The sequence below is a fragment of the Stylophora pistillata genome, chromosome 5 (assembly GCF_964205215.1).
Source record: "Stylophora pistillata chromosome 5, jaStyPist1.2, whole genome shotgun sequence".
In the NCBI taxonomy this organism is placed as follows: Eukaryota; Metazoa; Cnidaria; class Anthozoa; order Scleractinia; family Pocilloporidae; genus Stylophora; species Stylophora pistillata.
In genome coordinates, this window is record NC_142523.1 from 25288806 (window position 1) to 25393393 (window position 104588).

The 104588-nt window shown below is 36.4% G+C and overlaps 2 protein-coding genes, 3 long non-coding RNA genes and 1 pseudogene across 6 annotated transcripts; 2 read left to right on the forward strand and 4 right to left on the reverse strand.

Moving 5' to 3' along the window:
• Nucleotides 1–18732: 18732 nt before the first annotated feature.
• On the reverse strand, nt 18733–31234 carry LOC148731018 (uncharacterized). Its single transcript, XR_016001076.1, has 2 exons — nt 31003–31234; nt 18733–20615 (listed from the first exon to the last, which is right to left on the reverse strand). It is a non-coding gene; the product is annotated as an uncharacterized LOC148731018 (long non-coding RNA).
• Nucleotides 31235–34385: 3151 nt separating this feature from the next.
• LOC148731019 (uncharacterized) lies at nt 34386–77805 on the forward strand. The gene is made up of 2 exons (XM_088759766.1): nt 34386–35100; nt 74505–77805. Exons 1-2 carry the CDS (start codon nt 34908–34910, stop codon nt 74636–74638), a joined length of 327 nt encoding a protein of 108 aa, XP_088615892.1. The 5' UTR covers nt 34386–34907; the 3' UTR covers nt 74639–77805.
• LOC148731020 (uncharacterized) lies at nt 44725–47570 on the forward strand. Its single transcript, XR_016001070.1, has 2 exons — nt 44725–45269; nt 46881–47570. It is a non-coding gene; the product is annotated as an uncharacterized LOC148731020 (long non-coding RNA).
• LOC148731021 (uncharacterized) lies at nt 57169–69875 on the reverse strand. The gene is made up of 2 exons (XR_016001080.1): nt 69642–69875; nt 57169–57655 (listed from the first exon to the last, which is right to left on the reverse strand). It is a non-coding gene; the product is annotated as an uncharacterized LOC148731021 (long non-coding RNA).
• Nucleotides 77806–82178: 4373 nt separating the features above from the next.
• LOC148731022 (uncharacterized) lies at nt 82179–87614 on the reverse strand (annotated as a pseudogene).
• A 2622-nt stretch (nt 87615–90236) lies between these two features.
• LOC148731023 (uncharacterized) lies at nt 90237–92764 on the reverse strand. 2 transcript variants are annotated; one of them, XM_088759754.1, is made up of 2 exons: nt 92656–92764; nt 90237–92519 (listed from the first exon to the last, which is right to left on the reverse strand). In XM_088759754.1, the coding sequence occupies exon 2, from the start codon at nt 92377–92379 to the stop codon at nt 91594–91596; it is 786 nt and encodes a 261-aa protein (XP_088615880.1). In that variant the 5' UTR covers nt 92380–92519; nt 92656–92764; the 3' UTR covers nt 90237–91593. The 2 variants fall into 2 exon arrangements, with proteins under 2 accessions (XP_088615880.1, XP_088615879.1); XM_088759753.1 differs by lacking the exon at nt 92656–92764 and adding an exon at nt 92587–92640.
• Between the last annotated feature and the right edge of the window lie 11824 nt (nt 92765–104588).

Genomic DNA, 104588 nt, shown 5'->3' on the forward strand with positions numbered 1-104588 from the left:
AGCTGTAGGCGCGGAAGAAAATTTAGTGGTGAACAATAAAAACAACAGAGTGTTTATGTCTCGGAACTATCGGTCTGATAGTTGCTTCTTGGAAATTTGATGTTCTTAAAACTAGCATATTTGTTTAAAGAACATCAAATTTCCGCGGGGCAACTATCAGCCGATAGTTCCTCCACAGAAACACTCTATTGTTTAAATAGCATAGAGATGAGTTATCTGAAAAATATAGATTTGAAAAAAAATTCAAAAATCTGACTTAATTGACTGATTTTAAAACAGGACAAAAGATTGGTTGAATTAAAAGTAAAACCAATTCTAATGCCAAGACCACAAAAATCTGTTAAACAAATGGTTCAAGAATATGACCAAAAGATTATGGTACCTCCTATTCCAAAACCTTAGAACTATTAAAAATGTTTCACCAGTTCCAACACCTAGAACTAATATTACAATAAAGGATATAGCACTAAGGGAATTTACTAAATCATTTAAAATCAGTATTCGTAGTAATAACAATGCTCTGAAACAGTTAAAAGAAACAAGGAAAGCGATTTTTCATATGTTAAAGAGTCAATTATTGGAAATGAAAGGTCTTAAAGTTGTTGAGACTTTAAAAATGACTTTTTTTGGAAAATGAAGGGTGGTGAAGATGAATTTCAAAGTGCATTTTTAAATTCATATTCAAAAACTGTGATTAATGATAGAGGCTAATCTTGAGAGGGATCTTAAAAGTTCAAGCTCTGAACTTCTTAATAGAATTGGTAATTGGATTTCTAAAGGATCTGGATGGACAATAGAGTTGATCAACATTTTATAAATATTGTTAAATAAAGGCTAGTGAACGGGTCTTCCTATATGAAACTTCCTCGTGAATTAGTACTGACAAAGAGTTTGATAAAATAATGTGAAGAATGAAAATAATGAATGTTTTAGATGGTGCCATGTGAGGCATTTCAATCGGCAGCAGAGACTAATCCACAAAGAATCAGAAAGACAGACAAATAGTTTGTTGATAAATTGGATTACTCAGGTGTTGATTTTCAAGTTTCACTGAAACATTACAATAATAAGATTGAAAAACAGAGTGACATCAGAACTGATGTTTTCGGTTATGAAAATAAGGCATTTCACCCTCTATATAATTATTTTAAACGAAACATTTGAGAATGAAATGAGCCTACTTATAATTGATAAGTTAAGATAACAAGAGCCATTATGTATTGATAAAAGATTTCAACAAGATGATGAGGCATAAAACCAAGCATAATGAGGAAATACTTTTGCATGTATTAGCCACAGTGTTTTAGTAGTGAAGATAATTTATATTAAGTAAACATATGGAGATTGTATTGCCATAAATGGAAAGCAAAATATAAAAATGACAGAAAAGGGTGAAAAAGTTTTCTTTAAGTCTATACAGACAGATTCCACTTCCATTTTGCATTTATGCTGATTTTGAGGCCACACACAGAACCTTATCAGAAGCATACAAATTGTGGTTGTGCTTATAAACTAGTTTGTTGAACATTATGGTGACAAACTTAGTAAACCAGTTCAGTTTTTCAGAAGTGAGAATGCTGTGGAGAAACTTTTGAAACAAATTCTTGAAAACACATGTCTAAAACATTGTGCCCTTATGAAAAACAATATGCACTAAAAACATTTACCAGATGAGGGTAATTTTTACAAGCAAGCGATACCTGAAGTTGCTGAATGTGAAGCTTACGGATAAATTCTTCTTTACACATAAATTGTTGCCGCCCGTGGCCAATTAAATTTGGATTTTACCGCAAAAGTTAATGGAGTTTAGTGGTAGTCATAAGACTATATGATCATTTTATTAACTTTTCCTTTTTTTTCCTTTTTTTTACCTGCACCAATCAGCTAATGGTAGGTATCTTCAGCTTATGTTATTTGTGTATCGTTTCCATACATTTTCTAATAAAAGCAGCATTAAACAAATGTTGTATTATGAATGTGCCTTTCATATTTGTCTTCTGGTTTGCAATAGGTTTGCATGTAGCCACAAAGAGGATATCTGAAGTTGGAATTTTATTTTAGAGAAGGAATAAACAAAAAATAAGGTGGAACAAGAACAAAGTCAGCCAGTCAGCCAGTCACCCAATGCTTGATAGGGAGGCTGCACGGGAGGATAAATTTTAATTTTAAAACTCCCGTGTTTTTATGTCAAGAGAGCCACAACCTATGAAAAGCATCATTATATGTCTTCCTTACCCTTTCTCAATCCTCCGCAATTCTTTTTCTTTTTAATTTTGCTTTTCTTCCAAAAAATGTCCATAGCTGAGGCATTCATACCGACGGAAATGAGAAAGCAAACTGACCTTAAAAAAAAAAAAAGAAGAAAAAAAAAATGGGAAGGTCAAGGGTCAGCAGCAACTGCCTCCTCACAATATTTAGAATGTTGATCCTTTTCCCTCTGCTCGTTTGCCGAGAGCTTCAATGAATTTCAGGGCTTTCTCACTCGACGAATGCACAATCTGACAATCTAACGGTTATATTCTGCCAGTCTAAAGTATCAAATACAAATAAGCATAAAAGCTCGCTCAAACTCGCATATCGGGAAGTTGACAGAACACAAAGATAACAGCTTTCGGGGAAGATAGCCTTATTAAAAAATATATATATCCTTAAAGAACAGGCGAAATGTCAGTGACTAGAGGTAATGAATTTGTACAAGTAAGAAAAGCAGAAATGCTATGCTATCATGAGATTGTCTACAGCAAAGTCTAAGAAGAGGTCAAACGCGTCGCCATTAAGGGTACTCCAACCACCGCAAGTGCCTTGCGGAAAAAAGAAATCGGGTACGATCGGTTTTTAGGAAAACCATCAGAAACGTTAAATCAACGATAACAAAATTAAATGCTGAATTCAATAAAACCATTACGGTAAACAGAAAAAAAAAAAGAATGAATGGACACCGTTCCGTCGAGTTTAATTTGTCATCAACGTGATCTCCAAGGAAATGTAACTGCACAATGTCAGTCACAAAAGATCAATCTCTGAAAGTAAGCTGCCAACCGCCCATTCATGGGTTTTCAATTCTGACAGCGCGTGCATGAGTCATGATGTAGCCCTTAACACTCTTTGTCTATTCTTTTCATAACAATGTACATTAAGTGTCAACGATTTGTCACGACTCGTGCGTTCCTTTTCATCATCTTCACAGTAACTTGCGGAGGCGATCAGTTTCCTTGTGCAGATCAACAACAGTGTATCGCTGCGTCTTATCGCTGCAATGGGCGCAGGGACTGTAGAGATGGATCAGATGAACAATGCAGTAAGTATTGTAGTTCACTAGTTATTTCAATTCTTGTATATATTTTGATATTTATTGTGGACTGTGCGTTTTCCACACTGAAAATATTAAATAATCATAATGATAATGCTGCCTTGCAAACTTTTTTTCCGAAAGAAACAAAGAAAGGACGGAAAAAATTGTCCTACAAGAACCCAATTTACAACAACATCTCCGAATAGCGAAATAAAGCCTTGGCGGCATATCATATGGGAAGACAGTTTTACAATAATGAACAAAGTTGAAATGGTAAATTGGCCACCGTTACGAACTTGTTATTGGTTGAATGCTGTCATATCCGTTTGTCTTTAATTTGAATTAAGAGCCTCAATGATATGAACGCGATTTTAGTGATGGCGAAAGTTACCATAAAAACATATGATATAAACAGTAACTGTAATTAGTGGAATAAGATATCAGCGATTTTTTCTTCGAGATGAACTCATCATGTGTATCATAGCGTTCGGCAAAATCAATTGAGTTATCTGAAAAATATAGATTTGAAAAAAAATTCAAAAATCTGACTTAATTGACTGATTTTAAAACAGGACAAAAGATTGGTTGAATTAAAAGTAAAACCAATTCCAATGCCAAGACCACAAAAATCTGTTAAACGAATGGTTCAAGAATATGACCAAAAGATTATGGTACCTCCTATTCCAAAACCTTAGAACTATTAAAAATGTTTCACCAGTTCCAACACCTAGAACTAATATTACAATAAAGGATATAGTACTAAGGGAATTTACTAAATCATTTAAAATCAGTATTCGTAGTAATAACAATGCTCTGAAACAGTTAAAAGAAACAAGGAAAGCGATTTTTCATATGTTAAAGAGTCAATTATTGGAAATGAAAGGTCTTAAGTTTGTTGAGACTTTAAAAATGACTTGTTTTGGAAAATGAAGGGTGGTGAAGATGAATTTCAAAGTGCATTTTTAAATTCATATTCAAAAACTGTGATTAATGATAGAGGCTAATCTTGAGAGGGATCTTAAAAGTTCAAGCTCTGAACTTCTTAATAGAATTGGTAATTGGATTTCTAAAGGATCTGGATGGACAGTAGAGTTGATCAACATTTTATAAATATTGTTAAATAAAGGCTAGTGAACGGGTCTTCCTATATGAAACTTCCTCGTGAATTAGTACTTACAAAGAGTTTGATAAAATAATGTGAAGAATGAAAATAATGAATGTTTTAGATGGTGCCATGTGAGGCATTTCAATCGGCAGCAGAGACTAATCCACAAAGAATCAGAAAGACAGACAAATAGTTTGTTGATAAATTGGATTACCCAGGTGTTGATTTTCAAGTTTCACTGAAACATTACAATAATAAGATTGAAAAACAGAATGACATCAGAACTGATGTTTTCGGTTATGAAAATAAGGCATTTCGCCCTCTATATAATTATTTTAAACGAAACATTTGAGAATGAAATGAGCCTACTTATAATTGATAAGTTAAGATAACAAGAGCCATTATGTATTGATAAAAGATTTCAACAAGATGATGAGGCATAAAACCAAGCATAATGAGGAAATACTTTTGCATGTATTATCCACAGTGTTTTAGTAGTGAAGATAATTTATATTAAGTAAACATGTGGAGATTGTATTGCTATAAATGGAAAGCAAAATATAAAAATGCCAGAAAAGGGTGAAAAAGTTTTCTTTAAGTCTATACAGACAGATTCCACTTCCATTTTGCATTTATGCTGATTTTGAAGCCACACACAACCTTATCAGAAGCATACAAATTGTGGTTATGCTTATAAACTAGTTTGTTGAACATTATGGTGACAAACTTAGTAAACCAGTTCAGTTTTTCAGAAGTGAGAATGCTGTGGAGAAACTTTTGAAACAAATTCTTGAAAACACATGTCTAACACATTGTGCCCTTATGAAAAACAATATGCACTAAAAACATTTACCAGATGAGGGTAATTTTTACCTGAATTGACCAATCAGAGTGCTTTGTTTGTTTCAGTTTACCGCCGGGTAAAGTTTACCCTAGTGGGCTAAACTTACCATTAGCAATTCGCTCGTTAGAGCCCTTCTATGGGCTGTATCGACGCTAAATAATTACATTCTTTCGATTGTGCCTTCTTAGAATCGAATTTCGCGATTTGGAGTTGAAAAAGGTGCAAAACCGATCAGCTCATATCTAGGATGGCGCGCTTTTGGATTTGTCGGGATTCGAAAATTGACAGGGCTATGTTTGCAAAGTCATGTTTTTTTTACCTTTATGATAAAATATTGTTGACATGAAGGTGTTTTATTGACAGATTTTAGGTGATAAGTTTATACAATAGCAAATCAGGCGTGTAATATAATCCTGCAGTAATCCTAGCGCGCGTCTTCTTGACGTTAGCGACCTAGTTAGCATCGAACTTACACCCTCGCGATCGATCATCGGGACGCCACGACAATGTCCTCCTTTTCTTTCCGTTCTTAAATAAAATCGATAAAACAGTCAACATTTTGAATTGTAATGTACGATGCACAGCGTTTCACTCGCAAAAAACGTGACAAATACTAACTATGGACACAATATGTAATCTGTGAACATCTTGGTGCCACGTCACGCGCCAAAGAAACCATGTGCGTTTAGCCATTTCTTCCTTTCTGAGAAACTATTCGAATATTGCAGAGAGTGGTGTCACATTTTACTTCTAATGTAGTCGCAAAACTCTTCGATGTATGCGTGATGGAAACTACTTTTTGAAAATCTTTATTTCCAGATTTTCCGAAGAGTGTTTCTTGCGAATTCGAGAGCGTACTTATTGAACTAAGTAATCTACCCTCACGTATCAAAGTATCAGGCGTGTAATCTAATTAAAGTGTTCTATCCGGCGACTTTAGCAGCGTAACTTGGAAGATCACGATGGATCCTCGAGCCTCCACAAAAATTTCGTTTCCAAAATTCCTTTTCTTAACGAAATCGATAGAACAATCAACAATTTGAACTGTAATGTAGAAAACGTGACACATGTAATCTGTAAACATCTTGCCGTCTCGTCACGCAGCAAAGAAAACATCCGCGTTAAAGTTGACTCTTAGAGGACAAGAGATTTTTATGTGTTTGGCTGCTCTATTATGCGAACAGTTTTTGCCGATTCGCGAGTGGAGTTGCCAAGATATCCTCATGGAAATATTTTTTTCTCAGTGCATTCAGCAGTAGTGAAGTGTTAGTAAAAAATGGTGCCATTCGGAGTAAACGTTCTTTTCTTAACTCAAAAAAAAAAATTTGGGGGGGTTCTGTTGTTGTTTGACAAAAGCCCTTTGAAACTGAACAAGTTGGAAAAATCGTAATTCTCTTTTAAAAAGCCACACCAACCCGTATTATACCGTTAATTTCAAGTCGTTTTATCAGTTTTTCCTTCAAGCTCTGACGCCGGCACCCACTAACAAAGCGCGATTTTTTAATTCAATATCCACTATTGACGGAAAATGTTGTAATAAATTTACAGCTACACAGACCAACCACCATTCCTCAGAAATTCCACTACAAAATTTTGTGTAATGGGGAAGCCAACAGGAAGAATTAAGAAAATTTAATATTTTCCGAATAATTTCACAGAAGGGAGCGTAACTTCAGAACGTAGCTGTCCCAGTTTTGCACCGACCGTTTTCCTATTAAGAATGCCGCACACAAGCTTCATCTCACACTGAGAGGAATTTGCTAATTTCCTTTTCAAATTGTGGTCACCTTCGTTCCATTATACTGTTACCACATCACTCAAGTTGACATGTACTAATAGAAACTGGTTTTTCATTGGTATGTGAAACCACGTATAACCACTTATAACATCAAAAAGTTGAGCAAGTCGAGGTTAAGCTTTTCCACGAGCAAGTGGAGAAGCTGTGAGAATTTGCAATTTCAAATTACGCGGTAAAACAGAAATGCGCGCCTCAGGGTTGAAGTATCTCCTTTATAAAGCATACACGCTGGTTAACTCCAAGTGGCTAATTTAGAATTATTCACCAAACGAGCCAGCTCCTTTTTCACTCGTTTGCTCCTTTGTTACCGTTGCCGAGCCAAACGGGCCACTAAAGTAATACGCACTTTTAGAGCGGGGTAGGTTCGTGATTGAGGTCTGAATCGACAAGCTGTAAGCGAGAGAATTAAAAGAAATTTGACGAAGAATGGCGAGAAAAAAATTATTATCGAGAAGGATTAGAGTTAGTGTGTTACGAAGTCATCATGTGCCGGCACCCGACCAGCAACCATATTGAGTTCTGCCGCGTTGTGCTTAAGCTTCTTTAAAGGAAAAGAAAATTGTCGGCCAGAAAATAGAATAAAGGATTGTCACTAGCAAGATGTGTTTCTGCCGAGAGTCTCCCGAGACTCAGCTGGACGCCTTTGCGTTCCCATCGGCGTGTTCGCGCCAAAACTCGTGCAGGTGACATTGCTGTGTGGCATGCGGTTTCGTCTTTGTTTTTGTTTGCTTAACTCTCGCCATTCTGTCTAGAGTTTGTCGTGTAGTTCTTTGCGTAAATAAATCATGCTAACATTGAACGTACTCGTCGTCCTGAATCCTCGTTAAATCGCCGGAACAGGCGGTCTGTTTTTCAAGTTTTTAATTGGAACAACTCCACAACAACTTGTCCGCACCGAATAGGCACGCATCAGTCGGATACGATTAGATCAACCTTAACAAAACAATTTTTCGGATAGCGCATTTCGTAACCTTTCCATCAATAAATATAGTTTACGGTGGTTACGCTTCAAACAGTGCGTTGACAATTTCTTTTGGGAAAGACACCCGCGAAGGTATACTGTTTTCATCAAGATGTTAGATCGGAGACATGCGCAGTCGATTGCGTGTTGTATATCCGGGATGTTTGTGATGACATCACGTAAAATGCACGTGGAAATATCGGTAGTCAGCCGTCCCACTCTGCTCGAAATCAAGGGCACGATAGACGAGATGAGTTTTTAAAATAGATGTCTTTAATTGCTTGTGGAAGTATTCATCAAGGTCTTGAACGGTTTAGTGATGACTCTTAGAGGACACGAGATTTTTATGTGTTTGGCTGCTCTATCATGCGAACAATTTTTGCCGATTCGCGAGTGGAGTTGCCAAGATATCGATCAAGTACTACTTCATGGGAATATTTTTTTCTCAGTGCATTCAGCAGCAGTGAAGTGTTAGTCAAACATGGTGCCATTCGGAGTGAACGTTCTTTTCTTAACTCAAGAAAAAAATTTGGGGGGGGGGTCTGTTGTTGTTTCACAAAAGCCCTTTAAAACTGAGCAAGGTGGAAAAATCGTAATTCTCTTTTAAAAAGCCACATCAACCCGTATTATACCGTTAATTTCAAAGCGTTTTATCAGTATTTCCTTCAAGCTCTGACGCCGGCACCCACTTTGACATTGAAACTACCAGTTATTCTATTATTTCGACTATTGTCCGAGCAGTCAACAAAAGGAAGTAAAAAACGATGGCAATCAGAAAGTGCCGTACACGCTCGTCACCTCGCTCTCCTATATGACATTTTATAACTAGAATAATTCCAGAACTTAAAAATGGTTTAGGCTACAGTGACAAGCTTGAGATGTTCGTTGATTTCTCTTTCGTGGAATCAACAAACATCTCAGCAGGTTTCAGAGCGTGACGTGGCACCAAGATGGTTAAAGATTACGTGTCACCAAGATGGTTAAAGATTACATGTGTCACGGTGGGCGCTATCCATTTGACCAAATTTTTCGAGATTTCCGGTCAGAAATCGAATAGAACGGGAAAAGTTCCAAAATAAGTTTTCGAAAATTTAGGAATACGTTTTGAGTGTACCCTCTTAGATACGGTCGGACGCGTTCCATTCGGCCAGCGAAAATACCGACATTTTGAACCCGTGATTTTTGTTGAATGGAAAGCGACCCTTGTCACCTAAAACCTGTCAAAAAAACACCTTCATGTCAACAATATTTTATCATAAAGGTAAAACAAACATGACTTTGCAAACATAGCCGTGTCAATTTTCGAATCCCGACAAATCCAAAAGCGCGCCATCCCAGATATAAGCTGATCGGTTTTGCACCTTTTTCAACTCCAAATCGCGAAATTCGATTCTAAGGAGGCACAATCGAAAGAATGTAATTATTTTGCGTCGATACAGCCCATAGAAGGATCGTGCACATATACGTTTCATAACCGCAGTTCATATATATGTATTTCATGTATATTTGTTGTTTGATTTATCATCTACGGGTTTATGTCGAATTAATTTGATGGCCTGCTTCCAGTTGGCTTGTTAGCTCAATTGGTAGAGCGCTGCACTAGTATCGCAGAGGTCAGTGGTTCGAATCCCGTACAGGCCTGAATTTTTTTCAGGTCTGATTTTCACTATTGCTTAAACATTGCTTTACTGCGAAGGATCGTGCACATATGCGTAAATTTAATTACCCGAAGACAGTTTCAAACACGCAAGACAAAAGTTCAAGAAAGATGAAAAATACAAACTTATGAAACAAAAAGGTGTTTATTCTTATGACTACAGGGACAGCTTTGAAAATTTTGAAAAAACACAGCTGCCACCAAAAGAAGAATTTTACTGTCAGTTAATTCTGACTGGTGAGCAGATAACATGAAGAATATGAACATGCTCAAAATGTTTGAAAGACATTGAAATTGAAAAATTTGGGTGAATATCACAATTATTTGTATCTGCAATTAGTGATGCATTGTTGTTGGCTGATGTGTTTGAAAATTTCAGAAAGACATGTTTGCAATTATATAAACTTCAGATTTGAACAAAATTAATATACAAATTATGAAAACAGCTCAGCAAAAACCACAGACATGAGAAAAGCAATCAAACAAACTGTCAGAAATTATAATGATCAAATAATTGAATCACAGTTTGCAAGCAGACAGTTTCTCAAACCTGTTATAGAAAGTAAGACAGAATTGAAAAAGTCAGTTGATGAAAAACAAGACAGATTGATTCATTTGGTGAATTAAAGGAAAATCAGTTTGCAGTAAGAAAAGGTCTCAATGATATTACAGAAATGAACCGAGACATTATTACTTTAAACAGAGAACTACCTAGTAAAATAATGCCAGAGATCGAACCACCACGTACCTATTAACATTTATAATGTTGATGAAGGGTTGTCTACACAAGACACTGAAGTGCTCGGTGACCCTTTGATTTTCCAAATCAAGAGAAATTCAAGAAGCTTTTCCACTAGCTTCCATCAGAATTATTAAGTGCAACTCCAGAAGATGTTAAAAGAACAAAAAAGATTCTCCTCTTTTGGAGTTTTATGACTCAATTATTAAATCATATTAAAATTACAGAGATTCATTAGATATTCTAATTCATAAAAGGTGATAAGATGAAAGTCGATCAAGAAAGGAAAAGGAATGGAGAGTTACAAACAGAGGAAAAGAAATGCTTATAAAATAGATAATGGACAATTATTATGGTAAATTGATGATGAATGTTCCAAGATTGATGAATGAGATGGTTATTGAAGTACAAAAAGGTGGGCAGATTATTTATAAAGGTTAAAAGCCAATAAGAGTTTGATTGATTTAATTATGAAAAGAATAAATTTAGGTAGTGCTAAAGCTATTAAAATATTCAAAAATCTCAATACTATTGCAAATAATTATGCCAAAACACAGAGGCAGTGGAAAACAATCTCTTGCTGATTCAAAAGTATTCAATACAACACCAAAAGATTTGATTCAAAAGATTGAAACTTCTTACAGGTACTAGACTTGCAGGACACAATAATATTCAACTCAGAAATGAAGCATACTACAGTAGCAAATGTTTGACCATCTCATCAAACTCAAAGTAATTGATAAAAATGAATACAATGAATAATATTCATTGAACAGATATAATATTCATTATTAAAAACTGGAGCATTGAATAATGTAATTCAAGCCTCTTTATTGGCTTAGCCATTACGGTATATAAGCCAGTCTATGGGCATATGCATGAAGGACGCGTATAGAACAAAGTCATCAGTATGTATGAGCTGGCTCATTGTTTTTTCTATTGCTTATATTTTATTGTTTTTTTAATGGCCTGGCATTCTAAATTTAGTTGAAAGATCAAATTAACGTGGCGCATCGGCATGTGGTGGACGCGAACTGCTAATCTTCAAAACAGTCTTGTCGCGAGAAATAGTCTTGGGTGGAATGTTGGGTAACATGATGACTTTTTTCGGCGTCATAATGTCTCCCGATGTGACAAGATCAGATTTCAAGTTCGAACGTATACTAATTTGTGGAACACGTGAACTGGTTCTGTCCTGGTGTACCGGTTCACAAGGGAATTACCATTGTTCTTTCTTTGTTTAGGAGTTATCGGTTAGCTATTGTGTATTGTTTGGTCTTTTGTATTGGCTCTTGCGAACCGGTACACGAGGACAGAACCCGTGAACTTGAAAAAATGTTTTTATCAGGTCTCTTTCAGCGCAGAAGCGATACTGTTTTTACAGCCGGCCGAATACTAAACGGACAACTTTGGCCATTCTAACGGACGACTGTAAGCTTAAGATTTTTCTCAACGGATTTATGCAAAAGCCGTTCAAAGAGATGACGATTTTTTTTCTGAACGGATGGACAATTTTTCTGAACGGATTACCGAAGCCGATGGAACGCATGCAATTTCTTCTGAACGGTAGCACAAGCCGTTCGAACGCGGGTTAATTTTTTTCTGAATGTAGTTTCCAAGCCGCTCGAACGGATGCATTATTTTTTTCAGAACGGATGATAAACGGCTAGTGAATTGAATTCCGTTTGGGAAATTCAAAAGAGGTCAAAAGAGGTGTGATTTTATCAATCCATTGTTTACCTTTACTGAACATCCGCTTGCTAAGAAAAGTAATTTTTTTGCGCGGCGTTAAAACTTCGACTAAAAACATGTTAGTTTGCTATTTAAGTCACCTCTTTACGCCTCATGAAGTTAGAGATCTCAATGAAATGAAATATACAAGTCTTATCTCAAAGGCTGTAGAAATGGTTAAGGCTTTGTTGGATATGTATTGGATATGTATCTCTGTCACAAACTGCAAACCGTTCAAAAGTCATTTCAAAGTAAAAACAGTCTGCAGGTCAGTTTTAATTTTCTCGATCTTTTGCGCGCGCCGCGATAAATATGAAGAGGGAAAGAACTCTTTGATACAAACTGCAAACCATTGTAAAGTCATTTCAAAGTAAAAAAAGTAGGTCCAATTTTTTTTTCCGTGTTTTGCGCGCCGCAAAAATTAGAAAGAGGGAAAGAACTCTTTGTTACAAACTGCAAACCATTGTTAAGTCATTTCAAAGTAACAACAGTCGGTCGGTCGGTCGGTTTTTTTTTCCTCGATCTTTAGCACACGCCGCGAAAAGTATAAAGAGGGAAAGAACTCTTTGTTATAAACTGCAAACCATTGTAAAGTAATTTCAAAGTAAAAACAATCGGTCCAATATTTTTTCTCGATCTTTCGCGCGCGCCGCGAAAATTATAAAGAAGGAAATATCTCTGTCACAAACTGCAAACCATTCAAAAGTCATTTCAAAGTGAAAACAGTCGGTCCGTTGTTTTTATACTCGATCTTTTGCGCGCGCCGCGAAACTTCTAAAGAGGGAAAGAACTCTTTATTACAAACTGCAACCATTCTTTAGTCATTTCAATGTAAAAAAACTCGGTCCAATATTTTTTCTCCATCTCTTGCGCGCGCCGCGAAAATTATAAAGGTAGAAATATCTCTTTCAAACTGCATACCATTGTCATTTAAAAAAGTCATTTAAAAAAGTCAATTAAAAGTAAAAACACTCATACCGATTTTTTTCTAGATCTCTTATGCGCCACGCGAAAATTATAAAGAGGGAAAGAACTCTGTTACAAACTGCAAACCATTCTAAAGTCATGAGCGTTCTAGCAAAATCCCGCCCAATTTTGACGAAGAACAAAAACGTGACCACTGCTGATGATTGTTTGTCTAATGTAAACATGACGGCATGCTTCATTTTACGAAGTTTTGAAGTCTTGTCTTGCCTTGGAACAGCCACCGAAATAACTGATTGTTTCTTTTCTGAACGGATAGGTCGAGCCGTTCCAACGGAGAACCTTTCGAAGGAAACGAAGAACAGAAACGTGACGACTGTTTGTCTAATGTAGATATGACGACATGCTACATTTAACGAAGCGTGGCGAATTAATATGAAGGCTTGTCTTGTTGGAACAGCAGTCAAAATAACTGGTGTAAGGGCCTTATTACATGAGCCGAGCTGGCCCGGTTAGCCGGGCTGATTTCTTTTGTTTTCACGCTTTGGCGAACACCAAAACAAAAGAAATCAGCCCGGCTCATGTAATCAGGCCCTTGTGTTTCTTTCTTGAGCAGATAGCTCAAGTCGTTCGAACGGCTGATTAATTTTCTCGAACGGATGATGAATATTTTAGAACGGATAGGCTTGAGGCGTGCCAATCCACTTAACGGCTATCCGTTTAAAAACGGCTAACCGTTCGGAAGGTTTTCACGTGAGAGGTCACACATTGTTTACATCGGAGGTAACTGAGAAACGAGCGCCTTAAGCGAAAGAGCGAGCGAGATTCATAAAATTCAAAGTAATATTAAAGAATACTTGGACGTTTGAAACGCAGTTTGGTTCAGTATTAAGTCTGGGTTTCTTTATTCAGAACAAACAATTCCTTTTTCCTTATAAACAAGCTACGAGTCATTTGTGAAGCGAACAAGATTGGAAATATGACAGCTTTCACTGACGTTTTCATACTATGCAAATTTTTTTCTTGTTGGCGGCCGCATTTTCAGATCAAGATATTTCTTTATTTTGCAAAACACTGCCCCACAAAGCAAACTTAGGGCCATGAATAACAAAAGAATACACGCACGCAGCACTGACGCGTATCTGACGCGTTAGAGTATACGCGTAGACGCGTCAGACGTGCGTCAAGTTTGCGTCTGCGATGTTCGTTTTATTCTGACCTGCACTGTATACCATAATCTAATATCTGTACATTGTAACATCCGGTTTCTTCTTACAAAATAAAGTCGAGAAGACTTGTCTTATATCTTGAGGTCGGTTTTTTTTAATAAAACAATTATTCCACTCGTACTTGTTGGATATGAGATGATTATAGCCAACTCGGCGCTACACGCCTCGTTGGCTATCTATCATCTCATATCCAACGCGCGCTCATGGAATAATTGTTAATTATATCATAAAGTTTTTTAATTATTATGGGCATATTATACATGGAAAGAATATTTGAGTTTTTCTTCAAATGGGACTGGAGTTGAAGGCTTTGTCACTCATGATTTTACATTCAAGCTTATTCCTGATTTTCTTTTGGATGAAAGAGCAAACTATAGCATTGCATGCTGTTAATTCACTCAGCACGAGCTACAGCTGGTACAGCAACAAAGTATAACTGTTACAATAATAAATTAAAATACAGCACTGATGATGGATCGACTTGGAATACAATCACTTTTCCAGAAGGAACTTTTGATTATCAAGATCTTGATCTGTGTATTAATGCTATTTTGAAATCAAGTGGACACAGTGAACCAGGGATTCAAATAAAACTATGTGCAGAAAGATTAGAGTTTTGATTGGTCCTGAAGAGAAATTTTGAGTAGATCTCAGAGAAGGTGATTTCAATATTTTGCTTAGTTTTGACTAGAAAATACCCCCAGTGACTTCTTATGGAAATAAAGTGCTAAATATTACAAATGGAATTGATGCTATTCTATTGAAAGCAAATGTATTTTCTGAAAAGCGTTATCAATAGAATAAGTTCACTTTTAACAATTGACATCAGCAACCTAATCCTCTCAGTTTTCCATTTCCAGTTGAACCAAGAATGAAAAAAATTGGAACCAATTAGTTTGTATTTCACAGATGAACAACAGACCGATCGATTTGAATGGAACTACGTACTGTATCTCTAACTTTGGTCTTTCAAAGAGAAGATTGATAGTATACATATAATATGCAGAGACATACCAAAAACAGAGACACTGGAACATACAACATTCATCAAACTGGTGAAGGTTTAAGTGATTTATTTTCCAAAATAGCAAGTGCAGTAGCTAGAAAAACAGCACAGAATATTCGATAAAAGGCTTCAACATACGTTGCAGAAAAGTGTGCTGAAAAAGTTGGTGAAAAAACTGGACAGTCAAGTTGTTGGTGAAAAAATTTATGATAAATTCAGTAAAAAAAGGCACAGGGATAAAAAAAAAACCTGTCATTCAAGGAAAAGGTTGGGAAATAGCAAAAATAATGAAGTCAATGTCGACAACATCAATATTCGCAATGGTTCTGACAGGTATAACGTGCATTTTGAAACTGATTTTTATGTCAGCAAAAGAGCAGATAATTAATGCGCAATTTGCAGCTGCAGACAATATTGCAATAATCAAAGAAGCACAATAGTTTAATCAATCACCAGATATCAACAGGAGCCTGCATTTGAAGAATCTTGTTGAATTTACACAATTTCTCATGCAAAAGATGTTGGACCAACAATTCTTCATTTCTAGACACAAACACTGGTACTGTACAGAAAGACAAATTTGATTTCAAACAGGCACAACATAATTATGAGAAATGATGCTGATGAATCATGCCTACTGTAGTAATATGTAGTATGAAATGTTATGTTCCAGCCAAATGCAGTATACCATTATGAAGGATTTGTAAAAAGTAAAAAATTACTCAATCATCAACAGCTGCAGCTCAAGTTAATGTAATCGGCTTTCACAGGTTTGGTTTCTTTAAATCATTTGCGGATGAAATTTGTTCAAATGGAAAAATTAGAATCACAGCAACACTTGAGTATGATGATCATGTTATTTTCAGAGCTAATGGAGTAACTGATCCAGAAAGATTAATTAATTATTACAAGATTCATTCCAAAATGGTATTTAATTCAACTAATGGACAAATGTTTTAGAAAAGTTACCATACGCCAAATTCTTGGAATTATTTGAAAGAAAGACTTGTGAAAAGTATTCCCAGACCAAATCCAGATGGAAGTTTTGTGATAAGCACAGAAATAAGAAAACCAAGACAAGCCATGTGTTCATTTGGGCTCTCAATACAACCAAAAATATTGGAAACCATAAGAATTTAATCCATTTTTTTTATACTAGTCTTATATAGTTGGATCAAACGTGGCTGGTGCAAAGTGAAAGGTGGTATTTTTTTATCCACAACAGAGAATGAGACAAGACAGAGAAGTGGCAAAAACATACAGAACATTGATGAGATCCAGCAAACAATTTCATGATTTTCTCAGCTGTGGCCAAACAATTAATGTTAACTCATTTGAAAAGCTTTAACACATTCTATACTTATATCTGACCAACCAAGAAGTTGAATTGAAAAGTGGAAGCACAAAACTTGAACTACAGTTCATTATATGCTGACTGCTGTAGCAGCAAATAGCTACTTTTTGTATGCTCTTGTGCTTCAAAAAGAACTATCTATGGATAATGTGTCTGGAAAAGCTGTTCTGAGAGTATAAATGAAAGTATAAAAATGTTCATTGAGTATCATCCGTTTAAACATGTCATTTATTTTTCAGTAACCGAGTACATGTATCGCTTACATGTATATGATAATCAGTTTTTAAAGGTTCTTTAAGTAGTCAATTAATCATAATTATATACGATATGATTCAGTGTCATCTGTTTGGCATTAAATTAAGCAACAATCAAAAACAAAAACTTGCTTGAAATGCAATAGGAAACAAATCTGCAATAACAATTGGACTGAATGCAAGGAAACTTTCTGGTCCTGATGAACTAATGCTCCCAAAGCACAAGTAAACAAAATAAAAAAAAAAACAAAACAGGGAAGTTGTTCAATATGGAGGTTCGCTTTGGGTTTCTCTTGCTCAATTTGCCCAACCTCTTCTAAGCAAAGTCACACCTGCTGTTGTGAATAATTATTGGAAAAGAGTGGTCATTATTTATCTCTTTCTGGCAGAACTATGAGCGGTGATATTTATATGGATTCAATAGAAGTAACAAACATGAAAGAATACATGTAGGTTTAGAATCATATTCCAATGTTATTAAAATTTAAAAAACAACATTGTCTTTCAAATCTAGCTATAATTCATTAGCAAGATTTAGTTTATATGAAATTTCACAAAAAAACATTGAATGAAGATCCTCAAATAGAAATCTACGGTGGCCTACAACTGTCACATCAAATTAAAGTCACTCACATCAAATTAAAATCAGTCACATCAAATTAAGATCACTTACATCAAAATAAAGTTACTCACATTAAATTGAAATCACTCACATCAAATAAAAATCGCTCACATCAAATACAAATCGCTCACATCAAATTCAAATCACTCACATCAAATTCAAATCGCTCACATCAAATTCAAATCACTCACATCAAATTCAAATCGCTCACATCAAATTCAAATCGCTCACATCAAATACAAATCGTTACACGAGTTGGTCAGCGGCTAAGTCAATGAATGCTTTCCCCAATGTGTACTCGGTCTTCCACTTTACCGCCATTTTGTACGATTCGTTTTGTACGATCGTTCTTTGACTCGACACTAATTCATTGATCAGAATTCTAGCAAATATGTATTGCACTAATTGTGGAGCAATCGACGTTGAAAACTGCAAATCCTGCAGAACCTGTGGCAAAGGTAAGAGAAATGTTGCACATATTTTATGTTCTACATGTATATTATGGACGATCGGTGAGATCCAGTGTTGCTCATTTCGGCTCAACATCGACTTGCACGTGTGAAAGTGGGATTTTGGGAAAAGAACGATCGTACAAAATGGCGGTAAACCGGAAGACCGAGTACACATTGGGGATAGCATTCATTGACTCAGCTGCTGACCAATTAATGTAATGATTTGTATTTGATGTGAGCGATTTGAATTTGATGTGAGCAATTTGAATTAGATGTGAGAGATTTGAATTTGATGTGAGCGATTTGTATTTGATGTGAGCGATTTGTATTTGATGTGAGCGATTTGTATTTGATGTGAGCGATTTGTATTTAATGTGAGCGATTTGAATTTGATGTCACCGATTTGTATTTGATGTGAGTGATTTCAATTGAATGTGAGTAACTTTATTTTGATGTGAGTGATCTTAATTTGATGTGAGTGATTTTAATTTGATGTTACAGTTGAAGTTGATGCACATAGAAATCAATGGAAAAAAGCCTTCAACAATGCTTTCAATGCAAGGAATAAAAAGATAATTAATCAGCATTTCTGATCCAACAAATTCTAAAGATGCTGAAAATAAAGCTTAATATGTAGATTCACATGTTTCAACTCAAGCAAGCACAAACTACTTACTTACTGGTAGGTACGTGGTGTTCAAATGAGTGGTGATATTCACTCAGATATGAAGAGAAACCAAATAATTTTATCATGTATGTACCAATTGATGTTCATGATGGTTTATTCAAATACAATGCCTCGTTAGATACAGCCGAATTCAGCGGTAACATCAAGATGGCAAAAAAATTAAAGATCTAAGAAGCAACAGATGATGACAACCCAATCACTAAAAAAGCATTCGATGAAGAAATTAAAAATTATTTCTATTATTGTATGCAACATGATAACTCCAAGGAAACCAAATTTAATCCAATTAGTTACTCAAAAACAAAAACATCAAACTTAAGTCATTTCACAGTTGATAATGATGGATGGCTGCAAATAACCAAAAAAGGATTATATGTGACCGTCCACAGGATTTCCAGCATAATGGTGATGACACGGGCACACTATTTTAGCACGGTACACAAAAGAAATTTTCGTTAACACAGTAGCAGCGTGTCACAATGCACTCCTAATTAAAATTTTCTTTTGTTCCATATAAACAATGAGCCGTGTTCAGGTTAAACAAAGAGGCGTGTTAAAGGGTTTGAAAACAAAAGCCGTGTTATGCCGTGTCATGTTGCACTCTGGTGTGCGAAATATCACACGTGTTAATAATACCCATGTCAGATCAAAACATCTGTAAGAGATTGCACGTGCGAAAAATTATACTATCTCCATTAAAGCAAAACCTGCATTACGTATGATGCACGATCCTCGCAGTAGAGAGCGCTATTTATGCAATAGCGAAAATCAGACCTGAAAAAAATCAGGCCTGTACAGGATTCGAACCACTGAACTCTGCGATACTGCATTCGTAACTTATTTTCATCATCGAATCACTGACTCGTGTTGTAAACTTCACCTGTTATCTTCCAATGAATCACAATTTGCCACACGAAACCCATTTTTCTTTTCTCAAAACGCGGAAATTTATAGCAAGATCGAGTTTAACCCCTTGACACTTGCCTGTAACACGATCTAACACGTGCCTACGAAAAGTCAAAATTTTGGAGAAACCAAGAAAGCAAACACAATGCGCAGTAAATTTTTAAAAATCATCTTTTCCAAAAAACAAGCTCCAGTGAAAGAAGACTAATTAACGAACTTATTTTCGTCAAAAAGAGCGATAGGTGCATATTTCGTTTTCTCTCAAAAATCAAGATAAAAGATAAAAATCTCTAAATATTTTCGCATGTGTGCAAATGAGCCTGTGGATCATAGTTCAAACGGGAATGTGCATATTTGTCCGTCAGTGAAGAGATCTCAAGTTCCATGGAATCAATTAATAAGGAAGCAAGACTAAAATGGCCTAGAAATATTTCAGGACGACAGATTTATTCATAACAGTTTTTTTATTTGCTGTTATAAGCGAAAAACGTACGAATTTCTTACATGTACAAAGCCCACGTGGTAAAATTCATCATGCTTAGATCGTTGTTTACTTGCCTTCATGGCCAGAAATTGCGCAGCGTTACGTTGAAAATTCTCAAAAACTTGGATTTGACCCAAATTCCTCTATTAAACAATACTTTTCAAACACATTGGTGCTCGCACACAATATTTAGCGGTCCATCGAATCGTCAAACTGTCGCTAGGCCCTGCTTGAAGTCCATACGGTGAAAGCATTATTTGTCTTAGGAAGAACTTTTTACATAAGCCGTCTTTTTGCTTGAAGTCAGCGGACAGTGAAAGCATTTGGCTAGGAAGAACTTTTTACATAGGCTGTCTTTTTGCTTGAAGTCAGCGTACGGTGAAAGCATTTGTGCCAGGAAGAACTTTTTACATAAGCCGTCTTTTTCACTACCATTCTTTCAATGTGCGGAGCAACTTCTAAAACTAAAGGCTTTCTTGCTTAACTTTTCGGTTGCCTAACAACTCTTTCCATGCTGCTGTGCCATATCGCACGACTTCAAGACGCTACAAAGCGTGTCATTTAACACGCTGTTGAAAATAAAAGATTGAGCGTGTTAAGACGTGAAAAACAAAAGCTACCGTGACACTCTTTGTTTCCTTGTTAATAAATGTGCATATGCATGTCACATATCACGCTTAGCATGGCGTGTCATCGCACGCGTGTCCGTGTTATCACCATTATGCTGGAAATCCTGTAGAGGGTCACACATTTTAATTATACATTTTAGTGACAACATTAATTTCTCATCTAAAATAATTATATCTGCAACTTAAAAAAACAACTTTCTACAATAGATAAAATTTCACAGCATCAGGATGGTCAAGATTCACAGTTTCTCATGTAGAAGAACTTGGTGAAAATGACGAAATAAGATTCAAAATAGTCATTTTGGAAGATGAAAATAAGGGTGGTACGGCCATTTAAAACATGATTTCTGTTTCATCACAAAATTCTGTAAAAGCATACTGCAATACTAATAGAGGCAGTTTAGTTGCAATTTCATACCAAGATTTTCATGCTATTATTGAAGAAAAAATATATGAAATATTACAGTCTACATTAAATAAATACAGTCAAAATACATTAAATGCAAAAAGACCATCTTATGCAACTTCTACTTTAACCCCATCTTTTGATGCCAGACCAAAACACATTTTAAATTTACCAAATTCATTTTCTGATGATGATGAAGCTAAAACTAAAAAATAATAATTATGCCAAAAACTTTCATAATTTACCAAACAAATAATAAATTAATAAAAAAAAAAACTAGGAAGTAATTCATATATAATCAATTATGAAAATGACCATGATGGAATTTACACAATGATCAATTATATATATAACTTATTTAAAAAAACAGGTCTTTATAAATTTTTCATTCATGGTTATTTAAGTGAAGATGATTGATGTCAACAACGATGTAATGATTTTCACTTTCGTATTTGGAAAAGATGGCAGTTCATTGAACACTACCGCTTACAAAAAAAAATCAATTCAGTCCATGCAAAGCATACTCAGGAATCATTAATTGAACACAAACAAATTACATACCAACAACAAAATGTTTGACAACAAGAAATGATTTAAAACCAATGATCACGTTATCTATCATAAACTTCAACCATATCAATTCTGAATTAGATAAAGACACAAGAACAGAACTTGAAAACCTTTACAAATTCTATCGTAAAAAATACTGTTTATTGAAAAGAACTTTCAAACATCTCAAACAAGTGAACTTGATTTGTGAAATAACCAGTTTTATTCTCATTGTAAGTGGGATAATTGCTGGAGCTGGCATACACTCAACCCAATAGTTCTCAGTTCAATCACTGGATCAGGCGTAGTATTGACAGCATACACAAAAATGAAAAATAATTATTATCCAAGAAAAATCAAATATTAATGTGCAAATTCACATTCACATCATATGAAAAAATGTTGAATGAAATGAGATCATATGCGCTTGATTCCAACTTCAACAACAAACAATTTCTGAACCAAACGAAACTACCAGTACTTGAAAACATAGTCAGATACATGACAAATATGAAAACAGATACAGAAAAAAATTCAGCACAAAAAAGAATTTATATTATCTCCTCTTTCTTCTAAAGCCTGATTCCAAAATTGCTCATATTTTTTCATCATTTTCTTCCATTTGGTTGCTTCAATATGAGCCTTAATACCAATCAAAGAGAAAATATTGTTTATCACAAATTTCATGTTGATCGTTCTTATCTTTTTTCCCCTTCCATTCATCAAGAACAAAAAACACTTTTTCTATTCTCTTGATGACGTCTCTGTTGATCTGAATATTATATTCTCTTTCAATGTCAAATAATTTATTATTCTCTCAATACGATACTTTCTGTGAATTAAATACTCTTTTTCCTGAACTTGAATTTGGTAGTCGATGAATTCATTCACAAGTCCGTATCCTTCAACAAAACCACATTCAACACAAACGAATTGATAACCAACACATTGTATATAAGAATTTAAGCAGCAAACCTCTTTATCATCTTCATATTCAACAAGTATATCTATACAAAAAAGACAAACATATTCTCCAAAATCAATTAAACCTTCATAAATATTATCACCACATATTAATTTTTTTCAATTTCTTTTCTCATCTCAGTCTTTTCAATCTTCTTTTTCAAAATCTGTCTACAAACACCACAATTACTTGCTATTTTTCAATCCAAGGTGAACAATTATCATAATAACACATACTATAAATTATTTTAACAATATAAATTAGTTTTACATACATTTCACACCCTATAACATACAACATCATCTTCAGAAACAATCTCATTATCAATCAAACACTGCTTAATCACAGCAACTTTGTTACCTTGTAATTGAATAAAACTCTTGTCATTATTATTCAAAACAGTTCCACCACATTTACATACATTCTTTTCAAAATAGATACCATTTTTTAACATCATTTAGACTCATAAAATTATTGAAACCTTCAACTGTAGGACTTCACACATATTTTCCTATTTCTCATTATCATTCGTATGAGTATTTTTATCAAATTGCAGAAAATCCATCTTGCCATACAATCAGTACATACAATTTTTAACCACTTATCATATTCAATTTGTGTTGTAAGATTTTCTAAGCATCCTTTTCCAGAAGAAATATTTGAATTATCTAGTCTCAAGTTACTCTGATCTTTATCTCTAAAATCAATTTTCTTTCCTATTGGAATCAAACCATTAAAACATTCATAAACAAATCTATAAGTAGCAGCAGCATTATTATTAGATGGATCATATTCAACAATAGAAAGTTCTTCAGGACAATCTTTTGGGTAACACCACTGACCAACGAATATCTTTTCCTTTACCATGAATACATAATTCATGAATACAATTATTAAGTTCACAAACACTTTTATCTGGACAAGGCAAAGCATTCTTTAAAATCTAGATGCTAACGATAACTTCTTCCATTCAATTTCATAGAATCTGATTCTAGATTTTCTAAAATAACTCGGTTAACGTCAACAGGTAAATTTGGGTCTCTTAGTTTTAGAAATGGTTTTAAACCTTTATCAGTAACCAAAAATTTACGACCAGTAAAAATAACTTTTTTACTTTCCATATTTTGTAATATAGAACGCGATTTACCCTTTAAGTCTTTCTTTCCGTATTAGCCACCAACAAGAGTAAACCACTGTATAATTCAACAGAAACAAGCATAATTATGAAATAGCCACTGTTGAGGCCAAAGAAAAAACTTAAATTTTCGTGCCCGCAGCGTCGATCGTTGAGTTGACGGTCAACGGAGGTATATTTGTTTGGTAGTTGGGAGTAAGGAGGGCAAAAACATGGCAACTGTGCTAGGACACCTATTTTTCCTGTACTTTTGCCGCAGCGAGATGCCATTATAACGACTGCTGTCTGTGTACTACTGTAAATAACACTATTTAAGGTAAAAAAAAAAAAAACTTCATTTTTCCTTTGCTTTGTATCAAGGTAAGCGACCCGTCTAAGCCTTTATAGCTGGCAAAGATACACTGAAAAGCAAAAAATTAGAAACAGATCGATACCTGTATTCCTGTGATTGGTACTTCCTCGCCGGAGTGGAGGCCCATAGCGAATTGTTTGCTCCGTCGTTTCCCTTTGCAAAGAAAGCAAAACAAATCCTGGGCCTTGCGAGAAAGAAAAAAAGCTTCTACCGCAATATCAACTTTCTTCCAGAGATTCAGCACTCGTTCGAAGCACAATTTCTCCAGAGAAACTACTAGTTTCGCAGACAGGGATGAAAAACGTCTGCGCATGCGCCTGAGACCCGAGGTAAGAAGCGCGGATAATGTGACTGGAAAAGCCGTTCTGAGAGTATAAATGAAAGTATAAAAATGTTCATTAATTGAGTATCATCCGTTTAAACATGTCATTTATTTTTCGCTAACCGAGTACATGTATCGTTTACACGTATATGATAATCAGTTTTTAAAGGTTCTTTAAGTAGTCATTTAATCATAATTATCTAAGATACAACTCAGTATCATCTGTATGGCATTAAATTAAGCAACAATTAAAAACAAAAACTTGCTTGAAATGCAATAGGAAACAAATCTGCAATAACAATCGGACTGAATGCAAGGAAACTTTCTGGTCCTGATGAACTAATGCTCCCAAAAGCACAAGTAAACAAATTAAAAAAAATAAAAAACAGGGAAATTGTTCAATATGGAGGTTCGCTTTGGGTTTCTCTTGCTCAATTTGCCCAACCTCTTCTAAGCAAAGCCACACCTACTGTTGTGAATAATTATTGGAAAAGAGTGGTCATTATTTATCTCTTTCTGGCAGAACTATGAGCAGGGATATCTACATGGATTCAAAAGAAGTAAAAAACATGAAAGAATACATGTAGGTTTAGAATCATATTCCAATGTTATTAAAAATCAAAAAACAGCATTGTCTGAAATCTAGCTATAATTCATTAGCAAGATTTAGTTTATATGAAATTTCACAAAAAAGATTGAATGAAGATCCTCAAATAGAAATCTACGGTGACCTACAACTGTCACATCAAATTAAAGTCACTCACATCAAATTAAGATCACTCGCATCAAAATAAAGTTACTCACATTAAATTGAAATCACTCACATCAAATAAAAATCGCTCACATCAAATACAAATTGCTCACATCAAATTCAAATCACTCACATCAAATACAAATCGTTACATCAATTGGTCAGCAGCTAAGTCAATGAATGCTATCCCCAATGTGTACTCGGTCTTCCACTTTACCGCCATTTTGTACAATCCGTTTTGTACGATCGCTCTTTGACTCGACACTAGTTCATTGATCAGAATTCTAGCAAATATGTATTGCACTAATTGTGGAGCCATCGATGTTGAAAACTGCAAATTCTGCAGAACCTGTGGCAAAGGTAAGAGAAATGTTGCACATATTTTATGTTCTACATGTATATTATGGACGATCGGTGAGATCCAGTGTTGCTCATTTCAGCTCAACATCGACTTGCACGTGTGAAAGTGGGATTTTGGGAAAAGAACGATCGTACAAAATGGCGGTAAACCGGAAGACCGAGTACACATTGGGGATAGCATTCATTGACTTAACCGCTGACCAATTGATGTAACAATTTTTATTTGATGTGAGTGATTTGAATTTCATGTGAGCGTTTTGAATTTGATGTGAGCGATTTGTATTTGATGTGAGCGATTTGTATTTGATGTGAGCAATTTGAATTTGATGTCACCGATTTGTATTTGATGTGAGTGATTTCAATTTAATGTAACTTTATTTTGATGTGAGTGATCTTAATTTGATGTGAGTGATTTTAATTTGATGTGACAGTTGAATTTGATGCAGACAGAAATCAATGGAAAAAAAGCCTTCAACAATGCTTTCAATGCAAGGAATAAAAAGATAATTAATCAACATTTCTGATCCAACAAATTCTAAAGATGCTGAAAATAAAGCTTAATATGTAGATTCGCATGTTTCAACTCACACAAGCACAAATTATTTACTTACTGGTAGGTACGTGGTGTTAAAATGAGTGGTGATATTCACTCAGATATGAATTCGAAGAGAATCCAAATAATTTTATCATGATGTACCAATTGATGTTCATGATGGTTTATTCAAATACAATGCCTCATTAGATACAGCCAAATTCAGCAGTAACATCAAGATGGCAAAAAAATTAAAGATCTAAGAAGCAATAGATGATGACAACCCAATCACTAAAAAGGCATTTGATGAAGAAATTAAAAATTATTTCCATTTTTGTATGCAACATGATAACTCCAAGGAAACCAAATTTAATCCAATTAGTGACTCAAAAACAAAAACGTCAAACTTAAGTCATTTCACAGTTGATAATGATGGATGGCTGCAAATAACCAAAAAAGGGTTATATTTTAATTATACAATTTAGTGACAACATTAATTTCTCATCTAAAATGTATCTGCAAATTAAAAAAACAACTTTCAACAATAGATAAAAAATTCACAGTAATTTATACATCAGGATGGTGAAGATTCACAGTTTTTCATGTAGAAGAACTTGATGAAAATGACGAAATAAGATTCAAAATAGTCATTTTGGAAGATGAAAATAAGGGTGGTAAGGCCATTTAAAACATGATTTCTGTTTCAGCACAAAATTCTGTAAAAGCATACTGCAATACTAATATAGGCAGTTTAGTTGCAATTTCATAAAAAGATTTTCATGCTATTATTGAAGAAAAAATATATGAAATAGTACAGGCTACATTAACACATTGACTCCTGAACCACCCGTAACCGCCCGAACCTCGCGATCGCCTCGTGCAAGAACGCTTTCCCCCCTACCTCCCACACTAAGTGGAGCTTTGTCCCCAAACTTCCTCTATAGTTTGGAGATCAATAAGCCAATCAGAATCCGTTGTTTGTGCAGTTATTTTTTGACTTTAGGGGGTACTAGAGGGGCATTACTCTATGCGTCTTCACTAAATGAACAAATTTGAAAATATGGCGTCCACGCGGCCGACCCTCAAAATTTTCAGGTCGGATTTTTCGTTCATTTCCAATTGAGTTAGACCTTGTGGAATTCAGAACGTAAAGTAACAATGTTCTAGAATACTCTGCTTGGAAAAGAATGGACATCCAGGTCTTAAAAGTGACAGAATAAGCTCTCAAGTCAACGACACTACGATTCTCTAAGGCGATGCGAATTATGGATGTAAAGTGAAAACCGAACTTTCGGACTTCAAGCAGGGCCTGGCGACAATTTGACGATTCGATGGCCCGGTAAATATTATGTTCGAGTAACAATGTGTTCAAAAAGTATAGTTCAATAGAAGATTTTGCCTCAAATCGAAGTTTTTTCAGAATTTTCAACATAACGTTGCGCAATTTCTAGCCATGAAGGCAAGTAAACAACGATCCAAGCATGACGAATTTTACCGCGTGGGCTTTGTACACGTAAGAAATTTGTATGTTTTTCGCTTATAACAGCAAATCAAAAACTGTTTTGAATAAATCTGACGTCCCGAAATATTTCTTGGCCATTTTAGTCTTGCTTCCTATTGATAGATTCCATGGAACTTGAGATCTCTTCACTCACGGACAAATTTGCATATTCCCTTTTGAAATATGATCCACATGCCCATTTTCACACGTGCGAAAATATTTAGCGATTTTTATCTTTCATCTTGATTTTTGAGTTAAAACATAATATGCACCTATCGCTTTTTTCGCCGGAAATAAGTTCTATAATTAGTCCTCTTTCACTGGAGCTTGTTTTTTGGAAAAGCTGATTTTTAAAAATTTACTGCGCATTGTGTTTGCCTTCTTGGTTTCTCCAAAATTTTGACTTTTCGTCGGCACTTGTTACACATAAGTGTCAATGGGTTAAATAAATGCAGTCAAAATACATTAAATGCAAAAAGACCATCTTATGCAACTTCTACTTTAACCCCATCTTTTGATGCCAGACCAAAACACATTTTGAACTTACCAAATTCATTTTCTGATGATGATGAAGCTAAAAGTAAAAAATAATAATTATGCCAAAAACTTTCATAATTTACCAAACAAATAATAAATTAATAAAAAAAAAACTAGGAAGTAATTCATATATAATCAATTACGAAAATGACCATGATGGAATTTACACAAAATGATCGATTATATATATAAATTATTTCAAAACACAGGTCTTTATAAATTTTTCACTTATGGTTATTTAACTGAAGATGATTGATGTTAACAACGTAATGATTTTCACTTTCTTATTTGGAAAAGATGGCAGTTCATTGAACACTATCGATTACAAAAAATCAATTCAGTCCATGCAAAGCATACTCAGGAATCATTAATTGAACACAAACAAATTACATACCAACAACAAGATGTTTGACAACAAGAAATGATTTAAAACCAATGATACCGTTATCTATCATAAACTTCAACCATATCGATTCTGAATTAGATAAAGACACAAGAGCAGAACTTGAAAACCTTTACAAATTCTATCGTGGAAAATACTGTTTATTGAAAAGAACTTTCAAACATCTCAAACAGGTGAACTTGATTTGTGAAATAACCAGTTCTATTCTCATTGTAAGTGGGACAATTGCTGGAGCTGGCATACACTCAACCCAATAGTTCTCAGTTCAGTCACTGGATCAGGCGTAGTATTGACAGCATACACAAAAATGAAAAATAATTATTATCCAAGAAAAATCAAATATTAATGTGCAAATTCACATTCACATCATATGAAAAAATGTTGAATGAAATGAGATCAGATGCGCTTGATTCCAACTTCAACAACAAACAATTTCTGAACCAAACGAAACTACCAGTACTTGGAAACATAGTCAGATACATGACAAATATGAAAACACATACAGAAAAAAATTCAGCACAAAAAAGAATTTATATTATCTCCTCTTTCTTCTAAAGCCTTATTCCAAAATTGCTCATATCTTTTCATCATTTTCTTCCATTTGGTTGCTTCAATATGTGAGCCTTAATACCAATCAAAGAGAAAATATTGTTTATTGCAAATTTCATGTTGATTGTTCTTTTCCTTTTTCCCCTTCCATTCATGAAGAACAAAAAACACTTTTTCTATTGTCTTGATGATGTCTCTGTTGATCTGAATATTATATTCTCTTTCAATGTTAAATAATTTATTATTCTCTCAATACGATACTTTCTGTGAATTAAATACTCTTTTTCCTGAACTTGAATTTGGTAGTCAATGAATTCATTCACAAGTCCGTATCCTTCAACAAAACCACATTCAACACAAATGAATTGATAACCAACACATTGTATATAAGAGTTTACACAACAACCTCTTTATCTTCTTCATATTCAACAAGTATTTCCATACAAAAAAGACAAACATCTTCTCCAAAATGAACCAAACCTTCATAGATATTATCACCACATATTAATTTTTTTCAATTTCTTTTCTCATCTCAGTCTTTTCAATCTTCTTTTTCAAAATCTGTCTACAAACACCACAAATTATTGTTATTTTCCAATCCAAGGTGAACAATTATCATAATAACACATATTTTAATTAATTTAACAATATAAATTAGTTTTACATACATTTCACACACCATAACATACAACATCATCTTCAGAAGCAATCTCATTATCAATCAAACACTGCTTAATCACAGCAACTTTGTTACCTTGTAACTGAATAAAACTCTTGTCATTATTATTCAAAACATTTCCACCACATTTACATACATTCTTTTCAAAATAGATACCATTTTTTAACATCATTTGGACTCATAAAATCATTGAGACCTTCAACTGTAGTCACACATATTTTTCTATTTCTCATTATCATCATTCATATATGAGTATTTTTATCAAATTGCAGAAAATCCATCTTGCCATACAATCAGTACATACAATTTTTAACCACTTATCATATTCAATTTGTGTTGTAAGATTTTCTAAGCATCCCTTTCCAGAAGAAATCTTTTAATTATCTAGTCTCAAGTTACTCTGATCTTTATCTCTAAAATCAATTTTCTTTCCTATTGGAATCAAACCATTAAAACATTCATAAACAGATCTATAAGCAGCAGCAGCATTATTATTAGATGGATCATATTCAACAATAAAAAATTCTTCAGGACAATCTTTTGGGTAGCACCACTGACCAACGAATATGTTTTCCTTTACCATGAATGCATAATTCATGAATACAATTATTAAGTTCACAAAAAACTTTTATCTGGACAAGCAAAAGCATTCTTTAAAATCTGGATGCTGACGATGATTTCTTCCATTCAATTTCATAGAATCCGATTCTAAATCTTCTAGAATAATTCGGTTAACGTCAACAGGTAAATATTTTGGATCCCTTAGCTTTAGAATTGGTTTTAAACCTATAATCAGTGACCAAAAATTTACGACCAGTAAAAATAACTTTTTTACTTTCCATATTTTATAATATAGAACACGATTTACCCTTTAAGTCTTTCTTTCCGTATTAGCCACCAACAAGAGTAAACCACTGTATAATTCAACAGAAACAAGCATAATTATGAAATAGCCACTGTTGAGGCCAAACAAAAAAATTAAATTTTCGTGCCCGCAGCGTCGATCGTTGAGTTGGCGGTCAACGGAGGTATATTTGTTTGGTAGTTGGGAGTAAGGAGGGTAAAAACATGGCAACTGTGCCAGGCGACCTATTTTTCATGTACTTTTACCGTAGCGAGATGCCATTATAACGACTGTTGTCTTTGTACTACTGTAAACAATAATATTTAAGGTAGAAAAAACCACTTAATTATTCCTTTGCTTTGTATCAAGGTAAGCGACCCGTCTAAGCCTTTATAGCTGGCAAAGATACACTGAAAAGCAAAAAATTAGAAACAGATCGATACCTGTATTCCTGTGCTTGGTACTTCACTCGCCGGAGTGGAGGCCCATAGCGAATTGTTTGCTCCGTCGTTTTCCTTTGCAAAGAACGCAAAACAAATCCTGAGCCTTGCGAGAAAGAAAAAAAAACCTTCTATCTGCAATATCAACTTCCTTCCAGAGATTCAGCACTCGTTCGAAGCACAATTTCTCCAGAGAAACTACTAGTTTCGGAGACAGGAATGAAAAACGTCTGCGCATGCGCAAGAGACCCGAGGTAAGAAGCGCGGGCTCAAACGCGTGCTTATTTAAACTCAATAAATTTTGCGTGAAATGAACAGCCGTTACAAATGTTTAAAAACAAGGAAGCCGTTAAAAAGATAAGGTTTTAATTCTCATTTTTGAAAAGAAGAAAATAATTTTAAAAAATTGAGAGGGAGTACAAATTCTACAAAAATTGTTCTCGCGCCGAAAAATGGTCTTTTGTGCAAAGCTTCAATACGGTTGCGAACTGGCTCAATTTGCGGCAACGTTTACAGTGTCGTGTTGGCTTTTTCTGATCACCTTTTCGTCCGTTCATGCAAAATGTTGTTTCGTCGGTAAAACAAGGAAGAGTAAAGAAGCTTTTTACGGCACTTCTAAGCCCCTGCCACTTGGTTTGGCAAGAGCCGTGAACATTCCAGAAAAAAACTCCAGTTTGTTGACCTCATCGTTGATATCCTGCTGGCAGAGGCGTTTATTTGTTAACTTCCCCTACGGTTTACGTGTACCGTAGGGGATGTTAACAAATAAACGCCTCTGCCAGCAGGGTACATCGTCGAACGATCCATATTTATAATATATAACGCGATTTACCCTTCAAGTCTTTCTTTCCGTATTAACCACCAACGAGAGTAAACCACTGTATAATTCAACAGAAACAAGCATGTGAAATATCCACTGTTGAGGACAAACAAAAAAATTAAAATTTTCGTGCCTGCAGCGTCCATCGCCGAGTTGGGGGTCAACGGAGGTATATTTGTATGGTAGTTGCGGGTAAGGAGGGCAAACACATGGCAACTGTGCCAGGACACCCACTTTTCATACTACTTTTGCCGCAGCGGGATGCCATTATAACGACTGCTGTCTGCATATGTACTACTCTAAATAATAAGATTTAGGGTAAAAAAAAAAACATTTCATTTTTTCTTTGCTTTGCATCGAGGTAAGTGGCCCGTTTAAGCTTTTATAGCTGGCAAAGATACACTGAAAAGCCAAAAATTACAAACAGATCGATACCTGTATTCCTGTGCATGGCACTTCACACGTCGGAGTGGAGACCCATAGCGAATTGTTTGCTCCCTCCTTTTCCTTTGCAAAGAACGCAAACAAAATCCTGAGCCTTGCGAGAAAGAAAACCAAGCTTCTACCTGCAATATCAACCTCCTTCCAGAGATTCAGCACTCGTTCAAAGCACAATTTCTCCAGAGAAACGGTAATTCGTTTATGTTAGGTCCATATCATGTCCAAATAACAAATACACATGAATACAAAGTATTATAACATTCATGTATGTTGCACGATCTGTCCTATGCAACCTTCTTCTATTAGTTACCTTTATTTTACCGCACTAACCCCCATCTACCCTAATTTACCCATGTTCTACTACGTTTACCCCCATATACCATTGACTAACCATATTCTACCGCGTTTACCCTCGTCTACCCTACGTAGACCATATTGTACCACGTTTACCCCCATCTACCCTAGGTAACAAATCTTCTACCACGTTTATCCCAATCTACCACAGGTAACCCATGTTCTACTGCGTTTACCTTCATCTACCCTAGGTGGGGGTAAACATGGTAGAACATGGGTTACCTAGGGTAGATGAGGCTGAACGTGGTAAAACATGGTTAAACAAGGGTAGATGGGGTTAAACGTGGTAGAACATGGGTTACCTAGGGTAGATGGGGTAAACGGGGAAGAACATGGCTAACGAAGAGTAGATGGGGGTAAACGGGCTAGAACATTGGTTACCTAGGGTAGATGAGGGTAAATGTGGTAGAACATGGCTTACCTAGGGTAGATGTGGGTAAACGTGGTAGAACATGGGTTACCTAGGGTAAATGAGGGTAAATGTGGTAGAACATGGCTTACCTAGGGTAGATTCGGGTAAACGTGGTAGAACATGGGTCACCTAGGGTAGATATGGATAAACGTGCTAGAACATGGCTTACCTAGGGTAGATGAGGGTAAACGTGGTAGAACATGGGTTACCTAGCTAGGAGAGATCAGGGTAAACGTGGTAGAACATGGCTAACCTAGGGTAGATGGGGGTATACCTGGTACAACATGTGTTACCAAGGGCAGATGGGGATAAACGTGATAGAATATGGGTCACCTAGGATAAATGATGGTAAAGGTGGTAGAACATGGGTTACCTAGGGTAGGTGAGGGTGAACGTGGGTTACGTAGGGTAGATGAGGGTGAACGTGATAGAACATGGGTTACCTAGGGTAGATGGAGGTAAACGCAGTAGAACATGGGTTACCTGTGGTAGATTGGGATAAACGTGGTAGAAGATTTGTTACCTAGGGTAGATGGGGGTAAACGTGGTACAATATGGTCTACGTAGGGTAGACGAGGGTAAACGCGGTAGAATATGGTTAGTCAATGGTATATGGGGGTAAACGTAGTAGAACATCTCAGCATCCTTAAATACTTATTTGGGTTTTATTTTGTTGTTACTTAGAGATGAAAATCATCCGCAAGTTTTAGAAGAGATTATAAGCTTTTAAAATTTAACCCTTCCGACCTTTGTTGAATGAAATGATCATAAACTATAAAACTTCACGAGTAAAGAGCAAGATTTACGTATAAGCCCATTCATTAATTAAGCTTTCAGTCTTTCCTCAATGAAAACAATAGCGATAACAATAGAACGACCTAACCAAACTTACTTTGGACGCTTTTCGAGGGACATATCAATACCTGTGGGAAAACGAGTACGCCGCACAAATGTTACAGCAATTCTTAAGCAAACTTGCCTAAACATATGATTTAAGGTTGGAAGTAGTTAGTTTTCTCGATGCAAAAGCAAAAAGCGATTGAAATGCTTAAAAAACACTCGCCAAAAACTCCCGTAATCTGTACTACGTCAAAGTACTCTGTTTCCCGTACTGGAGAAGCCCGCTACGGCGGGTGGACAACGAAGGCGATACTCGCGCGTGCGCAGAAGTGTTTAACTTCATTTCCGGTTCCCGTAGCCGTCCACAAAACCGTCGGTGCTAAAAGTCCCTATTTGCCTTTAGGACGGCGTAAACAAAGGGAGGAACTACAAAATCTGACAATCTGACAGTTACATTCTGCCAGTCGAAAGCATCAAATGCAAATAAGCATAAAAAAGTTCGCTCAAACTCGTATTAATGGGAATTCGACAGAACACAAAAAATACAGCTTTCCAGGGAAGATACCTTTATTAAAAAAAAAATCCTGAAACAACACACTAAAGGTCAGTACATAAAGGTAAAAACCTTTCATAAGAAATAAAACCAGATATTCCATGCTATCAAGAAATTGTCTGCAGCTAAGTCTGGGAAGAGGTTCAGACGCGTCACCGTTAAGGGTAATCCAACCATCGCAAGTCCCTTCCGGAAAAAAAAACTCGCCTACACTCGGTTTTAGGAAAACTATTAGGAACGTTAAATCAACGATAACAAAATTAAAGGCAGAATTCAATAAAACCATTACGGTAAACAGAAAAAAAAAAGAATGAATGGACACCGTTCCGTCGAGTTTAATTGGTCATCAACGTGATCTCCAAGGAAATGTAACTGCACAATGTCAGTCACAAAAGATCAATCTCTGAAAGCAAGCTGCTAACTCCCATTCAAGGGGTTTTCAATTATGACAGCGCGTGCATGAGTCGTGATGTAGTCCTTAACATTCGATGTCTACTCTTTTCATAATAATGTACATTAAGTGTCAACAATTTGTCACGACTCGTGTGTTTCTTTTCATCATCTTCACAGTAACTTGCGGAGGCGATCAGTTTCCTTGTGCAGATCAACAACAGTGTATCGCTGCGTCTTATCGCTGCAATGGGCGCAGGGACTGTAGAGATGGATCAGATGAACAATGCAGTAAGTATTGTAGTTCATTAGTTATTTCAATTCTTGTATATGTTTTGATATTTATTGTGGACTGTGCGTTTTCCACACTGAAAATATTAAATAATCATAATGATAATGCTGCCTTGCAAATTTTTTTTCCAAAAGAAAGAAAGAAAGGACGGAAAAAATTGTCCTACAAGAACCCAATTTACAACAACATCTCCGAATAGCGAAATAAAGCCTTGGCGGCATATCATATGGGAAGACAGTTTTACAATAATGAACAAAGTTGAAATGGTAAATTGGCCACCGTTACGAACTTGTTATTGGTTGAATGCTGTCATATCCGTTTGTCTTTAATTTGAATTAAGAGCCTCAATGATATGAACGCGATTTTAGTGATGGCGAAAGTTACCATAAAAACATATGATATAAACAGTAACTGTAATTAGTGGAATAAGATATCAGCGATTTTTTCTTCGAGATGAACTCATCATGTGTATCATAGCGTTCGGCAAAATCAATTGCAAATGCGTCATTTGGGAGACACGAAACGATGAATTGTACCTTGCAACATAAAATGCTGTAATATACTCTGAACGCTGACAATTGTTATGCTGTACATGAATACTACGAATTTTCTGGAGTATATTGAGTTCCTCAAGCGTTGATATATTAATTTGAAAAAAAGCCATTATAAAATATAAAGTTATAGACCCATCAACATTGCCTTGATTGACTATGTTAATTGACCTCGAAAAGGCAAACATACAAGGTAGGGCTTACGAATAAATTTTTCTTGAACACGTTTATTTTTGTTACCCATGCATGATATAGAAAATTTCAATTTCACCGCATAAGCTCGTAGGGTTCAGTGGTATTATATAAATATAAAAAAAAAATTGATTAACTCTTCTTTTTCTTTCATGTTTCATCTGCACCAATCAGCTAACCGTAAGTACTTAAATCTAGATCTATTTTGTGTCATCTCCTTGTAATATTACTAGCAGAGCGACATTAAAGTAAAGCCCTATGTAATGCACTGATAGCGAGGTTGTATGGGAAAATAGAATCAAAATAACTGATCAAACATGTTTACTGATTTAATTTTTTTTTCATTTACATTTACTAAGTCCTTCCGTGAAGAAAGCTGAAGTTCACGTGTATTCTTGCAATCAATAATAGTATAATAACGAGTCTTCATGATTCTTTATTTGGTATCATCCCTCTGTAATATCTAAACACACGCATTTTTTTAGTTAAATACCTCGCTTTTCCCAAACGAAAAGTATATGTTAAACGCCCTCAAACAGAGGAAAAATAGGAAATCAATTAAACAGTCTAAAAAGGGAAAAAAAATTTACATAGCGTGGCCAAAGGTCAACTGCAACTTTTTAGAAACGGCATGGGCTAAATGTTAAAATGCGACACTTAGTAGCAAGAGTTATGATAACTCATCTGGCAATCAACATAAAAGGTCTCATTGTTTCATAACAATGCTTGTCTATCTGTATATTGGTTGAAATTTCTTGAAAATTATATCGCAAGCCCCATAAGCCCGAAGATGGAAAAAATAAAACAACAACTACTGTGCTACAATTTTCACCTATATTGGGTCAGATTCACCCTGATTGCGCAACAGTCTTGTTTTTTATCGCCAAATAGAGTGCCCAAGTGCCCGCGGAGGACGTAAGCGGTTTCCCAGAAATGTAACTCTAAAAATGGCGTCAAATTTTATTACAAAATTTTTGGTTCTTCAAAAATTCGGTTAAAAATTACAGATAGACCGTTTCCCAGTATTATGAAAATGGGTGTCCTGGCACAGTTGCCATGTTTTCCCCTTCTTACCTACCAACTACCAAACAAATACCCGAATTCAGAATACCCTGCCACTTAATATGCGTCTCTACATAGCTGCTCCCGCAGTCCCTTACGGTAGTCACCAAATTAAATACAACCCACACATTTCAATATATGTTGTTCGTTCTTCAGTGAACCGTAACTCAAATTTCAATTAAAAGTCATATCTTAATTCCTCGTTCTTCAAGCGTAACTCAGGTCGGATATCCCGGCGGATTTCAACTTCGCTAGCGAGTGAACACACAGATTCAAACAATTACATAATCTTCGTCCTTAAATCGGGAGTGCGGGATTGCGGGAGCATTGGTTTAACTGCCCTATCTTTTCATTATTCTTTCTAGTCAAAAGCACCGGACTGTGGTAGCACTACTTTAACTGCCCTCTCTTTTAATTATTTTTCGACTTCGGCTTTTTCCTCGATTTGTTAACGTTCAAAGTGGTCGGGTATTCTGAAGTTTTTCCCAAATATAACTCCGATGATCCCCAACTCGACGATCGATGCTGCGAGCACGAAAATTTTAATTTTTTTGTTTGCCTCAACCGAGTAGCTATTTTATATAAGTGGTTCTGTTGAACAATGCAATGGTTTACTCTTGCCGATGTTTAATACGGTGGTATCGTGATCTTGGGAATTTTTTGGTTGACCTTGGGATTTGGGTATTTAAGGAAAAGTTTAAAAGGTACTGGTAAATGACGTACAGAAAGCAGAGATGAGTTTGACGGAGACTGGGTGAAAAAATTTTATCTAACATTATAGTTTACCACTAAATTTTCTCCGGTTCTTATTGTTTTAAATCGATCACGTGGAGAGATTATCCGCGGAAAATACCCGGATGGATAGTGCCCGTCCGCGGAAAATACCTGGATTAATAGTACTCATCTGTGAAAAGTTTTGAATAGTTTGACGGCCGCGAAGTTAGGCAGATCGGAAAAACAGTGACGTTTCAATTCTGACAGGTATAACGTATTATTTAGCCAATGTACGGTTGCGAATTATTGACATTTGTGACAAGCTGTAGGCGCGGAAGAAAATTTAGTGGTGAACAATAAAAACAACAGAGTGTTTATGTCTCGGAACTATCGGTCTGATAGTTGCTTCTTGGAAATTTGATGTTCTTAAAACTAGCATATTTGTTTAAAGAACATCAAATTTCCGCGGGGCAACTATCAGCCGATAGTTCCTCCACAGAAACACTCTATTGTTTAAATAGCATAGAGATGAGTTATCTGAAAAATATAGATTTGAAAAAAAATTCAAAAATCTGACTTAATTGACTGATTTTAAAACAGGACAAAAGATTGGTTGAATTAAAAGTAAAACCAATTCCAATGCCAAGACCACAAAAATCTGTTAAACAAATGGTTCAAGAATATGACCAAAAGATTATGGTACCTCCTATTCCAAAACCTTAGAACTATTAAAAATGTTTCACCAGTTCCAACACCTAGAACTAATATTACAATAAAGGATATAGCACTAAGGGAATTTACTAAATCATTTAAAATCAGTATTCGTAGTAATAACAATGCTCTGAAACAGTTAAAAGAAACAAGGAAAGCGATTTTTCATATGTTAAAGAGTCAATTATTGGAAATGAAAGGTCTTAAGTTTGTTGAGACTTTAAAAATGACTTTTTTTCGGAAAATGAAGGGTGGTGAAGATGAATTTCAAAGTGTATTTTTAAATTCATATTCAAAAACTGTGATTAATGATAGAGGCTAATCTTGAGAGGGATCTTAAAAGTTCAAGCTCTGAACTTCTTAATAGAATTGGTAATTGGATTTCTAAAGGATCTGGATGGACAATAGAGTTGATCAACATTTTATAAATATTGTTAAATAAAGGCTAGTGAACGGGTCTTCCTATATGAAACTTCCACGTGAATTAGTACTTACAAAGAGTTTGATAAAATAATGTGAAGAATGAAAATAATGAATGTTTTAGATGGTGCCATGCGAGGCATTTCAATCGGCAGCAGAGACTAATCCACAAAGAATCAGAAAGACAGACAAATAGTTTGTTGATAAATTGGATCACTCAGGTGTTAATTTTCAAGTTTCACTGAAACATTACAATAATAAGATTGAAAAACAGAATGACATCAGAACTGATGTTTTCGGTTATGAAAATAAGGCATTTCGCCCTCTATATAATTATTTTAAACGAAACATTTGAGAATGAAATGAGCCTACTTATAATTGATAAGTTAAGATAACAAGAGCCATTATGTATTGATAAAAGATTTCAACAAGATGATGAGGCATAAAACCAAGCATAATGAGGAAATACTTTTGCATGTATTATCCACAGTGTTTTAGTAGTGAAGATAATTTATATTAAGTAAACATATGGAGATTGTATTGCTATAAATGGAAAGCAAAATATAAAAATGCCAGAAAAGGGTGAAAAAGTTTTCTTTAAGTCTATACAGACAGATTCCACTTCCATTTTGCATTTATGCTGATTTTGAGGCCACACACAGAACCTTATCAGAAGCATACAAATTGTGGTTATGCTTATAAACTAGTTTGTTGAACATTATGGTGACAAACTTAGTAAACCAGTTCAGTTTTTCAGAAGTGAGAATGCTGTGGAGAAACTTTTGAAACAAATTCTTGAAAACACATGTCTAAAACATTGTGCCCTTATGAAAAACAATATGCACTAAAAACATTTACCAGATGAGGGTAATTTTTACCTGAATTGACCAATCAGAGTGCTTTGTTTGTTTCAGTTTACCGCCGGGTAAAGTTTACCCTAGTGGGCTAAACTTACCATTAGCAGTTCGCTCGTTAGAGCCCTTCTATGGGCTGTATCGACGCTAAATAATTACATTCTTTCGATTGTGCCTTCTTAGAATCGAATTTCGCGATTTGGAGTTGAAAAAGGTGCAAAACCGATCAGCTCATATCTAGGATGGCGCGCTTTTGGATTTGTCGGGATTCGAAAATTGACAGGGCTATGTTTGCAAAGTCATGTTTTTTTTACCTTTATGATAAAATATTGTTGACATGAAGGTGTTTTATTGACAGGTTTTAGGTGACAAGTTTATACAATAGCAAATCAGGCGTGTAATATAATCCTGCAGTAATCCTAGCGCGCGTCTTCTTGACGTTAGCGACCTAGTTAGCATCGAACTTACACCCTCGCGATCGATCATCGGGACGCCACGACAATGTCCACCTTTTCTTTCCGTTCTTAAATAAAATCGATAAAACAGTCAACATTTTGAATTGTAATGTACGATGCACAGCGTTTCACTCGCAAAAAAGGTGACAAATACTAACTATGGACACAATATGTAATCTGTGAACATCTTGGTGCCACGTCACGCGCCAAAGAAACCATGTGCGTTTAGCCATTTCTTCCTTTCTGAGAAACTATTCGAATATTGCAGAGAGTGGTGTCACATTTTACTTCTAATGTAGTCGCAAAACTCTTCGATGTATGCGTGATGGAAACTACTTTTTGAAAATCTTTATTTCCAGATTTTCCGAAGAGTGTTTCTTGCGAATTCGAGAGCGTACTTATTGAACTAAGTAATCTACCCTCACGTATCAAAGTATCAGGCGTGTAATCTAATTAAAGCGTTCTATCCGGCGACTTTAGCAGCGTAACTTGGAAGATCACGATGGATCCTCGAGCCTCCACAAAAATTTCGTTTCCAAAATTCCTTTTCTTTACGAAATCGATAGAACAATCAACAATTTGAACTGTAATGTAGAAAACGTGACACACGTAATCTGTAAACATCTTGCTGTCTCGTCACGCAGCAAAGAAAACATCCGCGTTAAAGTTGACTCTTAGAGGACAAGAGATTTTTATGTGTTTGGCTGCTCTATTATGCGAACAGTTTTTGCCGATTCGCGAGTGGAGTTGCCAAGATATCCTCATGGAAATATTTTTTTCTCAGTGCATTCAGCAGTAGTGAAGTGTTAGTAAAAAATGGTGCCATTCGGAGTAAACGTTCTTTTCTTAACTCAAAAAAAAAAATTTGGGGGGGTTCTGTTGTTGTTTCACAAAAGCCCTTTGAAACTGAACAAGTTGGAAAAATCGTAATTCTCTTTTAAAAAGCCACACCAACCCGTATTATACCGTTAATTTCAAGTCGTTTTATCAGTTTTTCCTTCAAGCTCTGACGCCGGCACCCACTAAAAAAGCGCGATTTTTTAATTCAATATCCACTATTGACGGAAAATGTTGTAATAAATTTACAGCTACACAGACCAGCCACCATTCCTCAGAAATTCCACTACAAAATTTTGTGTAATGGGGAAGGCAACAGGAAGAATTAAGAAAATTTAATATTTTCCGAATAATTTCACAGAAGGGAGCGTAACTTCAGAACGTAGCTGTCCCAGTTTTGCACCGACCGTTTTCCTATTAAGAATGCCGCACACAAGCTTCATCTCACACTTAGAGGAATTTGCTAATTTCCTTTTCAAATTGTGGTCACCTTCGTTCCATTATACTGTTACCACATCACTCAAGTTGACATGTACTAATAGAAACTGGTTTTTCATTGGTACGTGAAACCACGTATAACCACTTATAACATCAAAAAGTTGAGCAAGTCGAGGTTAAGCTTTTCCACGAGCAAGTGGAGAAGCTGTGAGAATTTGCAATTTCAAATTACGCGGTAAAACAGAAATGCGCGCCTCAGGGTTGAAGTATCTCCTTTATAAAGCATACACGCTGGTTAACTCCAAGTGGCTAATTTAGAATTATTCACCAAACGAGCCAGCTCCTTTTTCACTCGTTTGCTCCTTTGTTACCGTTGCCGAGCCAAACGGGCCACTAAAGTAATACGCACTTTTAGAGCGGGGTAGGTTCGTGATTGAGGTCTGAATCGACAAGCTGTAAGCGAGAGAATTAAAAGAAATTTGACGAAGAATGGCGAGAAAAAAATTATTATCGAGAAGGATTAGAGTTAGTGTGTTACGAAGTCATCATGTGCCGGCACCCGACCAGCAACCATATTGAGTTCTGCCGCGTTGTGCTTAAGCTTCTTTAAAGGAAAAGAAAATTGTCGGCCAGAAAATAGAATAAAGGATTGTCACTAGCAAGATGTGTTTCTGCCGAGAGTCTCCTGAGACTCAGCTGGACGCCTTTGCGTTCCCATGGGCGTGTTCGCGCCAAAACTCGTGCAGGTGACATTGCTGTGTGGCATGCGGTTTCGTCTTTGTTTTTGTTTGCTTAACTCTCGCCATTCTGTCTAGAGTTTGTCGTGTAGTTCTTTGCGTAAATAAATCATGCTAACATTGAACGTACTCGTCGTCCTGAATCCTCGTTAAATCGCCGGAACAGGCGGTCTGTTTTTCAAGTTTTTAATTGGAACAACTCCACAACAACTTGTCCGCACCGAATAGGCACGCATCAGTCGGATACGATTAGATCAACCTTAACAAAACAATTTTTCGGATAGCGCATTTCGTAACCTTTCCATCAATAAATATAGTTTACGGTGGTTACGCTTCAAACAGTGCGTTGACAATTTCTTTTGGGAAAGACACCCGCGAAGGTATATTGTTTTCATCAAGATGTTAGATCGGAGACATGCGCAGTCGATTGCGTGTTGTATATCCGGGATGTTTGTGATGACATCACGTAAAATGCACGTGGAAATATCGGTAGTCAGCCGTCCCACTCTGCTCGAACTCAAGGGCACGATAGACGAGATGAGTTTTTAAAATAGATGTCTTTAATTGCTTGTGGAAGTATTCATCAAGGTCTTGAACGGTTTAGTGATGACTCTTAGAGGACACGGGAATATATATAATGACATAATATGTTACTATCACGGTCTGTTTATTGTGAGATTTTAAGCCACTATCCCGGTCGGTATGATAATTTCGTAAATAAAAAAATAAATTATATTTTTTTTTAATATATATAATAAAAAATATTAAATAACTATATTCTTATTGTACGATTTTAAGCCGTTAGTTAACGGCCTAAAATCGTACAATAAACATAACAGACTGAACGAAATTAAGCCGTTAGTTAACGGCCTAAAATCGTACAATAAAGATAACAGACTGAACGAAATTAAGCCGTTAGTTAACGGCCTAAAATCGTACAATAAACATTACAGACTGAACGAAGTTAAGCCGTTAGTTAACGGCCTAAAATCGTACAATAAAGATAACAGACTGAACGAAGTTAAGCCGTTAGTTAACGGCCTAAAATCGTACAATAAAGATAACAGACTGAACGAAATTAAGCCGTTAGTTAACGGCCTAAAATCGTACAATAAAGATAACAGACTGAACGAAATTAAGCCGTTAGTTAACGGCCTAAAATCGTACAATAAACATAACAGACTGAACGAAATTAAGCCGTTAGTTAACGGCCTAAAATCGTACAATAAACATAACAGACTGAACGAAGTTAAGCCGTTATTTAACGGCCTAAAATCGTACAATAAACATAACAGACTGAACGAAATTAAGCCGTTAGTTAACGGCCTCAAATCGTACAATAAACATAACAGACTGAACGAAATTAAGCCGTTAGTTAACGGCCTCAAATCGTACAATAAAGATAACAGACTGAACGAAATTAAGCCGTTACCCTTACCAAATCTACATATATGTGACATATATGTGACATAGGTTCAATTGTTGCACATATATGTCACATATATGTGCATATATGTGACATATAGTTAAAATGCTACAGTCATTTCTACATATATGTTACATATGTCTGCATATATGCGACATATATGAAAATTGGCGAGGATGAAAACGTATATGTAACATGTATGCAAGTTTGCACATATATGTAGCATTTATGTTTGCTCATATTTATCGATATAGCCTTGCATGGACTGATACAGTAAATTGAGGAGTCCCTAATTCCATTGTAGGGTTCAAATATTACATGATGCAGTGCTGTTTTCATTTTTATTACACTGTATGAATAATAAACTTAAAATGGAAAAGTGCTTATATCAATCTCTATAAGCACATTATATATACTCATGCATGCAGATCTGATTGTGAACTATTAAATATTTAACATTTTGCCAATCCTACTTAAATGATAACGTCAGCTTTTACAATCGTAACAGTGGCCAATTTACCATTTCAACTTTGTTGATATAATCAAATTATTTCATTGCCCCTACTGACGCAGCCCCAAACAGTTTCTTTTAGAAACTATCAGCCTCTACTTAAACGATAGCTTGCATGTATCCTGCTTGAACCTTTCTCTCAAATGAATTAATGCAATCCAAGTTTTTGGTGAAGCTAGGCTGGGTTATTTATGCTGTCATCATAACAAAATTGCTTAAATTATTTGATAAAAAGTGAGATTCTTCTGAACTACAAATACCAAAGAGAAATACCTGAATTTCGGTGCCACTAATTCTTTAAATACATGTAGCTACAACAGGCAAACCATATAGCAAGGATAAGCTCGGATGGTGTGGGTCTCATGGCTTGTGTACAGCTTTACCTTATGGCCCATGCATGTATCAAGTCTGCAAAGTACTTTTTAAGAGCATTCAATGAGCTGACACACTTAATTGTTAAGTAATCCAGGAATACAGTGCAAATTAATCTAAGCAATTACACCTAAAAGACAATTTCCATTTAGATTGCGAGCAACCACCAAAGTAAGGATCAAAAGAACGCTCTCAGACAGTTTAAGTAGTGAACCTGGGTACACAAAGGGATCCTTAAAAATTTCTGTTTGATCGGAGATGTTGCCACCAACTGATTTCTCTTCATCATCTGAAAAGCTTTCACGATAGCTTCTTCCATCACCTTCAGAGACACCGCTCCAAAATATCATCGCTGTTGTCTTCAGGCGAAGACATTCCTTGATGTTCCGGAGATGAAGGCAATGACATATCTGACATAGTCTCCGACATACTCAAGTCCGCATTAATTGTCATCACGGTCATCTGAATACTCTGATTTGCGATTTCCTAGCGAAACATTCCCACTTTCCTCGGGAGTTTGCTCATCTTCATCTGAGGTAAGTTGTACCGTTTTATCCTGCTGTCGATAAAAAGTGCTTTTGGGTTTTTGAAGGGATACTTCTCTTCGATGAATGTTGTGGCCATCTCGCCTTCTTAACGTTCCACCATTTTACATGGCATATAAAGCGCATGCCCTCTCATCACGAAAGACCACAATGCCTGAGGGCACGCATCACGTGGTAATATTCATGTGACTAGACAAGAGCGTCGACAAGAGCGGGAGTTTTTGAGTTGCAAGTGCCGAAGCATTGTTTCATCGGATAAATTTCGCTAGTGTTCTCCCATTTTGGACAACTTTTCTCATAATGAGAGAAACAAAGGCGCCTTCTCGCTTCGCTAACGGCTTTGGTAAGTCATGCAAAGTTAACTGCGTTATATGGATAGTTGTCTTAGCTGCGAATAAATGCTTTCCGCTGTACCTTGGTTCCAGAGGAATTTTGTTTGAAAGCTAGGCCGATTGCGGATTCAACTTTGCCATAAAGATTCGCTACCTTCGGCATGTTTTGAGAGCGTGAAATTTCGGGTCATCCTCGGTGTAAAAACCTGATGTGGTTTTCTTTGTGTCATGAGGAATTGTTTTGCTGTACGCTTTTGTTTTTAATGTTTTGTTGTCTTTGTTTTACGTCACTCGTGAGCTTTACAGGTTTTTACACCGAGGATGAGCCGAAATTTCCGTTTGTTTTCATTGATGTCAATACAGAGGCCACTAAATAACAAAGGACAGTACAGTGTTTGCTTTTCCATGCTGCAATAGATCTTTTCGCGGTAAAAGGAGGGCAGCATGGTCGAGTGGTCAGCGTGTCAGGCTTGCAATCTGTCGCTCCTGGGTTCAAGTCCCGCCTTGGCGACTTCTTGGATTAGCCCCGAATTTCAAATCCTCGGCCATGCTTGAAATATAGCTAACTGGTTTGCCTTCGGCCAGTTGGGATTCTTAACAACGTTATTTTCAATTTGAATTATTTGTTTAAGTTGTTTCGTGGAAAACCTGTAAACTAGCTTCTAGCTAAGTGTTTCTCCACGTTACACTGTTTATTATTATAAAACTGTTTATTAAAATCCGCCATTTTGGAAACGGGGCAAACAGAGCGAGAAGTGTTTGTACGCAATGTCAAAAAACGTCTGTAATATAAAAATCTGGACAAGACTTCCGTATTATATCCCCATACTTGATTATGCATTCAATTCTTGGATAAAGGAAAGCAGAGGAAAAACAACGTATTTCCTTTGGGACTACAGCTTTGTTTTTGATTGGTAGGGGGTTATACAAAAATCTTTCCAAAATCTGCACAAACGTTGAATGGTGAGGGTAATATGGAGGCCCAAGCATTTCTCTATTTAAAATTGAGGGGGATATATAAAGGTAAGCTGAAAAGTGGGTGATCGTGTTTTTAATTTTCCTTACATCTGTCTGTAAACCCCGCAAATTTTTCAAGGTCAGGGAAGAGTTACTGGGGAATTTTGCAAAAAGTCAAGGAAAATCTTAGTTCTCGTCAAAGTCAGTGAAAAGTAGGGGAATGTTGATTTGAGGGTTCCACAGAGGTTTGTGAAGTAGTCGATCAAGTGTAGCAAATCGAATAGAAAGCTTAAAAGCGATGGAGAAGTGTATCATAGAACAATAGAACTATGCTATTCCGAGAAATTTCGTAAATCGTTCCCTGCATGTCTTTAGCCTTAGCCATTTTATATTTGAGTTGTGCACCCCAAGGAAATAAAACAAACCATCAAACCCTGCTTAACTCTGTGCTAATAATATTTTGTGCACTGCGCTTTCGATAACTTGGTAATTAATTTAATTCAAGGTCAGTGAAAAATGTTTTGAGGTCAGTGAAAAGTCAGAGAAAAGTCAGGGAATTTTTTGGGTTCCAATGAGTGGCAACCTTTTGTTAGTATTACTATATTTAAGATATATCACAAACTAATCTATGATTCTAAGTATATATCTTGCTTCTCAATTGACAGCATTTGTATAGTCCCAATTCAAGAACTCAAAAGTGGCCCTTGTGCAAAAAGCCATCCAGGACACGTGCACAGGATGCCACAGAGGAATTTCAAAAAGGAAAGAATGTTGACACTATATCGTTAGCATGCACTTGCGTTTTATGACCCTTAATCTTGTCCAATACATTCCATTGAAGTTCATGCACTCATCAGTAACCTATATGGGCAATAGACTTATCATTTTCTCAGTTGAATGCCTGGTTTATTGTTTGATGGGTTCTGAGTTAATGTTTTTGAATGTTGCATATTTGCGGGACCATCCATTGAGGGAGATTGTTATCTGCTTTTTTTTATCTATAATGCCCTTGAAAATAGAAAAAAACTTGATTGTGGCAATTGATGTGCTTTAACTCAAGAGAAGTTTCTCCAACTGACCTGTAATTTACCAAGTACATGTCACTGGTGTACATGTTGTGGTTCAGTTTTATCCTAGGTTCAATTTTTATTTTCGTTTGTATTAATTAAACTCTATCATTATTGCATATAGCCATATATCCAACAACAAATGGAAATAAAATTTGCCTGTAGGATAAAACTGAAATACATCACTTTGATGCGGTACGTTGTAATTCAGGCCATTTTATTGATGTAAACGCTCATTCACTTTGTTTAAGGAGGAATACAAAATATATGCTTTGTTTGCCACAACCATATATGTCTATGAGCATTTTCTTGCTTTACATTTGGGTACAGCTTTTCATTTGCATATACAGGCTGTTGATGTTTTATATAACTGTTTAATATGAAAAAAGATTGGCTCATACAATTTAGAAGAACTGCAGAAATGTAATGGTCAAGAGGCCAACTCCAATGTAGCTTTGTTGGTTTATTAGCTTGACGTTTGGACCATCTCAGTCTTCCTCAGGAGCATACTAATTACAATAAGATTAGTATGTGATTAGTATGTAATTAGTATGCTCCTGAGGAAGACCGAGACGGTCGAAACGTTGGGCTAATAAACCAATAAAGCTACATTGGAGTTGGCCTCTTGACCATTACATTTCTGCTTTTATTTACGTTATTTCAAGAGCCCACGATCGCTTCAGTGATCCTCCAGGCAGCGCGTTTGAGACTGATCAGCATTGTTTGTGGGACCCCTTACAAGCTTCTACTTATATATATATATATATATGTATATATATATATATACAATTATTTAGGAAAATAAAAATTAAAACTTTGCACGAAGTTTTAGTGCGAAGTTTTAATTTTTATTTTCTTAAATAATTGTTTACAAAGCTCCATGATTCAAGGATAAGGTTTTTTACGTTTATATATATATATATGAGTTCTATTTTCTTTACATATTAACAGGTTTCGCAAAGCCATGCCTTACAGAAATATATGATTTTGTGATCTCAATTAAGGACTGTGGTTATTCTTTATTGACTGCAATTGTTTTTGGCTAGCTATTATCAACTATAATACATCTATGCATTTAGGTTGACCTGCATATGCATGCCCTCACCAAATCTACATATATGTGACATACATGTTACACATGTGTGCCACATATATGTGGCATATATGTGCAACGATTGAACTTATGTAACATATATGTCACATATATGTAGATTTGGTAAGGGTGCATTTGTGGTTCCCAGGTTCCACATATATGTTACATATATGTTACATATATATGTCACATATATGTGATATATATGCAACATGAGTGCCAAATTCCTACATATGCCACATTTATGTTACACATATGTGGCATATATTTGACATATATGCCACATATATGTGACATATATGCCACATATATGTGGCATACATATGTAACATATATATGTCACATATATGTAGATTTGGTAAGGGTAGTTAACGGCCTAAAATCGTACAATAAACATAACAGACTGAACGAAATTAAGCCGTTAGTTAACGGCCTAAAATCGTACAATAAACATAACAGACTGAACGAAATTAAGCCGTTAGTTAACGGCCTAAAATCGTACAATAAACATAACAGACTGAACGAAATTAAGCCGTTAGTTAACGGCCTAAAATTGTACAATAAACATAACAGACTGAACGAAATTAAGCCGTTAGTTAACGGCCTAAAATCGTACAATAAACATTACAGACTGAACGAAGTTAAGCCGTTAGTTAACGGCCTAAAATCGTACAATAAAGATAACAGACTGAACGAAATTAAGCCGTTAGTTAACGGCCTAAAATCGTACAATAAACATAACAGACTGAACGAAGTTAAGCCGTTAGTTAACGGCCTAAAATCGTACAATAAACATAACAGACTAAACGAAATTAAGCCGTTAGTTAACGGCCTAAAATCGTACAATAAACATAACAGACTGAACGAAATTAAGCCGTTAGTTAACGGCCTAATATCGTACAATAAACATAACAGACTGAACGAAATTAAGCCGTTAGGTAACGGCCCAAAATCGTACAATAAACATAACAGACGGAACGAAATTAATTAAGCAGCGCAATTTGAAGCAGTCATGATGTAAAATGGTGGCTCTGATTTCGATTTGTTAGCACAGGGTAAGATATTAGCTTAAGGAGGGGGGCTTTGGGATTTTCGGTTTTGCGGTTTTCACTGTTTGTTGGATCGTTTTTTAGGCTTTTGGGCCAAAAAGGTTCGGTTGTTCGGTTTTGATGTTCAGAGCGGTTAACGGATTTTACGTGTTTTTGCATTCGGTTTTCACGAAAACTCTGAGGCGGTTGTCGGTTTTTCCTTTTTGACCCCTCTTAACGGTGAAAATGTAGCGCTTTCGTCAGGTTTACATGGGTTTTCGGTTTTGCTGCTTTTTCCGTCGGTTTTCCGGTTTTGGAGGTTTTTTCCTCCGGTTTTGAGGTTTCCCAGAGGCCCCAGTGCCCCCCTCCTTACCCAACCTCATCAAATTTTCAACTAATGAGGGTCTTCCTTGGTGTCTTTTTGACCTGAGAGCCAAAAAAACGCAGACACTGACGAATACTGACTTAAGTTTATGAGATTAATGGAAGGAAAAAAAGCCGTTAGACGACTATGAAATGTCATCACTCAATTAAAGAAAATAGCGAAGGGACAACGCGCCAATTCCGCTCCGCTTTGCATGATATATTGCAAAAACGATTGCGTGTGTTTCATCGGGGTTTCCGAACACGGGAAAACCCCGATGAAACACGAAGCACACTACGATTTTTTGAAATTGCTTTTCAATCGTGCATCATTAGCCAAGATTTTGGCAGCGTAAGCGGAATTGTTGTTTTTCAGTAATTATTGGCCTTTGTTGTCAAATATTTTAGCAGTGTCACAAGTCCCTGGGGAACGTCACAGGGTATGACATTTTAGCAAGCCCTAGGGTTTGATATTTCATCAAAGTACAGTGGAAAACCTTCTGTCCATTGTTTCATCGGGGATTCTAAACGCACAGATGTGGCCAAATTGGCGTATCGTGATTGGTTTGTAACTTGATGATATATTAATGATTTGAGAAACTGCTGTCACGCATTTCCGTAAATAAATATCCACGAAAGTCGCCCTAATAAAGCTTCAGCGTGCGCTATTTTACGCTTGAAATTGATTTCTGAAGTGGGTTTTCGGTGGTCCTAGATGGGTGTTGTCGATGGTTTTAGGTCATTTCTACTTTTATTACTTACGTAACGTCGTTCAGTCTGTTATGTTTATTGTACGATTTTAGGCCGTTAACTAACGGCTTAATCTCGTTGAGTCTGTAATGTTTATTGTACGATTTTAGGCCGTTAATTAACGGCTTAATTTCGTTCAGTCTGTTATGTTTATTGTACGATTTTAGGCCGTTAACTAACGGCTTAATTTCGTTCACTCTGTAATGTTTATTGTACGATTTTAGGCCGTTAACTAACGGCTTAATTTCCTACAGTCTGCTATATTTGTTCTACGATTTTAGGTCGTTAACTAACGGCTTAATTTCGTTCAGTCTGTTATATTTATTGTGCGATTTTAGGCCGTTAACTAACGGCTTAATTTCATTCAGTCTGTTATCTTTATTGTACGATTTTAGGCCGTTAACTAACGGCTTAATTTCGTTCAGTCTGTAATGTTTATTGTACGATTTTAGGCCGTTAACTAACGGCTTAATTTCCTGCAGTCTGTAATGTTTATTGTACGATTTTAGGCCGTTAACTAACGGCTTAATTTCGTTCAGTCTGTTATTTTTATTGTACGATTTTAGGCCGTTAACTAACGGCTTAATTTCGTTCAGTCTGTTATGTTTATTGTACGATTTTAGGCCGTTAACTAACGGCTTAATTTCATTCAGTCTGTTATCTTTATTGTACGATTTTAGGCCGTTAACTAACGGCTTAATTTCCTTCAGTCTGTTATGTTTATTGTACGATTTTAGGCCGTTAACTAACGGCTTAATTTCGTTCAGTCTGTTATTTTATTGTACGATTTTAGGCCGTTAACTAACGGCTTAATTTCGTTCAGTCTGTAATGTTTATTGTACGATTTTAGGCCGTTAACTAACGGCTTAATTCCCTACAGTCTGTAATGTTTATTGTACGATTTTAGGCCGTTAACTAACGGCTTAATTTCCTACAGTCTGTTATATTTATTGTACGATTTTAGGCCGTTAACTAACGGCTTAATTTCGTTCAGTCTGTTATGTTTATTGTACGATTTTAGGCCGTTAACTAACGGCTTAATTTCGTTCAGTCTGTTATGTTTATTGTACGATTTTAGGCCGTTAACTAACGGCTTAATTTCATTCAGTCTGTTATCTTTATTGTACGATTTTAGGCCGTTAACTAACGGCTTAATTTCCTTCAGTCTGTTATGTTTATTGTACGATTTTAGGCCGTTAACTAACGGCTTAATTTCGTTCAGTCTGTTATTTTATTGTACGATTTTAGGCCGTTAACTAACGGCTTAATTTCGTTCAGTCTGTTATGTTTATTGTACGATTTTAGGCCGTTAACTAACGGCTTAATTTCGTTCAGTCTGTTATGTTTATTGTACGATTTTAGGTCGTTAACTAACGGCGTAATTTCGTTCAGTCTGTATGTTTCTTGTACGATTTTAGGCCGTTAACTAACGGCTTAATTTCGTTCAGTCTGTTATTTTATTGTACGATTTTAGGCCGTTAACTAACGGCTTCATTTCGTTCAGTCTGTTATGTTTATTGTACGATTTTAGGCCGTTAACTAACGGCTTAATTTCGTTCAGTCTGTTATGTTTATTGTACGATTTTAGGCCGTTAACTAACGGCTTAATTGCGTTCAGTCTGTATGTTTATTGTACGATTTTAGGCCGGTAACTAACGGCTTAATTTCCTACAGTCTATTATCTTTATTGTACGATTTTAGGCCGTTAACTAACGGCTTAATTTCGTTCAGTCTGTTATGTTTATTGTACGATTTTAGGCCGTTGACTAACGGCTTAATTTCGTTCAGTCTGTTATGTTTATTGTACGATTTTAGGCCGTTAACTAACGGCTTACTTTCCTTCAGTCTGTATGTTTATTGTACGATTTTAGGCCGTTAACTAACGGCTTAATTTCCTTCAGTCTGTTTATTGGGAGATTTTAAGCCGTTAGTTAACGGCTTAAAATCGTACAATATACAGACTGAGTTAGTGGCCTAAAATCTCTCAATAAACAGACCGAGATAGTCGCTTAATAAGCCGTTATCTGATCGCCCTATTATTTCGACTATTGTCCGAGCAGTCAACAAAAGGAAGTAAAAAACGATGGCAATCAGAAAATGCCGTACACGCTCGTCACCTCGCTCTCCTATATGACATTTTATAACTAGAATAATTCCAGAACTTAAAAATGGTTTAGGCTACAGTGACAAGCTTGAGATGTTTGTTGATTTCTCTTTCGTGGAATCAACAAACATCTCAGCAGGTTTCAGAGCGTGACGTGGCACCAAGATGGTTAAAGATTACGTGTCACCAAGATGGTTAAAGATTACATGTGTCACGGAGGGCGCTTTCCATTTGACCAAATTTTTCGAGATTTCCGGTCAGAAATCGAATAGAACGGGAAAAGTTCCAAGATAAGTTTTCGAAAATTTAGGAATACGTTTTGAGTGTACCCTCTTAGATACGGTCGGACGCGTTCCATTCGGCCAGCGAAAATACCGACATTTTGAACCCGTGATTTTTGTTGAATGGAAAGCGACCCTTGTCACCTAAAACCTGTCAAAAAAACACCTTCATGTCAACAATATTTTATCATAAAGGTAAAACAAACATGACTTTGCAAACATAGCCGTGTCAATTTTCGAATCCCGACAAATCCAAAAGCGCGCCATCCCAGATATAAGCTGATCGGTTTTGCACCTTTTTCAACTCCAAATCGCGAAATTCGATTCTAAGAAGGTACAATCGAAAGAATGTAATTATTTTGCGTCGATACAGCCCATAGAAGGATCGTGCACATATACGTTTCATAGCCGCAGTTCATATATATGTATTTCATATATATTTGTTGTTTGATTTATCATCTACGGGTTTATGTCGAATTAATTTGATGGCCTGCTTCCAGTTGGCTTGTTAGCTCAATTGGTAGAGCGCTGCACTAGTATCGCAGAGGTCAGTGGTTCGAATCCCGTACAGGCCTGAATTTTTTTCAGGTCTGATTTTCACTATTGCTTAAACAGTGCTTTACTGCGAAGGATCGTGCACATATGCGTAAATTTAATTACCCGAAGACAGTTTCAAATACGCAAGACAAAAGTTCAAGAAAGATGAAAAATACAAACTTATGAAACAAAAAGGTGTTTATTCTTATGACTACAGGGACAGCTTTGAAAATTTTGAAGAAACACAGCTGCCACCAAAAGAAGAATTTTACTGTCAGTTAATTCTGACTGGTGAGCAGATAACATGAAGAATATGAACATGCTCAAAATGTTTGAAAGACATTGAAATTGAAAAATTTGGGTGAATATCACAATTATTTGTATCTGCAATTAGTGATGCATTGTTGTTGGCTGATGTGTTTGAAAATTTCAGAAAGACATGTTTGCAATTATATAAACTTCAGATTTGAACAAAATTAATATACAAATTATGAAAACAGCTCAGCAAAAACCACAGACATGAGAAAAGCAATCAAACAAACTGTCAGAAATTATAATGATTAAATAATTGAATCACAGTTTGCAAGCAGACAGTTTCTCAAACCTGTTATAGAAAGTAAGACAGAATTGAAAAAGTCAGTTGATGAAAAACAAGACAGATTGATTCATTTGGTGAATTAAAGGAAAATCAGTTTGCAGTAAGAAAAGGTCTCAATGATATTACAGAAATGAACCGAGACATTATTACTTTAAACAGAGAACTACCTAGTAAAATAATGCCAGAGATCGAACCACCACGTACCTATTAACATTTATAATGTTGATGAAGGGTTGTCTACACAAGACACTGAAGTGCTCGGTGACCCTTTGATTTTCCAAATCAAGAGAAATTCAAGAAGCTTTTCCACTAGCTTCCATCAGAATTATTAAGTGCAACTCCAGAAGATGTTAAAAGAACAAAAAAGATTCTCCTCTTTTGGAGTTTTATGACTCAATTATTAAATCATATTAAAATTACAGAGATTCATTAGATATTCTAATTCATAAAAGGTGATAAGATGAAAGTCGATCAAGAAAGGAAAAGGAATGGAGAGTTACAAACAGAAGAAAAGAAATGCTTATAAAATAGATAATGGACAATTATTATGGTAAATTGATGATAAATGTTCCAAGATTGATGAATGAGATGGTTATTGAAGTACAAAAAGGTGGGCAGATTATTTATAAAGGTTAAAAGCCAATAAGAGTTTGATTGATTTAATTATGAAAAGAGGAAATTTATGTAGTGCTAAAGCTATTAAAATATTCAAAAATCTCAATACTATTGCAAATAATTATGCCAAAACACAGAGGCAGTGGAAAACAATCTCTTGCTGATTCAAAAGTATTCAATACAACACCAAAAGATTTGATTCAAAAGATTGAAACTTCTTACAGGTACTAGACTTGCAGGACACAATAATATTCAACTCAGAAATGAAGCATACTACAGTAGCAAATGTTTGACCATCTCATCAAACTCAAAGTAATTGATAAAAATGAATACAATGAATAATATTCATTGAACAGATATAATATTCATTATTAAAAACTGGAGCATTGAATAATGCAATTCAAGCCTCTTTATTGGCTTAGCCATTACGGTATATAAGCCAGTCTATAGGCATATGCATGAAGGACGCGTATAGAACAAAGTCATCAGTATGTATGAGCTGGCTCATTGTTTTTTCTATTGCTTATATTTTATTGTTTTTTTAATGGCCTGGCATTCTAAATTTAGTTGAAAGATCAAATTAACGTGGCGCATCGGCATGTGGCGGACGCGAACTGCTAATCTTCAAAACAGTCTTGTCGCGAGAAATAGTCTTGGGTGGAATGTTGGGTAACATGATGACTTTTTTCGGCGTCATAATGTCTCCCGATGTGACAAGATCAGATTTCAAGTTCGAACGTATACTAATTTGTGGAACACGTGAACTGGTTCTGTCCTGGTGTACCGGTTCACAAGGGAATTACCATTGTTCTTTCTTTGTTTAGGAGTTATCGGTTAGCTATTTAACAAATGGTAAACACCACAGCGTACACTATTGAGTTATGGATGCACGCGGGAGTGCTTAGCAAACCTCCCAAGTGCATCCATAACTCAATAGTGTACGGTGTGGTGTTTACCATTTGTTTTATAACATAACATTGATACATTGTAGCTAAAGAGTTCCCTTTTATTTAACAAATCTTACGTGACCAGAAAAAACAAGCGCGCGCGGGAAAATAGTCTTTGCATTTGCTCACGTCAGCAGCGTACACCCATGGGCAAATGGGGGACGCTAAATTGACCAATCAGAGCGCGCGCTTTACTTTGGTTATGTTATAATGTGTATTGTTTGGTCTTTTGTATTGGCTCTTGTGAACCGGTACACGAGGACAGAACCCGTGCACTTGAAAAAATGTTTTTATCAGGTCTCTTTCAGCGCAGAAGCGATACTGTTTTTACAGCCGGCCGAATACTAAACGGACAACTTTGGCCATTCTAACGGACGACTGTAAGCTTAAGATTTTTCTCAACGGATTTATGCAAAAGCCGTTCAAAGAGATGACGATTTTTTTTCTGAACGGATGGACAATTTTTCTGAATGGATTACCGAAGCCGATGGAACGCATGCAATTTCTTCTGAACGGTAGCACAAGCCGTTCGAACGCGGGTTAATTTTTTTCTGAATGTAGTTTCCAAGCCGCTCGAACGGATGCATTATTTTTTTCAGAACGGATGATAAACGGCTAGTGAAATGAATTCCGTTTGGGAAATTCAAAAGAGGTCAAAAGAGGTGTGATTTTATCAATCTACTGTTTACCTTTACTGAACATCCGCTTGCTAAGAAAAGTAATTTTTTTGCGCGGCGTTAAAACTTCGATTAAAAACATGTTAGTTTGCTATTTAAGTCACCTCTTTACGCCTCATGAAGTTAGAGATCTCAATGAAATGAAATATACAAGTCTTATCTCAAAGGCTGTAGAAATGGTTAAGGCTTTGTTGGATATGTATTGGATATGTATCTCTGTCAGAAACTGCAAACCGTTCAAAAGTCATTTCAAAGTAAAAACAGTCTGCAGGTCAGTTTTAATTTTCTCGATCTTTTGCGCGCGCCGCGATAAATATGAAGAGGGAAAGAACTCTTTGTTACAAACTGCAAACCATTGTGAAGTCATTTCAAAGTAAAAAAAGTAGGTCCAATTTTTTTTTCCGTGTTTTGCGCGCCGCTAAAATTAGAAAGAGGGAAAGAACTCTTTGTTACAAACTGCAAACCATTGTTAAGTAATTTCAAAGTAACAACAGTAGGTCCAATTAATCTTTATAGATCTTTTGCGCGCGCAGCGAAAATTATAAAGAAGGAGATATCTCTGTCATACTGCAAACCGTTCAAAAGTCATTTCAAAGTAAAAACAGTCGGTCGGTCGGTCGGTTTTTTTTTCCTCGATCTTTAGCACACGCTGCGAAAAGTATAAAGAGGGAAAGAACTCTTTGTTATAAACTGCAAACCATTGTAAAGTAATTTCAAAGTAAAAACAATCGGTCCAATATTTTTTCTCGATCTTTCGCGCGCGCCGCGAAAATTATAAAGAAGGAAATATCTCTGTCACAAACTGCAAACCATTCAAAAGTCATTTCAAAGTGAAAACAGTCGGTCCGTTGTTTTTATACTCGATCTTTTGCGCGCGCCGCGAAACTTCTAAAGAGGGAAAGAACTCTTTATTACAAACTGCAACCATTCTTTAGTCATTTCAATGTAAAAAAACTCGGTCCAATATTTTTTCTCCATCTCTTGCGCGCGCCGCGAAAATTATAAAGGTAGAAATATCTCTTTCAAACTGCATACCATTGTCATTTAAAAAAGTCATTTAAAAAAGTCAATTAAAAGTAAAAACACTCATACCGATTTTTTTCTAGATCTCTTATGCGCCACGCGAAAATTATAAAGAGGGAAAGAACTCTGTTACAAACTGCAAACCATTCTAAAGTCATGAGCGTTCTAGCAAAATCCCGCCCACTTTTGACGAAGAACAAAAACGTGACCACTGCTGATGATTGTTTGTCTAATGTAAACATGACGGCATGCTTCATTTTACGAAGTTTTGAAGTCTTGTATTGCCTTGGAACAGCCACCGAAATAACTGATTGTTTCTTTTCTGAACGGATAGGTCGAGCCGTTCCAACGGAGAACCTTTCGAAGGAAACGAAGAACAAAAACGTGACGACTGTTTGTCTAATGTAAATATGACGACATGCTACATTTAACGAAGCGTGGCGAATTAATATGAAGGCTTGTCTTGTTGGAACAGCAGTCAAAATAACTGGTGTAAGGGCCTTATTACATGAGCCGAGCTGGCCCGGTTAGCCGGGCTGATTTCTTTTGTTTTCACGCTTTGGCGAACACCAAAACAAAAGAAATCAGCCCGGCTCATGTAATCAGGCCCTTGTGTTTCTTTCTTGAGCAGATGGCTCAAGTCGTTCGAACGGCTGATTAATTTTCTCGAACGGATGATGAATATTTTAGAACGGATAGGCTTGAGGCGTGCCAATCCACTTAACGGCTATCCGTTTAAAAACGGCTAACCGTTCGGAAGGTTTTCACGTGAGAGGTCACACATTGTTTACATCGGAGGTAACTGAGAAACGAGCGCCTTAAGCGAAAGAGCGAGCGATATTCATAAAATTCAAAGTAATATTAAAGAATACTTGGACGTTTGAAACGCAGTTTGGTTCAGTATTAAGTCTGGGTTTCTTTATTCAGAACAAACAATTCCTTTTTCCTTATAAACAAGCTACGAGTCATTTGTGAAGCGAACAAGATTTGAAATATGACAGCTTTCACTGACGTTTTCATAGGCTTATACTATTTTGCGAAACGAAACGAAACGAAACGAAACGAAACGAAATTGTACTATTTTGCGAAACGAAACGAAACGAAACGAAATTTTGCGAAATGGCGTTTTTTCGCCTTTATTTAGTAAATATGTCTTCTTCGTCCGAAACAATATGTGTCCACTAATAAAATAATCAATATTTCTAAGAGCCTAATCACCTCTCATTTTATCAACCATAATAGTACTCGTTTCGCAAAATAGTAATTTTGACAGAATTACTATTTTGCGAAATGGCGTTTTTTCACCTTTATTTAGCAAATATGTCCTCTTCGTCCGAAACAAAATGTGTCCACTAATAAAATGATCAATATTTCTAAGAGCCTGGTCACCTCTCATTTTATTGACCATAATAGAACTCGTTTCGCAAAGTAGTAATTTTGACAGAATTACTATTTTGCGAAATGGCGTTTTTTCACCTTTATTTAGCAAATATGTCCTCTTCGTCCGAAACAAAATGTGTCCACTAATAAAATGATCAATATTTCTTAGAGCCCGGTCACCTCTCATTTTATTGACCATAATAGAACTCGTTTCGCAAAGTAGTAATTTTGACAGAATTACTATTTTGCGAAATGGCGTTTTTCGCCTTTATTTAGCAAATATGCCCTCCTCGTCCGAAACAAAATGTTTCCACTAATAAAATAATCAATATTTCTAAGAGCCTGGTCACCTCTCATTTTATTGACCATAACAGAACTCGTTTCGCAAAGTAGTAAATTTGACAGAATTACTATTTTGCGAAATGGCGTTTTTTCACCTTTATTTAGCAAATATGTCCTCTTCCTCCGAAACAAAATGTGTCCACTAATGAAATGATCATTATTTCTAAGAGCCTGGTCACCTCTCATTTTATTGACCATAACAGAACTCGTTTCGCAAAGTAGTAATTTTGACAGAATTACTATTTTGCGAAATGGGGTTTTTTCACCTTTATTTAGCAAATATGTCCTCTTCGTCCCAAACAAAATGTGTACACTGATAAAATGATTAATATTTCTAAGAGCCTGGTCACCTCTCATTTTATTGACCAAAATAGAACTCGTTTCGCAAAGTAGTAATTTTGACAGAATTACTATTTTGCGAAATGGCGTTTTTCGCCTTTATTTAGCAAATAAATCCTCTTCTTCCGAAACAAAATGTGTGTCTACTAATAAAATGATCAATGTTTCTAAGAGCCTGGTGACCTCTCATTTTATTGACCATAACAGAACTCGTTTCGCAAAGTAGTAAATTTGACAGAATTACTATTTTGCGAAATGGCATTTTTTGACCTTTATTTAGCAAATATGTCCTCTTCGTCCGAAACAAAATGTTTCTACTAATAAAATGATCAATATTTCTAAGAGCCTGGTCACCTCTTTTTTATTGACCAAAATAGAACTCGTTTCGCAAAGTAGTTATTTTGACAGAATTACTATTTGCGAAATGGCGTTTTTTCACCTTTATTTAGCAAATATGTCCTCTTCGTCCGAAACAAAATGTTTCCACTAATAAAATGATCAATATTTCTAAGAGCCTGGTCACCTCTGGTCACCTTATAACGTATTTTCCTAGCAGTTTGACCAAACATCAAGTGTTCATTGAGTTCGGCTGGAATTAAGATCGGCGTTTGAATCAATTGAGTCCTTCTAAATAATTTGGGTTGGCCTTAATTAAAATTTGGTTTGGCTCACGAAACGATCGACGTTTGAACTGGGCCTAACTTTCGAATGCACGCGAAGTTTAAAATTATAATTTTAGATATTTCACGAGTTATTTTTGGCATCAGCAATGTTATTTTTCCTCTTAATGTTTTACTTAACTGCAATGGACGGTCATTCCAAACGTGAAGCGTTAGAAATAATTAGAACACTGGCCACCAACTCTGCAATAATTTACGACTTCTAGTTAAATTAATGACATACGTCGTGACTTATTAACTAAATATTTACAATCTAAAATCTTAAGTACGATGAGTTCTTTATGGTGCCAAATTTTGATTCAGCGGCAGCATGTGTGACAAATTTATAGCCAATAATTAATTTCCCACAGGAATAACACTTTGTTCCAGGCCTTAAACTAACCACTTAAGAAGGCGTGAAATGTGCGAGTCAGCGATATCAATAGCACGACTAGTAAATTAACTTCAGGGATTGTGTTGCGCATTTTATTAGTGAACATATTTTGTTTCGGACGAAGAGGACATATTTGCTAAATAAAGGTGAAAAAACGCCATTTCGCAAAATAGTAATTCTGTCAAAATTACTACTTTGCGAAACGAGTTCTATTTTGGTCAATAAAATGAGAGGCGACCAGGCTCTTGGAAATATTGATCATTTTATTAGTAGAAACATTTTGTTTCGGACGAGGAGGGCATATTTGCTAAATAAAGGCGAAAAAACGCCATTTCGCAAAATAGTAATTCTGTCAAAATTACTACTTTGCGAAACGAGTTCTGTTATGGTCAATAAAATGAGAGGTGACCAGGCTCTTAGAAATATTGATCATTTTATTGGTGGAAACATTTTGTTTCGGACGAAGAGGACATATTTGCTGAATAAAGGTGAAAAAACGCCATTTCGCAAAATAGTAATTCTGTCAAAATTACTACTTTGCGAAACGAGTTCTATTATGGTCAATAAATTGAGAGGTGACCAGGCTCTTAGAAATATTGATCATTTTATTAGTGGACACATTTTGTTTCGGACGAGGAGGGCATATTTGCTGAATAAAGGTGAAAAAACGCCATTTCGCAAAATAGTAATTCTGTCAAAATTACTACTTTGCGAAACGAGTTCTATTTTGGTCAATAAAATGAAAGGTGACCAGGCTCTTAGAAATATTGATCATTTTATTAGTGGACACATTTTGTTTCGGACGAGGAGGGCATATTTGCTAAATAAAGGCGAAAAAAACGCCATTTCGCAAAATAGTAATTCTGTCAAAATTACTACTTTGCGAAACGAGTTCTGCTATGGTCAATAAAATGAGAGGTGACCAGGCTCTTAGAAACATTGATCATTTTATTGGTGGAAACATTTTGTTTCGGAGGAAGAGGACATATTTGCTGAATAAAGGTGAAAAAACGCCATTTCGCAAAATAGTAATTCTGTCAAAATTACTACTTTGCGAAACGAGTTCTATTATGGTCAATAAATTGAGAGGTGACCAGGCTCTTAGAAATATTGATCATTTTATTAGTGGACACATTTTGTTTCGGACGAGGAGGGCATATTTGCTAAATAAAGGCGAAAAAACGCCATTTCGCAAAATAGTAATTCTGTCAAAATTACTATTTTGCGAAACGAGTTCTATTTTGGTCAATAAAATGAAAGGTGACCAGGCTCTTAGAAATATTGATCATTTTATTAGTGGACACATTTTGTTTCGGACGAGGAGGACATATATGCTAAATAAAAGCGAAAAAACGCCATTTCGCAAAATAGTAATTCTGTCAAAATTACTACTTTGCGAAACGAGTTCTGTTATGGTCAATAAAATGAGAGGTGACCAGGCTCTTAGAAATATTGATCATTTTATTAGTGGACACATTTTGTTTCGGACGAGGAGGGCATATTTGCTAAATAAAGGCGAAAAAACGCCATTTCGCAAAATAGTAATTCTGTCAAAATTACTATTTTGCGAAACGAGTTCTATTTTGGTCAATAAAATGAAAGGTGACCAGGCTCTTAGAAATATTGACCATTTTATTAGTGGACACATTTTGTTTCGGACGAGGAGGACATATATGCTAAATAAAAGCGAAAAAACGCCATTTCGCAAAATAGTAATTCTGTCAAAATTACTACTTTGCGAAACGAGTTCTGTTATGGTCAATAAAATGAGAGTTGACCAGGCTCTTAGAAATATTGATCATTTTATTAGTGGACACATTTTGTTTCGGACGAGGAGGGCATATTTGCTAAATAAAGGCGAAAAAACGCCATTTCGCAAAATAGTAATTCTGTCAAAATTACTACTTTGCGAAACGAGTTCTATTTTGGTCAATAAAATGAAAGGTGACCAGGCTCTTAGAAATATTGATCATTTTATTAGTGGACACATTTTGTTTCGGACGAGGAGGACATATATGCTAAATAAAAGCGAAAAAACGCCATTTCGCAAAATAGTAATTCTGTCAAAATTACTACTTTGCGAAACGAGTTCTGTTATGGTCAATAAAATGAGAGGTGACCAGGCTCTTAGAAACATTGATCATTTTATTGGTGGAAACATTTTGTTTCGGACGAAGAGGACATATTTGCTGAATAAAGGTGAAAAAACGCCATTTCGCAAAATAGTAATTCTGTCAAAATTACTACTTTGCGAAGCGAATTCTACTATGGTCAATGAAATGAGAGGTGACCAGGCTCTTAGAAATATTGATTATAATATTAGTGGAAACATTTTGTTTCGGACGAAGAGGACATATTTGCTAACTAAAGGCGAAAAAACGCCATTTCGCAAAATTTCGTTTCGTTTCGTTTCGTTTCGCAAAATAGTACAATTTCGTTTCGTTTCGTTTCGTTTCGTTTCGCAAAATAGTATAAGCCGTTTTCATACTATGCAAATTTTTTTCTTGTTGGCGGCCGCATTTTCAGATCAAGATATTTCCTTATTTTGCAAAACACTGCCCCACAAAGCAAACTTAGGGCCATGAATAACAAAAGAATACACGCACGCAGCACTGACGCGTATCTGACGCGTTAGAGCATACGCGGAGACGCGTCAGACGTGCGTCAAGTTTGCGTCTGCGATGTTCGTTTTATTCTGACCTGCACTGTATACCATAATCTAATATCTGTACATTGTAACATCCGGTTTCTTCTTACAAAATAAAGTCGAGAAGACTTGTCTTATATCTTGAGGTCGGTTTTTTTTAATAAAACAATTATTCCACTCGTACTTGTTGGATATGAGATGATTATAGCCAACTCGGCACTACACGCCTCGTTGGCTATCTATCATCTCATATCCAACGCGCGCTCATGGAATAATTGTTAATTATATCATAAAGTTTTTTAATTATTATGGGCATATTATACATGGAAAGAATATTTATGAGTTTTTCTTCAAATGGGACTGGAGTTGAAGGCTTTGTCACTCATGATTTTACATTCAAGCTTATTCCTGATTTTCTTTTGGATGAAAGAGCAAACTATAGCATTGCATGCTGTTAATTCACTCAGCACGAGCTACAGCTGGTACAGCAACAAAGTATAACTGTTACAATAATAAATTAAAATACAGCACTGATGATGGATCGACTTGGAATACAATCACTTTTCCAGAAGGAACTTTTGATTATCAAGATCTTGATCTATGTATTAATGCTATTTTGAAATCAAGTGGACACAGTGAACCAGGGATTCAAATACAACTATGTGCAGAAAGATTAGAGTTTTGATTGGTCCTGAAGAGAAATTTTGAGTAGATCTCAGAGAAGGTGATTTCAATATTTTGCTTAGTTTTGACTAGAAAATACCCCCAGTGACTTCTTATGGAAATAAAGTGCTAAATATTACAAATGGAATTGATGCTATTCTATTGAAAGCAAATGTATTTTCTGAAAAGCGTTATCAATAGAATAAGTTCACTTTTAACAATTGACATCAGCAACCTAATCCTCTCAGTTTTCCATTTCCAGTTGAACCAAGAATGAAAAAAATTGGAACCAATTAGTTTGTATTTCACAGATGAACAACAGACCGATCGATTTGAATGGAACTACGTACTGTATCTCTAACTTTGGTCTTTCAAAGAGAAGATTGATAGTATACATATAATATGCAGAGACATACCAAAAACAGAGACACTGGAACATACAACATTCATCAAACTGGTGAAGGTTTAAGTGATTTATTTTCCAAAATAGCAAGTGCAGTAGCCAGAAAAACAGCACAGAATATTCGATAAAAGGCTTCAACATAAGTTGCAGAAAAGTGTGCTGAAAAAGTTGGTGAAAAAACTGGACAGTCAAGTTGTCGGTGAAAAAATTTAGGATAAATTCAGTAAAAAAGGCACAGGGATAAAAAAAAAACCTGTCATTCAAGGAAAAGGTTGGGAAATAGCAAAAATAATGAAGTCAATGTCGACAACATCAATATTCGCAATGGTTCTGACAGGTATAACGTGCATTTTGAAACTGATTTTTATGTCAGCAAAAGAGCAGATAATTAATGCGCAATTTGCAGCTGCAGACAATATTGCAATAATCAAAGAAGCACAATAGTTTAATCAATCACCAGATATCAACAGGAGCCTGCATTTGAAGAATCTTGTTGAATTTACACAATTTCTCATGCAAAAGATGTTGGACCAACAATTCTTCATTTCTAGACACAAACACTGGTACTGTACAGAAAGACAAATTTGATTTCAAGCAGGCACAACATAATTATGAGAAATGATGCTGATGAATCATGCCTACTGTAGTAATATGTAGTATGAAATGTTATGTTCCAGCCAAATGCAGTATACCATTATGAAGGATTTGTAAAAAGTCAAAAATTACTCAATCATCAACAGCTGCAGCTCAAGTTAATGTAATCGGCTTTCACAGGTTTGGTTTCTTTAAATCATTTGCGGATGAAATTTGTTCAAATGGAAAAATTAGAATCACAGCAACACTTGAGTATGATGATCATGTTATTTTCAGAGCTAATGGAGTACAATAGATAAAATTTCACAGCATCAGGATGGTCAAGATTCACAGTTTCTCATGTAGAAGAACTTGGTGAAAATGACGAAATAAGATTCAAAATAGTCATTTTGGAAGATGAAAATAAGGGTGGTACGGCCATTTAAAACATGATTTCTGTTTCATCACAAAATTCTGTAAAAGCATACTGCAAGACTAATAGAGGCAGTTTAGTTGCAATTTCATACCAAGATTTTCATGCTATTATTGAAGAAAAAATATATGAAATATTGCAGTCTACATTAAATAAATACAGTCAAATTACATTAAATGCAAAAAGACCATCTTATGCAACTTCTACTTTAACCCCATCTTTTGATGCCAGACCAAAACACATTTTAAATTTACCAAATTCATTTTCTGATGATGATGAAGCTAAAACTAAAAAATAATAATTATGCCAAAAACTTTCATAATTTACCAAACAAATAATAAATTAAACAACAACAAACATATGAAACATATGTGTGAACTGCGGTTATGAGACGTATATGAGAATGATCCTTCGCAGTAAAGCACTATTTGAGCAATAGTGAAAATCAGACCTGAAAAAAATTTTTTTCAGGTCTGATTTTCACTATTGCTCAAATAGTGCTTTACTGCGAAGGATCATTCTCATATACGTCTCATAACCGCAGTTCACACATATGTTTCATATGTTTGTTGTTGTTTGATTTATCATCTACGGGTTTATATCGAATTAATTTGATGGCCTGCTCCCAGTTGGCTTGTTAGCTCAATTGGTAGAGCGCTGCACTAGTATCGCAGAGGTCAGTGGTTCGAGTCCCGTACAGGCCTGAAATTTTTTTCAGGTCTGATTTTCACTATTGCTCAAATAGTGCTTTACTGCGAAGGATCATTCTCATATAAATAATAAATTAATAAAAAAAAAAACTAGGAAGTAATTCATATATAATCAATTACGAAAATGACCATGATGGAATTTACACAATGATCGATTATATATATAACTTATTTAAAAAAACAGGTCTTTATAAATTTTTCATTCATGGTTATTTAAGTGAAGATGATTGATGTCAACAACGATGTAATGATTTTCACTTTCGTATTTGGAAAAGATGGCAGTTCATTGAACACTACCGCTTACAAAAAAAAATCAATTCAGTCCATGCAAAGCATACTCAGGAATCATTAATTGAATACAAACAAATTACATACCAACAACAAAATGTTTGACAACAAGAAATGATTTAAAACCAATGATCACATTATCTATCATAAACTTCAACCATATCAATTCTGAATTAGATAAAGACACAAGAACAGAACTTGAAAACCTTTACAAATTCTATCGTAAAAAATACTGTTTATTGAAAAGAACTTTCAAACATCTCAAGCAAGTGAACTTGATTTGTGAAATAACCAGTTTTATTCTCATTGTAAGTGGGATAATTGCTGGAGCTAGCATACACTCAACCCAATAGTTCTCAGTTCAATCACTGGATCAGGCGTAGTATTGACAGCATACACAAAAATGAAAAATAATTATTATCCAAGAAAAATCAAATATTAATGTGCAAATTCACATTCACATCATATGAAAAAATGTTGAATGAAATGAGATCATATGCGCTTGATTCCAACTTCAACAACAAACAATTTCTGAACCAAACGAAACTACCAATACTTGAAAACATAGTCAGATACATGACAAATATGAAAACAGATACAGAAAAAAATTCAGCACAAAAAAGAATTTATATTATCTCCTCTTTCTTCTAAAGCCTGATTCCAAAATTGCTCATATTTTTTCATCATTTTCTTCCATTTGGTTACTTCAATATGAGCCTTAATACCAATCAAAGAGAAAATATTGTTTATCACAAATTTCATGTTGATCGTTCTTTTCTTTTTTCCCCTTCCATTCATCAAGAACAAAAAACACTTTTTCTATTCTCTTGATGATGTCTCTGTTGATCTGAATATTATATTCTCTTTCAATGTCAAATAATTTATTATTCTCTCAATACGATACTTTCTGTGAATTAAATACTCTTTTTCCTGAACTTGAATTTGGTAGTCGATGAATTCATTCACAAGTCCGTATCCTTCAACAAAACCACATTCAACACAAACGAATTGATAACCAACACATTGTATATAAGAATTTAAGCAGCAAACCTCTTTATCATCTTCATATTCAACAAGTACCGTAGTTATTCGGTTATAAGGCGCACTCGGTTATAAGACGCACCCCAAACTTAGCAATTTAATGACGGTAAGTTTTCAGACTGAAAGTTACGTGAAAATACTCGGTTATAAGACGCACCCAAAAATTGAGAGTTACCGTAGGTAACAGAAGGACGTGATAAATGAGAATACAATTATCCTTACACAATTGGCATGTGAAGTCTTTTTATTAATGTAAAAAAAGGCGAAAAAGTCACACATTCAATGATATATGTAAAAACAAAAGCTAAAAGTTCACACCTGTAATGATAAACATACAACGCATACGTTTAAAACTCAGTAGCAGAACAGTCCCAGTGTTGTCATGCGGCGCCGACAAGCAAAGTTTCACGGTTGCTTGGATGGTGAACGGTCCGTTTACTTACACTCCTTCGGGGAAAAAGCGAGCGCCGAGTAAACAACTTGTTTTACAGTGGATACACAAAGCTTGGCAAGAGATACCCGCCGATTTAGTTGCCAAATCCTTCAAGTCCTGTGGAATTTCAAACGCTATGGACGGCACCGAGGATGAAGCTGTGTGGGAAGAAGAAGGAGCTGGAGCTGATGAAGCAGACGACGAGTTAGAGAACGAGTTCGATACGGACAGTGAGCGAGAATACTAGCCGAGACTAGACAAACAACAACAACCACCACAACGGCTCTTTTCAGAGCCACCCCTGTTCTTTTCAGAACCACCAAATAGATAAAAGTCAATGACCAACACTAAGTTTCTTTTAAACTGTAAGTTTTTATCAAATTGTGATCTTAAGATTTTGTTACATGAAAATACTTGGCTATAAGACGCACCTCAATTTTAGCACTAACTTGCCACCCGAAGAGAGATTTTTCTTCAAAAAACCGTGCGCCTTATAACCGAATAACTACGGTATATCCATACAAAAAAGACAAACATATTCTCCAAAATCAATTAAACCTTCATAAATATTATCACCACATATTAATTTTTTTCAATTTCTTTTCTCATCTCAGTCTTTTCAATCTTCTTTTTCAAAATCTGTCTACAAACACCACAATTACTTGCTATTTTTCAATCCAAGGTGAATAATTATCATAATAACACATACTATAAATTATTTTAACAATATAAATTAGTTTTACATACATTTCACACCCTATAACATACAACATCATCTTCAGAAACAATCTCATTATCAATCAAACACTGCTTAATCACAGCAACTTTGTTACCTTGTAATTGAATAAAACTCTTGTCATTATTATTCAACACATTTCCACCACATTTACATACATTCTTTTCAAAATAGATACCATTTTTTAACATCATTTAGACTCATAAAATTATTGAAACCTTCAACTGTAGGACTTCACACATATTTTCCTATTTCTCATTATCATTCGTATGAGTATTTTTATCAAATTGCAGAAAATCCATCTTGCCATACAATCAGTACATACAATTTTTAACCACTTATCATATTCAATTTGTGTTGTAAGATTTTCTAAGCATCCTTTTCCAGAAGAAATATTTGAATTATCTAGTCTCAAGTTACTCTGATCTTTATCTCTAAAATCAATTTTCTTTCCTATTGGAATCAAACCATTAAAACATTCATAAACAAATCTATAAGTAGCAGCAGCATTATTATTAGATGGATCATATTCAACAATAGAAAGTTCTTCAGGACAATCTTTTGGGTAACACCACTGACAAACGAATATCTTTTCCTTTACCATGAATACATAATTCATGATACAATTATTAAGTTCACAAACACTTTTATCTGGACAAGCAAAAGCATTCTTTAAAATCTAGATGCTAACGATAACTTCTTCCATTCAATTTCATAGAATCCGATTCTAAATTTTCTAAAATAACTCGGTTAACGTCAACAGGTAAATTTGGGTCTCTTAGTTTTAGAAATGGTTTTAAACCTTTATCAGTAACCAAAAATTTACGACCAGTAAAAATAACTTTTTTACTTTCCATATTTTGTAATATAGAACGCGATTTACCCTTTAAGTCTTTCTTTCCGTATTAGCCACCAACAAGAGTAAACCACTGTATAATTCAACAGAAACAACCATAATTATGAAATAGCCACTGTTGAGGCCAAAGAAAAAACTTAAATTTTCGTGCCCGCAGCGTCGATCGTTGAGTTGACGGTCAACGGAGGTATATTTGTTTGGTAGTTGGGAGTAAGGAGGGCAAAAACATGGCAACTGTGCTAGGACACCTATTTTTCCTGTACTTTTGCCGCAGCGAGATGCCATTATAACGACTGCTGTCTGTGTACTACTGTAAATAACACTATTTAAGGTAAAAAAAAAAAAAAAAATTTTCCTTTGCTTTGTATCAAGGTAAGCGACCCGTCTAAGCCTTTATAGCTGGCAAAGATACACTGAAAAGCAAAAAATTAGAAACAGATCGATACCTGTATTCCTGTGATTGGTACTTCCTCGCCGGAGTGGAGGCCCATAGCGAATTGTTTGCTCCGTCGTTTCCCTTTGCAAAGAAAGCAAAACAAATCCTGGGCCTTGCGAGAAAGAAAAAAAGCTTCTACCGCAATATCAACTTTCTTCCAGAGATTCAGCACTCGTTCGAAGCACAATTTCTCCAGAGACACTACTAGTTTCGGAGACAGGGATGAAAAACGTCTGCGCATGCGCCAGAGACCCGAGGTAAGAAGCGCGGGCTCGGACGCGTGCTTATTTAAACTCAATAAATTTTGCGTGAAATGAACAGCCGTTACAAATGTTTAAAAACAAGGAAGCCGTTAAAAAGATAAGGTTTTAATTCTCATTTTTGAAAAGAAGAAAATAATTTTAAAAAATTGAGAGGGAGTACAAATTCTACAAAAATTGTTCTCGCGCCGAAAAATGGTCTTTTGTGCAAAGCTTCAATACGGTTGCGAACTGGCTCAATTTGCGGCAACGTTTACAGTGTCGTGTTGGCTTTTTCTGATCACTTTTTCGTCCGTTCATGCAAAATGTTGTTTCGTCGGTAAAACAAGGAAGAGTAAAGAAGCTTTTTACGGCACTTCTAAGCCCCTGCCACTTGGTTTGGCAAGAGCTGTGAACATTCCAGAAGAAACTCCAGTTTGTTGACCTCATCGTTGATATCCTGCTGGCAGAGGCGTTTATTTGTTAACTTCCCCTACGGTTTACGTGTACCGTAGGGGATGTTAACAAATAAACGCCTCTGCCAGCAGGGTACATCGTCGAACGATCGAAATTCGAAAAGCAAGGTAGTCGCTGCTCATCGTCGTTTTCCGACCGACATTCCAATTAATTAAACTTAATTCCCGTGAGCCTTTTCGAAATTTTAGACATAGAGGGAAGAAAGAAAGCGAAATATCAATCATAGTTCACAACGAAATCCATTTGTTATCGCCATCTTCAGTCTCCTTCGGCACTTTGTTAAAATGTTATTTCACAGGCGTCACACCACGCCTGTGAAATAACATTTTAACAAAGTGCCGAAGGAGACTGAAGTATGGCGATAACAAATGGATTTCGTTGTGAACTATGTTGACTCAAAATCATGCATTTGGTTTTGTTTTGATTTAAATCTAGGAAAGTGGCTCTTTAGGACTGGAAAAATTACGAAAAAAAGAAGCCATTTATTTTTTAACCAAAGTTAAATATCTATCATTGCAAAACGAATTACTGTTAATTTTACATAGGTAAACTTCCACTATTTTAATTAAGCTAATAATTTGGAGAGAGGGAAGTTTTCTCTCATCAATATCTTGCAATAGTTCCATTATTTACTGTGTTGTCAAAATAGCTTAGTTAAGTTTTCATAAAATTAAATTATTTTGGAATTTACTTTTGTGTCTGTTATTATCACCATTCAAATTCAAGACAGATACCAGTAAACCAATTGTCAATCCAAACCAGCTCAGACCAACCCATCCTTAACTCCCACCCCCCATCATATCAATCAAAATATTCAGTTCAAACTTTTTTTAACTCAAATAAGACTTTTTTCGGCTCCCTATACCTAACCTCTTCTATTCCTTTTACCACCTACTTCTAATACTAACCAACATGTTACTCATCTCCCTCATTCCTTTTCCTTTGATTATGACTATCTCATCTTATTTCATTCTAACCTTCCTTATTATTACTATTATTATAATTAAATTTTTGTACTGCCTTAAAGTGGCTGCAAATTGAATATAAAAATAATGAATAAACAAATTTGTCAAAAAAATCTTTAAAAAAAACCAACAAACAAAGAAGAAAAAGGGCTCTTTCCAATGTTCTAGAGAATAAAGCTTTCTTTATGGAGTCTTTTGCAATGAAAATCTTTCATTTTCCTTTTTTTCTTTTCTTGTGTATCTTTTTGTCTTTTTATTTTGTATTTCTTCATTTTCATTTCATTTCCGGTGTAATTATATTAAGTTAAGAAAAATTTGACCCACTATCTGCAGGTCAAAGGAATACCTTGTAGATATATAAGAAAATAAAATAAAAGTGTGGAAGTGTGGACCTTCAATGCTAGTACCCAATTGAACTACTGATAGTTTTTATTTTAATGCTGCCTAATGACTGACATAACTGCCTCGCAGTTTGTAGGTCCCTCAGTGCAAATTCTCTATTGAACAACTAACCTTCTATTTTCATCATTTCATCATGGTAAGTCGATGGTGTTCAGCAATGTGATTGCTGACATCACCTTTCCTCGTCACCCGTATGTGTTCAGTCAGTCTTGTTGTGAGGTTTCTGCCAGTCTCACCGATGTAGGAGGCTTGGCAGTCGGAACAATTGATCTTATAAATCGTTCCCTGTCTGTTCCTCGGTTCGTCTTTGTCTTTAACGTTGGTTAGTAACTGACTTACCAACCACAACATTGACTGGGACTCTGCGCAATGCCTAACCTACAGCACTGACTATTTTCAACGACTGACTCTGGAAAGCTGGTTTACTAACTTAGAACAGACTCCCCTAAACAGATGTCAACAACTACCCGCCCCATACAAACGACTCATTCACGACATAAACATCACAAACGACCGAAAAAGAACAACCTAGCTTTACCGACAGACCGAAACAGACCAATCACGACCGACTTACGTCACTTGAGTCTTACAGCCAATAACATCACGGTAAAATCAACCGATCATTTCACACGAACTGGAATAAGAACATTCTACTGACAACAATCATTCACTTGACTCTGATGATGACTTCCGCACAGGTTGTCGAAACGTCAGTCACTGCCACCGACAACAGTCCTTCTTAGGACTACACTCACCCGGACGATCAGACTACACCTTCACACCATTGTACTTATTCCAACTTTCTTAGGAATTTTTCTTTTTGGTAGCACATCCACGAGAACAATGGGTTTCATGAGGCTTTTGTTGAGTGGCAGTATTCATAGGAGCTCTTCCCATACCATATGGATATAACTCATTTCCAATACACTCTTTGGACTTCAACGAATGTTAAGTTCCAGTGAGAGCGATATGCATGGGGTAACGCGATATTTTGCAGCGTTTTGACTTTTTCATGTAACACTGTGTAGGATGGGTGTGCTTTCGCTTCGCCTTGATAAAAATATGTCCCATTTTTTTTCGAGATTCACATTTATTACCAAAGCATAGTATTATTTACCTTCTATCAATTTGAATCTTAATTAGCTTATTATCTAAAATGGAGGTAAATTTTACTCCAAAAAATTAAGCTTGCAATGTGTTTCCTTGCCGAGTACTGAAAGGTGGCTCTTGAACAAGCAAATGAACATTTCCCAAAAATAATACGTTCAACATGTCGACGAGTTCAGTTTACAGAAATTATTTTCAAATAGCGTCCTTACATTCGAGCCTGAAAGGCAAAATATGTCCACGAATACACAGTTTAAATTTCGCCGACATTTCCTTGATCAGACGATCGAACAACTCGCCGACGACAACATCAACACGCTCACGCCACGCATGCGCAGACGATTTTCATCCCTGTCAATGCACTGGCATGGCAATCGTTTACGTAGCAATTCTAAACGCGATTTCAGAAGAAAATCATGGATTGAAGGTAAAACCAGACTATTCCTGACTTGAAGGTCAAGTACATCTTAAACCGGCAAATAAAACAATAAGTAAATAAATAAACAAAACACCGGCACTTTTTTTTTAAACTTCGCATGTATTTCCACATTGGACTTCAAACAATCCATCAGGTTATTAATCGTTGTAGGTAGCCTCTTAAGTGAAAATTTCAAAATATATACGGAAAACCCGTATTCAGTTATTTCTTTCTTCGAAGGTCTGTTAATAGTCACATTGCGAACCTTTCGCCGATATATTATTCTTTTAACGTTGTGCGTTGAAGGGTAAGTTTTCGGCCCCTTCCGAGGTGTGGAGATGTACGCAATCGATTTTATCGACACTCCGGCTTCTTACGAACAGCCACCATGTTAGATTCACAGGAAGCATAGCTGACGCTGCGCGGATTCGTCGTAACCGGAATTGTTAGTAATGGTGGGAGAATAAATTCTAAAGTCTTCCAGTTGCCATTAGTACGACTATTGTTGCAATAACATTGAAATTTTTGCAATGTCAGGTCAAGGGAGAAAAGCGTAGATCAATCAAGTAGAATGCAATTGGAGAGAATAGAGCGAAGTGAAGAAAAAATAAAAAGAAGAATAACGGATCTCTTTCATCGTATATAATGGATTGAGATGAGATAAAACAAACCATATTTAGTTTAAATGTTAACTTCAGGCGTCCTTATTGGCAAACTTTACCAATCTTTCAAAAGGGTAAACTTTCTGTGAAGCTTCAGATTCATTGTTTATCACGACAATTACTAGTTCGTGGAATGATGGGGGGGAGGGGGGGAGGGGGGAGGAGGGTTAAAGCTGAAAGTTGCATTTTGATCCAACCACCAAGTTTTGACTTGACAACTAAGGAACTTGTTTAATTAGGAGCCATTTCTTCGAGCGTTCAACTGACCTTTGTTTTCTCACGATGTTTTCAATAGAAAAATCTATTTTTAGTTTGAATTACCGCAGTATGGGATTCCCCGGCCGGCCACGTAAGCTCTTCGACCAATCACGATTAGCTAGTAGTTAAATTCTAATTATTTCCCTGGAAAAGATAGTCTGAAATAAACCGTTCCGTGCAAATGCCTTGACATAGGCTCAGTGTGGGAGTTGAACGCTCCAAGTAATGGGTCTCTGGTTTAATTCATTTGGATTGTTTCCGGTTATGTGAGTGCTCTCCATTTTCTTTGATGCACAGGCCCAATATTCTTGTCTTTGAATCGAAGTTATTTGTATTATTGTACAGGAAGGTGTGAGAACTATGAGTTCGCCTGTGCAAATGGAAAGTGTCTTAGTAAATTTTTCCGTTGTTACGATGGAGACAACTGTGGTGATAACTCAGATGAACAGCAGTGCCGTAAGTTTGTTTTATTACTATGACCACTGTTGTCTTATATTATAGTCTTCCTTTCCTCGGGTCGATGGCTCACTGTCATTCAAGTCGGGCTGTGATAACCATGTCGGGATGCAAACAAATACTGGGAGCCGTCTCTTCGTCTTTTTCTCTTCTTCTTCTTTCTTTCTATACTCTCTCTTTCTCTCTCTCCCTCTCTCTCTCTCTCTCTCTCTCTCTCTCTCTCTCTCTCTCTCTCTCTCTCTCTCTCTCTCTCTCTCTCTCTCTCTCTCTCTCTCTCTCTCTCTCTCTCTCTCTCTCTCTCTCCTCTTCTTTCCTCCTTTCTTTCTCTCTTTCTTTCTTTCTTCCCTTCTTTCTTCTTTCTTTCTTTCTTTCCTCCTTTCTTTCTTTAGTTGTTAAATAATAATAATTATGTACTGAATATGAACCAATTAGAGAAAATGAAGGCTGTTCCAGTAGTTATATCTACTGACTACATAGGATGATTTTCTCAGTTCAGCTGCCATTTGAGTCGATGTTATTGTATTTGTTTGTTTTAATTTGCAAAAGTCAAGAGTAGAGCAAATCTTAGCCACTAAATATATATATTGAATTTGAGATTATTTTCTTTCTTTGTATTATTTTCGAATCATTCATGTGGAAATGATAGCTCAGCGTAAGTGTTCTTTTTTTATCTTTATACATTTATCTGCTTTATGCGTTCGCTTATTTAATCATTTCCATATATTCTATTTCATTTATACTTTTCTTTAACTGTTTCAGTACAATGTTAATCACACTTTGTCAAAGAAAAGCCTTACAGCTAGTTACTTGGGGCATTTACCTGTATGGGCGTGGAATCTGTTTCAAACCTTTTTTTCTTTCAAAACAAATTTTGGACCGTCCCAAGTATACCAAACATTCACCTGAATTAATTCGAAATGTTTTCCTCATGTCATTTAGCGTTGAAATCAAGTATTGAAAACGAGTGAAATTTGACGTCTTTCACACTGCTTGGGATTTATTACTAAACTCAGGGGAGTATAAAAAGTGCATGTACCACGTCAAGAGAATATAAACTCTTTTGACAACGTTGAATGAGTGTAGGGAAAAAAAAAATTAAAAAACCGAGTGTGTTTCCTCCCCTTAAAATGAAAAGCATTCAAATACATTTGATTAATTTTCTGACATTGCATAGGAAATAACTTTGTACTTTCCCCAGTTTTCTATGCTCTTTTTTTTTTTAACATGTACGTCCGTGTAATTACCGGTGAATGCCATTTAATTAATCTTACATTGTATAGGAAATAGCTCAATAATTTCCCTTCTGTTCTATGCCTTTTTTTTTTGGTTTCTTTCTTTTTTTTTTTTAACATGATGATGCACGATCGTGTAATTAACGGTGAATTTCACTTTTCTTTCGTTCTTTCCTATGTCTTTTTTTTATGTACTGCGCCATGGAAATATCAGGAAGTAAGTGCTACTTAGTTTTCTTAATGAAAATGTTACTACACATGTCACATGACCAAAAAGCTGCTGACCACCCCCAGTCTGTACCCTTTCTACCAGCTGAATGCCGATAGAGACAAAAGAAAAGATCAAGAGATGCTGCACTTCATTAAGAAATCAAGATCTGTGTATCGGCTCGGAAAACAAGTCATGTTTCAAGATTGTACAATGAATCCAATACTTTGCTGAATAATTTTGCTTTACACTCCCTTCAGGACTCCTTTGATTTCGCTTTTGCTTTGTTTTGAATAGCGAATTATAGCTTGAATTAGGTAAAGAGACTAGGATTGGCTGTGTGTTGTGGCATCTACTCAACTTCATACGAAATTTAGCGAGTAGTTTTTCCTCTTTATTCTCTACAAAAGAGATGTCAAAACGGTGCCATCTTAGGAATGTGGGAAAAAACAGTAATATATATTTAGATATAATTTTAGAACATAGCTAGTAGAGTCGCGCAATTAAATTCATTATACGTGAGCGTGCTCAAAATCCCGATAGTGCACGCTGATAGCGTCAGCAAATCCGACTTCGCCAGAACTTTTTTTTTCGCGCGAGCGGCCATGGTTAGCGCAGGGAAAAATAATATATTTCGCGACAATAATGGATACAAACAGAAACTCGGCCTACCAGTCCGAAAACGAAGACAATGTTTCGACCTTTTCCCTTGGGCTAGAGCTCTTAAATGAGGCAGAAAGAGAGAAAAACAAAGGAAAAGGAGACTCGGAAACAGCGCCGTCACGATTCGCTTCAACTGATATTGTTGTCCGTTTTTCGCGTCGGATTTGATGCACAATTCCACCGGCTATGTTCTAAAACAATTGTTTAATGCTTTCAGCTATGCACCATCGAGTTATGGAGCACGTGGGAAGTTTGGAGAGCACTCAAGAAGCTAGAGTTTCTCTCGGCTATCGCCTCGGGCAACTCTTACGCTTCTTTCGTGCTCTCCAAACTTCCCGCGTGCTCCATAACTCGATAGTGCACGCTAAAGCATGAACCAATTGTTAAATAATAATCAGTGTCTCATGTTCGTATGTCGCTGAGCTCTGTCTAGATAATCATCGAGTAATTAACTTAACGAAGCTTGTTTTCGGGGAAAGTCTTGGATACTTGGTGCTCTTCTGTTAAGAAAATTTCGTATTCAATAGATGCTTTAAAATATTTGTGGTCTAAATGGCGTGCTATTTTAGTTATCTAGTTATTTGTTTTTATTCATTTATTGATTAATGCGTCGATTAATTCGAAGCTTCAACATCCCGCCGTGCGACCCATGAGCATTTGACTGCCGTCCGTGCCCTAATGTAGGGAAATTTGAGGCTTGCCTGGTTTGGGTGGGGAGTTTAAACCGGAAGTTTCAAGTCTTTCCAGCAGAATACAAGTGTTTTACCTTTTAATATGGAGTTGAGTAAAGGTGAGAAATTTAAATCAAGGCTCTAACGCCTGGTAGGCATGTAGGAATAATATTCACAATCAAATCCAGCACTTGGATGGGGAATTTGAACACAATTTTGGTCCTGGGGCCGGAAATTTAAACAAACCAATCTTCAAAGGTTCAAATGCCCGGAGGGATTTTGAAGTTTCAAATTGATCGTCACATATTCATTTATTGGTTCAGTAATTTTTTTTATCTAGTCTCCCTAACTTTATTGTTGTTTTGTATTTCTCTACTCATGTGCCGCACTGGTGAAATAAACTAGCCTGTGAGTGACTTGATTAGACTACTAAAGTTAATAATTTACTTGTTTATATTTGTTGCTGCTCCACTTTCCATAATCATCCCTAAATACCGCAAACGTGCATGAGAAGATGAGGGTGAGAGTTTGACTTTTTAATACCATTCGTTGTAAGAGAAAAATAAAAGACTTATCTCGAAAACAGTTTGTGAAAAAAAAAAAAAAAAAAACTAAGTTAACATGCCATAATTATAAATTATAGTTGAACTGAACATTGTGTTATAATGGTTGATTTTCTATCGTTTTCTCTGCTCTCCATATCGCCCACGATGGATCAAATACATGTAATTGCATCAGGCGGTAAGTGAAAGCTTAAAACTAAATATTGTAACGAAGATAGTACGTATCTTTATGTATCTTTCATTTACCGTATCGAAAACAAAGTAAACAGGGTCGTGACATTTGATTAAATAGAAGTCGAATGATGGGAGATCTGATGCTCAATACAAAGATAAAAAAAAAAAAAAATAGGTGAAGAGTTTTCATAAGTGACACACGTACTGTACACTTATTGAATAAGCAATGTCGTAGGGTCCATTGGCTAGTCCGGCATTTAAACAAAGTTTTGCCTTTGTTTAACAAAACTCGTTCTAAGCCATCTTCAGTTTATCTGAATCAGTTTATATGAATATCTATTTTTCTAAACAGTGTCAAGGGGGCCGAAAGCTAATGGTGAAAGGACATCTCTTTAACTAATAAAATTAACCCTCTTACAGAGATTCTTCGAGGCCCACTCCTTGCGTAAAACCGCGGTTTGGGTTAAACCTGTTGTACATAGCCGGCCCTATGCGTGTGGCTAAATCCCAATGGGAACTTAAAAGTATTTCTTTGACCATCAGTCATGACAAGACAAAACAGGTCTTCCTACACGGCGTTGACTTGTTTTTTATGAATGCGTCATGTTCGTGAGGTTTTTGTTTGTTCTTGATGATTAGGAATATGACAAGGAAATTGTCATGTGTGTTCTCAATGTTTTCCTCATTTTCTTCTGACTCGCAGTACTTATTTTTCTGCTGTTTGCAAAATGTCGAAGAAATTCCCCCAAAATTCACTTCGGCAGTAATTTCCACGTGGAAGGACTAGTATTCCTATCCTCCTCAACACGATATAGCCATTGGAGAGAGACTGGGGCTAAGTTATCTAAGCTAGTCCGCCAATCCAAACTGAATTGGATGCTTCTTACAATTCAGTTCTTGAGCAACGAGGGTGATAAAATGCAACCCATGCATAAGATACAGCAGATTGTCTCGAAATTACTTTAGCGAGGTTAATGTCTGCTCTGATTCATACGAAATTAATATATCTTGTGAGACGTTTTACTGTGTAGTATCGCTGAGTATTTTTAAGAGTTGTGCCGTATCTTGACGAGCCTGTTGGGCGAGTCAAAATACAGATAACGAGTAAGAAATCCTCATCGATACTACACAACAAAACGTTTAATAAGCTACTTATTATCCCAAACGCCAAATTGTAATTTGAGTGCGGGCGAATTTTGCGGACATTTCTTTACGGGAATGCGTGACAGAAGTAGTACGAAATTCGCACTTTATCGGGTTGCTGTTTCTGTTTTATTCTACAAAATGATGAAATTTCATCGTCGTCTAACTGCTTTTCTTCGTTGGATATATCCGTTAAACTTGGATCAATATTCGCCAGTCATTCCGACTCTTCCTCGTCAGAAAAATTACTTTAATTCTCCGCCAGTTTTTGTAACTCCAATTCATCGCTTGTGCGATGCGAGAAAACCTGTGTAACCGGTTCTCTGAAGTACAAAAACCGCGTGATATTTGTACCCGTCGTAGGCGTTATTTGTACTCTACGGAGTGTAGTTGGATAATAAAATAGGGTAAACAGTGACAAACCTGATAGAAGAAAAATATCTCCCTGATTTAAGAATTTCGAACCATGAAGGATATTTAATACAATGAAATGCACTGCAAAACATTATGGCATCTTAAATTAGAGGAGTCTATCAAGAAGTAGCATTTATCTCATTTTATCTATTTGCGTCATAATGATACAGTAATCAGCGGGCGCTGTCGACCTTGATACACATATTGCATTAGCTCACTTTAGCAATGATTTCATCAATAATTGGAAACAAGAGATTCTTACTATTTCCATCAGTTCAATTCTGAAAATTTTGGAATTAAAAGTACGAAATAAGAGTTATCTTGCCACGATTTCCATTGCTAAATACCCCAGAAAAAAACACTATTGAGCGACAGACATTCAAAAGATAAAGTACAAACAAAAACTTTCCATTCCGGTTAGATGTGCAACTAATTCCGAAATAATTTACAAAGCCAAAACAGCAGAGTATTGTTTTTTCTAATTTGTTTCTTCCTCCGCTCATATATTTAGCAAACTTATCGTCATTTAATCGAACAAGAATAAATGAAGTGAAAATCTGGCAATTTCTGCAAGCGTCCTATACACAGTCAAACCTCTGCCAAAACAGCAGAGTATTGTTTTTTCTGATTTGTTTCTTCCTCCGCTCATATATTTAGCAAACTTATCATCATTTAGCATAATTAATCGAACAAGAACAAATGAAGTGAAAATCTGGCAATTTCTGCAAGCGTCCTATACACAGTCAAACCTGTCTTAAACGTTAACCTGCGGGAAATGGCTCTGTAACCGCTCCATGCAGGTTCCACAGAATAGGTTACTATAAGGATATAAATATAGAGGCAAGACCGATACAACGTAGATAAGTAAATTTAAAAACTGAGCACTATATTTCGGCTGGCCAAACCAGCCTTCTTCAGGTGTAGTGGGAATTCCCACTACACCTGAAGAAGGCTGGTTTGGCCAGCCGAAATATAGTGCTCAGTTTTTAAATTTACTTATCTACGTTGTATCGGTCTTGCCTCTATATTTATATTTCATATTCGTTACTTTGGGCCGATCAGATCATCGCTGATCCAACGTACAAGAGTAGGAGTATCTTCCACGGTTGCCTGCTGAACATTTCACTACTATAAGGAAACGATAAAAAAGTCATTTGTACCATAATTGACCAGTCCATGTAAAAGAATTCGCCCAGTAATAGTACGTGCATTGATTTCGGGAATTAAATATGGATTCAATTTTACAGAGAGATCATTCTTAGTTTTATTTGAGTGGTCCGCTTTAAGTGGCTGTTCGATTCAGGTGAAAGACCATGCAAACGGGCCGTTGGGACTCAGTAAAGGCTCATCACAACCGCTAATGGAACTGATAATTTTACACTGATTGAGGGGTAAAAATTTCGGGACTTTGATAACTGATCAACTAATACAGGGTGACCTCTACTATGGTGCCTCTTAATACAGGGTTCGACTGTATTCAGCAAAAATGCTTCTGTTAAAAAGTTCGCTTTACAAGGTCGAAATATTTTCTAATTTCCAACAAACAACTTTCTCACGCAAGAAACAAGTGGAAAGACATGTATCAATGTGTTGCCTACAAATATCCTATGTTACCTTGGATTGTTGTTTATTTATTAATTCTCAAGGCATCTAGTCCATTAATCCGACAATAAGAGGAATTTTTCAAATCCTTAGCCCATATGATAAATCCCGCTTCATTAAATAAGATTTATCATTAGTGCAATATTCTTTCTTTAATTGAACTAACTCTTTTCTTTTTATTACTTTCTTCTCCTGGTAACTGCTTATTACAGCATGTAAGTATTAGTTTAACGGGTTAACCCACTCGATGATGAAATGTTGAATGATAACAATTTTGACAAGTTTTAAGTCAATTAAAACCTATTGATTTATGTTTTTATTGTTTCCTTTTTTTTCTCTTTTTTCTGTTATCAACTTAACTGACCCTGTGACAATAAGGCTGTAAGTAGCCATTATTTTTCTTTGAACCCTCTAATGCATTATCGGTTTCATCATTTACATATTAAGTTAATTAAGACAATGTTATAATCATTTTATTTTTATTTGTTTTTATTTAATCAAAAGTTTATAACTTGTAATTATTTCGTAAATAAGGTTGTGCTTATTCATCGTGGTAAAGTACAATAACAATAAAGTATTATGGTTTGTCTCACGATATGGTCACTTATGATGTAGATCGCGCCCTTTGACTTCATCCTAATAGTCTTCATCAGGCGATAAGGTCGACTGGATCCGGGTCTTCTTATAAAGCAGGATGCTCCGCTGTGATTGGTTGGTATTCCACAGCTGGGATCCGCGCGATTTAATCCTTGATGTTGGTATGTATTTACGGTATTTAGACAGGCCACCCAAGTTCAGCTTGAAGCTGGTTTACATCCCACCATCCCACCCCAGGGGATGACATCCATCACACAGTAAACTCGTGTGTGGGAAATTAACGTCTCCTACCCCCAACTCTGCAGGAGACGGGACCTCCATTTATTCGTCCCTATCCGAGAAGACTATAATATCTAACCATTTCTTGATGTTATAGAAAGGTAGCAAATTCTTCTCAATTATTTTAAGACCTTGAGTGTTGGTCCGGCCGGAGCTCGAACCCTCGACCTCCCGCACAACAGTCCAGAGCACTATCCATTGGGATAACAGGTCGGCGGTCAGATGAGACGCTCTCTCGGCAGTCAGCTGTCGTACGCTTCTCCTGTTGTTGTGTTTCTTGATCGTGGCCATCCACCCTTGAAGAATTTCTATTCCACTGTCTTTATCGATGTTCTAAGGATTAAATTTTATGTGAATAGCCTCTTTCACCCTGCGAGTTTACCAGTGAGGATCTCGATCAATAAACCTAACCTCATTTGAAAGCGGTTGGTGTCCGGTGACGGCAGTAGGCGTGCTATGAAATTGCGGAGGTTTGGGTACAAGCTAGTCGGATGTCTCGTTCGTGTTCCATTATTCTGTCTTGCATTGGTCTTCCAGTCTCACCGATGTAAACTTTGCCGCATTCACAGGGAATCCTGTAATCTACATCGTCTTGTTTGACCGGATCAACAGCGTCTTTTGCTCTTACCAGCTATGTGATCATATTATGATTTCCGACTTGAAGACAGCGCGTACGCTTTGTTGTTGTAGGCAGCGGCGAAGCTGTTCCGAAAGACCTTTAACATAAAGTAACACTACGGTGGATTTGAAATCGATCGCGGACTCGGAAGCGGCGGTAGATTTTCTGATCTTGGTGACTTTCTACAAGAAAGAAATAGGGTAATGATTAGACGTAAGAGTGGATGAAAAATGTTTCTTTTCCTTAGAGATGACAGAGGGTTTTGTTAGGAGGCGTTCATACGCTCGTGGAGACACTTAACAATACCATGTTTTACTGATTGTGGGTGGTGTGAATCATACGCTAAGTATTATTAGTGTGTGGGCTTCCTGTATACGATGCTGGTGAGGCAGCCGTCAGGATCTCTTAAAACTGCGGTGTCGAAGAGTATGTGGAGCTTAAAACGAAATCCAGAAGGTCTGCGATTTGAGCAGGTGTTAGCGCCGTGTGTTCTGGGAGACTGGGGTCGTTTTACAGTTTTTGCAATGCGGCTTCTACAGCGGCGTTGGCAGGGACGTTGGTAAAAGGGACTCTACGTCGAAAGACACCATGATCTCGACGTCTGGGAATCGCACCAATCACAGCTGGGGAATGCCAACCAATCACACCGGAGCATCCTGCTTTATAAAAAGACTCGAAGCCAGTGGACCTTACCTCCAGATGAAGAATAGCCGGATGCAGTCGAAACGTCGCGATCCACATCACAAGTGACCATATCGTGAGACAAATGATAATAATTTATTATTATTAGTTCATTGTAACAAGTTAGAAAGTGTAAGCGAACTTTTGTAGAGGGGGAAGTGTTGTAGCTAAAATACGGATTGTTTCTTTCGGATGCTGCGAGCACAAAACGTTTTCGGCCGTGAGTTTTATTGATATAGTGGTAAACAGCATAACTTCGAGATGGATTTTAATAACAAGGGACATAGTATGTAAAATGTACCTTTTGACTGGGTGGGAGGGTCGGACGGGAAAAATAATTTGCTCGAGGTCATGCTCGTGCAGAGAGCATGACCTCGAGCAGAGGGTCAAATATTGTCCCGTGTGGTCCTAACAAACTCAGTCAATAAGCCTTTTATCATATGACCACTAGGTGTTGAAGATTTCGAAATCTTTGTCGTAATAGGTAGGATGTACTTGTATACGGAAGAAAGGCGCGCACTGCACACTTGGTAAAACATTCTACAGTAAAAATATTTCTCGTTATTACTGCAGGTCATAATTCATCGAGAATTTTTACTCGTTTTCTCATTTACTATACTTTTATTTGAAGTGCACAATTTCAAATGCGTTATCAGAAAATTTAAAAGATCCCAATGAGTGCAGGGCTGAAATTATTTTTTCTGGACCGGTCCACGTCAACCCGTCGGCCCTTCACACGTCAGCTTTCACCTTGGCTTATAGGACTGCGCGCAGGGCCGTACAGGTCATATGATAATTAACTTTAAAATTACTTTACCTGCCTTCAGATATGTTTCGTGTCTAATTCAGATAGCGCGTCCACTTTAAAGGGCCTCAATGGGTTTAACTGTCAGCCATCGAATAGCTGAAACTTTAGTCGTCAACCATCAAAAAAGTCACTTCAGTTTCAACTTTCAAACAGTTTTAAGGTCTTTCAGATACTTCCACGCCGGTTGCCACAAACAGCTCTAAATCTCTAAGACGAATTTTGAGAATTTTATCGTCAGTTGTGGGCTATTGGTTCACTGTTATCAAACATCTTTATTGACGACTTTAGTGCCAGACAATCAAAGAAGTGCGTTCGAATCCTAAAAGGAGGTCACATTGTTATGAAATGCTCAGATAATAAAGTATATGACACGATTTGATATTTACCCAGTAAGTCGGCTAGGTCCAGAGCTGACAAATGACTTACATTAGTGTTATGACATCATTATAACGTATCTCATTAACGGATAAATTAACTTAATGATCAATAATAGAATTTCTCGACGAAACACTCCCCTCCACAAAAAGACATTTGTAAATTATTAAGTCCAAGTTATAAAATTAGTAACAGTACAGAGTTTATATCATTTCAGAAGTCCAAAATGTCATCCTTTGGTATAAGTAACACTAAACGGTGTACAGGGCGTTCGATCGTGAAGTATCCTCTTCCTTTATAATTGGTTACAGGTTCACCTTGCTTAGGATTTTTGTACTGCACTTCAACTTTGCGCACCTTGCCGTCAGAACCCGGGAAGGTATTTGAAACTAGCCCAAGTCACCATTGACCTCTAATCAAGTTTGAATCTTGCATTGAAAAGAGATCTCCAGTTTTAAGGTTGCGATGTGCTGTATGCCACTTTTGACCCAGGATCAGATCTGGGAAGTAGTTTGTGGTCCATCTTTTCCAGAAGCTATTAACTATGTTTTGAATGAATTGAAAACGGAGTTTTGGAGTTGCTGACTCTTTAAAAGGCCCACTTGGTACTCGTGTTGCGGAACGGCCTAAAAGTAGGTCGTTTGGGAACAAATAGGAACCATCTTTTGAGGACCTTGGATGATGACCTATAGGTCTTTCATTAATTAGATTAGCAACCTCAAAGAGTACCATTTGAAGTTCTGAAAACGTTAGGATGCTTTCTCCAATGCCAGCTGTGAGTGATCTTTTGACTGATCTGATCAGAGATTGTAATGTTCTATTTTGCCATGGTGCATAAGCTGGTGAGAAGTTCCATTCAAAACCTTCAATAACTCCAAAACTTTTAAGCTTCTCCGAATCTCAAGATTTTGTAACATTCTCAAGTTCCTGACTTGCTGCGACAAGTTTCGCGCCATTGTCGGAATAAATCTTTGATTGATATCCTCTGTGTGAGACAAATCTGCGTAATACCATAAGAAACCTTTCTGTGCTGTAGTCAGGTGCAAGGTCCAAATATACAGCTCTGGTTCCAATGTAATTAAATATCACCCCATACGCTTTTGACGTAGTACGCTTCTTAACTGCGTCACGGATCGTAAGGGGTCCAAATAAGTCAATTGATGTAGAATACCATGGGGATGCCGGTTTGAGTCTTTCTTTAAGAAGGTTTCCCATTACTTGTCCTGATAGTTTCTTGTCAAGTTTCTTACACGTCACACAGTTGATCTTTACAGATTGGATGATTTTAAATAATTTGGTTATCCAGAACCTTGCGCGGATCTTGCTTGCAGTTGTAAGAACTCCGTGATGCCCCTTAGCATGAATGTACTCCTAGTAAAGACGATAAAATCAATGCTGACATGGTAGGAGTATGATATCTTTCTTGTTGTAGCCCATTTCTAGCTATTTGTCAGCACGGCCACTTATCACATATATGCCATCATCTCGTAATCGAGGACACAAACGTCTGTACATACCATGTTTTATATCGTTCTCCATATTTCGCTGTGCCTCTTTGATCCAGAATACCTCCGCTGTCTCTACATCTTTACTTGTTATTTCCTGTGTTGCGTTCTCTACGATAAAGCTTTAAAATCATTGCTGTCACTCTCGATAGACGGTTATAATCTGAGAATCGTTCGATCTTGATTCTAGACGCCAAGTCGTCTTTAACAGTTACATTCCCTAGGTGGACTACTCTCATAATTGTTGGAGGTATTCTTACTTCAGAATAATTACGAGAAATAGGCTACTCGCTCTCAGGTTGTTTGGGAAAAAGAGGTCTTTCTTGCCAATCGCTGTGAAGACTAATTTCACTTGGCTTCTTTCCTCTAGTCAACCAATCTGCAATGTTAAATTTACTCTCGCACCAATACCAATCGTCGATGTTGGTTCCTTCCTGAATTTCACCGATTCGTGTAGCGGCGAAAGTATTGAAACCGTAGGAGCTTTTCTGTATCATTGCGTGCACTATCTGAGAGTCAACTACGTAATAGCATTTCTCAAAAGTGTATCTGCATTCTTTATCGATCAAGGATTGAAGCCGCTCACTTAACACTGCTCCACACAGCTCTATTTTGTCGATAGACATTTTTTTCGTTGGGGCAAGACGATTTTTAGAAACAATCCAATTGCACGCAAACCCTCCGCCCTGTCGTTGCCATCGTACATACGCACAGGAGCCGTAAACGTCTTCTAAAGCATCACAGAATATAATAAGAACAGGATTGCAAACTGCGTCGGAAGGCTTTAAACATCTCTCCGGAAAATTTGACTCGATTCATTTCAGGTTATTTATTAAAGAGTGCTGACCATTTTTGTTTATTATTTTCTGCTATCGAATCGTCCCAGTCGAGCTTTTCGCTATTTGCCCACAAATGTCGATCAAGATTTTGACCCGCACTGTGAAGGGCCCTGCCAGTACTAGAGTATCGTACATACTGTTGACTTGTGACAATATCATTAGCTTCCTAAGTGATGGTGTGAGTTTCGAATCGTTATTGGGATTGTCTTTCTGTACTCCGCGTTTCCGATTCGAAAAGAAGTTAAGCTTTGCTGGAAAGCACAAATGGTCTTTGATTGGGTCCCAATTGACTCCTAGCAATTTTTCGGTCGCTACGTTTGACTCATTTGGTAGATACTTTTTACTATTACTTGAGTCATGGGAAAATATCCATTCCTTCAGTTCAAATCCGCCCTTAATGATTAAGGTCTCGATGTCCTGCATTACTTTTTGAGCAGTGGGAAGGTCTGTGGTACTTTATTTAGAGCCATCCATATATCTTTCACGATTTTTGCGGCATCCAGATATCGCTCACTTCCCATCTCTGCTGTCTTGCGTAAGGCCATCGTAGCGATGGTTGCAGAGGGCTTCTCTCCGAATGAAACTCTTTGTATCACATAGGTGTCGGGTGCTCTGTCGTTGACCATGTTCCTCCATAAAAAATGGTGCGTGTGTCGATCTAGCACTGTTGTTTTAACGGTATGGTACATCTTCTTTATATCACCTATGAAAGCTACTTCATTCCCGCGAAATCGCACAAGTATTCCAAGCAGACTGTTGAGCAAGTCTGGCCCCTTTGCCCAGTACTCATTAAGTACGTAATCTATGTAGTTTGCGCTACTGTTAAACACGATTGTAACGGGAGGAGATTTAGAGTCTGTTTTGAGCACCTCGTGATAGGAAATGTAATGAATAGGATCTTTGTAAGTATTAAGTTCCTCTTTGCTGAGTTTACGGGCGACCCCCTTATAGTACTATATCTCCAACTTGGTAATCGTATACAGTTGCATGTTGTGTATTCTTTTCCAGTCTACGCTCAGTAGAATACAGCATGGCTAGAGCTACTAACTCGTCTATTATCAGGAAGATCGCACGGATCTTTAATCCATGGGTACTCCGCGATCAATCCATGTCTTGAGCGTCAAACTTCATGTTTCCTCAATCAACTCGATCTCCTTTTCTTCTTTGATGCTGTAGTTTTTACTTCCGATAGCACAATGTCCCACATTTGCAGCTTCCACAACGCGAAACACTTTCAACACCAAGATTCTATATTTTGTACAAGTCTTCTACTTTTATTACATGATGCACTAGAGCGTAACTGAGGTCATGTTTTTTTATTTCGCCTTTTATCGACGGGCGTGTTCCTCCGATACAAAGGCCAAATAGATTCTGGAGTAACAGGTGTCTAGCATTCTGTTTTCTTTGAGGGTGATACGCAGTATACTTATACCCAATCGAAACGTCGACGGGTCCCGCTGGTCGAGCGATATCGTCCTTTGACACGCCTTTGAACAACTTTTCCAGATTCTCGGTGCTTATGCTTTCGATGTCTGAAGTAATCTGATGAATACCATAGGCTTCAATGTGTATTGTTTGACCTTGTGTATGAACTAAGGGTAGTATATATTTCATCGTATTCATCTTCTCATCCTGGGCTCCAATCTTTATGTTCGATAAATCTCCTTTCTTTCCTTTACGATTTTTTTCTCTAACGGATAAGCACAAGCACAAGCATAAGCACAAGCAGTCGCATAAGCAAGTGAGAACACCCACGACCTAAAGCATAAGCATAAGCACATGTTATGCTTATGTGGTACTTATGTCGTAGTGCGAACGCGAGTGAAATAAGCATATATAAGCATAAGCGTAAGGTGGTCAACGAATCATCGCTCAATTTGACCCATACCTCCTCGAGAAACTATCCACAAACAAAATGGCGGACTCCAATCGATTTGCAATTCGGCAAATGCAGAGCTGTCAGTAGATGAACTTCTCTCCGAGGCGGTGAGACAATACCCGGTTTTGTATGATAAAGCAAGTAAAGATTTTAAACACCGCAACAAAAAGGAGCTTGCATGGCAAGACGTCGCATGGAAGACTGGTTTCCCTCAGGTAATTATTGCTTTCTCTCATCATTTCTTGGCTAAGTTTAAGATTAACAAGGTTTACCTCATGAAGCTTTTCCATGGTATTGATAGTACTCGCGTCCACTTTATTTTGATATTAACGTAACACAAACCAGTTCGTACAATTGAAGAATTCACCCGAAATGGCAAGCTGTTTCTCTTGTGACTGGATATTATTTGATAAAATGAAGCACATGGTTGATCTCTATCAAGTATCGTTGTGTGCAAAGTAGGTTTGAGGTTTTTCAAACTGAAACGGGCCAATATAGACTAAGAATCGATGCTTATAATTTTTAGGTAAAGATGCAGACTCTGCTTTCAAAAACCTGAGGGACAGATATTCAAGAAACAAGAAGAAAGTACAGAGTGTTAACGTCAGTGGAGCGGATACACAATCTGTCATAGATGCCAAAAGTGAAACAAGCGACATGTGCATGTGTTTGGCCTGGCTGGATCCATATGTTCAACCCCGTCGATCTTCCAGTAATCTTATAGTGATAGATGAAACCTCACAACTAGATGATGCTGATATTGAAGATGAAGGTATATGCACTCCAGTAGACAGCAGCTCTGGTAGTGCATATACCTTACTTCATCACTTAGACGTTAATGATTTTGGCTTTGAGCCAAAATCATTAACGTCTAAGTCATTAAAGTCTAAAGTAACTGGTCAGCCAAAATACCTGCATGCCAAACGCCCTAGAGTAAATAATGAAGCTATTGAAGGAGCTGCAATGGATTTTCTCAAATCTATTGGAAATCACCTTGTAAGTAGAGACAGTCAGAGAGAACAAAAAGATAAAGAACGCCTTTTTGGAGAACTGGTAGCTGCCCAATTGAGAAAGATGCCAACACAAGAAAGACTGACGACCAAAATGGAAATAAACAATTTGATTTTTTCACGCTTATTAAAGATTAATTCTCAAGATGTTAATACTGTTAGCTATGTAGCTTCTAGGTACCCTGAAACTGCTAGCAGTAGTTTCATGTCTGAGCTGGGTAATGTAGAGGCTGTTTCAACATATCCCCCAGGTTACTTCCTCCAGCAACGTCGACACGAGGGGTTATAAATGCCAAGAGCATCCACCCTACTTAGTTATGTATTGGTATTTGAAACAAGGCATAATTGTCTGAGTCTGCTGTGATGCAATGTCAACATTATTTCATTATTACAAAAGTATTGAAATAATTATTGTACAAGTTATAGTTATAGATTATAAAATAATTATAAATTGAGAGTTGTGTTCTTTTCAAAGAAACAGTTTTGAAACTATTCCCTTTTCACATGGGTGTTGTAATAAACAAAAGGATTGTGTTGTTGAATGTTGAAAGCATTTAACCGGTTCCTGACCATGTCAATCAGCCAATCCCTCCTTTCTCAAACTCAAAACACATCATTGATCTCTTGTTTCCTTAGTGACAGCCTTACTCATAATCTGTGTATTATGTACAAAAACATCAACAGGACAATTCGTATGTAAAGTATTGTGTTATCATATTTATGATAAGACAGCAATTTATACAAGTGTTATAAAGACAAATTGCATTTACCTCTCTCAGAGATATCACTCTAGAATCTAGAAGGGGTTGAAATTGCTGGTTATGGATATTCCATATTCAATAAGAAAAGGACATGGATTGTTGACTGTCACCAGAAGCCAAATAACGTATGGTCAGTGCAAGACGTTCTGATGGTGAGATAGGCTGTCTGAATTTTATAACTTGCTTCTTATAAGTGGGCCAACCTTGGAAACGAGGCAATCAAAACAGTCGTGACATTCTCATGTAACTAAAATGAGACCAATAATCATTCAATGAACCAATGACTGAACTTTATATTTGAACAATAATATTTCGAGCGTGCCCTTGTAACATCATGTTGAACTAAAATTGGAATGGAGAATTTACTGTAGCATATACAAAGTAACAGTACTGAGGCAAAAAATATATTTATCAAGTTTATATTTTCATGCTATTTTCAGGGATTTTTTTAAAATAAAATAACATACAAAAACTTGCCTGCAAAATAACAAAACGCCAGCGGCAATAATGTTCGGAGTGTAAGCCTTTTACACTAGTTTTTCAGTAGACTTTTAAAATTCGCTTACCGAAAGTATAGCCCTCTGTCACTACCACGAAGTTCCAAAACAAGGTAATTGAACTCCCCTTGAGCTTTCTTGCGACGATACATCTCCCTTACCCAAAACCTTCTAGGTCTGATGGATCTTCTGGCATTACGTCGTCTTCGTAAGCGAAAAAAGTAAATTACAAGCAACGCAAAGAGAAAGATTTCATCTTCATCCACCATCTTGATTGTAGTCGAGGAAGACTGGTAACGAAGAATCTTTTGATACTGCGCCTGCGTATGCTCTTATGCTTATGTTCTGTGTTCTCACTTGCTTATGCTTGTGCTTGTGCTTATTCTTGGGCTTGTTCTTTTAGCGCTAGTGAAAACCGGCCTTGAGCATGAACGTAGTACATAGGACACATCGTCGCTTTAGAGATGCGGCATGGTCGGTTTTTTAAAGTCTCGTTTGAATTGTGCATAAGCGCGAACTTCTCCTTCAAATCGCAGCAATTCTATTTTTTCTAACTGAAGGTTCGAGGACGGGAAAGTCTCTCTCTTTGCTATTTTATCATCTTTTGGACCGATCAACGACCTGAGCTTTTCAGTCTTATCATCGAGCCGGCATTGTATCTGTGGTGCAAATTTTATAGCTTTTTCTGAAGTGTCATGGTCTGCTAAATCTAAAACGTCAACGTTTGCAATTTTACACTCGGCATACGCATCTTCTATCTGTCTTAAAGACCTTTCCAGAGTATGTGCGGCAATGTTATTATCACGAATATGCTTTCTATTATTACAGATAGTGCCAAAAACTGTTTGCGCTTTCGCGCGCATTGTAAGTGCCTTTTCTGCTTTCCTCTTTCTTTCCGCGCGCTCCTTCATTTCTGTTTCATGACGTAATGTGTTCTCTCGCATGACAATTTCTGATCTAACTGATTTCTGTATATACTGGATTTTACGCGCTGTCGCTTCTACAAACAGGTCCCGCAACTCGGTAATCCACCTCTCCGTGACTTCCAGTTCTTCATCCGTTAAATACATCGTGTATAGATCGTGCTTACTTTCAACGATATCCCATGCTTCTGAAAGCTTCACGTAATTACCTTGGACCATTTTTCGTCCTTGGTCGGCATCCATAGGCTTCAGGAGTTCATTGCGCATCCTGGTAAACATTGCTTTGGCTGTTCGTCGAATGTTTTTGGCTTCTTCTGCCATCTCAGTGATATCCGTCACGGTCCTCGGAGTTACCGATTGGGATTCGAATGTTTCGTCAGTTATGGGCTTTTGGTTCACTGTTATCAAACATCTTTATTGACGACTATAGTGTCAGACAATCAAAGAAGTGCGTTCGAATCCTAAAAGGAAGTCACATTGTTATAAAATGCTCAGATAATAAAGTATACGAAACGATTTGATATATACCAAGTGAGTCGACCAGGTCCACAGCTGACAAATGACTTACATTAGTATTATGACATCACTGTAACGTACCTTATTAGCGGATAAATTAACTTAATGATCAGAAATAGAATTTCTCGACGAAGCAGTCTTCAGGTTTCAAAATACATTCCATTCTTTGGGAAGCCTTTGGTTGTATTTGCATAGAATGCACTTACTTTCGAGCGGCTGAATAATATCGATCGAGATAGCTTGGAAGTTACGAGAACAATAACAAACAGGTAGCTGCATTTGACATAGGATTTGTTCCATTTTGTTATTTATAAAAGCAAAAAGGGCCCTGCAACCCGATTCCCCTTTTTTGGACGACTTTTCATATTTCTAAAGTATTAAAAAGTCTGATCGTAACGCACTTCGCTATTCACTACTCGCAAAATAACTTTCTACGTAGTCGCCGAATAGACGAGATTTCAACCAACACAGGTTTCCTGCCATTTTTTCTGGGAATAAAGGTTAATGATAAGTATGCTAACATGATTAACAACAGTTGACTATTTGTTGTTTTCTTTCTTTCATTTCACCTCATGCTCAACAGGGTGTAAGTACCTATTTATTGTGCTACCTATGTTTACCTATTCCTTAACTGATTTAATTGTTTGAGATCAAAGTACTCGTATTTCAAATAAGCCTTTGGTTGCATTTGCATAGAATGCACTTACTTTCAAGCGGCTGAATAATATCGATCGAGATAGCTTGGAAGTTACGAGAACAATAACAAACAAGTAGCTGCATTTGACATAGGATTTGTTCCATTTTGTTATTGATAAAAGCAAAAAGGGCCCTGCAACCCGATTCCCTTTTTTTGGACGACTTTTCATATTTCTAAAGTATTAAAAAGTCTGATCGTAACGCACTTCGCTATTCACTACTCGCAAAATAACTTTCTACGTAGTCTCCGAATAGACGAGATTTCAACCAACACAGGTTTCCTGCCATTTTTTCTGGGAATAAAGGTTAATGATAAGTATGCTAACATGATTAACAACAGTTGTTGTTTTCTTTCTTTCATTTCACCTCATGCTCAACAGGGTGTAAGTACCTATTTATTGTGCCACCTATGTTTACCTATTCCTTAACTGATTTAATTGTTTGAGATCAAAGTACTCGTATTTCAAATAAGCCTTTGGTTGTATTTGCATAGAATGCACTTACTTTCGAGCGGCTGAATAATATCGATCGAGATAGCTTGGAAGTTACGAGAACAATAACAAACAGGTAGCTGCATTTGACATAGGATTTGTTCCATTTTGTTATTGATAAAAGCAAAAAGGGCCCTGCAACCCGATTCCCTTTTTTTGGACGACTTTTGATATTTCTAAAGTATTAAAAAGTCTGATCGTAACGCACTTCGCTATTCACTACTCGCAAAATAACTTTCTACGTAGTCTCCGAATAGACGAGATTTCAACCAACACAGGTTTCCTGCCATTTTTTCTGGGAATAAAGGTTAATGATAAGTATGCTAACATGATTAACAACAGTTGACTATTTGTTGTTTTCTTTCTTTCATTTCACCTCATGCTCAACAGGGTGTAAGTACCTATTTATTGTGCTACGTATGTTTACCTATTCCTTAACTGATTTAATTGTTTGAGATCAAAGTACTCGTATTTCAAATAAGCCTTTGGTTGTATTTGCATAGAATGCACTTACTTTCGAGCGGCTGAATAATATCGATCGAGATAGCTTGGAAGTTACGAGAACAATAACAAACAGGTAGCTCCATTTGACATAGGATTTGTTTCATTTTGTTATTGATAAAAAGAAAAAGGGCCCTGCAACCCGATTCCCCTTTTTTGGACGACTTTTCATATTTCTAAAGTATTAAAAAGTCTGATCGTGACGCACTTCGCTATTCACTACTCGCAAAATAACTTTCTACGTAGTCTCCGAATAGACGAGATTTCAACCAACACAGGTTTCCTGCCATTTTTTCTGGGAATAAAGGTTAATGATAAGTATGCTAACATGATTAACAACAGTTGACTATTTGTTGTTTTCTTTCTTTCATTTCACCTCATGCTCAACAGACTGTAAGTACCTATTTATTGTGCTACTTATGTTTACCTATTCCTTAACTGATTTAATTGTTTGAGATCAAAGTACTCGTATTTCAAATAAGCCTTTGGTTGTATTTGCATAGAACGCACTTACTTTCGAGCGGCTGAATAATATCGATCGAGATAGCTTGGAAGTTACGAGAACAATAACAAACAGGTAGCTGCATTTGACATAGGATTTGTTTCATTTTGTTATTGATAAAAACAAAAAGGACCCTGCAACCCGATTCCCCTTTTTTGGACGACTTTTCATATTTCTAAAGTATTAAAAAGTCTGATCGTGACGCACTTCGCTATTCACTACTCGCAAAATAACTTTCTACGTAGTCTCCGAATAGACGAGATTTCAACCAACACAGGTTTCCTGCCATTTTTTCTGGGAATAAAGGTTAATGATAAGTATGCTAACATGATTAACAACAGTTGACTATTTGTTGTTTTCTTTCTTTCATTTCACCTCATACTCAACAGACCGTAAGTACCTATTTATTGTGCTACGAATGTTTACCTATTCCTTAACTGATTTAATTGTTTGAGATCAAAGTACTCGTATTTCAAATAAGCCTTTGGTTGTATTTGCATAGAACGCACTTACTTTCGAGCGGCTGAATAATATCGATCGAGATAGCTTGGAAGTTACGAGAACAATAACAAACAGGTAGCTGCATTTGACATAGGATTTGTTTCATTTTGTTATTGATAAAAACAAAAAGGACCCTGCAACCCGATTCCCCTTTTTTGGACGACTTTTCATATTTCTAAAGTATTAAAAAGTCTGATCGTAACGCACTTCGCTATTCACTACTCGCAAAATAACTTTCTACGTAGTCGCCGAATAGACGAGATTTCAACCAACACAGGTTTCCTGCCATTTTTTCTGGGAATAAAGGTTAATGATAAGTATGCTAACATGATTAACAACAGTTGACTATTTGTTGTTTTCTTTCTTTCATTTCACCTCATGCTCAACAGCTGGTAAGTACCTATTTATTGTGCTACCTATGTTTACCTATTCCTTAACTGATTTAATTGTTTCAGATCAAAGTACTCGTATTTCAAATAAGCCTTTGGTTGCATTTGCATAGAATGCACTTACTTTCGAGCGGCTGAATAATATCGATCGAGATAGCTTGGAAGTTACGAGAACAATAACAAACAGGTAGCTGCATTTGACATAGGATTTGTTCCATTTTGTTATTGATAAAAGCAAAAAGGGCCCTGCAACCCGATTCCCTTTTTTTGGACGACTTTTCATATTTCTAAAGTATTAAAAAGTCTGATCGTAACGCACTTCGCTATTCACTACTCGCAAAATAACTTTCTACGTAGTCTCCGAATAGACGAGATTTCAACCAACACAGGTTTCCTGCCATTTTTTCTGGGAATAAAGGTTAATGATAAGTATGCTAAAATGATTAACAACCGTTGACTATTTGTTGTTTTCTTTCTTTCATTTCACCTCATACTCAACAGACCGTAAGTACCTATTTATTGTGCTACATATGTTTATCTATTCCTCAATTTAATTGTTTGAGATCAAAGTACTCGTATTTCAAATAAGCCTTTGGTTGTATTTGCATAGAATGCACTTACTTTCGAGCGGCTGAATAATATCGATCGAGATAGCTTGGAAGTTAGGAGAACAATAACAAACAGGTAGCTGCATTTGACATAGGATTTGTTCCATTTTGTTATTTATAAAAGCAAAAAGGGCCCTGCAACCCGATTCCCTTTTTTTGGACGACTTTTCATATTTCTAAAGTATTAAAAAGTCTGATCGTAACGCCCTTCGCTATTCACTACTCGTAAAATAGCTTTCTGCGTAGTCTCCGAGTAGACGAGATTTCAACCAACACAGGTTTCCTGCCATTTTTTCTGGGAATAAAGGTTAATGATAAGTATGCTAAAATGATTAACAACAGTTGACTATTTGTTGTTTTCTTTCTTTCATTTCACCTCATGCTCAACAGCCTGTAAGTACCTATTTATTGTGCTACGTATGTTTACCCATTCCTTAATTTAATTGTTTGAGATCAAAGTACTCGTATTTCAAATAAGCCTTTGGTTGTATTTGCATAGAATGCACTTACTTTCGAGCGGCTGAATAATATCGATCGAGATAGCTTGGAAGTTACGAGAACAATAACAAACAGGTAGCTGCATTTGACATAGGATTTGTTCCATTTTGTTATTGATAAAAGCAAAAAGGGCCCTGCAACCCGATTCCCTTTTTTTGGACGACTTTTCATATTTCTAAAGTATTAAAAAGTCTGATCGTAACGCCCTTCGCTATTCACTACTCGCAAAATAACTTTCTACGTAGTCTCCGAATAGACGAGATTTCAACCAACACAGGTTTCCTGCCATTTTTTCTGGGAATATAGGTTAATGATAAGTATGCTAACATGATTAACAACAGTTGACTATTTGTTATTTTCTTTCTTTCATTTAACCTCATGCTCAACAGACTGTAAGTACCTATTTATTGTGCTACTTATGTTTACCTATTCCTTAACTGATTTAATTGTTTGAGATCAAAGTACTCGTATTTCAAATAAGCCTTTGGTTGTATTTGCATAGAATGCATTTACTTTCGAGGGCTGAATAATATCGATCGAGACGGCTTAGAAGCTACGGGAACAATAAGAAATATGTAGCCGCATTTTACTTAAGGGTTGGTCCATTTTGTTTTTAAAACCTGATTTCTCTTTTATAAACGACTTGTAACATTTTTTTTTAATTTTTGAAAAGTCTGTCCATAACTTCCTTCGCTATTCACTGTTTGGAAAAACTATGTGCGTAATATCTCGTAATTCATTGATGAGTCAGGTTGTTGTTTTTTTTTTAAATACACTCGCTCTACTTCACTTAATCAGAGAAAGACTTAGAAGGTCTGAGTGTAATCTATAACTAAAATCAAGAGAACACAAGTTTAAATTGTCTTGTTAAGATTAAAAACAGTCGAAGAAATATCCTTCTATTAATCGTCAACCGTGAACGTCTAAGTCCTGGGAAATCGACCGTCAACCATTAAAGTCAGTTTAAATAGCTGCGAACCGTCAAAAATACTCCAATACTCTCCATCCATTGAGAACGTTTTTGAATTAAAGAGACCAAGAGATTTTCCCGTTAACAACCTCTTGTAGATAATCAAAGCCCCTCTTTAAGAAGAAAACGCCAACTTTCTTGGATTATGACATAGTGAATATATTGTATGCATCGTCTGATTGGTCAATTCAGTTTTCAAGCGCATGTTTCACCAGGTTGTAGAGGTTGGATTTGATCTGATTATGTCATAAAAGCAAGGAACGATCAAATAACTTGAACCATTCTAACGAGGATTCTGATGGCCTTGTTTTAGCAATCCAACCAAGCATCAAAAACCTTCAAAACTCGGACATTCTATTTCGTTTTCTGTTAGTCGAGGAATTTCTTCTCAGCTCGCGATATAATGACGTCAATTACGGTGCTTGACATACTTACAAACCTTTATTTGGTTCTTCCGATGCACAGAGTGCCATTTCTTCAAAATATGAATTTTCCTTATTAAAATGAAAAGCCATAATTTGTTTCGCTTCAAATTCGATGAATCTTGGCCTGAAAAGCGGTTCTCGAACAACACACCGCGAGAGAGAAAACCATTTAATAGCGATTGTGTCGTGCGTCGCCTTTCTTTATGGGCTTTTGATTTATTTTTCACAGTAACTTGTATGTATATGTGCACGATCCTTCGCAGTAAAGCACTATTTAAGCAATAGTGAAAATCAGACCTGAAAAAATTTCAGGCCTGTACGGGATTCGAACCACTGAACCATACAAGTAACTTGTATGTTTGAAATCATGAATGTATTCTGAACCTCAAATGTTAACAAACATTTTTTTCCTGAAATTAATCCAACAAGGATATGATGTGATTCCTTGGATTTTTGGTAAACCTTAGCTCAGCTCCTTGTTTTGTACTCTGATAGAGCACGCTCTTTCAACTAATTACAGCGCGCGTTATAACTAAAATTTATTAGAAGGCGTCACAAAACCTCTCGGGATGTTGGGAGAACACTCACAAAACTTTTTAATCACCTGCCTTCAGCTCGTGTTCTCCCAACATTTTGTGTGGCTCTAAAGCCCGAAAAATGTGTTTTAGTGCTTAATGAAAAGAAATGTCGAATCTTGTTGGGAACTCCGAATGCTAGGATTCGAGAAAGTGTTGAAATGTTACAAGATAAAGTGAAATTTCGAATTTTTTTGAATAATGAAAACCAACGAATAAGATACATACATACATACATACGTTATTTAACCACTCCCACATAGGGCTTTTTTTCGGGGCCATTCTTACAACACCACTCACCCATCCCACCCCAGAGAAGGACATCCACCACACAGTGATCTCGCGCGTGTGAAAATAACGTCTCCTAGGCCTACCCCTAACCCTGCAGGAGACTGGGGTCTACGGTTTATTCGTCCTTATCCGAGAAGACCAGAATATCTATCCATTTCTTAATATTATAGAAAGGTAGCAAATTCTCCTCAGTTATTTTAAGACCATGAGTATTGGACCGGCCGGGGCACGAACCCTCGACCTCCCGCACAATACAATCCCGGCGCTCTAACCAATTGAGCTAACCGGGGGCCGGTTAGCAAAAATTGAATGAAAAGGTGAATGCCTTTCGTTGCATTCGAAAGCATTGAAAGTTAGAGATCAAACTTGGCGGAAAATATACTTTGAACGGTCCCTGCAGTCTTGCGACAGAAATCGACTTCCTATAACTCATCTTTGCCGGGTCTTATGCTGGTGACAAAACTCGAACAGCTACATCATAAATAGAATAAAGAGCTCTGTTTTTATCCTATGGAACCCTATGATAATTCTGCATGTGGATTTTCCTTGTTGAAGCTTTGACGTCGTTTCCTTTCAAATCGCACCTCACTTCAAGTGAACTTGTGAAACATGTACAAATGATGGCAGCTACGAAATATCGAAGAGTATTGTTCGCAATAGTCGTAATTTTTTACGGAATTGGGTTTGTGAAAGATATATTCTACTTTATGATAACGTCATGTTACAAGAACACATAGCCTTTTTTCCAGGTTATCAATAAGAAAAATTGAAGTGCCCTTTACACCATATTTAAACCTGCAAACCATTCCGCAGCTTGATACTCCTTCCTGGCTTCCTTATTGAGAGAAAAGGTGCAATGATTTTCACGTTAATATTATAACGTGTGAGTGCAAAGATGTAGTGTTATATTCTTTTTTTTTCTCGTCCCAATGGAGGGTAGCAGAGTAACTTATCAGTGTTAAAGTACCTAAGTAGTATGTTACATCTAGTTCCATACTTAGTCTTGCTGAGATCTCAATCCACGAAAATCTATGTGTAATACTTGCGTCGAATTTTCTGCATAGATTTCAATTTTATTTATAGCATATTTTACTTCACCAACTTTCCGTTCGTTTCTTTGCTTGTGACATGTTTGGTCAAGCTAAAGAATGTTGTAGGACGTACATTGCTTGGAATTTTTTGTAATTGGATCTTTAAAGACAAGTCTTATATCACAATTTAATGTTGCTGTATTAAATCATTCTAAATTGCATTTTGGAATGTTCTGCACATTTAATTAGCCAGGCAGGCCTTAATTCACTTGAGTTCCGTAAATGGTTAACTCCTCGTTACTAAGACCTCTCTAAACATTAATTTTAATTTTTCCCAGTTATTTCGAAACACTCTTGACCTTCTAGTCGTCGAAAGAAAATACAATTCTCAATGCGGGCACTCTAATTCTTTAGAAATTCGTAGGCAATATACAGACGCTAGGAATAGTTAGGTTACCCTTGAGTTCGATTTCATCAACACTATTTGCTTAGCGAAGGCCTACGTGTAGCTGTATCCCCCTCCTCCTCCCCGGAAGAAAGGGAACGTCTACGAAAACTTGACACGCATCGTGTTTATGACGTCGCTCTTTTGCTTAAAACAGTGCGATGATTTCCTATTGGCTAGCCATTTTGTCGATTCTTTCAAAAATTCTGCTTAGTTAGAATTGGTAGTTTTATTCTCTATTAATGAACAAGATGATCAACAGAATGTCTTAGTTGTCACCTCGAGGGACAATAATGATCTACGGCGAAGTTTTAAGGCACGTCTGCGTGACCCTCGGGAATAGAGAAATTTCAGGAAGAAACTCTTCACTATAATTACTGTGCAGCCGTTTCTGGAAGAAATTCTTCACTCTGATTATTATGCCGTCGTTAAAGCTCATATGGCTGAAGACCAGGAGCTACCCCAATGGACTTGGGATAAAATATTTGCCTACTTTCAACAGTCGGTCTCGTTGGGAGCGGTTCTGCAAGGCTAATAGAGCTATCCAACTCTTTTTAGACGACGGTGTCCTCTTCTCTGTATCCCTATAGCATTGTATGTACTGAAACACGGACACTGAATTGCGAATTTACTCAAAATAATGGAAAACGAGATCATTCGAATTCTGTTGTTTACTTCGATTATTTTTTGCGCAAGAACGTGCCACTACGCGGAAAATACCATCAGTCTATCAAGTTACAAAATCTTCCATAGATTAGAGTGACCTCATATAACACGATTCTCGTCAAACTTATCAGTGTTAAAGTACCTGGGTAATGTGTTACATTTACTTCCATACTTGGTCCTGCTGAGATCTTAATCCATGAAAGTTTATGTTTAATACTTGCATCGTATCTTCTGCGTAAATTTCAGTTTTATGTATAGCTTGTTTGACTTAACCGACCTTCCGTTCGTTTCTTTGCTAGTGACACGTTTGGTCTAGCTAAAGAATGTTGCAGGACCTACAATGCTTGGAATTCTTTGTAACTGTGTCTTTAAATATAGGTTTTATTTCACAATTGAATGTTGCTATATTAAATTGTTTTGCTATGTTATGATTAATAGCAGAGTAATAATGATTAAGAAATAATTATCCAAACTTGTACTGAATTGTTACAAGTTTGAATTGTACAGAGTCCCAGTCAATTACACTATAGGCGGCTTTATTGAAACATTAGATCGAACTTCTAAGATGCGGGAATCCAAGTAACTCTGACAATAGACTGTGTAGTTCTAAATTGAACACTAGAAAAAAAAAATACATAAAATTCCCTACGTAAACATTTAGATAAAGCGGTAGTTAGAAAAAATATTAATATATATTAGTTTTTTAGCTGTTGCATTTAAATACTAACAATATGTTATTCTTTCATTATCATTTCTCTCAATTTTCCAAAATGAACTCAATCTCTAGGCTGTAAGTAGCCACCATTTTATCTTTTTTAAACATTTCGTAGACATTATAGTGTATGTACATGGCAAAATATATTGAAGTGCTTTGAAAGCTTGAAACACTAATTTTGCTTCTTCCGCTTCTTTTATTCCCTTAATGTTACCGGATATGTCAGGGGGTAAGTGGTTATATGTTCACTATCAAAACGAGTTTTTATCGAGAACACTTTTCACTCAGGCGCTTCGTAATGGGGTCGATTAATTCACACATCTCACTGTCAAACATCTAAAGAAAAAGCAGGAGTTCAATTTTTTCATATTTAGGGTTAAAAACTATTGGAAAAGGAAAACACATGAAAAGATTGAATATTTCACCGCTAGTTTGCTGATTTGAGGTCACGTGACCTGGTTTGACCTTAAAAACTAAGGAAAATACGTTACGCTAGTAGTACAGGTTTTTGAAGTATTTTTTTTTTGGATTAAACTGAACCATTCTAAATTACGCTTTGCAATATTATACACATTTAATTAGCAGTTGAGTTCCGCAACTGAGAGGTTAGCTCGTTATTACTAAGACCTCCCTAAACATTAATTTTAATTTTTCCCAGTTATCCCGATACACTCTCGACCTTCTAGTCATCAAAGGAAAATACAATTGTCAATGCGAGCACTCTAATTCCTTAGAAATTCGTGGGCACTATACAGACGCTAGGAATAGTTAGATTACCCTTGAGACATATTTCATCAACACTATTTGCTTAGCGAAGGCTTACGTGTAGCTGTACCCCCCTCCTTCTCCCCGGAAGAGAGGGAACGTCTACGAAAGCCTGACATGCATCGTGTTTATGACGTCACTCTTTTGCATGAAACAGTGCGATGATTTTCCATTGGCTAACTGTTTTGTCGATTCTTTCATTAATTCTAATTAGTTAGATTTGATGGTTTTACTTTCTATTAATGAACAAGATGGTTAACAGAGTGTTTTAATGGTCACCTCTACGGACAACAATGTGACCCTCGGGAATAGAGAAATTTCAAGAAGAACGGCAGAAAGCCATTGTTATGTTTTTTTGTGAGGTAAAGATGTCTCTATTTCGTTGCCAACTGGCTATGGAAAATCTTTTATATATCAGGCCGCCCCAGTAGTCGCCACATCTTCTCCGGAAGAAATTCTTCACTATAATTATTGTGCCGTCGTTAAAGCTCAAATGGAAGACAAAAAGCACTACCTCAATGGACTTGGGGTAAAAGAATTGTCTGCCTTCAACACTCGGTCTCGTTGGGGACGGTGTTGCAAGGCTAATAGAGCTGTCCAACTTTTTTCAGACGACCATGTCACTGACTACTATTGTAAGCAGAAACGGTGTGAGCGTTGAAATCGTTTCGAAAGTGCGATGCTAACTGAACATCGTCCTTTTCTTACTCTATACCAAACCTCGCTCATAATCCTCTTCTCTGTATCCCTATAGCATTGTACATACTGAAACACGGACACTGAGTTGCGAATTTACCCAAAATAATGGAAAGCGAATTCATTTGAATTCTGTTGTTTACTTCGATTATTTTTTGCGCAAGAACGTGCCACCACGCGGAAAATACCACCAGTCTATCAAGTTACAAGATTTTTCATAGATTAGGGTGACGTCATATAACACGATTCTTGTCAGGTTTTTAAAGACGTTTCCTCCCTTCCATTTTTCTTTTTGGATGAGGGGGGGGGGGTATGGCTGCATGTATGCTATGCATCTAGTTTAAAAAGAAACTTTCTCTTCTTATATGAAAGCAATAATATGAACAATGATCTTAAGCAAAAGTTAGCGTCGCTAACATATTTGCTTTGATCTTTTTCTTTCCTTGAAATTTGCGTTGGAATACAGAAAGTAAGTAGATACAGTATCTCTCCTTTTTACCTAATTTTGAGTTTGAGAAGCCCAGCCACACGGATTCTCCTATAAGCAGCACAGACTGTCTCCAGGCCTGTGGGAGAAGGACAGGTTTGGGGTGTAGAGATGTTTTGGTTGATCTTTACCTTAATTCCTTCTACGAACTGAAGTCAATCATCAATATTTGTTTGACTGAAATGTATTTCAGCCTTTCCCGTTCGTCTGTGATCACGAGAGGCTTGAGATATTTTAGTGGCAGTTTTCTGTTCTTAACAAAGATCATTTCGTTACCACCTCAGTCTTATTCATAATTGTTTCAATGAGTTGTAATAAATGCCATGCCTTTCTTGTTTTTTTGTTTTTTGTTTGGTTGCGTGGATGTAAAGTTAGCTAAACGCGACGGCTCGCCACCTTTTTCATTTCTCTCGAAGTAGATTGTAGTCTCAGCACCCAAGACGATTTTCTCTCTTTTCCTCGTAATTAGGATATATTAATCAGAGTGAATTATGCTGTAGTTTGTTTGTTTGCTTTTTATTCCTGTACAACTATGTATTTGACATAGTGTCAGAATACATTCGAAGTCGAGTTGAGTTCCAGTCTTTGAATATTTGTTTATCTTACCGCTATTTTTGATTTGAATATCTCAACGTACAGTCATTTTTCTCTTTTTATTTTTCGGATGGGTGGCATAGTAAAATTCGTCTAAGAAGATTTCACTCCCCCTTTTCCTCGTAATTTGAATACACTAGTAGGGATTCTGTTTTTAGTTTATTCTTT

Coding starts and splice junctions, on each gene's coding strand:
- LOC148731019 (XM_088759766.1), top strand. CDS start 34,908: ATGTCTACTCTTTTCATAATAATGTACATTAAGTGTCAACAATTTGTC. Junction 35,101..74,504: donor TGGATCAGATGAACAATGCA/GTAAGTATTGTA, acceptor ATTATTGTACAG/GAAGGTGTGAGAACTATGAG.
- LOC148731023 (XM_088759754.1), bottom strand. CDS start 92,379: ATGGCAGAAGAAGCCAAAAACATTCGACGAACAGCCAAAGCAATGTTT.